This window comes from Amblyomma americanum, chromosome 9, assembly GCF_052857255.1.
Source record: "Amblyomma americanum isolate KBUSLIRL-KWMA chromosome 9, ASM5285725v1, whole genome shotgun sequence".
Lineage (NCBI taxonomy): Eukaryota > Metazoa > Arthropoda > Arachnida > Ixodida > Ixodidae > Amblyomma > Amblyomma americanum.
Genome location: NC_135505.1, coordinates 70,111,362 through 70,255,540, shown reverse-complemented (window position 1 = coordinate 70,255,540; position 144,179 = coordinate 70,111,362). Strand labels below are relative to the sequence as shown.

General features: G+C 47.3%; 1 protein-coding gene across 1 annotated transcript; it reads left to right on the top strand.

Moving 5' to 3' along the window:
- Positions 1–23,124: 23,124 nt before the first annotated feature.
- LOC144104293 (uncharacterized) lies at positions 23,125–130,850 on the top strand. Its single transcript, XM_077637193.1, has 9 exons — positions 23,125–23,229; positions 31,910–32,035; positions 55,287–55,387; positions 92,858–93,050; positions 103,859–103,910; positions 115,500–115,600; positions 122,120–122,205; positions 124,244–124,469; positions 130,771–130,850. Exons 2-9 carry the CDS (start codon positions 31,940–31,942, stop codon positions 130,786–130,788), a joined length of 873 nt encoding a protein of 290 aa, XP_077493319.1. The 5' UTR covers positions 23,125–23,229; positions 31,910–31,939; the 3' UTR covers positions 130,789–130,850.
- The last annotated feature ends 13,329 nt before the right edge of the window (positions 130,851–144,179 follow it).

The window sequence follows — 144,179 nt, the reverse complement described above, 5'->3', positions numbered from 1 at the left end:
TTATAAATTTTACAGTGCTCTCGCAGCTCTTTGTCAGTTCCCCATGTACTAATGTCGAATTGGAAGATTTGTACGCAAAAAATATTACATAAAAAATCGTTACTACGTTTAGGGGCACCCCTCCTTCAACTTAGGGTGGCTATACAATACACTTCGAGTCGGATAATAAAGCATTCCATTGTCAAAATACAAGCTGCTGGGCTTTCCGCTTCATTCACTGGGAAAGGACATGATCCCGCGTGATGTGATGCGCATACTACAGGGGACCAAATTTTGCTGAACGCGAGTTCTAGAAAAATGTTTCTTGCCAACTCGCTACACAGTCGCCTGATATTGTATGAAGGCATTAAAAGAGTAAATGCTCCTTCCTCTCTTCACTTTATTAGGCAACTGGGTTAGAAGGGGGTGGAGCTGCAATAAACGTTTTCCTTGAACTCGCATCCCCGAAACGTTTGTCCCCAGTAGTACATGTAAACCGTGGCGGGTCGTCTTATAGAGGTGCGCTAGAAAATATCATGTGTCCCAGTCGCATTCAAGCAAACGGAGCTAGAAATTGCAGAAAAATGAAGACGCCGCCGGCAATGTCGGTTGGCCTACAGCTTTCGGAGAGTGAGGTATCGGCGCTACGGAGTCCTTATCGTCCGACGTTGATTCGCTAGCGGCTACTTAATCAGACGAGACAGCAAAGTGAGGCTGAATGCGGGACTTCAGTTACGACGAATTAGAGACTGTGGCAATGCAGCTAAACGCGCGAGTCTGCTTCTGCCTCGCAGAAATGTTCACAGCCAAATCCCCTTGGCACAGCTCAGTGACACATTCTTTGTCAAGAAACGCTTTCGAATTTACAAATAATAATAATTTCTTATATTAAAATAGATACGGGAGCTAAAATAGATACTGGAGTTCTCTACAAGTTTATCAATCTACCTCAAATTGCTGGCGCCAAAGACGTCCTAGTGTGTTCCTGCGTGTGACTTGATTTGTGCCAATGTTTCCTTTCGCTTTGAATTTCAGGGATGTTCGAAGTTTGGTGTTCACTAGAAATTTATTTTATAGCAATGTGGCGAGGAAATAACATTTATGGTTTAACATCATTGCCTTCACATATGATGTGGAATTGAAGAATATTTCATGTGAAGCACGTTAATGAATTGTAGAAGAGCGATATGCGCATGTTTTTATAAGACTCATTAAATTAAAAAGTACGCAAAAGTGGGTGTCAACTCGCCCGGCATTTACTGCTTTTCTCGCATCCGTCGCATAGTTTCAGGTCTGAAGTACCCAATAATGAACTCCAGATAGTCGAAATTAATACAAAGCATCGTCAATAGCCGACGTTCACCTTCAATATTTACAGGCCGCATACCGCCTCAAATTTCTCGAATTCCTTTATGTCTCGTCCTTTCTTAGTGAGGTTACCTTCGCTGTAAAAACTGTTCTCACGGAGTTATTAAGGTAGTGTGGACAAGTTTTCTGAGCGTCAGCGCAGTTTCCACACACTGGAAACTCAGCAAAGCCAATCAGCAGGAAGCGTGACAGTTTTTAGTGACTCAACGTGAATTGTGTAGAAACTGGGGTTATCGTTGCGTAAATTGGTTTAGTAATACATCTGGAATATTGTGTAGACCGGATTACTCTTTGAACTGGTGAGTTATCTCTAGCGCAGACATCAAAAATAAAGTTATCTCCGGCATGCTTGCAGTACATATTAGCGTGCAAACATAACAGACGTATTCATTGGCTGAAAAGAATATGGTAATATTCTCTGAATAGATTCATTGGTATATGTTGATCCAGAACGGCTACATCATTATTTCTAAAATTTTCTCTGGCATTTTGATGCTACAAATATCACCAAACTGGCGGGGTAATAGTGTTAAAAAATTTCCCAATGTGTTGGAAAAAAATGCACTCCGCGGTGTGTTAATGGCGAAATTCTGTGGTCTCCAAATAAGACTAAACATTTTTTATACGTGAATGAATATTTGGCTATATGCTTTTTGAAATGTGCCCTCAGACTCAGCGCTGCAATACTTAGGGAAACAAGTCTACGCTCAACGCAAGAACGGAAGCCAGACCCACGCCGCTGGCGCTTGCGCGAAGTTCTGCAAGAGCGGAAGGGTCAAAATAGCGCAAGATGAGTGTGACGTGACAATGTGGTGTAGCGCTTTAAATGGCTCATCGCACTAGGAGACCAGGCGAACAATTTGTGGCTACCGGTGAAAAGTTTCGTCACTTTGAAGATAAATCCCGGCCGGAGTGGAGAAAGTACGAGGAACGAGGATGTGGGATGAAGGTTGTAATTTCTTTCAGTGAGGTAAGCTTCGAAAAATTGCCAACTGTGCAGAGCGTGGAGAGGTCCCCATGGACACTGTCCTGGGAAGAGGCGTTCCCAACAATTTTTCAAATGCCGGGTGGCAAGGCGAAAGTTCTTCACTTGAGCTGCAGGTCAGCGTGGCTGAGACATCGAAGGACACCTTTAAAGTGAAGTGGGTGCGATGGAAAGTCTTAGAGAATACCACAGCACCCTACCGGCAGGAGAGGCAAGTGTGCCATCTCAGCACTCGGTGTATGTTGAAATAATGCGCTGAGAGGTGGCAGGAGTATTTCAGAGACGAAAGGAATTGACAATAAATTAATACAGCCTGTCAGGCGCAGTGAAAACCGTTTTCTCGCGATCCGCTTCAGCCATTGGTACCTGACAGTAGCCAGAGTACATGTCAACGAAAAAAAGTAATGCGATATCTCCTGGCTGGCAAGGGCGTCATCGAGACTAGGCTGATTGTAGCTGTCATTTTGTAACTTGGTGCAGCCATCGGTTGTATGCGCGGAAATAAACAGAGCTGTCCTTTTGCTGCGTGATGATGACCGGAGAAGCCTACGGGCTGTGAGACGACTGGATCTCTCCGCAGTGCGCCATTTTGCTTATTTGTTATCAGTGAGGCGGCATCAGCGGCGGAAATCCGGTAGGCTCACTGGCGTAAAGCACCATTGTTTGCACTGTCGATATGTTAGTCAACCGTTGTTTTAATACCCATTGTTGTTTGCTTTGAAAGCAAGGACGCTCGGAACCGTTGAAGGAAGGCGACGAACTGCGAGCGTTGAAAAATTGTTAGAGCGGCATCGACTAGACGAGAAAAAAAGTGGGGCATGGTTGGGTCGGCAACTTGGACGGAGTGATAACCGCGTTGACCTGATGCACTTCAGGGTCATCAATAATACGGAAAGCGAGGAACAGATTAATGAGGTCAACTGTGCCAAGCGATTCTTTCTGGTGAAAAGTGGTGGAGAAAAGCGACGAGTGCAGAAAAGCGTTGAAGACAGCCTCACAGAGCAGCAAAAATCACCGTTAACATTTGCACAGTCGACTGTGGCGTGATGCAAAGACAGAATTTCCCACGTCAAAAATTCATTCTCACGAGATCGCGCGAAAATGATTGATTTAATACTGTAGGAAACACTTTCGATATTGAGGCGGGCGACGCACACCGCTAAAGGTCAAATGCTGGCGGATCGAATCTAAATGTCAGAAAGTGGTGTTCTCACGTTTCTCATGTTCAACAACAGGTTCCACGAAACACACCGTAGCAACAGTGTGGACAACTATTTCAACGCCAATACCTTAAACGAGCACTGAAAGAATGTTGACTAGAGACAGAGTAGCGCTTGAGACAGCTGATGACGGCGCAGATCTGGCCTCCGGAGGTACAGAAACCAGTTTAGCGCTTTGAGGAGTAGTGAGAGGCAAAGCCTAGAAGTGCGAGAAAGGCCACCCGGATGCGCCGACCGGTAGGTGTAGGAGGCGGAACGATAAGAGTAACTCTCAAGCGTATGAGACGACAAAGGAGCGGCGGACAACGGGACGTCATACGCCCCTGCTCCCACACTCTCAAGGAGGAAATCCGCGCGTACTGCATAATCAAGACACTTCGCCGCCGACACTGCAAACAGAACATATTAGATGATTATCTTGCGTGTGCCATATATTTAAGGGTTGCAGACAGGTGCCGTGCAGAGAATTGTTATCTGGTGGTACGAGGGGCGAGCTGCGGCTGAGAAAATGCGATGCCGGGTGTCGCATAGGCCGGAGCAACAGGCTGAAGCCTCTGCCAGGCCAGATCATCGGCATATGTGAGCGGAGTTGTGAGAAAAAGGGGCAATTGGCAGGTCAGCACATCGGAAGCATGTTCTAGGATAACACGCAGAATAGAGGGTAACAGTGATGGCATTAGGGCTCGTAGCCAAGGATATATGGCCGCCAACCTCCTTCCACACAAATTGCAGGATGTACTCCATAAGCTTCAGGTGGACATACACAAGAAGGATCGGCTGGCCGTGAACACAATCGCTGAAAGCGAAGATTGAAACTGCGTCAACAGATCAACTCGTTATGCGGCTAACAGGACGCTGTTTCGAAGCTCGCCATAGCTCTGGCACAATGAGATAACCTCGAACACGGTCTAAAGATTTCTATAGAAAAACATTTGAAACGCGTCATTCTCAAGAAACTTCAGAATTTGCTAGATTTTGTCACCCTCAACGTTTGATAGATATAGGCATTTAAATAAGATAACAATAAGTTTGATGCAACTAGTGAAGTTCTCGCCGTTCAGCTTTATGTGACTGTGGAGGCAGTTTTCGGCGCTAGTTGTCGGGCAGCGCGACGGCATTAGGTTTTACTGGAGCATGCGATAGAAAAAAAAATTAAATGTCTGTTTCACGATTTTTGAAACCAGTGCTTAGCGACTTCGGTCAAGTAAATATATAATGATTTTGTCGAGCCCTAGAACTTCATCTCATTTGTTATTGGCGCTGACATGTTTGTAGATGGCGATCCTGTGCCCCACGTCGGCGTAGCTTGTGACGTTGAAGATGGCATTGTCAGTTTGCCGCAAGGAGCCGCAAGAGATGACAGCTTGGGAACAGACTACCCAGGTTGGTTTGCGGTGTCCGTGATCTTGATTGCACCGCGTAAGTTGCGATCGCGGAGCTCCATGTTGACAACAGCCACCGCCTCCTGGAATTTCATGAAGATAAAGCAGGCGATTAATGTGGGCTGCCATAATCTTAATTAAAAGTTTGCTTTTTTGCAGAAAAACGTTTATGAGCGTAATCCTGGGATTGTCGGCTTTGTCTTCATTGTGTTCCTCTTCCGTCGGCGCTGGATGGTGGTGCCTGAAGCGCCAACTGCAGTCCTTAGAATACACGTTCCGAGTGCACATTGGCGGTAATTGCAATTTTTCAAATTCTGGTAATAATCAACGGGATATAATAGTGTGATTATAGTGTTACCCCTACCAGCGCTTACCATTCTCAGACTAATGACCTCTCCTAACGAATGAATCGAACATTCCCAGATATGTTATCTATTTACTTCTCTCCCGACCATCACGATTAGGATGAAGTTTTGCCTTATGTCACATTCTCCAATAGTTCGATCTGCCATGAGACTTTAGATTTTTTTTCTTTCTATCTTTTGTCCGGTCGCCATCCTCACTTGCCTTTGGACACGTCGTTACTGCCGACCATCGCCACGCCCACATAATACGCGCAGGGTGCCATTACACGCGCCGCCATGGCACGTCAGGTTGCTCACGCTCGTCCCTCCGCCTCTCAAATCAAGCCGAAGGCCATTTACAACCATTTAAACCGGGCTGTCCACTTCTCCTCGGGGTCCCTCGTCCTCCTGTGGTGTCCCTCTAGCAGCGTTGGTCTGTCTGAAAAGCTGCTGCCCCAATACACCGGCCCTTACCAAGTCGTCCGCCAAATGACCGCCATCATATACGAAAAAGTAGTGCACCTTCTGCGGCGTCATCCACCCGCTCTGTGACTCATGTCATCCATATGGCTCGGCTTAAACCATACGGCACCCTTGATACGTCTTCTCCTTAGCACCAGGATGGTGTTTTTGCCGACGGGGATTATGTTACTGCCGAAGGCTTGGACAAAGATGATGACTAAATATGGTGCTTATGTGTGTGGTGGACCAGGAGGAAAAAAGTGTATTTGGGCCCTGGCCGTGTGCGGTCGTTCTTTTCATTTGCACTTTTTTGCTTGGGCGAAGCGACAGGAGTGCTCTCTGCTGTGCAAAATTTCCTTCAAGAAACGCAGCGACTCCCATTCTGAGTTTTTTTTTCTCTTGCCGCTCTCAATTAGTGTGAAATTGAAACGTTACAGGCGTTGTACACGATTATGCACATTAAGCCACTGTCCCGTCTTCGAACGCAAATAGGACCCCTAGCTGTCTTTGAGTCTTTAAATCTGTCAGCGTATATAATATTACTACTTTTTTTTCCTGGAAAACGGCCCTGTTTCAGAAATTAACCGCCTGTGTTTTGGCCACTGCCCCGTAATGGGTACGTGCCATCTTTATTTAAGGCCAACCTACCAACCCTTATTCGACGGCTTCTCTGCTGTCTCGTTCTGTATATAATAATATCCTTCTGGCAATATGTATTTCTATCCGTTACAATATAACAGAGTACTGGACGCCAGAGACGGGCGTGGTTTACTAGTGACTCAAGGTGTCTTTGCTTTGAAACCAAATATTTTCAAGCTTTGCACAGCGTTTTCTGTTAAATGTATTTTTTGGTCCTGTATTTGATTGTATTGGTTGTGTCATGAAACTGCGTGTTCACAAGTTTAGATTTCACATGCTAAATTCTGATTTTGGTACTCTTTTCTTTGCTGTATAAACTTTTGCCCCTCTGTGCGTATGTTCTGTGAACACATTACTTTCCACTAAAAATTTTGCTTTCTGCTACGAAAACTACTTCGAGAGAAAAGAAATGGACATAAGCGGTTGCGGATCCGCGGGTGCAAGCACCGCGGAATTCTACCTACATCAAACAATGTCTTTACTAACCAGAACTTATATTCTTTCGAAATCTGTATGAATCGATGAAAACCCAACTAATCTGCTGCTAATAAGTCCGCAATGTTTGCAAGCCGGAACGAATTTTTTTTTTCAGTACAGAAAGCAGACCTGTGTGCATTCCTGTCGTCTTGCAACCAAATAGTGAGACAGGCTGGAGAAACAGCGAAATAGTTCTAAACCCTCCTACTATGTCTCTACAAAAGAACTTTAGTCACTATCTTCCCAAAACATATTTTTACAATGCACTGCAGCGCAGGATAAGCAAAGATGCCAGATAGCGTGAGGTGGAGAGATAATTCTAGACAGCAAAGAAAAGTTATGAAATGTCTAAACACGGCAGTAATACAGAGTAGGAGAGCAACATTCTGGTTTCAATAAATTATTCTATGTTTGTCCATTTTTCAGTGGAAATTTAGTTGTGTGTCCGTGCAAATACTGCTCGTAACCGCAGACTTAATGCTATTGTGATAATATAGACGAAAGCTTTTCCTTCTCTGGCAACATATACTACGCCTCTAGAGAGCAGTTCTGATGACCGATGTTGTTCTAGTAATACAGTTTAAAATTCCACTCGTTAGAAAAATATACGGTTATGTTCCACAGATTTTTCAAGAAATGTTCCGCCCGCTGACATATTGCGGACGCCAAGTGCTGGGCTGTTAGGCGAAATGCAAGATAGCACCCCTGCGCCACGCATAGACGAAACCCGCCTGGACGTATTGAGGGCCGCACGAACCCCTGCGGGACGGTGCAATGAGCCCCCCTTCCAGCAGAGAAGACGATGCAACGGAGGGTATAAAAAGTCAGGCCCCACACGGGGGGCAGAGCAGAGAGAGAGACGAAGCGATAGTTCTTCGTTGTTCTATCGAGGCCCAGCAGGAAGACCATTTATGTTGTTTGCCCCCATGTCGATGTTTTGCACGTGTATGCAAATATTGCATATAAAGCCTTTTTTGATTTTATAAGCCGACATTTTACTTCACCTGTTTTGCTGCTACATTGAAGCTGTGATGAGTGCAAGAAAATATAGGCACTCTAGCATAATGACAACGACGTCAAAACTTTGACAGTGGGGCAATATCTAGCAGCAACTACAGCATGTAGCAAACAAGTGGGTTTCTCTTGAAAAGCGAATGCAGGTCAACAATAATTTCTCTTTAGCCACTATCGGTAGCAGCAAGGCTCACTGTTTACGACAGAGAAAGGAACGATCTTATTGTATTTGACTTCAGAAGCAATACACTCCCCCGAGAGCGGCGCCGATGAGGTCGAGACGAGACAGATATGGCGGAAGGATTTTCGTGGAGGCAGATGCGTCTATCACCAGAGCTAAAGAATGCGAAAGCGCGGAGAGAAAACAATCGCCTGGGCACCTTGACTGTGCAAGCGTCACAAGACTAAGCCATATATTAACGTCTAAAGGGGACTTGGTTGTTATAGCAGAGAAACTGTGCGAATAAAAAAATTGACTTTGTAATGAGAGAGACGACCAGCATATCGTTTGCAGTGAAAAAAAAAGCATTCTCAATAATATTGGTTATGGCAAAGAAAAGCTTTATTTCTAATCACATCATAAAAATGCATATCTTAGCACCCTTCTAAAAACACCAATATTCAATCATTATCGGACTTGTGCAATTTTCTTTCAGGTGGCGCAACCAGCCTTAAGTTACTAACGCAAAGCAACACATTAAGGAAACATTATCTGTTCATTACTCTGTAATGATTACTGTCGCAATTTAGAAAAATATATCAAAATTGATTTTGATTCTCAAAAACCGCCATTTCGGATTCACGGTTATTGATGAGACGGAAGCGTATTCTTCTTAGGCTAAGGAATGTGTTGTGAGTACCTCCACTGCAGCGTAGTAAATGAAGCAGTCTGTGGGATTTGTTCCCAAGATGTTTTTTGTCCCCTGTGCAGAACTTTGTTTTCATATTCATTGAATGAATATGCTCACATTCTTAGCCATTGTGTGACTTCTGTCCGCTAATGATAAACACTTAGTGAAGCTGAAGCACTGCTATTCTTTTTCAAGATGAGCTTGTGAACTAGGGTGCTTTGTCCAAATGTGGATGAGCCAGTTCTCGGGAATACCTTGAGCGGCACTCAGAATCTCCGTTTGGAGCAGTACGGTATTGGCGAATGCTAGTAGGATACTGTAAGTCGCAGCGATAAAATATTTACGCATAGTTTTCTTGCGCTCTTTGGAGCTTGAGTTTCATCTGGATAATTTACTCGCAAAACATGGTACTCAGCCTCTTTTGAAGAACACTCGGTAATATCGTTTTAATGTTATTGCGGTTAACATGGCATGATCTCACCAAACTAGTAGAATAAAAAATATTTAAGATATGCTCCCTGGCGGGCAGAAGCGCAACTGTGGTTTTATTCACACCCTCACTATACTGTAGACATCTTCAGACGCTGGGTAATTGACATTCTGGGAATAAATTGCTTTCAGTAACAAACAGTAAAATTTTCTTTCACTAGGCACTTGCTGCCACTTGAAAGGTTTTTGAGGGCGATCGTCAACAAGCCCATTGTAGGAAACTGGGTACAGAAATGCGCTGTAATTTTTTAGACTGGAGCTTTGGCTTGCCGACCATGAATATACTTCTGACGAAAACAAATTACCCACGTGGTTCCTCCGAAAAAGTTTTGAAACATGAGCAAGCATCAAGATATGTACTGGTGGGCGACATCTCTTTCAACAAAGCTCCGTTCCACTGAAATGATGTTCAAGCCATGCATAGAACTGATCGGCGCAGCGGAAGTTGAACTCGCTGCGCGACTGCCAGGAAAAACGTTCCTGAACTCGGCCGATGGCACCCGGGGCTGGCACGCACCACTGCGGGACTGTGTGATGAGCCCCCACGTGACAAAGTGGCCGTTGCAACCGTAGCGCAACCCTCGACGGTATACAAAGCGTGCCCCGTGTTCGAAAAGAAAGCTGAGAGACGCAGCGTTCGGGTCTTCGCTGTTCGAGCCAGCCCCGGCGAAACAAGCGTTTATGCTGTTCGTACCCGTGTCGGCACTTTTCAATATAACGAAAATATCCCATTTGCAGCCGTTTTTGGTGTAGCCCACCGGCATGTACCTTCCCCTTTCTTGCCCCTGCGTTGAACAGGTGGGTGGCAGTTGCCAACATGCCAGTTTTTTTCGTTATTTTTATTTACTTCTGTCATTTATAATTCGTCATTCCTGTTAAATACGTTTTCAGTCATACACATTTAGCCGTATGTCAGCTCAGTGCTTTGGAGCCACCATTCGGCCAATCGCTGGCTGCTAACTTCCACCGCAGATTTATTCACATGGCCATTGTTATCTCTAAGTTCTAGGGCCTCACGGAGTGTCAATGTGACTGCATTGACATCGTCATGGTTACCATCACACTCAGGTGGGAGGTTTTTATTTTTTAAAAAGATTTACCGCACACCATATCTGCCATTTTCTTCGTCAAATTTTTTTTTATATGTGCGTGTTTCAGGACACCCTGGTCTAGCTTCAAAGAGTCGGGCAATGGTTCTTGAATTATCATGGAACAATTCCCTACGTTGCACATGGCCGGGGCTCAATATTATAAAACCGCTGGCAAAGCATGTCCAAAGTAGTCCCATAATTCTCTGCATTTGATATTGGCTGAACCGCTCGTTAACACATTCAATGATGGCCTCGGTTGTCCGTCACTTTTCTAGTAATGCCTCTGCTGTCATCAAACAATGGCCATCAGGGCGAGGTTAGCCATAATTCTCGCACTATTTGCCATTACTGACTGTCCCATCATAGAATCAAGGCTATCTTGGACCATGTTAGACGGAGTTCTGTTTGCCACAATACACTATGTCATTCTAGAAAGCTGTCTATATTGACCTATCTTTATCACCAAACATCCAGTGCGAAATGAAATGCGTACTGGTAAACCTTTGTCAATCTTGTGCCACCTGCTAAATCAACACTGCAACGTTCAATATTACTATAATAAAGAGAGTTTATAATTTTTCGAACTCGCTAAAACTGACTTGAGCTCTCTGTCAGAGGCATGAGACACGCATAGGCCTGTCTCGTCTCAGTTTAACTATAATTTTCATGTATACGTTGCGAAATCAGATGTTTTACGTTGTTCCTTGAGATCAAAACGCATGTTCCTAGATCCTAGAGGACATTTCAGCATTCAAGCAGCAACAGAGTAGCAGTGCTGGGCTATTACTCTACTACTACTAGTGATTTGCTATCCTAATACCCTGCTACGTGCACTTTTAAGTGGCACTTGAGTAATATAGCATCCAGCATTTAGAATAGTATTCAGACCCAACGAAGTTCTACGGTGTTTCACAACAATTTCCCAGCAAATTAGGAAGCATTTCAAACATATTCGCTCAATGTATATAAGTGGCGCTGCTGCCGTCAAATTTTGTTTTTGTCCGTTTACGAAATTTTAGTGGCACAGAGACATGACGACGACTTAGGTGGTGGTCAGTGGACTGTGGATATTTCGCCACAGAGGAATCGGTCTGTTGCATAGGTCCGACGACGACACCATAATTAAGACCAACCACCACATGTCTATAGAATTATATCGTTAATACTGGCAGCTATATGCGGATGCAACTAACCGCTCAAGTTTCTTTAGGAAGGTCCCGTAAATATAGTAACGAATGCGCGCTGACGTTACCCAGTGGTCATTATCCTTGCAATTATATATCGCTTAGCCAAGCTGGTAATAAAGAAAATATATTCTTTGTTTCAGAAGTGCACGGACAGAAATCACGCTGTTACCTTTGTCCGATTTATGGACATCATAACCAGCCTGTTTGTTGTGAAATTTACGAATTTGAAAGCGTTTTTTTTAAGCTGCGCTCTCGTGAGTACCTCGAAACTACCCCAAAGGTGCTTCCTTCTAAAAACAAAAATCAAATAACTTTCATTTCACTAGCTTTTTTTTTTTCATAAAGCACTTTTTTTGCTTCACTTTAAAGAATTCACTGGTGCACTGCGTAGCGGGCGTCTGCTAACGAAGACCCTGAATTAAAAGTAATTTCTTAATGTACGTGTATTCTCTAAGCCGAACTTCTGCGCAGTTTTAGCGATGTCCAGAAGCGAAGCAGTGGCCTCGCGTAATTTAGAGTTACAAGATGCGCACGCACGAAGTATGAGGCTGGCGCTTCATTAATGCACGCGGTGACGCGCTAAGATTCCTACGCGTCGGTATGGCGTTCCCTGTGATCGTTCCTTTCGTCTTGTATTCCGGTTTGCTATTTCCTTCGTTTTCTGCAAATCATAATGTTGCAAATTGTTGTTTTTGTGCATTTGAATGTTCTGCTCAATAATTTGCATTCAGTGCTATAGCTCTTGCTCATATTTTTGCTTATTTGCTTGCAAGTTATTTGCTTGCAGTAATTTTTTTGTATTTTCTGCGCCCTCATTTATGAATACATGCTAGGTTAATAGTACATCCAGAGTGCCAGTAACTGGCCCCGTCTGTTTTGTGGCTTGTGCCAGTTTTCTAAAGCAGGACACCAATTTTTGAAAGCTGATTATGGCTGTTTAAAATCTGGATATGCAAGTGTTCAAAAGCTGCATACCAATGTTCGTAAGATGTATGCAGGTGTTCGAAAGCTGTAAAGCTAGTCTGTGGATTTTACTGGCCCATTTTGCGAAACAAACGCCAGACCTGCGTTGGCCGCTCGATCTGCCGAGCGTTGGCAACAAACTGGCCCGAAAGTCCGGCCAATGTGTCAAAGTGGTAGGATTTTGCTTCATGCCAGCGCAGAACCGCCGTGTATGGCAATTTTTGCCAATGCTCGCCCAGCGTTCGTCCAATGCTGTTATGCTGCCTGGGACCTTCCTCATCTGCTCTTTCCTTTATTGGTACAGGTGTATTGCATTCTTCTTTTTCGTTATATTACTACAGTTTTACATTCCGCGATTTTCAATGACCATTTAATGCCCTTTCTTTCTCGACCTCAACCACAGGAATTTTGGAACTGGTGAGAAGCCACAGCCGAACCTGCGCATATCACGAAACAGCAAGCTGGCTCCTTTGAAAAAAGATTACAGCTCGGCATTTATTTCTCTATACCCATTCTTTGAAGCCGTGGAGCCCACCAGGCATGACACGGAAAATATAACCTAATTGTTCTTCGCTTGCGTTACAATCCACGCTGCAGACAGTGGCGCCGAAGAGTCCGAGGCTAGAGAGATATTATTGAAGGATTTCGGCGCCGTCAGTTGTATCGCTATAAATACATGAAGCAAGTCGATGCTCGTTGCAAGCTTAAGCTAAATCCAAAAGCTTAATGATAATGGCAATTTGCATGAGCCGGCTGCATTTCACTGATATAGCATAGAAGAGCCAGGCAAAAAAAAGCAATATTTTAATAAGAAGCGGTTCCAACATCCCTTACGCCGCGAAAGGCATAATCGTGCATCAAGGGTTACTGGAATGAAAGCCAAAGGTTGCAGTGTCAAGCAATAGAAGTATATGGTCATTTCTTCAAAAAGCCGCTCTCCCCCTCCTTCCCAACCTTCACTGCCCAACCTTTTTTGCTTACTTCCATGTGGCACATGCAGCCACAATTTGGGAACACAAAGACACTCAGTGAGAAAGATATATTCTTCCTTGCCTTGCACTTACGGCTTTCAGTATTGATGACAGACTGAGAAAATATGCTTTCTTTGGACATAAAAGCTAATAAATTGCGATAAATTACTATAGATGAAATGGAATCGTTTTGTTCTATTTTGGCTAAGGAATACGAACCTTTTGAGCCTCATCATTGACACTGAATAGGACTCCAAGCTTAGTGAACTAATTTTTCAAGAGAATTCATCTGCCTGCTTTCCTACATATGCTAAAGATAGGTTCGTGGAATGTTCTAAGGAAGAAATTTGCTTGCTTTCTGATAAACGTATCCAACAAGCAAGTACGAACATAACTGCTTTTTGATGCCGTGGAGCGAGGTGTGTTCCTTTCAGCCTCCATGCTATGCAGATTCTATAATTTTTGCACTCTAGGTAAGAAGTTGATAGCGCCGACTAAAATATCCCTGTATCCTGTTGCGTTCCCTAAGTCCATTATAACTCTCATAGGTTAACGTTCCATGTGGCCTGAAGTTTGCATGACTAACTCAGTGGCGCCTGAATTTGTCACCGTGTTTTTAATGCTGCATTAAGCCGTGTGGCCTTCCCAGAATAACCTGTCACGAGCAATGGACCTCATTTTAAATCCTGAGGTTCAAGAAATTTTTTAAAAAGATAGGCACAAGAGCACTGCGTATTGCGTTTTGTTGGAGCATTTCGTGCAACCTAATAGCTTGTGCGAGAGGTTTATTAAAAGCCTAAAGGACTTCAGTAAAGATTTTGTCTTGGAGGGACGATCCGTCGTGTCGAAGGTCACAGAGTATATGGGTGTGCACCAGATGACTCTGCAGTCTGCTGCAAAAGTCTTCCAGACTGTGATACTTCATTGCCGCAAGCCCTGGACTCTCCCCAACACTGTCGGCATGCTGTCTGGCTTGTTATTACGGAAGCCTGTCATACCTCTGCGCCTGCATGCGGCTTGGCTCAGGAAAAGCAGGAATTGGTGATTATATGCACCCACAAGAGGCGAGGGACGAAGCCTGTGGCGTTAAGGATGAGAATCTGTGTGCGAGATCGCAACCTATGAGATGTAGAAAGGCAGAACCTCACTCGTCGAAGCCCTTACGAGTAATAATGTACCTAGGGCGTAGTTGTTTTTCGCTTCCATGTTGGGCGTCAATGAAATGCGTCTTCTGGAGGAGTGTCAGGCCAAAATGCGCCAGCAGTCGCCATGCGTCCTGCCTAACGCAAAGGATGCACTGCAGAGTGACGTAACCAACTGCTCGCAACTGTCTGGAATCACCTGGATAAATTTGATGTCCCCACATGGCGCGTCAAGTTCATATAATCATACTGCAAATATTAACCCCTTTGTAGGGAGGCAAAGAGCGCCATGGACGAAACATTGACGGGTGTTGTTACGTTTGAGGGACTTGTACATCTGACTCGCCCGTTTTATCAGAAGTAGATTTTAGCATTCCCAAGCTTCAGGTTGGGAACCTCATTGTTTTCACTCCGGAGAAAATAATAACGTGCGCCCACTGGTTTTCGTTATATTCAGTACGATCTTCACATCCAATATACGGCCAATTTATTTTTCAGTTAGTGTTGCTGGTAATTGAAGCTTCCCACGCGATGTGTTCTTTCCTTGAAGGCTTTTGTTTTCCGTGTTTTGCGATAACAAAAACACGGCCACCCAGATATATAAGCATCTTTCGCCTCTCTCAATGTGGCTAGGAAACGGGAAATAAACACCGTCCGATTCGTTTGGTTGCATCGACCGTTCAGCGGGTCCTCTTTATTTAAAGTTCCTCTTGATTTTGAATGTAACTTCGTATTAAAGTCCTCCATCACACTCCAAAGCTTTGAAGAGCGGTCTTCCATGCAGTAAAAATAGAAAATTATGTATCGGTTGCTCTCTGCTTCATAACCTGCTACACTCAGCGCAAGCGGACATCAAAATGCGGTCATGACGCTGCTGAGAGGTGGCTGATTCTGCTGCATCTGTTCGATACTGGTGGCACCGAGCGCGCAGTGAAAATGAGTAAATATCCGGACTTAATCTCTGAAATTTGTGTCCTTCCTGCCGCACAGTATACCCTAGGATCGCAATCTCTTGCACATATGTTACAAGAGCGCGACTCAATGGATTCTGTAGCTCACAAATTCCAGTTTCTAAAGTTTTTTACACTCCTAGACCATGTGCTGTTTTGCAGTAATTTATGAAACTGCTTCGCAACAATACTGCAAGCGATTATGTACTGTATAGAAGACTCAGAAAAAGCAGCATGGTTAGTCGGTCGCCAGAGTAACAAACAGCGCCGAAAATGTACAGACATTCAAAGAGAATTAAATCCATCTCCTCTTGAAAATCTGCATCCTTATCTGTTGCACATGAGCAGCGTCTTTCTTTTCTGTAAAAAAAATTGCGTTGGTATGGTCATCATTGCACAAGAAATTTGGAAAAAAAAAGTTGTTTGAAAACAACACGATAACTTGTGGAAAGCACGGAGCGCTACGTTCGTCCAGGACAGCGTTTTTTTCCTGTAGCAGTTCCTATCAGGGCCAGAAAATATGAATTACAGAGGGTTGGCGAGTGAGAAATACACTCACCTTTATTCCAGTTTGGGCACATGGCAGTCTAAATATAGGAGACGTTCAAGTAATTATCTCCAGGACTCAGATGATAAATGTCCGACATAAGAAATTCCCGTTCCAAAAACCTGCTCTGTGGAGAAATTCGAGAACAAATAAACACTGTTGCACAAGCAGTATATTAGTTTCTAAAAAAATTCCTCACATTCATGCGAAACTGCTTCGGCAAAGCTCTATAATCCACACAACACTTGCTGAACTGTCTGCAAACGCTTGTCTTACCAGGAGAAGCTTGTAGTAGTCAGAATTCATTGTAATGTTGCCGTAGAATTTTGCCTTCGTGGTACATAAAAGAAAAGTGTAACTGTCGTTTACAGTTACTACAAACTGGCACCACGGATGCCATCATGAAGATATATGAGTTCGTTAGTTAATATAGCCTCCAAAGTTTCCCAAGTTCCGATCACAGCTTTGGGAGAGGAGAATTGAATACATTTAGATAATCTCTACTGCTTAAGCATGAATGCTGCTCTCTGGAAAACACGCCCTAAGTATGAGGCTACAATAATTGCACACTACATGGAAAGAGACCGATTGAATTATTATTTTACACTGTGCGTTTTAGGCGTTTAGGACTTTAGCTGTGCTTTCCATATATTTGTTACTGCGGGTGTACATGTAAATCACAGGTGGAAACATCTACTCGATGTTTTTAAAGCACGCGTAATCGACCTGCTTCGTCATTTCTTTTGGATAATTTTCAGCATCAAATAGTTTGAGCTCTCTTTCCCGAAAATTTACGCACAACGTCCGTACATATACATCACGGATGGCAGAAGACACTTAATAAAGAAGCATATGGGATGCTTTTTGCTTTTCAGTGTTTTATGGTGTTTTGTGGCACTCATCGATTTGAGATTATTAAGGTGATGATTTGTAAAGTAATTGAATAAAATCAGACAAAAAACAACCACAAGCCCCTTGTCGGATCCGAACGCTGAATGCGCAACCCCGTAAAGCTCTTAGAGCTGCGAGAGATTCTGATTGCACTGGTCGGATACAAGAAGACCCATAACAGAGGCCATTAAAGCCCTGAGATTGAGCATGGGCAATTCGTGTTCTATTTTTCTGAAGGTTGAAAAAAAACTAAACGTTCTAATATCACAAACCTGATGTGTAATCGTATATTTTATTCCTTGCAGTTTTCGTCTAGGCATACATATAAAGGAAGGTAGCCTTTGTTGTCTGGGAATTTGATTGTTGACGATCGAGGATTAAGCCATGCTTGCCTGATTCACAAAGGGCGTATGGCGTAAATGGGTGTTGGGCCGGATCAGTGGTCGCAACAGGTGCCGGGGTGTCTGCGAGATTTGTGGTTTTCACCAGGTTTCAGAAGGGTAACGAGGAGGAAGAAGGGGAAAGGCAGGGAGGTTAACCGGAAAAATAAACGGTTTGCTACCCTACACGCGGGGAAAGGGTTCTGGGGATCAAAAATGAAAGAGAAAGAGGACTCACTGCGAAAAGTCAGCGTTCGTAAAAGTCACAGCCTATCGTGCAGGCCAGAACTTCGCAATAAGCGGAGCAGTGCCTTGTAGACCTTTTCCGCCGACGATCGGCAAGGGCCAGTGACCGAGAATCTTCATTTCTCTCAGTGGGCGTGGATCGAGGCGCTCCAGCGCCCGGCAGAGCGACTGCGTTTCGGCACTATAGGCAGGGCAGTCACAAACAATGTGCGATATAGTCTCATCATACTCGTAGAGGGCACAAGCAGGGCTATCAGCCATACCGATTAAAATCGAGTAATGGTTAGTGAAAGCAACACCAAGCCAATCACAAAAGCAACGCTTCCATTTGGCGTGTAATATGTAAAGTTTTCTTACACTTGTTGCTATACAAATGACAGGCGCTCAAAATTCCCGAATTAAACGACACTCCCAGTCGTTTTAATCTGTTCATTTTTTCTTTAGATAATGTTGACGACAATATGCCAGCAATCGCTGGAGTGAGTTCATGTATCGAGAACTGTGTTGTATTATGCGGCGTGAAAAAAGCGCAAGACGTTGTACTGACAGACCGCCATGAGAGAAAGCACAGTCAACAAAAAAAATTAAAATTTCGAAGGGAGAGCGGTGGAGCAATACAGGCGGTTAATTTCATAACGCACCATAGAAACGCATTAAGGTAGTTCCTCAAGGAAATACGCGCTTCATAAACTTTAGGATGTCACGACTGTTAGAAAAGATTCAGCTAGAGAACATGAGCAACATCTCACGGTAATCCGTTTTGCTAGGTTATAGTTCTGAGAAAAAATAAAAAACAGTACGCGTTAGTTTTCATTTCCTTCATCACACTTGTTTTACTCTGTATACCTCTCATTTTTCTTGGTTGGTTAAAGTATTTCCACGTATGAATTGCATTTTGGCATCATTGTGCGCAAAGCTTTACATCATTTGAAACAGGCGTAATCACAGCAGCATAAGCGTAATCTTGCATTGGCCTAATGAGAGTTGTGGAGCCTGCAAGTTTCAATGCACTGCTGCAATGGTTCACACAGTGCTCCTAAAACCGCAGCTTGCCGAGAGACGCTCATAACCACAAAGTCAACCTGTATATTGAATGTTAACTTGGAATTAATTATCATTTGAAGCATGTTATATTTTTTCCTACTACAGGATTAGATGCGATCTCTGGTGTCCTTTGTTTTGTCAGCGGTTCCTACTTCGCCCCGAAACCTTGAGAGGCTAATAGAAAAAAGTAGAAACGGCACTGTCTCTTCAAACAAAGGACATACCAGGAACGTTATACATAAGGAGTTCAACTCAGTTGTAGCGCTGAAGAAAAATTAAAAGTGGTAGAAGTTTAGATTTAGGCAACTAGATTTTGCTGTTATGTTGATGTGTCGTTTTCCTGGATTCGACAATATATCATGTTGGTATCAAATATCACTCTTTTTTTATCCTTTACAACGTTCTACATGATTGGTAGGTTGTGTAGCTTACAGTGCATTTGAAGCATTAGGTGGCCAGATAATAAAATTAGGTGCGAAACGGACATGATTTGAAAGGATTCGAAAAAACACTGACGACAGGACGGCCTCTGAATAAAAACACTCTTTATTTTCGAGGAAAAGCCAGCACAATATGCGCCAAAAAGCACGTGACAGTCAAGGGGCCAAAGATTACAACCTGATCCACAGTCATCAAGGGCGGCCAACACATGTATTAACCAAAAGAAAAAAAGCAGAAAAAGAAAAAGGGCGTGAAAATTTATTAAGTCAACATAACACAAAGCACTTTAGCCAGAAAAACCCGAGGAAAACACACGTGAAAAACGACATCGTGGCCAAAGAGCGGTGTCCAAAACACTTTAAAAGCAACAACGAGTGAACCTAAAAGTGCCCAAGCAAGCGAAGCAAAAACAGAGTCAGAAATCTAAAATCAGATAAAACGTCATACAACCCTACGGATGCCACAAAAAGCTAAAAAAAAACAAATACCACCTAAAATGGAGCATAAAAACTTATAAACGCTAAGAAAGTAAGGGGCAAAAAAGAGCCCACATGTAAATCACAATTTGGACGATTAGAACTTTTAGCCGCACCAACAGCCTGAGGAGAGTAACGCGCACTGGCTTGCATAAGAAAACTTCATGAGCAAAGGGGAAGTGGCAGGCGAACATGAAAAATCAGGAATCGTTAGGCATGGTCGAGGAAGCGCATTTATTTCTCGAGAAGTGAAATGGAGGGCGTGCTTACGCAACTGTCGCCCGACTTAGCAATAAATCAGGCCTCATTGACCTTCTTTGCTTTTTTGTTTTTTTTTGATGATATTGGTAGAAACCATGTAACCTCTATTATAGAATGACACTTGTGGCGAAGCTGGTTGCAGTGTTCTGTGAGATTATCTCCAGACTCTCTATCTACATGGAGAAAGTGCTCCCTGGCTTTTACATTAGAGCATCTTCCCGTCTGGCCTATGTACACTCTGCCACACGTTTGGGGTATCTGATAGACAACCCAAGTCCCGCAGTGTTTGTAACGTTCCCCGTGTTTCGTAGTGCAGGTCGCCGGTCTTGCCTTGTTATTCAAGACCCGTATCTTCGAAAGCTTGCACGGTGCGGAAAAGACGACCTGTACGCTGTACAGCCCTGCTATATTTCTTACGTTGTGGGACATCTTGTGAAGGCATGGTGTGATTGCAACCCGTTTCTTCTCTCGCTCTTTCCTAGCCTGGCTCCCCTCCTTTAACGTTTTATGCACCGCATCACATATATGAGCTGCTAATCAAGGCGTGTACCCGACAGAGCAGAGGCGGTGTACTTGGTTCTCAAAGCTTGATTTTTTCATATGCACATAGCTCTTTACAAACGCCGCCTGATGTGCGCTTGTTACTATCATTCTTTTTACTAGCAACGAGTGCGTGCTGTCAAAAGGTAGCAAACTCTTTCTGACCTTAGGTCGTAATACCAGCAAACATGGCCGTCCCTAAAAAGAATCAACACGTCTAAAAACTGGATGGTCTTATTCAGAGGGAATTCAATGCTGAAATTCAGACCAGCAGATAAGGCTTTGAACAGTTGGGAAATACCATTAGCGGCCTCTGGCAAATGGTCAGTGGCAGCGCTGTTCATGTCTACAAGGTAGTCATCTACATACCTGTAAACTTTCACGACAAGTTTATCTTTCAATTTTTTATGAAAGTTTTTATTCATTGCAGCCAGATAAATATCGCAAAAAACTGAAGGATAAACATGTCGTGAAATTTTACACGCATCAAGATGACTACCTTGTAGTCATGGACAGAGCTGCCACTGACCATTTGCTAGAGGTCGCTAATGGCATCTTCGAACTGTTCAAAGCCTTGTTTGGTGGTATGAATTTCGCCATTGAATTGCTTGTTTGGTGGTATTACAACCTAAGGTCTAGAAAGTCTTTGCTACCATTTCACAGCGCGCAATCCAAGCTTGTAAAAGGAATGATAGTAAAAAGCGCACTTCAGGCGCCGTTAGCCAAGAGCTGTATGCATATGAGAAAATCAAGCTTTGAGAACCAAGTACACCGCCTCTGCTCTGTCGGGTACACGCCTTGATTAGCAGCTCATATATGTGATGCGATGCATAAAAAGTTAAAGGAGGGGAGCCAGGCTAGGAAGGAGCGAGAGAAGAAACGCGTTGCAATCACACCTTCACAAGATGTCCCACAACGTAAGAAATATAGCAGGGCTGTACAGCGTACAGGTCGTCTTTTCCGCACCGTGCAAGCTTTCGAAGATATGGGTCTTGAATAACAAGAGAAGACAGGCGATCTGCACTACGAGACACGGGGAACGGTACAAACACTGCCGGACTTGGGTTGTCTATCAGATACCCCTAACGTGCGGTATTATGTACATAGGCTAGACGGGAAAATGCTTTAATGCCAGGGCCAGGGAGAACTTCCTCCATGTAGATAGAGAGTCTGGAGGTAATCTCACAGAACACTGCAACCAGCCTCGCCACAAGCGTAAACCTATAATAGAGGATACAAGGTTCCTAGCAATATCATCAAAAAACATAACAGAAAGGGAGGTCATTGAGTCCTACTTTATTGCTAAGTCAGGAGGGAGTTGCGTAAGCACGCCCTCCATTTCACTTCTCGAGAAAGAAATGCGCTTCCTTGACCATGCCTAAAGATTCCTGATTTTTTATGTTCGCCTGCTACTTCCCGTTTGCTCATGAAGTTTTCTTGTGTAAGTGGTGGGCATTCTTCTCCTCAGGCTTTTGGTGCGGCTCATAAGTAGTAATCGTCCAAATTGTGGTTTACATTTGGACTGTTTTTTGCCTCGCACCTTCTTAGCGTTGACAAGTTTTGTTTGCCCCATTTTAAGTTGTATTCGTTTGTTTTTACCTTCTTGTGGCATCCGTAGGGTTGTACGACGTTTTATCTGATTTTAGATTTCTGGCTCTGCTTTTGCTTCCCTTACTTGGGTCCTTTTAGGCTCTCTCGTTCTAGCTATTAAAGTGTTCTTGACACCGTGCTTCGGGCACGATATTGTTTGTCACGTGTGTTTTCCTTGTTTTTTTTGCTGGTTAAAGTGCTTTTTGATATGTTCACTTTATAAAGTTGCACGTCCTTTTTCTTTTTTTTGGGAGGGGGGTCATTCTGGTTCGTACATGTGTTGGCCGGCCTTTAATGACTGCGTATTAGGTTGTAACCTTTGGCCCCCTGAATGTCGTGGCGTTTTTTGCATATATTGTGCTGGGTTTTCCTCGAAAATAGAGGTGTTAGTCAGCACCCGTTCTGTCGTCAGTGTTTTTTGTTCTCGTGCCCCGTCTGTTTCCGCGGTGGTCATATCAAATAATGTCCCACCAACTCGCCCAATCGGCAATTTTGAGAAACAGATACCTTTACTTTAAGCTTTATAAACGAATTTACGCGCTTTGTGTTGTACCCTTTCACTTAATTTTTGTTGTCTGAGCATGAGGATCTCGCTCAATATTAGCGTGATATCTCAGCACCCGAACAAGCATCGTGACAGCCACAAGTTTGGTTGCAATGGTGCTGAGCTTTATAATATTTCTCAGTAACTGTAGCTTTCTCTGTTGCGCTGAATCAACGTAGTGAAAAAGGGCATTTTACGTCAACTCAGAGTGAGGTTTACTTTGAAACATATTTAGATTTTTCCTACTGCACGATAAGGCACGCAGACTACATTCTTTTGCTTTGTAATGGATTCCTGCTGGCAGCTAAACCTCGGCCGCCTAATAAATACAAAGGAGTGATGGCGCTGTCTCTCCAGCACAAAGGCCTGCGGCTGGAGGTGGTCCCAACACTCCAGGCGGGCATCGCTAATGCGAACTGCTCACTTCTCATCATTACCTCAGGCGCACATTATTCGGTTACTTCAGGACACGGGATTGGCGAGCAAACGGCCCAGCAACCGGAGGAGGCGGACCCGTCGAATCGGAAGGTTCAGAGTGTAGCCGTTCTCAGCCAGTCAGGAGCTAGGCCATAAAGTCCATTGTTTAGCTCCTCGTGATCAAGCCTACTTAAGACGGCCAGCGCCGGAGCTCAGTACAAACCGGAGCAAGCTTGCAGGTGGAAGCAACTCAACCTTCTCCTAGAAGTCAAGCGCTGCCTGCCTTCGTCTGGCCGTTCGGTCCTCTGAGGCAGTAACATCAACCTGTTCCTGATTGGGTGAGTAGCGTACTTATGAATCCTGGAACCTAGAGGGCGTACGTAGAGAAGTGCGTTGCTTTCGAGGGCAGGTATTACACAAATTATAGCCACATTCACTTGTATTAGGATAATTTGTAGGCCACAGCGAGCCGTCAGTACCCCAGATTTTGTTCTCAGAAATTCAGGATTTTGATGAACTTGCATCAAGAAGGTTTAGAGAGCGCAGAGGAGCCTAGTTACAAGGTCTCACCATTATACGAGGCGACGGTTACTGCTTCAGCAGTTACGAGCCCCGACTCTTTGTTTAACGAAAGTGAACACAAATACATGGTGAGACGGAGCATAAGGCCAAATTCGGCCATGTTAGAGAGTTATTTTTTCGGCTCCCATAGATCTGACTGTTCTCCCCCTGCTAAGCAATGCCATTTTGGCGAATTTGTGCATACATTGGTTTTTGGATGTCATGTACAACGTCGAAGACAAAGTGCCCTCTTATCGTGCAAGAAAGTTAAGGGCGCACGACTAAGCAGGAAGTGAAAAGCGCCAAGCCCTCCGAGGAAAGCTACGCGTGTGTGAGGAAGAACACGCAGCAGGTTGTGTGTGAAGAGCCAGGGTGCGGGCTGCCTCCCAATGAAACGAAGCTATGTTATTGGGCTTCTACAGGATGCCATGCCTAGAACCTCCTGATGGCTACCAAGGGTCTCGGTACAATGACGTACTCGGTTCATTCTGTGAGACACTCAGCAATGCCAGTTTCCATTCAAACAAGGCTAAGCGATTGGGTTGCGGAATTGGTTTATTTCTGAGAGATTGGGAGTTATGTTTGTCATTCTAAAGCGCAGCCCATTGCTACCTCAGCGTAGCTTATGGGAAACTGTGCAGGCGGATGTTGGCAACTAAATACGCAGAGGCTGCTTGAGTCGCTTCTGCTTTCACTGATAACTGATGTGTATCATACACAAAATTGTTACGGAACAAGAGATATGTAGATCACATCCCTTCTGGGTATAGCATTTTGCACATAGCGGTGACAGCTGAAGCTTTCACTAGGCTACGAGTAGCACAAATGCCTGTAACTGGAGGTGCTCTCAACACTGGAGGCTGACGCTGCTAATGAGAATGGCCAAGTTCTCTTCATTTCTTCAGGTGCTCATAATTCGGTTCCTGCAGCAGGCGGCATAGGTCACACAAGTGCCCCGAAGAATGAGGGGACCGACCCGCCTTATAGGAAGACCCAAAGTTTACCCTTGTCCATCAGCTCCTCGACCTTAGTGCAAATATTCACTGCGAAGTCGGTCACTGCCCATCTTCTTCTGGCTATTCCGTTCGGTCCTTAAAGGCGGTAAAATCTCGCAAGCGTTTGTTTTGGTGAGTAGCACAGAGCTGAGCTCAGCAGCATGGAAAACCCCGTGAAGAGGAGATAAGTACGCTGCTTTAGATTACGATTCTGAAAAATAATCTTGGCCATATTGGCTTGTTATGTAATGTTTTTCGGGTTGCAGCACGCCGGACATAACCTGATTCCTCTTCTTTTAAGAAAACAAAAATCTTGAAGTGCATGCCTGAAACACGGTAAAAGAGCGGAGCCGGGAGCAGTTGCGAGTCCTTGACATTTCAAAAGGTGAAAGGGACGGCGACAGCAGTAAAGCTCCCCGACCTTTTCCCCAAAGAACGTGGACCTAAAGCAATGGGGAGATCGGCCACCATGCTGAACAATTCCATTTTTAGGCAGCCTGTGACAGAAATGTTTTAATGCGAAAACATTTATTTATGCGGTTGTCTTGTAAAAATTCCACGCAGTTTCTCTTTAATAATATCACTTAATTGTCGATAGGGTTGTGATGTCATCAACACCGCTAAACTTGAAAATCGAAGTACAGGAATGTGCAGGTAACTTTCATTTATTTATAATAGGAGATTATATTAAGTCGACGCAATTCATAACATGAGATCATCCGCTAATCCACCTTAATTCATTATCAGGGGTGGGCTTACTTCGAGAATTGAGGGCTCCTTTGAATACATACGGCGGTTGGCTAATTATAAATTCCTATCGCAGTTTATTCTTTAAAAATGTTGGTAAGAAGGCCCCAAAATTTTGGTTATTACATACTACATGAAAGACAGAGGCAACGCTTTTCCCAGAAAGAAAGTTCTAGGGATTATCCGCAAAGATTATAGAGAAAAGCAACGACTTGCATCATATTAAAGCCAAGCCCTCGGTACAAGCTATTGATGCGTGAAGGAGCTTAATCAGCGAATTGTATGTGAGGAGTCAGACTAGCGTCTGCCTCCCAATACAGCGAAAAGAAGTCATTTGATTACTAGGCTACACCTCGCCTAGGAACTCCTGTTGGCTACCTATCATCTAGCTTTAATGATGGTAGCGATTGGTTTGCAAAACACTCGTTAACGTCAGCTTCCATTCAAAACAGGTTCTGTAATTTATAGCGGTAGCTGTCATGTTAAATTTTTATCTCTTTGCAGATTGCCAAGACAAGCTCCGTTTGCTTTTTAGATTAGGCATTGGCGTTTTGCAGAAATTTCTGGATAACTGTTTAGAAGAAATGTGAAAGGCTACTGCCCTACTAAAATGTGGTACTTGAAATTCGTTTTGTTTTGAGAGAGCAAGAGAATTCAATTTATGTTTGAGTTAAATTTAGTTTAGCTGAAATAAAATTAGTGCAAACGGATGTACAAAGTTATGCTGCTTCGAGTCTGTTTCTGTAGTCTGCCCTAATGCATATATTCTAAGCCAAATCATCGACACACTGGAGTATAGAGCAACCGAATTCGAGGTGAAGCATCCTATACATTACTGCAACAAATGAAGCATTCGCATAGCTGTGAGGCACTGACGGGGCGAGAACTTAAATTCTAGTATCGGGTGCACTATGAACAGGCTGTTTATCGGAGTTTACACGCAGTCCGGGCAAACCCCCTGGCAGAATGCAAGGGGATGTTATGAAGTGCAAACAACGGCGGACCTTGCTTTCTATGATTCGACGAAGCGTAGGATTCAGTAATGGGCGCCATGATAGTGAGTCTGACACAGGGTGCCCGAGCTTGAATTCCTACATAACACCCTGCCCTTAAAGCCGCCGTGGTTCAGGTTTATTACCTAAATTTGAACTCAGTGGAAGTAGGATAATTTTTATAGTGATTTGCTTCCAAGGGAATAAGCGGTAACAAGGAGTTCTTGGTCAGCGGTAAATTCCTATTGACTCTATTTCAGTCCACGCACTTGGTATAGCTCCATCTGAAGTGCTAAATTTTCTGTCTGTTTGGCGTGTGAAAGAACAAACTTCGGTAGCTTTGCTGATTGGGCATACTGATTTTTTAGATGACTGTTTAGACGAAATGGGAAAACATTTCTACGCTAATACATTGCTAAATGTTACCATGGTCTCGCTCCCCTTTCCCTTCAAACAGTATCCTTAAATACCATGACATATAGATGTGGGCGATTGTACCGCAGCAAGTGAAAACCGCTGTATCTCGGAAAGTTATTTCATTCTTCAGCTGGATTACGTAGCTTTCGCCCTGACTGTCCCAGAAAAGGCACAGATGTAAAGTAAACAAATGGAGTTTGCGGAGCCAAGAGCAAATCTGTTCATCCGTTAAATAAAGTTGGAGTAGGCGTCTTTCCAGGTTCGGGATTATATGCACAGCCTCGTGCAGAATTATATCGTGAAAAGTGAATAAATGCGACTCTAAAACGCAAGAACAGAGCGGTTCTCAACACCCCTGGCAAAGCGACGAATGCTACACAAAAACACCCTCGTATCCCTCACCACTACACAACAGTGTACTGGTGAGGTATGTCCCTCAGACTGTCATCACCAATGCGCACAGCCCAAGCTTCCTTTCCACTTCCTTTCCTCTCAGACATTTCACCCCAAAGTGAAGACTCCAAAAGTTGTCAATTATGTGAGCTCAATCACTACCCTCTAACTTTACTACGATGACCTTAACCCTCACTAAAGATTAATATACAAACCGACCGGAACGAGAATGTGGCTCTAATTTAGTTTGTTCTACTGTTCCTGTCCATACAAATACTGCACACATAAAAAAAGAGAGATTAATCAGTCTGACAGCGATCCGCTATATGCGTAATCCATGCTCCAACCCCTCTTTCTGTCCATCGAAAAGGCAACCTATACAGAAATTTGTTAAACAGCCGAACTGGAATCGCCACTACAGTCTCTCAAGTCTCAGGTCCCTCTTCTATTCTTCTGCATCCACCGCGTCACCCCTACGCATCCGTAATAAAAAATGACTGCCATGAACATTTCGCATTGACCCAGGTTGCTCGGCTATTGCTATCGACCGTCCCTTCTCCCCTAAGAATGGTAATAAACACTGCGACTGGCATGACCTTCTTGCATAACCTCAACTCCCTCTCCTTTTTCTACCCATTCAAACCCTAGATTCTCAAAAAAGCTTATGCGCACCAAAACTGGCGCCAACATTTCGCGCTACCCAAACTTCCTCCTCTAAAATGTCCATCCGAGCCTCCAGTCAACAAAGAACAATAAACACTAGAAATTCTACCATCATTTAGGACTACCCGATCTTCCTTCGCTCTCTCTTGATGCATTCCATTTTTGCTCACGGCTAATAATTGTCATTGAGTAAAGCTGAGATTTGGGCGAGTTGGCAAGCATTCATGGTAGGTGAGTAGCGCAACAAGGGTGGGACAAAGGCAAGAGAAGCGCTTGTCTTGCCTTTGTGTCAGCTTTGTTGCGCTGTTTACCAGCCATGAATAATAACACCGATTTCCAAATGACCATGTCGAACCAACCAAGCTGCTTCCACTATACTTCCTGCCCGTTTCCCTCAGTGCGCGTTTCATTCTGCAAAACCACCTTATAGAAAAAGATAGTTAGCCATGCCTCAGCGCGCGAAACGGTCCCATATCTGTGCAGTTTGCATGCTTACCCTCATATCACCTGCTTTATCCTGAACCCGGTTTCTCTGTCGCTCTGAAAACGCAGTCACAGGACTACTCCTCGACGTGAATGTAGCACCACAAACGCAGCAATGCTTCCAGAATTAGAAGAACTAAGCACTCCATCTGGCACCAAAATTTTCTTCCGCCACACATTTAGGTTAAATTGTATTACTCAGTGAAGCCATCCGGGCATTTCCTTCGGCGTTAGGAGAACGATCAAGAGTCTCGCATACAGTGGCGAAATCTCCTAGAGTGATGCCACCACACTCCCGATGGGTCACCGACCACCATCCTCTGGGCTCCGCTCAGTATTTGTGTGAAACTGCAGCCTCAGCAGAAAGTTGAGAGGACTCGAACACCCGCTCCCACATTCATTCTGTCCTGCATCACCTTCAGCTTCCATAAGGCGTCCACCCATAACCCAGACTGCAGAAGGCACCCGCCCAGGAGAAGCCTCCACCTGAGATGGAGAAGCAGCAGCGAAGCAAAAGTGAGGCTGCAAGCAAATTGGGAGCAGCTGTAACAAAACCGTGGATTATAAAAAGTGAAATATGGAGCCAGTGCTGATTACGCCGATTCACCGCATCACATCCCATGATCGGCTGTGATTGTGTGAGTGCGAATGCTCTACTTCACGATGCCTAACCGGGTTTGAGTGAAGCTTGGCCTTGAGAGTGACCTTTGCCCAACCATGAATAAATAAAATATATCCGCGACTGAGATTCGACCCCGCGGAGGCGCGAACAGATCAGCTTCAGTGGCCACTGCATGAGATCACTTTGCTATCACCGCAGCTGATCAGGTCTCGTGTTAAACTATACTACACCCTTTTACGCTGTGCATTGAACATCGTCGGCTTCTTGAACATCTGGGGAGAAATAAAACCGACGAGGAAGCCATGCTATAACACCTTCCGCACGTCTGTTGAGCTTAACTATGTTAAAAGCATACCATTTTTGAATAATATTCCTGATTAACCATGCGCGTTTTTTGGGCTCTCGAAGGCGTAAGTTCAAGGCAATGTTACAGCTATAGAACTCCGTTTTTTAGATCCTTCAATCCTGCTCATGCAGGTAGCCGTCGTGTTTCACCCTGAGGAGGAGTGCAGAGGCTCAAGTATGGCCGGGGAAATTCTCTGAGGCCAATTCAGTGGCCGGGACCTTATTGAAATAATCGCGTCTGGTGGCGCGTAGTGCGCACACCTCTGCCTTCGGGTTTTCCCTTCATTCCTGCTGCGTTCCGCAGTGATCAAGCATACTCTTGGGCTACGCAGGGGAACACTGGTGTGCAGTTGTGTATATGTCAGCTGGCTGCGCCTCTCACTATATCGACGACGCGTGATATGCAGTCTTAGAGTTAGCGCACAGAAGGAGGTTTTAAGCAGGGGCTCAACTCCTCTCGCTTACGAGAGATGAGTAAGTCGTGACATTTGAGGGTGGCCCAGTTAGAACCTGCCTTACAACGCTCACCGCGGGCCTTCGGACGTGAAAGAAAAATGAACACTGAAGCTGCAGCAGTTACGTTCTTAGATGCACTTACACTGTGTACACGCCCATTATATGCAGTTGTTAATATATAATTCGGAAACATAAATCAACTCAATCTGATTCACTTTCAATAAAAGAAATATTGATCTAAAGCAATAAAAATTCTTTCTACACATTAGGCGTATTATTGCGTTTAAGCATAGCGTTCGATGCCATTAAACATGACATTTACTTTATAAATTCCCATACTATGAAATACTAATAATTTTATCTAAAGTTCCTCGAAATAATGTTTTGAATTGTTCCGAGTATGCGCTGATAAAAATACTGAATGTGGATTCGAATACATAATACATGGGACACCCAAAGGCTCGATTTTTGGTCCCATGATATTTCTAAACGATATTAATGACATATTAATTAATGACAGGCACCCCAGAGAGCATTCTCCATGCTGCCAAAACCAGGTTTTTTGCTCATCATCTAGCACTAGAATTTTCAGCTATAAACGTATGGATCAAGAGTCTCTGTTAATTGCTTACGTCCAATCAACTTTTTCTCAGTGTAACAATAATTTTCCAGTGTCTGGCTTTGGAGCATGTTACGGAAATAAAATTCTTAGGGGAACAATTCCACAAAACATCTATTGCACACCCCATATTCGACTAGTAAAGCTGTAGCAAAAGTACTGGAATGTTTATCTGGGTTTATTCATTGCTACCAGTCAGAAATATAGCGCCAGCTATATTTCAGCAAAGTCTATTTAAGGTTTAGCTATTGCTTGCATATTTGGGGGTCACTGGTACAGCTAACCTGGCGACAAAAAGCTATCCAGTTTATTGATTTATCAAAATAGGACTCTGTTACTCTTTCTTTAAGATGAACAGCACATTGCATTTACAAGCATTTCTATTCGTTTTAAATTTAAAGCGAGCCCTCAGCTTTTTTTTATCTAAATAAGCCACCGATCAAACATCATATAGCGTAAGGCGCACGGTATAACAAAAACGAAAAAAAACAGGAGAAACTTTGGTATGAAGTCGTTCAACTGGCAAATTTCTAATCTTCTGGACTGTCATCCCAAGTTAATACAAAAAATAAAGAAGTCTTCGTGTTTGTTTTCAGCGATTGCGTGAAAGCATCTTTCTAGAGGACTCATAACCGGGTGCTTTTCTTCTACTGTCAGTTGCCTGTCAAATCTACACCTCTCCGCTTGTTTTATTCCACAGATCGGTCCTCTGTTTTCCCGGTTTACTAGTAGTTCTTTCATTGGTTTTAATTAGTGTGTTTCGTTGCTCTGTACTTTTTTTCCTGTGAACTCCTGTTTTATGTCTCAGTAATGAGGATGTACTGTAGGCTTTACTGTGAAAATTGTTTGCTTTGAAAATACCCAATGTTTCTTCCTTCTTTTTTTCTGTGCGTTTGGAAGTGCAGCTTGCTGCTGTATTCGAGTGGAGCTTCAGGCTTACTCAGGCGAATGTTACTCTCGGCTTTTGCCCCCTAACAAGATGCTGTGATTTCTTAATTTTCTGACTAAAAAAAACATTAGTCCTCGTTTAAAGCCTTGCCTCAAGGGTGCAACAAAAATGAGTATCTTTTGAAAGCATCAGCTTAACTTTTTTCCCACCATTTTACTTTTCCAGCGATTTTCCTTGCTTTATTTCTAATATTTGTTCACAGTGTTTACTTTTATATTAGAAACATGGATTTCAGCTTAATTTAACGCAGCTACCACTGTGTTCGTTAAATGTTTACTACAGATAAACCGCGTGTAGAGGCATTAATCCAGACTAAAGAGAAAATCTCTCATCTGCGGTCATTAAGTGCAAAAAAGATACTTCCAGTCTCCTTACTTATTTATAAATAATTAAATATCACTAAACTTTAATTAAGTCCTCTACTATTCCTTTTTTGCTAGCACCATACGCTTGCAGGCCTAAAAGTCTTCTTAGAATTTTTTCCGCGCACCGCTAGCTGTTATGTGTAACTGCTGAACAGTCTCACAGTTCGACGAGTTTGTAATAAAATGTTTTAAAAATTGGCCTCTCGTTGAAGAGGATACCATAAATGAAATATGTACTTTTCACGTGAACAGCGTTTCTCCTGTCTGAAGATGTGTATGCTTGAATCTAGAAAACGTGTTGACTGTGGCACGTCTCCAGGTCTGCCAGTTGTGATATCCGAAGTAAACTGAAACGAAGAATAGAATGGCATGAGAACAAAAAGATAACAACGTATAATTTCACATTTGCAGGAGAGCTGAATTCAAGCATCTAATCACGCGATGTCTGTGTATTCGCCGAGTGCGGCTATGCCTTCACACGTCTACGAAAAATGGGTCTTTGTACGCGAATGCGAAGGACTTCACATCAACTACCCGGTGAGTGGACCGAACAAGAGTCAACTTCGAGAGATAAATGTGTGAGTTCTCCACGGTAATGTTCATGCGTCGGAGGGCCAAGGTGTTGTAGTTATATTTCGCTAAACCTAAAAAATAAACACTCCTTTAGCGCAGGTTATGCGAACAGACGTACGAAACGCTCGAGGATAATCTTCCAAAATATCTAAATAAAGATTTGCAGAGCACTGCAGGGTACTGCATTGTAGAAATGCGAAAGCATTTGCGCTTGAACGTCAGCAACTTTTTGGCGTCAACGTTGTCATGTGACACTTATCGCTTGACCCTTGGATGATCTTGGCAACTTTTTCTTCTAAGCCATTGTTGTCTAATATCAGTACTCAACCCCTAAAAACTTTACCGTCGTACACGACAGAACACTACCACTTCGTGTCCCTCTAACACACTTGTTGTTGTTGTTGCCTTGGTCACATGACACATATCCGCGGCAAGGGATTGGCCATGGTTCAGTGGGGAGACCCCATAGAATAGGAAAAACTGACACGCTTTAACGAACGACCCTTCGAGGCGCATGCATCGCGTGCCCGCCTGGCACCCACATGGCCTGGCTTCGAACCGCAATGACAGGTAGTCTTCTTTTTTCGAATGGTCAATTTCTTGCGGACACGCTGTGATGAGAGGTACTGTACACGCCACACATTACACAAGAAAAGCTTTCGCATGAATAACAATGATCCCAAAAAAAATGTATTGACCGAAGTCAGCGTCCATGTAAACATTGAAAAGGCAATGCTTGTCTCCAGTTGAGTTGAGTGGTTGTAAACTACCGGTGGGATCAGCCTTGCAGTTGCTGCCGGCAATTTCTCCACCGTAGCGACACTTAAATAGAAATCACAGAAACACTGCCCGCAAAAACCCAAATAGACAGTCCTGAGGTCACCATGTGGAGGCCAAATCCGTGTCCTGCAGGTAAAGTAGAAGAAGGCGAGAAGCATCCCTTCTACTCGACTGGCTCCCGCGCGGGAAAACAATGTCCTGAAGAGAACTGTGAGGAACTCCTGCCTTCTTGAGGGATCCGAATAACATAGCCCGCTCCGCGTTGTACAAAGTACAGCACAAGAGGTAATGTTCTATGTCACCACTCACACCACACGTTGAACACAATGGTGACAACGCTAGGCCAGTCTTATACATCCACGCCGGCGTACGAGCAGAACCCGTGCGAAAGCGGTGCAGCAAAGTGGCTTGGTACCTTTTGAGACCCTTGGTCACACATGGCTGATGAGGAGAACTCCACAACGAACTGAAGTGGCACAACACCACATCTCTGAACATTTGCTTCACTTCATGAGGGACTCCATGTACTGGAATCCCGGAGAGAGCTGTATGGGCGAGGTTGTCTGCTATCTCGTTGCCTAAGACACCTATGTGCGAGGGCACCCATTGAAAGCGTATAGAGAAGCCTTTGCTATGTAGATTCTGCACCAAACGTAGGGATCTAAGGCTCAAGGCATCAGTGGGGAACCCGTACTCTAACCTTTGAAGGGCAGATTTTGAATCCGTATATATGACAGTAGGTTGAGGCGTACAACACCGTAGCTTCTTTAGAGCTGCCTCAATGGCAACGCTTTCAGCCATTGTGGAGGACACGACTTCAGTAAAAAGAACACACCAATCATACTTCAAAGACGGAATATGAAAAGCAGCTGCACTAGATCCTCTGACCTTGTCCACAGAGCCGTCTGTAAAAATTTGAAGATGACTGGCATATTCGGTCTCAAGATGTTCCAGTACGAGCGAACGCATTGCCGCTAAAGGAGAATTCCGCTTAGCGCGAACGTGGGGAATTGTCAAGGAACAATCGAGGCTCGGAAAGGACCAAGCTGGCTTCAACGTCTTAGGTCGATCTCGAAGGTCGAGACCCAGAGAACGAAGAGTATTTAAAGCCAAGTACGCCCGGGACTCAGATCTCTTTTGAAGGCGCTGTAGAAGCGCTCTCCCGGCAACAGTCTCTCTGAGGCGGCCAATTTGCAGCAAAAGTCTTTGTGAAGCGGCTAGCCGAAGAGGTTTCGATTGAGACTCATACAGTACTGCATTGTTTGGAGCAGCCTGCGGAACGCCGAGAGCCCTCCTTAGACCCATTCTGTGCAAAACCTCAAGGCGTTCTAGCTGCGATACCGAGGGGGAAATTAAACGGAGCTGGTACATTATGCGACTTGTCACCAGGGCATCGTGAAGCCTGATCATTGAAGCAGGATGGTTTCCCCATTGCTCACTAGCCACTCTACGAAGCACATTGAGACGCGAAGATAGTGAAGCCACAATCGAGTCCACAGCTCGTCGCCACTGTAGACGTGAGTCAATAGTGACGCACAAAAAACGTGATGGTTAACCTGACGAAGGCAAGACTGATCAAGGTCTATGCTCAGCTGCGCATACCGTCGTCCCCTACCTGGAAACAGGACGAAGCCAGATTTTTCCACCGAGAGTGTCAACCCAACACCTTGAAGGTAACTTTTAACTGAAAGCACGGCCTGTCGCGCTAATAGAGCTAAGCGTTTGTGTTGATATCCGGTTAACCAAAGACAAATGTCGTCTGCATATATCGACATATGGACATGCCTACAATGTTGTTGCACTTTTGCGGGAAGACCAGCCATGACAACATTAAAGAGCGTTGTGGACAGGCCACTACCCTGAGGTACCCCTCGCGATACCGCCCTTTCGGAGCTCATTGTACTGCTTAACCGCACTCGAAATTTACGATCACTGAGAAATGAGTGAATGAATCGCAGAAGATAGTCCTGTACGCCTATGACCTGCAGACTATTCAGTATTGAGCTCTGGAGGACGCTATCATAAGCCTTTGATACGTCTAGGAAAATAGCTAGTGTTGAAAGTCCAAAAGCACTCTGATGTTCAATGTGGCTTATCAAGTCCAGGACGCTATCTTGCGCGCTTAAACCTGTGCAGAATCCAGTCATGCATGTTGGTAGTGCCCTTCTATCCTCAAGCTACCAAGACAAACGCTTACTTGCCATCTTCTCCATGAGCTTAGATACACACGACGTCAGCGATACAGGACGATACGAGGCCGCGTCTCTCATCTCTTTGCTGGCCTTCAGCAGTGGGACTACACAAGCCAGCTCCCATGAAGGGGGACCGTCACCAGACTCCCATACTCGATTGCGATAGGTTAGGAGCATCTTCCAGCGTTCCAGAGGCAGGTTCTGTAACATTTGATTGGTAATGCCGTCAGGACCTGGTGCACAGCGACGCCGCAGGCTGCGGAGCGCTGTCTGTAGTTCTCGAAGTGTGAACGGGGCGTATAACAGACGGAGACGTAGCAGGAAGTGCACAGGGATCAATGCCTGGTCTGGAATTTACAAATGCATCCGCAAATTCCTCTGCCAAGCACACGAGATGTTTCTGCGTGCGCAATGCAAACGCCTCGAAAGGTTTACTCGGACGAGAGCAACCAGCAAGACTGCCAACGACACGCCAAATTCTCGTTATCGGTGAGAAAACAGTCAAACTAGCGCAAAAGGATGCCCACTGGGACCTACAGAGCTTGTTCGCATGACGTCTAATGGCAGAGTTGAGCCTGTTGAAAGTTGTCTTCAATGCTCTGTCGTCCTTCTTCCGCAACAGTTGTCGCTCCGCCCTTCTGCGCGCTGCGCAGAGGTTCCCGAGTTTTAAATCCGGAGTCGGAAAATGATCAGGTAGCTTGAGCGCCGTGGTAGCAGCCATCTTAGCATAGATCATTTTGTCCGTCACATCACCGGAAACACAGGCTAAGTGCTCCCTGTATTTGTCCCAATTAACAACATGGCAAATTTTATGACCACGCAGATGGAAGTCGGCAGTAAACACAAATATCGGGTAGTGATCACTTCCCATTCGGTCAGCTCTAGTTGACCACTGCACAGGACGTCAGGTGAATGTAAGGTTAGGTTTATAGATTTGGGTGAGGTTGAAGGCCGAAAGAAAGTGGGACTTCCGTCATTGGCCACGCACAGGTCCAAACTGTCGATGACTTCTACAAGTTGGCGTCCGCGAGGATCTGTGTTCCTGTCACCCCAGGCAGGGTGGTGGGCGTTGAAGTCACCGCAGATGATTCTGGGTGCTGTGCAGTGGTCACAAAGTTGCTGGAGAAACAAAGCCATATCGACCTTCTTCCGCGGGGACACGTATACTGATGCAATGGACAGAGTTCGGAAGGCAATCCGAATCCTCACAGCCACTACCTCAATACTGCCGGTGCAAAGATCGGTGACGTTCAAAGCCACATGAGGAATCTCCCTTCGTATGTATAGGGCGGCACTTCCCTCGGGAAAAGGCTTTATGCTGCAATTCTTGTGGGCGACGTATCCCGGCAAAGACCTCCCGCTTGGCAAGCCAGCCTCCGAGAGGGCCAGTACTGGAACACAGGTCTCTTTCAAGAACAATTTTAGTTCTGCTAATCGACTTATAATCCCAGCGCAGTTCTATTGCATGATAAACGGCACTTTTCTAGGGTTTTTAGTTGCAACAGGTTGAAGAAAACTAGCCATCTAGGAGTTGAAGTTCTCTGCGAAGGCGGTGATCAAGGTCTCAATGGAAAGCACCAGCTGTATAAAGTTCTTCAAAGTGCCAGGCTGCATCGCTTGGCTATATGAACGCAGGACACCAAACAAAACGCGTAGAAGGTCGGAGATATTCCGGCTTTTGAGCTCCTTATTTTACTGCACGAACTGGCGCACCACTTCGACAAAAGACGGGGACTGGGACCCACTCTTGGCCACGGTAGCTGGTGTCTGCATCTCTTCTAAGGCAAGGGGATGTCCTCCACGTTGTCGAGTCTTGCTGTGATCTGGTCGCTGAGGAACATGGACACTTTTTGCAGAAGCAGATCGAACAGCCAGCTAACCCTCGGAGGACGTTGCCGACTTGCTCGGATCAGGTCGTGCAGCGACGTCGCTTGCTACCACGTCCCGAGCTTCCGACTCGAGCGCAGGGAACTCTTCACTTCCATGTATCGACTTCTCAGTAGGTTGTGGTTTGGGGCCAATTATGAAGGACTTGCGACGGTGTAAGGCGCTTACACGGAATCTGCAGCCACTGAAACTCGCTGGATGGTCACCTCCACAATTATCGCAAGCAAAATCTGCCTTGCACTCTTTGTAATCATGGCCACCACCACACCGCTTGCAACGTTGATCTTTGTTGCAAACTCTCGCTACATGTCCAAAGCGTTGGCACCTGAAGCACCGGGGAGGAGTTTCAAGGAACTCCTGGTGAAACCAAGGTCAATTATTCCAGGGCGCTCTGTGTTGGTAGCAAACGTTAGCACAATAGAGCTTGTAGGCTTCGCTGCCCATTGTTGTTCTCCAGGCTCCACCCGGCGCATTAACCGTCGCACGTGCAGAACTCCTTGCGGTTTCAAGTAGTCAAGAAGGGCACTTTCCGAATACCACACTGGTACTCCCCTTATATCACATGTGTTAGTCATGTAGGAGTGTGGCAACCGGGCTTGAACTCGTATGCCACCGATCTGAGAGCACCGCAGAAGAATGTCCACTTGCTCTTCCATTGAGATATATAGATGAAGAGCCCCTTGCGTTGTGAAGCGACTGCGAATCGGAGCAAATCCCGGTAGCACTTTAATATCATCGAACAGCCTGATAGGGTTCCACTCTCTGAAGTCAACACCGTTCTCTTTTGGCTGAACTATCACTGGGATGCCGACTGTCCGGTGCTTCCGATGACTCACCACTTTGAAGCCATCGTTGTCCATTTCCGCCATGTCAGCCACTTCCTCGTCAGAGGCGACGATAGTTGAGTCATCCCCACTGAGCGATGATGACGCACTGCACTGCTGGACGTCCCTGATGACTGGCAGATCCCCGCCATGTGATGCCATGGCCGCCTCTGCCCCACTGGGCTCATTCGGATGGCGCTGTCCCTTTAAGGATACCGGCGCCGCAGCTGCCGTACCCTTCCCGTAGGGACAGTACCGCCTTAAAGACGCGGCCGTCTTCCAAGGATGGAAATAGCCTAGATAATAACTAGAAAACAAAGCAAAATTACTGAGCTGAGGTGACAACAGATCGAGCAGCGTCGTCTTCCTCTTTCTCCTCCCTGCTTGTCTCCAGGCAGTACATTTCTGATGCGTTGCTGTGTCGTGGGACGTAGCTTTTTGCCAACAGAACAAAGGAAGACGTGATGTCCGCAGAAACGGGAACACGCGCTGCTTCCTCCTTTTGTTTCCTGGCTTGGTTTGCGCTGTTGACGAAAACTGACTACATAGCAACTCTCCCGAATTGGAACGATTATTATTGCAGCAATTGAAAGAATTGCAGGAACCATACGAATCCAGTTTTCCAACTGGCTGCCAGCAGTAACGTGCGTTCATCGGTGGATATCAGGAGGAATATTTCTAGGGAAGTTACGGAAATGTTTGTGTGTCGGCGGTGTCAAAAATACCGTAAAACTAGTTGGTCCCGGGCCCTCCATGGCTTAACGCAACACATTTCGCTCTAAGCCCGCGTCATTATCTGTTCTTCGAACGGGAACGGGCGCATGTGGGAGCAGCACAGCAGCGCATATCGCTTAGGTTCTTCGCCACCTGTGCGGTGAGCATGCGTGCGACCTGGCCAGCGCTTAAAGGCCGAGCTTAATGGCAGGGCTCGCGGGGCGAGCCAAGGCTCGTAAAAATGACGTTGGGCGCTAGTGAGCCAACCTCGCCGTTCAGTGGGGTTCGCGAGTGAAGGTACCGCGTAACGAGTGACAAACCACAGGTGCTGCGAATTTCCTTTATTGCGGTCTTACGGAACAACACAAAAATAAACAAGAAAACAAATCGCTCGCACCGACGACGAAGGCAAGGGGCAATGTTTTGATTACCTGAACAACTCAGTGACGACAGAGCTGTACAACTCAGGGGCGATGCTTAAAGTTGTGCTCGGAAGAAACAACAAGAGACTCCAAGGAACTACGAGACGAGAATTGTGCCTCAGCAGCACACAAATCGCACGGGCCTCGGTGTCACAGTCACTCGTGTCAGTTGCCGCCGCGATTAAAAAAGTTACAACAGTGACGTGCCACAGCAGCCGCGTAGGGGAGCGCATGGCGCTGCCTTTCCGCGCTACTCCTGTCCACGCCACTCATGAGGCGAGAAATGCGTGCGCATGAAACCAACATGAAAGACCATCCTATCCGGCGACAGGATAGAGTGCGCCGGCGAGACCTTACCATTTGTGCACTTACCCGGCCTGCAGCGCTTAAAGTGGCTCTACCTATCAGTGTGAAGGCGAAGGTCGCAGGCGCTGTTTCAGATATCAGCTAGCCTTTCGCCCTAGACATGCGGGAGCAGTGCGGCTCTGCAGATCAGAGCCCGTGCATTATGTAATTCTCGTTATCCCTTCGAAATGTAGCAAAGCTGCTGCGTGCTAGCGATATCTGAGGTATGGTCTGAGCAACGCAGGATTGCAGCGTCCTGGGTTAACAGATTAAGTTTTAGAACAATTCGGTCAGTAAACACGTTAACTTCTGCAATTATGACCACACGGCAGTAGCGGCTAAGCTAGCTCTGCAACAGTAGGAACGTCAACGTGTTAGATCACCGGTCATACCAGCCTGATGGTCCCTTGGAAAACTCTTCTTTCTCAACCGCCTTCGATCCGTTAGCACCGGCCGATATTGCGACATGCGCTTTCGTGTTGCCCTCAAATCGAAACGCGACCATAGGGCCGGTACCCTATGGTTCCCGCAACCGTAGGGCCAGTACGCTAGTGTCAAAGCCACTAAAACGGCACGGAAGCAACAAACCGCAGCGCAAAGGCGCGACAGGCACATGCGGAAAAATAGAGCAGAGTGAGTCTACCAACTAAATTATGAAGATTTGATTGGATTACAAAATATTTATTGTCGAATAGAAACTACTCAAGCTCCGCCTTGAATATATGACGCGCTAGCGTAATGAGTTAATTGCTACATATATGCACAAGTTGCCGCGTCGACCTGATGCTGCTGATGCTTCGCACAGTGAAACGGACGCGCGAAGCGGCAAACCACGTAGAAGCGCTTCCAGGCGCCTTTCTGAAATACGCGGGACTCGAATCGCAGTCGTATTTTATCGACACATCGTTTTCGACAAACCTAATGCCTCGATCGCCAGCATAGCTTCGGCGCCTAACGAACGGGCAGCAGGCTTCGTGGCGAACACGCCTTGGATGTGCGCTGCGTTGTTCGCCGCTCAACGCGTAATTCCTGCGTCCTTGCACGGCCCTACTGCGCCCGAACGAAACGAGCGGGAAGCGCTGCAGTCATGCGCTACCTGCTGGGGCAGTGGCATATATCCGGAGGAGGTGGACTAGAGAGTGGTTTTAGGGGGCGCCGCCAGAATCGCACTTTGCTACCCGCTTAACTACGACTTCAGTAATTTCCATGATTATAGTTTGTAATATACACCACAGTAGATATCTTTAAAGCACCCTTCTAAGACAACACTGTGTTCACTAGACGCACCTTTGTTCATTCCAATCCATCGAGGTGTCGTGGTGCAGTGGTAAGCGTGCTCGTCTCCCACTCCGGAGGCCCTGGCTGGATTCTCTAACTCCAATTTACACTCGGTTTTATGTATTATTGTTTCTGGGATTTTTCGCTCCGGGCCAACGCCGATGACGCCGACGACGCCAGCTTTCCTGAGACACGGAGCCCATACCACTGTCGCGTTAAAAGGCAGTTCTTTAGGCTCCCCGCCTAGACGACGGCCAAGAGGACTCGACTCTTGGCGGCGAATTCGGCCGGTCAGGCGATTTTAATTACGATCCCTGCACCATAGCTGAGGTGTAATCGTTTACAGCGCTCTAAAATCAGGGCCACTTGCCGTGCATTTCATATCTCGGTGGTCCTGCTTACTTCCAGAGTTGAGTCCAGTCGATGTTCCCTAAGACGAAGACATAAATCTGTCAAGAATATCAAAAATTTGCGCAGCTCGACTGAGACTCGCCAGGATGCCTCGGCAGCATCAGCGTCCCCCCCCCCCCTTTCTGAATATGAAGGGTAAAAATGATAGCCGATTTGAGTATTTAGGCACAATGCGAATTAAATACGCTAGCCAGGCCGGTCTGCCCTTCGGTTGTGGTATGCCAGGATGGCAATTGTTCGGATAGCGGCAATAGCCTTATGTAAATATATGCGGAATTGGCCATTATCTCCATTCATAGTTCCCTGGAACAATTCCTATATATCCTAGTTCAGTGCGACAGCGACCAGGTTAATATGCGTCACTGCGCTTCTTAGCAGGTGCTGCCATCGGTGGCACTTGGGTTGCTTCGGTTGCGTTGCGGCACAGGTTGCTCTATCCGACCAGCCTTTAACATTTAGATGAGCTTCATCCTTGAGTAGGTTGCTATATATGTATGAAATTGCCCTTCCCATGCTTATATATATATTGTGAGCACAGTGCGTGACCCTCGTCTTGATCTGTGAAGTAGTAGTAGTAGTAGTAAAGACTTTTATTCGACCATAATTTATAGGCCGAGCATGTCGACCGCCTGGGCGACCAGAAGCCGCTGTTCTTCCCCTTCAGCGCCAAGCCAGTCGAGCCAGGTGGTGATGGATAGAAAGGGTGGGGGGAAGGAACCCGACTGCTGAGCAGCCGGGCAATAGAAGAGGCAATGGGCCAGGTCCGCATAGATGCAGGGGCAGTTGGGACAGGAAGGGTCCGATCGATAGCGATAGAGGAAGAGGCGGGACGGGGTGATAACTGCATTCATCTGAATGTGCCGAAGAAGGCGAGACTCCGGCACCGTGAGTGATGGATGAGGAGGAGGGTAAAGGCGTTTGTCGAGGCGGAGCTCAAGATAGACCTCTTTTATGGTGCGGCGAAGGGTGAGCCTCCCACCGTTCTCCGAGGGCTTGGGCCAGGGGATCAACGGTGCCCGGAAAAGTGTGTCGCGGGCGAGCTGATGAGCCAGCTCATTGCCGTCAATCCCTGAATGCCCAGGGACCCAGCGGAGGAAAACGATGGAAGGCTGCAGTGCGGAGACCGCTCGCTCGACCTCCTGTTGGAGAGAAGGGGTCAGGGTGCGTTTCTGTATGTGGTGTATAGCGGCTTGTGAGTCTGAATAGACTGTGTACTCTTGGAGAGAGGGAAGGAGGGCAAATGACTGGAGGGCATGCGCAATGGCGAGGACCTCGAGGGACAATGCGTCTGGAGGGTGTAGATACGGCCCGCTGGTGTGGGTTTCAGGAGCAGGGAGGTGTGGATGGTACAGGGCGTAGCCGCAGGAACCTCGAGGAGCCACGAAGGAGGCATCCGTGTAAGCTACACCCTGGGTATCAAAGAGAGGGGAATGGTGCTGTGCGGCCGCATGACGACGTCCGGCGTGCAGGACGGGGGACATATTGGTCGGGAGGGGAAGGATACGAAGATTGGGAGCGGGGGTGGGAATAGGAGAGGTAAACGGGGAGATTGGAATGGGCGAGATACCCGCTTGAGTCAATAACCACTGACCCTGACGGGTAAGGGAAAGCCGGGCAAGTTGCGAGTCACGATGGAGACTGAGAAGAGAACGAAGAGGATGGAAGAGGCCTGTGGCAAAGAGCTTAGTGGTAGAGGTAGTGATAGGGAGGTTGAGAGCTGCCTTGTAGAGGCCCACAAGGGCAGTCTCGAGAGTGTTAAGTTGAGTCTGATTGAAGGAAGCGTAGGGTGCAAAGTACAAGACTTTGTTGAGGGCCAGCGCGTGGGCAACGCGGCACGCGTGAGCCTCGTGGAGACCTGAGCGTCGAGTGACCACGCGCCGCAGGAGGTGAGTGCCATTCTATTTAACCGCCGTGGCTAAGACTTGGTTCGTCAACCATAAAGATACCATCCCGGACTGGACCCACTTTACATCTCAGCTTCGGCAAATTTTTTGCACTGTTGGTGCCAGCCCGGCCATCTACAAACAAAAGTTAGATGCGCGTGCCCAGCTGCCCGGCGAATCTTACACGTCTTACATTGAAGATGTCTTGAGCCTGTGTCGACGTGTCAACAGTGCCATGTCCGAGTACGATCGGGTCCGTCACATTCTTAATGGCATCGGCTCCTTTGCTTTTACCATGCTGGCTGGCCAAAACCCTACCTCACTCAACGATATCCGCACCACATGTCACCGTTTTGACGACCTCCAATCCCTCCGCTTGCAAGACGCCTGGAACCCCCGCTTTTCAACTGATGTGGACTTGCGCTCTCTCATCCGCTCCATCATCCGCGAGGAGCTGCACGGCTCCACCTTACCGCCGCTGGATTCCCATCAGCACCGGCCTTCGACCTCGCCATTGCGTGATCTAATCAAGGACGAGCTCGCTTCCGTCACTCGTTCCGCGGCGTCCGAACCATCTGTGCTTCTTTGTGCGCCCACGTATGCCCAGGTCGCTGCGTCTCCTGCTCCTCCCGTCTATGCCTCACATTCGCCGCCCTTACAGCTGACTGTCACCTCCTTATCCCAGCGGCCCGCAAATTACCCAGCGGTTTGGGGGCCGCCTTCGCCTCGCCCTATCTGCTACTACTGCGGAATTCGTGGACATGTTGCCCGCGTTTGTCGTCGGCGTCAGCGCGACGAGCGTAACCAGTTTGGTATCGTTCGCAACGACGAAACCTACCCATCGCGTGGTTACCGCCCTCATTTGCCTCCAATACTCCTCATCACGACGACACATACTCATCGTTTCCTTACCGGCCAACATTTCACCCCAACAATCCTCCCCGCTTCTTCTCTCCATCGACCTCTCCCGACCGCTCGCCGATTGTCCGCTCGTCGCGCCGCCACTCCCCGTCACCGTTCCGGAGCTCTTCATCGCCTCTACGTCCAGCCTCTCATGCACCTGGTCGCAATACGGAAAACTAAATTGTGCAGTTTCCGGAGGTAAAGCTGCACCACTCGCCCACCCTTCAATTCCTCCTACGCTGCCGTCGAACTTGTTAGCTGTTAATGTTGAAGGCAGCATTGTAGACGCATTGATTGACACCGGCGCCGCTGTTTCCGTCATGAGTTCTGCTTTGTGTTCCCATCTTCGTAAAGTGCGCACTCCTTACTGCGGTCCTTCTCTCCGTGCTGCTAAGGAAGAATCCATGCATCCTTCCGGTCTGTGTACAGCACGCGTCGTTATCAACGGCATCCTGCACCACATCGAGTTCGCTGTACTTCCATCCTGTGCTCACCCTCTCATCCTCGGCTGGTATTTCCTCCACTCGGCGCAAGCTGTCATTACATGTTGCCCTCCTGCTCTGGAAGTTGCTGACTCCGACCCTTCTGACGCTCCTGCAATTCCATCTCATCACTTGATCAACACCGCGGACCATGTGCTTTATCCCGGCTCCGAAGATGTCATCTCAGTTGCTTCTCGCTTACGTACATGCTGGGGACGTTCTCGCCACAGCCGTGCCCCGTCTTCTCTCCAGGGGCATTCTCCTCGTCGCATCTCTTCTTCGCTTCGTCAATTGGACTGCCCTTCTGACTGCGCTGAATACTACGTCGGAGCCCATTCTTCTGCGCGCTGGTACTAAAGTGGCTTCTGTGTCTACCATTCAACCTGTCACCGTTCTTTCCTCGCCACCATCCAGCTTCACCAGTTCGTCCCATCCTTCTTCTCCGGCAGCTATTTCCGCTACTATCAGCGACGATCTCACGCCTGCTCTAAAAAGCAGAATTGCTTGCCCTCTTGAACAAACATGCCGCTTCTTTCGATACCCAGTCGAAAATTTTGGGGCAAACATCGGCGGCTACGCATCGCAACCACACTGGCGGTTCGCGCATCATTCGCCGCAGCCCGTATCGTGTGTCTTCTAGTGAACGAAAAATTATTCAAGATAATGTCACCGACATGCTCAAGCGCCGCATCATACGACCTTCTTCAAGTCCTTGGTCCTCGCCAGTCGTGCTGGTACAAAAGAAGGATGGTTCCGTACGCTTTTGTGTCGACTATCGCGTCCTCAATAAGATCCCTCGAAAGGATGTTTATCCACTCCCTAGGATTGACGACGCCCTCGACTGTCTCCAGGCTGGAGGCTGCTGCAAACAGGGACTTTCCCCAATCTAAATACCTTAAGTAAAATCTACCCCACTCAATACAGCATCAAATGTCCATGGTGTGGAGAAAAACCCACGTTAATGCACATGACATGGGTGTGTCAGAAAAACAAAGATCTAGCTGCGATAAACAAAAACCCGAGTGCGGAACAGAGGGAGGGGATGCTCTCCAGCGAGGACCCCGCCGTCCAGCGTGGATTGGTGCGGAGAGCCTACCTGGCGGCATACCTTAGTGGAACCCTGCACCAGGGGCCCCAACCCTGTTAAGACGGGCTGCAATAACTCTGCGGAAGATGAAGAAGACAGCCCGCGACCGCTAATACCACCTTTTAATATCAAATATAAATAAAGTTTTTCCTCCTCTTCAAGGTGCTCAATTTTTCTCTAGTCTTGACCTCCGATCCGGCTACTGGCAAATACCCATGCATGAAGAGGACAAAGAGAAGACAGCTTTCGCCACGCCAGATGGCTTATATGAATTTATCGTTATGCCGTTCGGCTTGTGCAATGCTCCGGCCACGTTCGAACGCATGATTGACACCGTACTCCACGGGCTGAAATGGAAAACTTGCCTCTGCTACCTGGACGACATCGTAATTTTCTCCTCGACTTTTTCTGAGCACCTCGCCCGCCTCTATGAAGTTCTAAGTGCTCTTTCCGCGGCCGGACTTCAGTTAAACACAAAGAAGTGTTGCTTTGCTTCCACTTCTATCAAAGTTCTCGGACACGTCGTTAGTCGCAGAGGCATAAAACAAGATCCTGATAAAGTTGCTGCAGTACTGCATTTTCCCCGCCCCACACGGATTAAAGACCTGCGCAGTTTTCTAGGACTTGCCTATACTTTCGTCGTTTCATCCGAGGTTTCGCATCCATCGCCGCACCTTTGCATCAGCTTCTTGGAGTCAGCACGACCTTCGTTTGGTCTGAGGCCTGCGAGGCCGCCTTTACTTCTCTAAAGCAGGCTCTCACATCTGATCCGATACTGGCTCATTTTGATGACAGCGCTACAACGATTTTGCAGACTGACGCCTGTGGACACGGCATTGGTGCCGTTCTTCTGCAGCGCCAGCAATCTTCGAATGAGCGCGTGATTGCTTACGCAAGTCGTGCCCTGACTGCAGCGGAGCAGAATTACACGATCACTGAACAAGAGTGTCTTGCAGTTGTCTGGGCCGTTCAGAAATTTCGCCCCTATTTGTACGGTCGCCAATTCATCATTGTAACTGACCATCATGCGCTGCGCTGGTTGTCGTCACAGAACTTGTCTGGGCGCCTCGGCCGCTGGAATTCTCCGCCTCCAGGAGTTTGATTTCACAGTCACCTACAAATCGGGAAAAAACTCAAAGACGCCGATGCGCTCTCTCGTTGCCCCCTCGCCTCCGCAGAACCTCTGTGCTCTCCTCCTGTTGCTTCATCGCTCCCGACTACTAATTCCATCGCTACCCATGCCTCGACGGCCGCAGCTATTGATCTGGTGCCCGCTCCCGCTCTCGGCGATATCGCTTCAGCACAGCGGGCCGACCCTTACTGCCGGACTCTCATTGAACGCCTGAGCGGTGCTATGCGGCCTCGATATGCCCGCTTCCGACGCCAACTCAACTATTTCAAGTTGGTTGACGGCACCCTTCTTTGGCACAATCATAGCCCCCTGTGTCACGCCTGGGTGCCTGTCATTCCCCATTCTCTTCGCCGTGAGGTTTTGCAGGCGCTTCATGACGACCCCGTGGCTGGCCACTTAGGATTCCAGAAAACATATGACCGTATAAAGCGCCGTTTCTTTTGGCCTGGTCTCTCCATTTCTGTCGCCAAATATATTGCATCTTGCATCCCTTGCCAACGCCGCAAACGCTCCACGTCTCCTCCTGCTGGCCTTCTACAACCTCTTCCCGGTCCTTTCTCACCCTTAGAAGTCGTTGGTATCCACCTGTACGGTTGCTTGCCACTAACCTCATCGGGCAAGCGCTGGATCGTCACAGCCGTCGACCACTTAACACGGTACGCTGAAACAGCCCCCGTTCCGTCTGGCTCTGCCTCTGAAATCGCCCATTTCTTCCTCAACGCCATTCTTCTGCGCCATGGAGCCCCACGTGTCCTTATCAGTGACCGCGGCAAGTCATTCCTCTCCAGCATCCTTGCCGAAGTTCTTCATGCTTCCCGGACCGCCCATAAAACAACTTCAGCCTATCACCCCCAGACCAATGGGCTCACCGAACGGTTTCACCGCACCCTGTCAGATATGCTGTCTATGTACATTCACCCCGCCCACACCAACTGGGACGCCATGCTCCCCTTTGTAACCTTCGCCTACAATACTGCCGTGCAACGAAGAACCAGTTTCTCCCCGTTTTTCCTTGTGTTCGGTCGCCCCCCTACCTTCACTCTCGAAGCATCTTTCTTCTCTGCCCCCACAACCTCTTCCGGCCTTTCCTATGACGAATTTACTTCCCGTCTTGCCTACTGTCGCACCATTGCCCGCCTGAACACTGACGCCTGCCAAGCCTCCCGGAAAACAACCTATGACTTCAAACACCGTGGAGTGTGTTTCTTCCCTGGTGATGAAGTGTTGCTGTGCCTGTGCGTACCCCTGGATTGTGCGAAAAATTTCTTCGCCGCTTTATTGGTCTGTACACTGTACTCGAACAAACGTCCCCCGTGAACTATCGCGTTGCTCCTGTCCATCCTGCCCATGACTGGCGTTGTCGCGGTGAAGAGATTGTTCATGTGTCGCGCTTAAAGCCTTTCACCCGTCGCCCTACTTCCCTCTAACGTGCGCCCGGGACGGTCGCTTTCGCCCATAGGGTGAGAAAGCGTGAGCACAGTGCGTGACCCTCGTCTTCATCTGTGAATATTCATCATCATCTCGCATCTTCGTCTTTTAGGAGTGGCCGCCATATTTGACAGCGGGAATAAAGAGCTCGCTTGGTACACAGTCTCACAATATATATATATATATATATATATATATATATATATATATATATATATATATATATATATCAGAACACAGGGTAAAGAAAATGAGGAGCTAGTTTAACAAACACATGAAGGAAGCCAAGAGTCACCGAAATGAAGGTGCACAGGGGAATGTTTCTAATTTTTGTTTGTACTGCAGATCAGTGGCGAATAATACTTCGGTTAATCTGTCGTTAAAAAAATTACTTATAAAGCAGCAGAAAAAAAACTGCCTATGGTTTAGCTCTGGTTAAACCAAGTCGAATTGCGACAGCTTCGTTTCCTTGGCACGTCGTCTACGCAGCGTCTCATTCCGACGCTCTCGAGAATTCAAAGCGGTATCTTCCGCAGTTGAAGAGTCACTAAAGGAGGTGTCACTTCTTCTAGCCGCATCTGCGTTACGACGCTTCTCAAGTTTTGCGGCGCGTTCTTCTGGCGTCTCTTGAGCGCATTGTCTCTTTCTTGCTTCGTTCTGTCGTTGTTGCGTCTCTTTCGCGCTCCCCATAACGACTACAAATGCACGCCATTTAGCTAAACGTTGTTCCCGCTCTTCATCCGTTTCTTCCGCACGCCGCCGCTTCTTAGCTGCAGCACACCGATGCAGCTTCACCTTATACACATCATCCGACATACCGTGGAGAATTCGCTGGGACGACTGCGACGAGCCGAGTTGGGAGGCCGTTTTCCCACAGCTGGCATGACGTCACGTTGAGCGAACGCCTCCCCCACGGTAGCGGCGCGTGGAGGATTCGCTGGGACGATCGCGACGAGCCGAGTTGGGGCCCCGCTTTTCCACAGCTGGTATGACGTCACACATAGGTCACGCTAAAGGTCAATGGTGGATTCTACGGGACGACGGCCAAGAGCGGAAACCTCGAGCAGTATTGCTTTCCCAATAAAAACAACCGACGGCATGGTTGTTTTTTCTGCTGCTTTATAAGTAGTTTTCTTTAAAGGACAGACTAATCGAAGTATTATTCGCCCCCTCATCTGCACTGCAAATTTAAAAAAAAACATTCGCCTAAGCACCTTGGTTTCGGTGCCTGTTGGCTTCCTTCATGAATATATATATATATATATCCCTTCCCTTGTTGTCTGCTTATATATATATATATATATATATATATATATATATATATATATATATATATATATATATATATATATATAAGCAGACAAGAGAAGGGATATGAAGGGCCTGTTATACACAGGTGAAAAGGCAACAGCCACAGACACCCCACGGAGGACAAGGATCTTCTTAGTATTACTATTTGAAGTGTAGTCAGTGGAGATTATTAGTGTATATATTGTTGTTTAAAGATAATCCATTAGAAAAGAAGCAGCAAAACCAGATGCTGCCGGTGGCAACTGATACCATGACCTCCGAATGCCGCCTCCCGTGAACGGAGCTACGGTGACGGCTGTAAAATTTTTTGCATTCGGGGGTATATAAGTTCACGTTTGACCTAACCTTGAGAGTGTTCACCACGCCATCATCCTTGGCACACTCCGCATGCAGTGTGTCCTGTATTACCGCTGGTGTGACGTGGCACGTCATCGAACGGCGAGGGCGGAAGCTGTTGCCAACCCTCCTAGGATTCCTAAGGCATTAAGGCTGCCAGAGCCGAGGCTCTCTCTCTCTCTCTCTATACACACACACACACACTTATATATATATATATATATATATATATATATATATATATATATATATATATATATATATATATATATATATATATATATATATATATATACAGCTATGGCGATGGCTGACCGATCTGCTGCTCTCGCGGGTATGTTGAGCTACGGCGACTGCTGTCCAATCTCCTGCTCTCGAGGGTAAACATACCCACGAGAGCAGCAGATTGGACAGCCGTTACCGTAGCTCAACATACCCACGAGAGGAGCAGATTGGTCATACGTCGCCATAGCTCAGTTGGTAGTGCACCGGACGCGATATTCAGAGGTCGTGGGTTCGGGTCCCACCGGCAGCATGGTTGTTTTTTCTGTTTATAAGTAATTTTCGGCAAGGAACAGATTTTTCGAAGTAATAAAGAAAAAAGTTGAAATTAAACAAAGGAAATATTTCCCTGTGCACCTTGGTTTCGGTGACTGTTGGCTTCCTTCACACGTTTGTCGACGCGCCTCATCAGGGGCTCACCATGACGGTGATTGTGGGCCCATCCCCATATCGAGAGCCAATGCCGCGGGAAGGCCTAGACCCCTGTCGCGGGACATCACGCTTGCCGCGTGGAATTCAGGACAATTCTACCAATTGCGTTTAAAACCTTAGACCCAGATCTGAAGCTTCGGCTTCCATCCGGCCTACCACGACGTGAAGAAACTTAGTTGTGTCGCCTGTGGCTTGGTGTAGCTTTCACCAAGCACTATTCCATCTTAATAGGTATGACTGACAGCCCTGCATGTGCCATCTGCGGGTGTGATGAGACTATAGCCCACATTCTTTGTGAATTCCCTGCCTACAGCGCTGAAGACAGTTTTTCTGTCGTGCACTGGAGCATCTAGACCTGCGCCCACTGAAAGAAACGAAAATTCTCGGCCACTGGCCGCGGCGGTCGTCGGCGGTGAAGGCCGCCGACACTGCTCCGCTTTTTGAAGACTTCTAGCGTGCAGAATAGGCAGTGACTTTACTGAACGCTGTTACTTTACTTGGTGACTTTAATTACCTGCAACTATCTTTTCTCCTTCATCTTTTTCATCCCTCACCCCTTTCTCCCCGAGCAGGGTAGCAAAGCGGCTATTCGTCTGGTTAACCTCCTTGCCTTTCCTCTTCCTCCTCTCCTCCTCACAGCAAAGCAACCAGTTAAGATGATTCCGCGAATTTATCCTACCCATGCACACGCCGAGCGTCATTACAACATGACCGCTGTATTTGTGTTCCATGCCAGGGTGCCAGTATTTTTTCAAAGAAGATAGCAAAACCACGACTCATAACGAATAAATCTGCGCCGGTACGACGAAGGCAGTCACATGGTGGTTGTCAGCGAGGACCGGTATTTCTGCGGAAAAAAAAACTCATTTTCTTGTACTCGCGTTGAGGAAGGTTCCGCAGTGGAGGGTCGAGGTGTTCGTGGAATGGGCATCGAGCAGAGGCTTTTCTGGGTGTCGGAAGGTGGACGGAGCAGGGGGTGGAAGATCGGGTTGAAGTGTCAAGTCGGAAAGTGGAGGATATTGTTCGAAATGCGGAGCAACAGCGCCCCCCCCCCCCCCCCCCCCGAGGTCGCCGCTTTCAGTTTCCCCGGCGGTGACTACAGGACTGTCGGATGGACGGCTGGAGACCTGGGGAAGAGGACCGACGGGGCGACGGTGACCTGGACGGGTGCTGTGGCGAAAGCGCAGGAGGGACGCTGGCCATCGGGTACTGCTCGATGTAGCGGCGTCGTTCAGCATAGCGTGACCGGGGTGCGTGTGGTGAAAACCCTCGCAGGCCCATACGACAATACGGTCAGTGTGTCCGGCTTCACCGCAGTGGAAGCACAAGGGACGGTTGCTCGACGTGTGCCACACGTGTGCTTTGCCGAGGAATGGTCGTGCGTCAGACTGAGCAGGCGAAGTCGTCTAAAAGCGTTGATGCGGTGCGAGAGAAGCTGTACTGTAAAACGCCGATGGTGCTGGCGCAGAGCTGCGTAACGCTTCACAATACGTCATGACATACGGCTCAGGCGGCGGCTGGGGATAGGCCATTGGCTGCACAGCTTGACGGACTTCGTCACGAATGACATCCGAGATGGCCCCGACAACCGGGTGTTGCGCGAGAAGGCAAAGCTTCTCTAGCTCTTCGCGCACAAAGCTCCTGATAAGCTAACGGAGGGCCTCACTCTCGGTTCCAAGCTGCGGCATGTTGGCGTCCACAGAAGGTATATTCGCCGACGGCAACAATGCGCGAACCTCTGCTGCTGCAAGGCGCGCTCCATGCTCGTCGCCTCCCGAGCAAAGTCAAGCACTGTGCTAGGAGGATCGCGCACAAGTCCCACAAAACGCTGCTCTTTCACTCCTCGCGTAAGATGAGGTACCTTCTTCGTTTCAGACATGGTAGGATCTGCGCGGATGAAGTGTCGCGTCATGTCGTTACGAGCACGCCGACGCTCTCATTGGGCGCTGCGCTCGGAACTGCAGGGCAACTTCAACTCGCTCCTTTCGTTCCTTGCTGCCGAAGATGGCGAGCAACTGCCGCCGGAGGTCTCGCCAGGTGTGAATAACAGACTCGTGGTTTTCAAACCACGTCATGGCAGGGTCTTCCAGGGCAAAATAGACATTGCATAGCTTCTGGTCCTCATCCCACATATTAAACGCAGCGACCATTTTTTAGCTGGCCAACCAGTCTTCCACCTCTTCGAATTTGTCGCCATGAAACGATGCTGGACTCCGGTGCACATGGAGAAGCCGCGAGGGGGGTGGGGGGATCTGACAACATTCTGAATGGTCTGGCTTGCCGCAGTGGACATCATTGCGCGGGGTGGTGCTGTCAAACTTTGAAACTCAGGATTCAACCCTCGCAAGCGGCTGGAGGCTCCCACGAGCTCTTCGTGCATTGGGAAATCACCCAGCACCTACACCAAAATGTCACAAAAGCCGGCTGAAACTAACGCACGAGCTGGGGAAAACAAGAAAGACCAGGAGGTGCTGTCGCACCGCATGGCGGCGCCTATATATATATATATATATATATATATATATATATATATATATATATATATATATATATATATATATATATATATATATATATATATATATATATATATATATATATATATATATATATATATATATATAAATATATATATATATATATTGTTACTTTACGGCAAGCAAGTGAAGACTGGACTACATTACAGGTGGCGATGGAATGATTTAATGGCGGTGGGCTTAGCGCAAGCGCTCCGTGCCGCGCGACTGCCGCTTTTTCGTTCTAGTCCGTGACACTACCCGGAACTGCCGAGAGATCGTCCCGATCGCGTGAACTAGAAGAACGACAGTGAAGATGAAACAGACGACGTGACGAGGGGTGTGACCGGAGGGATCAATACAGAAGAGATGATGTGCGGGGCTTGCCGTCACAATGAAAGAGATGAGCAGATGACGATTGGATTAGCGCTGGTCCAGGAATCTGCGGGGCCGTAGCTAGGTGACCTTGAGCCGACGGCCGAGGCCAATGAACACACCGAACAGCACGGGCAGGGGCTGTGTTCGAATATGTTGGCGGCTTCTAGGGTCGGGTCACCGGTTCGAGTTGCAGCGGTGTCCAGTCGTCGTGTCTTCTGGTCAGGGCGGTGGACGGGGCTTCGGTGAACGGCGTGGTCGGTTCTGGTCTGGTGGGGTGGGGCACTGCCGGGCGGGTTGGACAGAAACATACGGCCGACGACCACGGCATACGCAGGACGCCGATGGGAATGAACTCCACACCTCACACCAAATGTTACGTGACGGCAAGCAGGTGAAGACAAGACTACATGACAGATGGCGATGGAATGATTTAATGGCGGTGGGCTTAGCGCGAGCGCTCCGTGCCGCGCCACTGCCACTTTGTCTTCTTCTATTCCGTGACAATATATTAGCAAACAAGCAAAGGGAAATGAAGGCCTCGTTTGATAAGCATACGACGGCAGCCAACAGTCACCGAAATCAAGGTGCACAAGGGAACGTTGCACAAGGAAACACTCTCAAGGTTTGCGTATTTGCAAAAAAAAAACAAATACTCACGATAGCAGCTGATTGGACACCCGTTTTCTTTTGGAGTGGTTAACTTTTTGTAAGAGTTAACTTTTTGTAAGAGTGGAAAAGAAGCTCTTAAATCGACGAGAGGAGACAGCTCTCTTAGGAAATTGAGTCTTGTTTACGTTCAAATTTCATTTTGATCTTTTTGATGCAAAATCTAGTCTATAGAATTCTAACAAACATTCAACATTCTCTACAAAATCTCAACGTATTATTTTGGTGAGCGGTGCACAATAAAATTTTCATTGAGTATATAGTTTACTTTTGTTGTGTGATTGTTTTGTGCAGAAAATCTATACAGTTCACATTAAGTGCAGGGAGTGACAATTTTTTTACATCTAGCAATAAAGTTTTGGTATGATTTGTTCAGACTTTTTGGTAAGGAAGCATTATCAAGAACTTTAATTTTCGATTTATCTGTCTAACAAGCCTATGAAACAGCTCGCTTAGTATCCACCGTAGTAGCTCTGGCATTCAGCTGTTAAGGCTAAGGTCTGAGGTTCGGGACAGGCCGAATTTCAATAATTTCAATGTGCAAAGACTACAACGTATACAGATTCACAGCACATTAAACAAATGAAGTTCGAAATTACATGCAGCCCTCAATTTACAATACGTCATAAGCCACAATCTCAAACTGGCGCATGAAAATTCATCATTGAGATAACAAAATTCTTTATATGGATTCTGGAGACCTGTTTTCTAAGAAAATATTACTGGACTTCATGCGGTAGACTCCATTATGCAGTAAACTTTCAAGAAGATACAGGTGTATGTACAGCACAAATAATGTCCAATTTCAACTGAACATAGCTAAATATAATGTGTGCAAAAAGGGACATCATTATATTAGGAAGATAGCATAATAGGCTTGCTTCCGATGAAAGGTTGCCTATCAGTAAGACAGAGCAAAATGTGGCCAAAGTGACCGGTAGCCTTCAGGATGCCAGCATGAAAGTGTTTTGTGGGAAAATGTTTGCTGCTTAGCACAAAGAAACGAAAAAATGCCTGGAAACAAAACTGTATTGTTAACGTCCGAAAAATATTGCATTACAGTAGCCACATTCATTTGCTAAATATATAATCTGCTCCTATAGTTCTGATCAAATACTGGTTTATGTAAAAGTAATTTCCATTGCCGGCTTTCAACATGCTATTTCACAAGTCCAGCGGTAGTGCGTAGTACAGACGACCTTCTCGAGTGGTGCATACTGGCAACATACTGATTTCAATATCGCACCGGCGCTAAGGAAACTTTCGGGAGTCACTCTTTTGCAAGTGTAAATAAGGCTTATAAAACGGCAATTACTTCTTCATGATTCTCTCTTTAAACGTGAAATCAAAAAACATATATGCCATCAGAGCGGGTATTATACATATGTCTGTGCTTTTGCGCACGTCATTCGATGTAACAGAAGTTTCGCAGTGTTTTGCGAATTGCAGAGCTTTGTGAGCACGGCTGCTTAACACAGCTAAATGTAATCGTTCTGTGTGGTGTCTTTTCCTTGCCTGCCCTCCAGTTTGGGAACCTTAATATGCCGAACCGCATAGTGGGCGACTTTCTCAGACCGATATACGGCGGATACACCTGGCGTGTGTTTTTCTACTGCGTTTCTAAAAAGTAAGTTGCACTGAGTGCACGCGATTTCTGTAAAGCTCTCTTACGATCAGATGTGACAACGAGGTAGCAGCAGTGCTATCGCTGAGCGCGTGCTGCTGCCGGGCTCTGGAATAACCGCGGACGCCTAGAAGGCCTCGTTCTGCGCCTGGTTCTGCCTTCCTGGTTCTGGTGGTGTCTGAGCTACTGCCCTCCTGCGGTCTCGACATCAGTGGACAGGACGTCGACAGGCTGTACGGTGCGACGAGTGAGGACACGTTGCTTGCGGAGCTCCTCGTAGCTCTGGCACAAGCTGATGACGGAGGCCACGGTGGCCGACTGCTTGGCTAGAAGCATTTGGAACGCATCTTCATCGATACCCTTCATGATATTTTGGATCTTATCAGCCTCGGTCATATCGCTGTTCACGCGCTTGCAAAGATCCATCACGTCCTCAATATAACTATTAAATGTCTCGCCAGGCTGCTGAGCCCGTTCGCGTAAGCGCTGTTCGGCGCGAAGTTTGCGCACGCCAGGACGGCCAAATACCTCAGTGAAGCTCGTCTTGAACGTGGACCATGTGGCGATATCGGCTTCGTGGTTACGGAACCAGAGGTTGGCGACATCAGCCAGGTAAAAGATGACGTTGTTTAGTTTCATGGTGTCGTCCCAGCGGTTGTGGGTGCTGACCCGCTCGTAGGAAGCCAGTCAGTCCTCGACGTCAGAGTCGCCGAGCCCACTGAAGACAGCCGGGTCCCGTTGTCGAGGTGTGCCGGAGCAGACAAGCGGAGCAGGCGGTGGCTGCGGAGCCAGGGGGGCGTTATTCGGCATTGCTGACGTTACAGTGCCGCTGCGGAGCTCCAGGACGGGATCAGGAGCAACCTCCAGCACTTGAAAGGAGGTTTAATAGCTCTGGCACCACCAGAACCAGCAAGGCAGAACCAGGCGCAGAACGAGGCCTTCTAGGCGTCAGTGGTTATTCCAGAGCCCGGCAGCAGCACGCGCTCAGCGATAGCACTGCCGCTACCTCGTTGTCACATCTTCGTCTTTACAGTTATTTAAATGGTGTAATTTGCAATGTGCAGGCGTGGACCGAATTTTTGTTCATTGATAAGAATGAAAGGTCAGAGAGCAAGATTAGCTTTGGTCAAGCAGTGCAACGGCGCAAGCTGCTTGCGTCTATGCAAGGTGATTTCGAAAGAGCCTTCTTCCAAGCTCTTCAATTTAGAGAAGCCAAGCATCGCAGTCTCCCCGCTCTCACTCGGGATGATTGCGTGCGCCTCACGTATAGGAGGCCACCGAGCGCAATATGAAATGGATCACGGTTGATGCTACGTGGCCCGATGAGCGCATTGACTGGTGACTAGCTATGCCACCACAAGGAAGTGTGCAAAAAGCCTAAAATTCTGTAAAAAAGTCAGACTCTAAAAAGTCATGCTATTCACGCCGTGAACGTCACTGGAAGCTCCACTTAACGAGGCAAGGTTTCTCTTGCGTTTTACCTCCTTGTCTCCTCAGCTTCTCCCTTTCCTCTTCTCTCTTTCCAGCTCTCTCACGCGGACCGTCTCAACGATGTTATGATACCTCCCTCGACTTTTTTCCATCCATGCCAACACGTTGGTCTACAATGCCCTCCTGCGGTGTTCCGCACAGCTTTTTTCTAGCAATTGACTGCAAACGCTGTTGAATGATTCCTGCTCTTGGAGAAATTAGGGCACTAATAATAAATACCCATTCCAACACTTTTTGCTACGGTGGCGATCTCCTAAGGTTGTCCCCATAGGGGACGTGCCATACCTAGCATTGTTGAAGTGTGCGTCCCTGTCGCGCGCGGTAACCCTGCGTTTCTTGGTATTTAGTCACCCCACCATTGCCTGGGTGCTTTTTTTCTATCTTTTTCCTACTTTTTACTTATGTCCCCCGCTTCGTGCCTGAGTGCTTGGGGAATGAGGTTCGTGTTTGTTGTGTTATACGTCTTTCGATGTTGCTGCTGTTCGGGGGAGTTTTGGCCTTTCCGCAATGTTCCGCTTGTCAGGGTTTCTACACGAAAAGGCCGCGGCAGACCAGCGCCTCGGCATCGTTCCCCGTGTACTTCACTCCCGACCGAATCAAATAAAGGTAATTGGATGACTTGCTTCTTGTTCAATCTGTTGTCTTCCGCATTAGTTAAAAGCATTTTGTATTTTAATTTAGAACTGATTCTTTGCTTTTCTTCGTGATCTTCTTTTTATGTTTACGTTTGCAAGTAACCCCCTACGATAATGCCCAATGGGAGCTGTAGTCATTTGTAATAATCAACTAATTAAGTGCTGCCTAGGTTTTAAAACTCTGCCATGTTTAAATTTTTTGTCGATATTTCTTTCAAAATATCTATACCTATAGTTTCGTTCCATTTTTGCGTCTGTTCTTGCCTTGAGCTTTTCGTTACAACTCAGTTTCATTGCATTAGCCTTCTTACAAACACTATACTACTTGTCTGTACAATTATATACACCTGAGGAGAAAAATGCTCCCCAGTCAAAACATCAGTAAAGCGTTGGTTTGTTTTCAAGCCGTCTCAGTCTACTTCATAAATGAATGGCTACCGTTTTGAACATCTTCTTCGGGACTATGATATATATTAAGAAAGAAAGATATATAACAGATAAATAAAAATATACCAGCATTTATTATACGTCGGTAGGCTGGTAGACAAGCCTTTTACAATTCAAGCTACTCGAAAACGATGTTCTTCCAGCCAGAACGTCTTGCAATAAATACTGCTCTGCTGTCATATTTTCGGTGTATGTGGACTTTATATTTATTTTTGCCTGCCACAAAATCATCCTTGACGTACAAGTATATGTATACGTAGTCAGTTCAGGGATGAGGTTTGAAGAAATGAAAGAATTTATTCAAAATTTGGACGAACAAAACCCCTCATCGGATCAAAAAAGGGCTGCTGTAAATGCTTGTAGAAAGTGAAACTCTGAAGGAATAAGTGACGGCATGACCCTTGAAACAGTTTTATGTTGTGTGCTTAAAATAATTAATCTGAATGGTGACTACTATGATGTAATAAATGGCAAAATAATGGGCAGAAAAACGGGTCCTTGTTATGCCAATATATTAACGGGCAATCTCGAAAGAGGTTTCCTAGAATCTTTCCAGAAGCCTCTATTTAATAGGAGGTTAATACCTATTTGGCTAAAGGAGCGAAACGCGCATGTACAGACGGAAGTAAGATGGATCGCAATTACCTTGCATCCGTACCTGTTTTTATCTTTAATCAAATACGAACAGTTACCATTTTGCCCAAAAAGCCGTCTTGTTAACTCTTTTGGGCCGTCATAGGATGAAAGAAACGACAAACATATTCCGCTCACGGTCTAGTAAAAGGCTAAAATACTATTCAATTTTCATAAAATCCTTCCTCGGGATTACTGTTGGCATCGGCGTCGCTGTTTATGCATTTCAACTGAGTATATAAATATTGTCAAACTCAACTATATGTTTCCGAATTCATGGGGTCCGCACTGTGCCCTCTGCGGCGAAGTGTCTGACTTATACCGTATGGTATTGGCACGCCAGAAAAACCCAGCTATATTAAGAATCAATGACCCAAGAACTGAAGACTGGCAGGCGGTGCTGCATAGCTAACATTCGTAGCTATTGCTGGTTGACAGGGCAAGAGCAGCGACAAAATGCCGTGAGCTCTTCGATTGAGGGCCCACCCAGACATTCTATACATCAAACGTTTTCTCTCTCTCTCTGTGCGCTCTGAGGAGGAAGAAGCAGCAGGATAGTAGGAATGGGGTACAGCAGCTCAGCTATAGCAAACTTGTATATTTGTATTCCATTAATCATTCTTTCATTCCCGCTCATGTTTTAAAATATTTTGTGAAACACCCATCCAAGCTCATATGCGCGTCGCAGATATCATTGAGTGCGCAGGAGTTGCCATACAACATGGTTTTGACATCTGCACTTTTGGCACCACCAGGGATCAACTAAGTGAAGGAAGGCGAGCTTTTTAGAGGAGATTCTGCTAGTCTTTTTGCCCATGCACCAATACTGATCAGTTTGTTGGAGGCAGGCATGAATATTTCTCGCAGAAAATGGACGAATTATTCAAATTAGCTTTTTGATGAAACGCAAAGCGGAAATTTTCGCTTTCGTAGAACGTGAACGCTGGAATCAGCCTGGAAATGACATTGTGGATGTCGGCGAACAGCAACCGGAGCAAAGGAGCAGTAAGAATAAATAAATGCTTAGCCTTGCGCGTTTATTCTGTTTTTATTCTCCTCTCTCTCTCTTTTGTGAGTATCGGAAGTAACCTGTAAGAAGCGTCCGGTGAATTCACACTGCTATTCAAGCACTGCCCCTCGTGCAGCTTGTTGGCCCACGCTCAACACTGGGAGTAGAGTCCCATAGGTAGCCGATAGCAATGCCGCGTGTTTTTTTTTTATTCGAGAAGTGTGCCATGAGGCATAAGTTGAAAAAGGAAGGGTGGGAGGAATGCACGGGATTGAAAGTTAAAGGAAAGAGTGAAGAACCGTTGCGCTGAGGTAGTCGCACTGGTTGCTAATGAATCATTTGTCCATAGTCCACCTCACGTAGTCACTTTAACGGTTCCACCGGAGGCCCACCTCCCTGAGGAGCCGTTTTCTGATAGCAGCCGTCGCTGGGCACATCCATAACAAGTGCCGCACATCACAAATGTCCGGTGCAGCGCTACAGTGAGGGCACCTGTCAGGTGCTGGCAGATCTTTGGCACGCCAACGATGACGGACAGATGCTGTCAGAGCCGCCCCTGCCCGAATCCGGCGCACGGATACCTCCTCCTGCCGCGTGTTTGATTTCGTTTTCTTAAGAAGACGTATTCGGTATCCTTACGAGCAGACTCCCCTTTCTTCCTGGCTGCTTCTGCCAGAAAAGCGCTCGGTTATGAGGGAATTTCTTGAAGACTGTACATAACAGCATTTTGTCAAGATTGCAGGTACAGCAGCTTAACTTGTTGTTTATGAATTATTTCTTAGTATCCAGCTGGTTTGAAAACAGGTGCAAGCCAGAAGCATTGTCCCTCGGGCAGGCTGAGATCTGAGGTGTGCTTGGTTTTGCGCTGAGCGTTACGGAAGTGCTTCATGAAGCTTGATAATAGGCCGCGTTACACATTTGTGGAAAGTCTTCACCTTGTCTACAGTCGCCTTCCAGCGAGGCTGCGCAAATTTTGACCATGTGTGTTGTTGACGTGATATCATCATCATCATCATCATCATCAGCCCTACTACACCCACTGCAGGGCAAAGGCCTCTCCCATGTCTCTCCAATTAACCCTATCCTTTGCCAGCTGCATCCACCCTTTGCCTGCAAACTTCTTAATCTCATCCGCCCATCTAACCTTCTGCCGCCCCCGTGACGTGATATAATATGAGCTAAAACGCAGGCATGTCAGTGACAAGAGCCAGGAAAAATGATACAAGACGTAAGGTAAAGAGGAAACAGTGGCGCCTTTTGTAGCAACTGCAAGATACATATAGCCCTTAGAGAGAAAAAAAAGCTTTGTATAATTCTGCAAAGTGCAAAACAAGATATTGACACAGTGCATTCCGCATTTTCGCTTAGCGCTGACCTGAAGCACGCGCCGTCTCGAAGAAGAGGAAGCGGATGTGTCAGCGATCTTGAGCTGTGGTGCAGACGTTCGTCGGATCCTGCGTTCCTGTGTTCAGTGATAACCGCATTCACGCGTGACATTTTGGTGGAGGTGCTGGGTGGTGCACCCCATGCTCAGCACCCCTCCAAGAAGCCGGGACTCCAGCCCGCTTGACACCTTGAGAGTCGAAGTTACGCCCACCCATCAAAGTAGCCGGTGGCTGCAAGGACTGCAACCAGAGTTCGGGCCTCTGCAGTCTCGTCCGACCGCCAGGAAACTGACCACAGCGCGACCATCAGTGCCCACAAATACCCCCGTCAGCATGCCGGATGCCATCTCTTTGCCGTCTGTCGTGCTGCAGCAGCAACGCGAACCACCCACCTTTCATGGTTTTGCCAGTTGAGGACCCGGAGGACTGGCTCGAGAAGTTCGAGCGCATAGCCCAATACAACAGGTGGGCTGACGACTCGAAGCTGCAGCACGTGTCTTTTTCACTGGAGGTTGCAGCTCGTATTTGGTTTGAGAACCGAGAAGCCACAATAACAACATGGGGCTCCTTCAAGACTCAGTTTTTGCAGGCTTTTACCACCGTCCTCAGGAAAGAACGTTCCGAGTTGCTCCTCCAGACACGCGTCCAACTACCAAACGAGACCATCCTCGTTTACTCCGAGGACATGGCGAAGCTCTTCCGCCGGACTGATCCCAACATGTCCGAAGAGAAGAAGCTGCGTTTTCTTATGAGGGGCATCAAGGAGCAGATCTTCGCTGGGTTAGCTCGAAGCCCGCCCAAAACGGTCGCCGAATTTGTTTCCGAAGCCACTACGATGGAAAAGATGTTCGACACGCGATCCAGACAGTACGAGCGTCCGCCGTCGCTGATGTCTACCAGCGGTGTCAATGCTTCCAGCCACGACATCCTTCGGGAAGCCATCCGGACCGTCGTACGCGAAGAGCTTCAAAAGCTCTTTCCAGCCCCGGAGTCGCCGTAAGTTTCTTCCATTTCGGACATTATTCGTGAAGAGGTCCAACAGGCGCTCACGGCGCCAGCCCCTCTTCACCCGAACACAACACCCCAGACGATGACATACGCCGCAGCCGTTCGTCGTCCACCGCCGCCTCCAAGTCGCCCGGATACACCTGGCCGTATTCATCGCCAACCGCACCCACCTCACCCTTCTCAGGTTCTCCCTCGGAAGAGCGACGTCTGGCGTACCGCCGATTATCGCCCTCTGTGCTCTCACTGCGGCGGGCCCGGTCACGTCTACCGCAACTGTCGTTACCGACGTATGGGTCTGCAGGGATCTCGTGTCGATGCGCCCACAGCTTCGTACTGCCGGGGGTCATTTGATCACTCCAGCGGCACTTGCACATCACGATTAACCATCGAAGAGGACACGTACCTGGCCGCCTTTGACATACTCGACCAGCGTTCCCGGGACGTAATCCTCGGAATGAATTTTTTCACAGAAAATGGCGCGGTCATTGACCTTAAATCGAAGTCAGTGACGTTCTCCACCGAGGACGCAATCCACAGTGCTTTCGAACGTCCCGCGGCTCTTCCCATCCTTGATGACGTTACCATTCCACCCCGTTCGAGTGTTGTGGTCTCTGTCGACGCGAAGACGCTGCGAAAGTTTGAAGGTGTCGTCGAAAGCAAACCAATTATGCTTTTCGACCGCTGCCTTGCTGTCGCCAGAGGGGTCGTTTACCTCGAAAACGGAGAAACCGAAGTCCTGCTTACGAATTTTGGCAGTGAGCACCAACATCTTAGCCTTGGGACTACTGTGGCCCACGTTCATGGTATCGCCGACATTCGAAGAGCGCCCAGTCTTGCCATGGTGTCGTCAACCGAAGTTCACACCGGTGTTCCCGACTTCCAGTACGACATTAACCCCGCACTTTCACCGCAGCAGAGAGGCCAAGTAGAAAATCTCCTCCAGCGCTACGGCGATACCTTCTCGACTTCTTCCCGCGTCGGCAGAACACACTTGGTCAAGCATCGGATAATTACAGATGACGCCGTGCACCCTCTCAGACAGTAACCTTTCCGCGTGTCTTCCACGGAACGCGCCGCAATCAGCCGTCAAGTTAAGGAGATGCTTCGAGACGACGCCATTCAGCCCTCTCGTAGTCCCTGGGCGGCACCTGTCGTCCTCGTGAAGAAAAAAGATGGTACACTGCGGTTTTGTGTGGACTACCGTCGCCTAAACAAAGTAACTAAAAAAGATGTTTATCCCCTTCCTCGAATCGACGATGCTCTCGATCGCCTCTGCTATGCAAAATATTTCTCATCCATGGACCTCAAATCAGTATACTGGCAAATCGAGGTAGATGAACGGGACCGAAAAAAAAACCGCATTTATTACTCCGGACGGGCTCTATGAGTTTAAGGCAATGCCATTTGGTCTGTGCTCTGCACCCGCGACGTTCCAACGGCTGATGGACACAGTTCTGGCAGACCTGAAGTGGCAGACATGCCTCGTCTACCTTGATGACGTTGTTGTGTTCGCCCCAACGTTCGAGGAGCACCTTCGGCTTCTGGAAGTTGTGCTGCAAGCCATAAATCTTCTGGGCTAACGTTAAAAAATGAGAAATGCCGCTTTGCTTACACTGAGCTAAAGTTCTTGGGTCACGTCGTCAGTTGCGAGGGAGTTCGGCCGGACCCGGACAAAACCAAAGCTATTGCCAATTTCCCTCCACCGCAGGACCAAAAGGAAGTCCGCCGCTTTCTAGGATTATGTGCCTACTACCATCGCTTTGTGAAAGATTTCGCTCAAATCGCCGAGTCCCTGACGCGTTTACAAGGACAGACACGCCTTTCACGTGGGATGCCCCTCAAGCACAAGCATTTGAAACTCTTCAACGCCACCTGCAAGGACCTCCAGTTCTGGCTCACTTCGACGAAATCGCAGATACGGAGCTTCATACTGACGCAAGCAACGTAGGCCTGGGTGCCGTTCTGGTTCAAATCCAGAGCAGTCGAAAGCGAGTCATCGCTTACGCCAGCCGCTCTTTGTCTCGCGCTGAAGCCAACTACTCAGCAACTGAGGAAGAGTGTCTAGCGATCGTGTGGGCGACGTCGAAATTTCGACCCTACCTTTATGGAAAACGTTTTACTGTAGTTACGGACCATCATGCCTTGTGTTGGCTTGCGACCCTCAAAGATCCATCAGCCCGCCTTGTCAGACGGAGTCTGCGCCCCCAAGAATACTACATGACCGTGGTGTACAAGTCCGGCCGGAAACACTCGGATGCCGATTGCCTCTCGCGTGCCCCCGTCGAATCCCCAACGGAGTACGGAAACTACGACGACGACATCACCTTAAATGCGATCAGTGCAACGAGCCTTGCTGACAAACAATACGCCGACCCAGAACTTCGGGACCTCATTGAGTTTCTTAACGGGACCCGCTCGACTATCCTGAAGGCTTTCAAGCGCTCGGTAGCGTCTCTCTGCGTTCGCCATGGTGTCCTCGTAAAGAAAAATTTAGCCGCAAACAATCAGCGATACCTTATTGTTATACCGACGAGCCTAAGGGACGAAATCCTCCAAGCTTCACACGATGAACCGACTTCTGGACATTTGGGTGTAGCCCGCACGCTTGCAAGAATCAAAGAGAAGTATTACTGGCCCCGCCTTCAGTCGGACGTTGCACACTACGTCAGAACGTGCCGAGGCTGTCAGCGTCGCAAAGTGCCCTCAACAAAACCTGCTGGATTCTTGAAGCCTATAGCACCACCATCGCGGCCTTTCTAGCAGATCGGGATGGACATGCTGGGCCCATTCCCTCTTTCTCATTCGAGAAACAAGTGGTTCATCGTAGCAACTGACTATCTGACCCGATACGCAGAAACATCAGCTCTGCCAAGTGCCACAGCCCTTGACGTAGCAAACTTTTTGATCCATCAGATCGTTTTGCGTCACGGTGCCTCGGAGACCCTAAATCACCGACAGGGGTAAAGCTTTCATGGCTGACCTCCTACAGCAGATTTTACTCCACAGTCATACAGACCACCGAAGGACGCCATCCTACCACCCTCAGACAAACGGTTTAACGGAACGCTTAAACAAAACGCTAGGTGACATGCTCTCCATGTATGTCGACGTTCAGCACAAACCGTGGGACGAAGCGCTCCCATACGTCACCTTTGCATACAATACGGCCGTTCAGGAAACGACAAACATGCCACCGTTCCGTCTCGTTTACGACCGCGACGTGACCACGATGCTAGACGTCATGTTACCGCATGTGGACAACAACCCGAATGCGGATCTTCACACCTTCCTGCACCTCGCTGAAGAGGCTCGTCAGCTGGCCAGGGTGAGGATTCTCGACCAACAATGCCGAGATACCCAACACTATAACCTCCGACGCCGTGATGCTCGGTACTCATGAGGAGACCGTGTGTGGGTCTGGTTTCCCATTCGCCGCCGCGGACTTAGCGAAAAGCTCCTCTGCCGGTATTTTGGACCTTACAAAGTCATCAGGCAACTTGGAGACCTGAACTATGAGGTCGTTCCTGACGGCTTTCACAAGACACGGCACTCCCAGCGCCCTCAGGTGGTTCACGTTGTCCGCCTCAAGCCTTACTATGAGCGGTTGCGCTAGAGCTGGACTTACGGCCGCACAACACGTGAACTTCCCTTGGTGAACTTTTTTTTTCAACACACCGGCTACGCATCGGGACGATGCACTTTTTTTTCCGGGGCCAGTGACACAGTGCATTCCGCATTTTCGCTTAGCGCTGACCTGAAGCACGTGCCGTCTCGAAGAAGAGGAAGCGGAGGTGTCAGCGATCTTGAGCTGTGGTGCAGACGTTCGTCGGATCCTTCGTTTCTGTGCTCAGTGATCACCGCATTCACGCGTGACAATATTCTTCGCTTTGCTTTTTTTTCAATTTCGGTAACCAAAGCGGTTCCTATCATTTTATACACCCACTCAATCCTGATGTCCTATTTTGACACCATAACTGTAAATAAGCGTAACTAAGTTATTACTTGCACCAAGAGCTTAACATTTTAATGGCGTGCTTAGGGGCCTTAGCCATCGTAGAAAGACAGAGAGAAAAAATCTGCGACCAAAACAAAAAATCCAGGGTCGAAAGAATTAGGGATGTTAATAGACGACCCATTTTTTATATGTCATAGTGAATATATCTTTCTGAAATTGTGCCGCTATATAAAAGCATTTTGATAGTATTCATGCACAACAGTTCAAGAAAAGTGCAGCATACGAACTGGCTATAAAATTTGAACACATCAGCTGTCGTGAAGAGGACTTCGCTTCTCCCAGACACTCTGCATGTATTCCGTTAGCGCTACTAAAGCAAGTTATCGACGGTTCCATGAAGAAGCGCTGCAATAAGAGCGCCGTTCAAGCATGAATTACATGCCTGTTCACTTAGTTTCTCAAACTAATCTTGCAATAAGCTATTCACCATCAGCACCGATGATAATGCTAGTCTCAGAAAGCTGGCCCTTGGGCGTAAAAGAAGTGGAACGCTCACTTTTCGAACCACCAATTAATCTACGTATGAGTAAAAAAAAACATGTAAACATTTGTGAAGTCCCCGGTTGTGCACCTTGCCATAAACCTTGCCATACGCCAATTCCATTCTATCAATGCTATCAGAGTAATCCGTAACACAGCTTCCTATTTCACAATAAAAGATCTAGGAGGCTTCAATTGTACACAACATTAAAGTAGTGAACTTTCTCGAATACGGCGTGTGCCATGCGCAATATGTTTAACACACGGAAGCTCCTCTTCGTCTGAGATACAATAACCACAGAGAGCCTGTACGATTACTGCCAATCCTGTGTCTTTCAAGGCACGTCAGATAAGAATTGGATTAATTTGACATTTGCAAAGTTGTCACAATGATCCTCGAATTCCATTCCGATTACAAAACGAAAACCTTTGATTCACATTTAATATGTGAATAGAACACTTTTTTTGCTGGCATTAATATGGAGGCTGGCAAACTATCGGCGCGTCCGCCTAAATTTGAGTGGAACCCACAACATTTGTTTCGTTTCCGGAATCTGCCTCTATATGATGACTGTCTGATCGACGTATCTGCCATGCTTATGGCTTTCATTAATAGAGAATTTATCGAGACTGTGTCCGAGTTGAGCACAATCCGTCTGTGCGACGCTCGCGTCTAATTTTTTGTGCTACTTTTAATTTTAAGCACACATTCTGGCACTCTTCGGCGTGACTTGTTTCTGTAGAAGAAAAGGAGGCGCATGAAAATTGGTTTAATACAGCCCTGCGCATCTCTTCTCTCACATCTTCACCTTATAGCGCCGCTACATGGCCTCCCCCTCAGGTGACGGAGCCGTTCCACCGAACAGACTTCCTGGAGCTGAAAGATCGCAGTGAGACGTGTTGCTGAGAAAGAGCTGAAAGAGGAGTGAAAGGGGAGCTGATGAAGGAGCGCGGCGTTGTTGACGTAGGCAGGCTTCAGGCGGCCGATGGAGTCGACGGTGTCGTGACCGCTGACGCGCAGCATGTAAGTTATATGTCACCCCGCGAGACTACGACAGAGGGTACAGTATAGGGCACCTGAAGCGGACGGCAGGCACAATCCACGCGTAAGAAAACGTAGGTTCTGGCTCTCAAGTCGCCGTGTAAAAACGTCGACTGGTACTGGCGAGCGCCTGTTGGAGTGTCGGAAGTACGCGACAGGAGAGTGGTTAGAAGCTCAACCTTATATACGCCAGGAGAAAGACAAACGATTCTTATGGCAGGCGGGCACACAAACCCAGTTGGTAGACGCAATGATGTGCCACAGGCGAAATGTGAAGGGGCGTATCCGAGGTCTTCCTTGGTGGCCGTACGGAGGCTTAAGGGACGACTGGCAAGAAAGTGGCCCACTTATTCCGCCCAGTGGCCCAGTTAAGCCTTAAGCGAAGCCTTTAGCTAGCGGTGTAACCTGTCCACTAAACCGCTGGCTTGCAGATGGTGAGCTGCATTTTTCAGGTGGGCGATGCCGCGAGGCAAGGTCCAACTGACAAAAACTGCAGACTCGAACTGGCAGCCTCAGTCTGATGATCTCCGCAAAAATCGGAGAAGTCAGTGCTAGGCCAGTTAAAGTCCTCAAGCAAAAAATAGGTGCACCAGAAAACTGCACAGTGATTTGGTTCAGACAATCGTGAATACCTTCACGAAATGCCGTGCCGGAACTGGAAGAGCAGTAAGAGGCGCCAATGGCGGTTTTTTTAAAGGACCGCTTATACAGCACCAAACTGCTTTTAAGTGTCTAACAACAGTTATAGGAAAACACTGAAAACATTTATTGACAGCAATTAGAACTCCACCACCCGTTCTGTCAGCTCGGTCGTATCGAAATGTATTGTGATTGTGGCATCTGAACAGTTCATATCATATTATTTTCTCACAGAGCCAAGTTTACGTTATGCAATTATGTCTGCTTTAGGGTCGTTAATTAGCGTCTTAAGAGTGTCGTTTTTATTGTAAGGCTGCGAATGTTCGTGCACAGCACTGAAACTTTCGATACTGATCCGCTTCCCCTCTCCCAACCCTAACGTTTTGACGAGTAAGTGCGGCCAGAACGAGTAAGTCTTGGTAGGTGGGGCCTCGTTATCAACTGTTTGGCCATCGCGTGGCATCTCGCATATGTTGTTGGTAAGCACGTTATAAAAGTAACACTTGTCATTGGCAAGAAATTTATTGTCATGTAGCTTGTACTTAATTCTTATCGATTTGATGAACTGATGAAGTTTCTTTCGGGCTTGTCGAAAAGCCGGGAAAATGTGCTCGATCATGCTGAAGTCTGGACCGCTTGGAAAATACAAGTTCTTTTGTCTGTAGCTTGTGAATTTCAAATAACCAGCCTGTTTCTTCCTGAATCGTATCGGCTAATTATATGAGCAAGCGCTATCGCATCTGATGTTCGGCGTAGTTCAAGTTCGTAAGAAACAAGAGCTAAAACTGTTGCAACCCATCCGGGTGGTGCCCCCAACGCCAACAACACCGGCATCACCTACACGGGCGCTTGGACCTGGAGCTTATACGACGCAGCCAGCGACGCCGCCACCAAAGCCAACAACACCGCCTTCACCTCCACGGGCGCTTGAACCGGGAGCTTGTACGACGCAGTCAGCGACGCCAGCCCGAGCACGTCGAACACCGCCAGCGACGCCAGCCCAAGCACGGCGAACGCCGCCTCGACGCCGCCTACTGGATCCATACAACGCCGCAGCCACACCGAACCAACCGAGAGCATGAACGCCGACCACGAATAGTAGAACGCTAGTAGTAGATGCTGGTAGTAGTGTGCCCGGGTCGTGTGTTTATAGCCTTTGTGTGTTGTGTTAGTTTTGTTAGTTATGTGTTCTAGTGTGTGTGTCGCGTAGGGTGTATTAAATGTGCGTTTGTGTGGGTACACCCGTCGCCTAGTCCATTCTTTCGGTCCGAGTGTTCTCCGGAGAGATCCGTGACAATGACACAACGCAGAATTTCAGTACAGGCAAAAACGGATACTGCAGGGTGTGATGTCCATGTCCTTCTTAATTGTTCATCGCAAAATATCCCACAAGAATATAGCCTTTCTGCACAGAATAAAGCAATGGTCACTGACTCCTGGTGTATTGCACAGGCGGTAAATTCGCCGTTCATGGCGCAAGCATCTCCTTAGCCACGACAGCTCAAGGTTTAACCTTGAATAAAGGCGCACATAGTGAATGCGCGCCTCTCAAATATTAACTCTCCCGAACCAGATGTCGCCGCGCTTTCGCTACGTATATCCTGGCCTAACAGAGCTAGGCAATCATCATTTTATTTTAACCGTTGTAAGCAACGCCGCCACATTATTCTAGTCTGTCCCGGATTTTCTTCAACATCAGAACCCATTATCAGAAAGAGCGAGCAAAATGAGGCTGGCATTGTTCCAGGGCATGAAAGCAATAATTGGATCTGCTGACATAAAGCATAGGGCTATGGACGACTAAGCTGCGCAAAGAGGACTATAACTTTGAGTGCATCATCGTCGTCGAGGTGCTTCCATGGCCAGTTTACCATGCACTTTTAAATGATGAAAAATGTTTTGCATTTTATTATTTAAACCAAAAAAATAATCACTTACCACTTATCATACTTCGTTTTGTTAATTTTGCTACACATAGTGTGGTATAAAAAAAGCGGTCAGTAATTCAGTCTAGAACTGAGTGCATGTTTTACAAGTTTAGCTAGCATATCGATAATCCGAAAACACAGCGTAAACGCTCTTCTGCTTGCCAACCCAGTTTTATTTGCCATGACAGTTATTATAAGTAAACTTTTCTGAGTAATCCAAGTAAGCTCTGCAAATCCCAGCAAAGGCAAATATTCCACCCTTCATAACTTGAATTTCTCACTGTTACTTTATTTTTCAGCTATCATGAGTATTAATCACATAGTATGTTTCTTTATTTATTACCTTAATTAATATTATACGACCGTTGATTTTCCATACAAATTGCTAGTTCTCTTTAAGCAGGGCGACTTTTTCAAATATAAGTTACAGTTCCTTGATGTGAAAAGACCTTTTCATTGGCCTGTAATTTAGCCTGAGCTGCAAGCTAGAGCTCGTTGCGTGCAGCCTGCACTTTTTGTAACACGAGATTTACTTAGCGCGTTAGACAAAAAAGCTCTCGTCTCTTACGTTCAGGGTTATGATGGTCTTACATACTAAAGTGTGTGCCGATAAAATGTGTCCTGCACTAAGAAATTGTCCACTTTCAATGTCTTAAACGAAGCGCGAACTTCCCCAAATATAAATATTCTTGAGGAGCATGGCTCGGTTTCTGTTAACTGCTTTGCCAAATATAATGGCATGAAAGCAATACGTTCATGTCGCTAATCTCACATAGAGTGGCCCCATACAGGACAGTAAATTAGTACAGAACTGATTCCACTCCAAAAATATGAAGTAGGCCACCTAAGCGTTGTCCTACATTGATTCGACATCTTTACATTCGAAAAATGCGAGTATCGCTTGCTTTTTCAGCTTTCTTCATCCTGTCCGAAAGGTCATTAAACTGACTTTTAGGAAAAAATTATTGTACTGTAGTAACAAAAATAATTAAGTGCTCCTGCCCGTATTACTAAATATAACAGGCTCAATTACTTTTAGGAAAGCCAGAAATGTCAGTAAACTGACTTTCCGGTAGGTCCTGAATGCTCATATATTTAGCTGCGCTCTTAGTACGCCTACGAAGAAGTCAATTTCTATGCGTTCAATTCCAATCGAGATCATGGTATGTAGCTTGTAATACTAGCCCAAAATCGCCGTTTCACGCATTTTTGCGGCGCCCTGCTGCAGGAAGCACGAGCTCTTCTATTCACAACCTTCGGGCGTGATTAATAAACTTATTATTTGCTCTCACAGTAAGTGACATTCCAGACAATGGCAGAAGTTGCGTTGGCATCTATCTAAGCCCGTTATGCACTTGCATATGCGCCATGGTTTCGACGGAGCCTGCCGCGCAGGTTCCCGTTAATCGGACGGTTCTTCGGAAATGAAGGCGTATCCCCGAATCCAGTTTTTTAGGTGAAAACGCATGCAACTAATGACAACTTTTTTTACTGCATTAGTGTACCATACTGTTTATATTAATAATAATAATGCATTCATTTACTTTAAGTACGGTACAAAAAACTGGAAGGTGACAATAAAAGTTGTCACCAATGAGTGCTTTACTGAACTGCAGGCACCCGTGCACTAGACAGCGGTACAGCAGCATTTAATTTTAAAATTAAAATAAAATACAGTTCACAAGACACCATTATAAATGATATTCCACTCTCCTAGAGGGAATAAAGCAGAATTATTGTGAAGTAAGGCAGAGAACAACAGGAATACAAATTCGCTGATCCAATAAAAATAAAAATTGTGTACCCAACTATAGTCGAGTCAGGCATAAGCAGACAGTCACAGTTGAAATTGACTCGTCCGGTGGAAATTGTGAACATCATCACCAGCCTAACTACAGCCACTGCAGGATAAATGCCTCTCCTATGTCTCGCCAATAGATGCTCTCCTATGCCAGCAGCGCCAAACCTATGTATGCAAATTTCTTGATTTTCTCCGTCCACTTAAACTTCTGCTGCACCCTGCTACGCTTGACTTCTCTTGGAATCCACTTCGTTACCCTTAAGGACCAGCTGTTATCTTGCATACGGATAACATGCCCTGCCCAATCCCATTTCTTCCACTTGATTTCAACTAGGACGGTATTAATCCGCGTTTTTTCCCTCACCCAATCTGCCCGCTTCGGGTCACTTAACGTTACACCTATCATTATCCTTTCCATGGCTCGCTGCATTGTCTTTAACTTAAGCTCAACCCCTCTCGTTAGCCCCACGTTCCTGCCGCGTAGGTGAGTGCCGGTAAGATGCAGCTGCTGTACGTATCGGTTAACTGCCATTCATGATAGGGGAGAACAAGCCATATGCGCTCCACCCCATTCTTATCCTTCTAGCTACTTTCCTCTCCTAATCTGGATTATCTGTCACTGCGTGCGCTAAGTATATGTATTGTTTTACCACTTCCAGCACCTTGCTGCCAATTGTGAACAGCTGTTCCCATGCTAGGCTTTTGAACACAACTTTGGTTTTGTGAATGTTAATTTTTGGATCCACCGTCCTGCTCTGCCTATCTTACTCATTAATCACGATTTGTAGTTCACCTGCAGAGTGACTCAGCTAGGTAATGTTGTCAGCAAATCGCAGAATATTTAGGTAGTCTCCTTTAACTCTTATCAATAACTGTTCCCGATTTAGTCATCGGAATACGCCGGTAAACAGGCGGTGAATAGCACTGGCGAGATTGTGTCTCCTTGCTAGACGCCCTTCTTTACCGGAATTTTGTTGCTGAATTTAAGACTACTATGGTAGCTGTGCAGTTCTGCACTTGCTGTATATAATGTCAGCAAAGTCGGCAGAAAGGGCATGAGGGCATACCAGGACTAGCAAAGCAGACGCAATCAGCGAACCAACGCACGAGCTGGGAAAGGCAAAAAAGACAGGCAGGTCCTGTCGCACCGCATGGCGCCACCAGTAAATGGCTAACAGTGTGCCATTGCCCCTCCTCTTTGAAAGGGCATCGCCCCGATGCTGCGGAATCACGGGAAGCCGGAATAGTCTGTGGCGCCGTACTTGGCAGACTAAGTCCTAGCGGGCGTGGTAGGGCTTCATCCTGGCAACGTGGATGATTTTGAATGCCGCCTGCCACCTGGAGGAGCGAACAGACTCTTGCGGGCGCACTTCGTAGTTAATGCCGCTTAGTTTGCGCAGTACCTCGTGGGGCCCGAAACCGCAGCGCTGAAGTTTCGCGCAGCGACCCCGCAGACGGATTGTGGTCTAAACCCAGTCTAAGCCCGGTCATGAAGGTTGTAACGTTGAGCGTCGCTTTCCTGCTGGGTACGGATTCGCTGTCTCTGGCGGGGGGCTTCTGTGTGCCGAACAGACTCTTCAGCGCCAGCGACAGAGGGACGTGCAACGTCTGGCAGTAAAATTGCTTTCAGCATAGTCGTGGCTTCGCGACCTTGCGCCAAACGGAACGGCGTGAAACGCGTCGTCGCTTTAAAAGCACTGTTACAGGCGAACGTGACGTAAGGCAAGATCTGGCACCAGTTCTTATGGTCGGTGTTGATGTACATGAAAATCATGTCGGCAATCGCCTGATTGAGCCGCTCATTCAGTCCATTTGTTTGAGGATGGTAGGCAGTGGTTCGACAATGACTAGTGCCAATGAGACGCACAACCTCCTGAGAAAGGGATGATGTAAAAGCCGTGCCTCTATCGGTTAAAACGACTTCACGGGTACCGTGACGGAAGACGAAAGATGAAAAAATTTGCAATTTCGGCAGCGGTGCCGCAGGTAAGGGCTTTCGTCTCACAATACCGGGTGAGGTAGTTGGTGCAACCATATTGTACCTGTTGCCCATTGCTGATGTCGGAAATTGTCCTAGCAGGTCCATGCCGGCCTGGTTTTATAGATTCTAGGCGAATATACGTGCTTCAGTAGGCCGACCGGCTTCACAGATGCTGTCGTCCGGCGCTGCACTCGGGACACGAACAACATAGTGCTGGACAACTGTAGCAAAGTAACAATTCTGCTGTAACCGCGCCAACGTGAGAGAAAATTGGAGGTGGCCGGAAGAAAGGTCGTCGTGGCATGCCTGTAGAACTTCGTCTCCAAGCACTGTTGGAACCACGAGCAGGTGCGGAGTTCCACTGGGGCCGAAATTTCTTTTGTATAGGATGCCGCCCAGGAAGCAGAACGACGATAGCCGGCGTGTGAAGAAGCAGGGCGCGACGAGTTGCGGCCTTCAAAGTACTGTATGAGGGGTCGTAGCTCGGCGTCATCTCATTGTTGTTCAGCAAGGACGGACTTGGTTAAAGCGCAAAGAAAAGCGGGATCGTGTTCCGCGTCAGCAACGGTGTACGGGAGAGGAGCTCGGGACAGGTAGTCTTCGTCGCTGTTTGTTGCCAGACTTGTACACGATGGTGTCGTCGGATTCTTGCAACCGGAGCCTCTAACGCGCTACCCTTCGCGATAGGTCTTTAAGGTTCGCAAGCCAAAAAAGCGAGTGGTGAACAAAAACGGCTAAAAATGGGCACAATGCAAGTATGGGCGAAATTTCTTTACCATCCAAACGAGAGCAAGGCACTCCTTTTTCGTGGTAGATAATTCGCTTCATCTCGCGACAGAGTGCGGCTTGCATAAGCAATCACGCGCTAAACACCATCTTGCCACTCAAATAGGACGGCACCCAGACCGACGTTGCTGGCGTCGGTGTGTAGTTCCGTGTCCGCCTTTACGTCAAAGTGGCCAAGAATGGGCGTAGTTAGGAGGCGCTTTATGAGGTCGTCGAAGACACCCTGCTGTTCTTGGTCCCAGAAGAAAGGCTCCTCGCCCTTTGCAAGGCCAGTTAATGGCTCGGCTAGTCGGGAGTAGTCTCGCACAAAACATCGGTATAGGCGCCGAGCCCAAAAAACGGTGCACAGCACGCTAATCAGTGGAGGTCGGATACAGCGACGGCAGCCGTCTAGTCGGGGGGAGGGCTAACACCTTCAGCGCTCACGACGTGGCCCAGAAACTTTAGCTGTTGAAACGCAAGGTGGCCACTTTTCTGGTTTGAGCGAGAGGCCGGCCGATCGTGTGGACTCAAGTATTGCACCCAAGCGCTTGAGATGCTCATCGTAGGTGTCAGAAAAAAATGACATCAAAGTAGACGAGGCAGGAATGCGATTTGAGGCCAACCAGGACAGTGTCCATGGTTCTTTGAAAAGTGGCAGTAGCGGAACACAAACCGAAGGGGAGCACCTTGAATTATACAACCCATCGGGAGTAACGAGTGCTGTCTTCTCACGGTCCCGTTCATCCACCTCAATCTGCCAGTACACACTGCGGAAGAGGAGGAGAAGTATTTTCATAGAACAGTAGAGGTCTGCCTGGTTGTCGGCAAGGCATGTTACTCCAGGTGATGGTGAAAGAAGAGAAGAGTACAGAACAGGATAGTGTAAAAAAAGGAAAAAAGAAAAGGAAATGGTGAATGGTGAAATTAAGAGCGCGCACCCCCCCCCCCCCACACACACACACTCACACAAACACATTTGTCGAAGGATGTTCACCAAACCCGTGCCCCTTAGAAACACTAAAAATGCTTTTGTCCGGCGCACACCCTAAGCTGTGTCTCTCCAGGGTCCAAGGACATGCTTCAGGTGCACGGGGCATCCTGTCGAAGTCCTAAGGCATTCTAACGTGCCTTGCGATGGTTGTTGAAGAGTTGGCAGTGAGAGATTAAATGTGGACGATCATCGAGCACACCACGTATGGACCACAGAGGCCTACTTGATGGACCAATTTTATGTAAATAGAATTTAGTGAAGGCAACGTCCAGTCGATTGCGATGGAGGCAATTTTGATCGCGTCTATCTATTTGCTCGGCATGGGGAAGTCACAAGTGGGATCGATACGTAGAAGGGGTTTATATTAATTCCATGGATCACACCACAAATAGCGTTGCGTGTGCCAGGATTTTGTAGTAAGAAGCCTCACGCGATCACTGCGAGAAATTGGTATAGATAGGAGCAAGGTGGTGCCGCCATGCACCGACCTCGCTGCACCATCAGCGTGATCGTTGCCTGCAAGACCACAGTGAGCGGATAACCGTTGCAGCAGAACACGGTGGCCAAGCTCACTGGCTTCGGAGTAGAATTTTTTTATTTCATGAATGATCGGCTCCTGAAGGCTTCCTGATGACTTTATAGATTGTAATGCAGCCCGAGAAGAACTGAAAAGAACAAACGCTGTTGGCGGTTGTTGGGGAATGCAAGTAAATGCCGCTAGCAGAGCAGCCAGCTCGGTAGCAGTAATAGAGGGGCAGTGACCAACGCTGAATTTGTGGTGCGAGTCGACGGAACTTAGATTCTAATAGCTGATGAGAAGGATGTGACAGAGCGATGTGCGTAAATGTGACGGTGCGCACTGTAGCATTCATAAATGTGTTCAAGAGCAAAATATTGTAGAGCAGGACCGAGGGTGTTTGTTTTTCTTTTGATACCAGGAACTGCTGTCTTGATTTGCTATGCTGTGAACGTCCAAAGTGGGGAGGAGGTCATGAAAGGGCGCTGGTAATGTGAATGGAGGAGGTCAGAAACTTCCTTTATGCAGTGCGCTGCGAGTGGATGGAAAGGTACACGACCACAAACTGCATCTGGGCACAAAGCCACTCCCGGGTTAGCAATACTCATGCATTCGGAGGTCAAGAGAAGTAGCGGGCATGACGCAGCCGGTCGAAAGAGTCATCAATTCGAGGTAACGGGAAAACGCCCTTCTTGGTAATTCTGTTAAGTCTGCGATAGTGGACACAAAATCTGAGTGTCCCGTCTTTCGCGACCAGCACAATGGGCGAAGCCATGGGCTTGCAGACGGTAGGAGGACATCATCCGGAGCATTTCGTCCACCTGCAGCCGTATTCCCTCATGTTCTTTCGCCGACACTCGATGGGGGTGTTGACGAATAGGCCGCTTACTGTCATCAACTATGATGCGATGATTCGTTATGGACGTCTGCCTGACCTTGGAGGTTTTGCAAAGCAGTCATGAAAACAATCAAGGATGATTTGCATTCAGCGACGCTAATCAGTGCTCAAAGCAGGGTTCACGTCAGCCTTAACTGTTCGACTAGGTCCTGCTAGAGGGTTGTCCCGGGGTGTTGGGGAATATCATCGAAATAGCCCATGGCTATATTTTTCGTCAAGTGGTAGTCGCACTTAACATCGCAACTAGAAGCCGAGATCGCTGCTTCTGCACGACAACGATGCCCCGTGTGGTCCAGACTTGATGGCTCAGCAGTAAAGACAGTTTTGCTTCTGCGATGCCATTAAACGCGCGGGGGTTGTCGCACTGCACCGTAACAAACAAGCTGGCACGCGGTGGTATATTGATGTGGTAGTTGGGCACGCGAAAAGAGGGTCTGCCTGGCGCACTGTTGTCGGATATGGTGCATGGGACAGAGAATGTCCCCATGAGTTCGCGGAGGGCAATGATAGCACCATTTTCGCCAAGGAAATCGTTACCGAGGAAAAGGTCCTTTGAGCACTCAGCCAGCATAGCGAAGCAACCAGTGAAGATGATACCGCGAATCGTTATCCCAGCGTTGAAGACGCAGAGCGACTTCACCACATGGCCACCAGTGGTCAGAATTTGTGTTCCGTGCAAGGGTGTCAGCACTTTTCTCAAGAAGGTAGCAAGATCACGACTCAAAACGGAGAAATCAGCGCCGGTATCTACGTGGGCAGTCATCTGGTGGTTGCCGGTTGTTCAATGTGCGCCACGCGTGTGCTTTGCTGAGGGGTGGTCGTGCGTCAGAGACAGCAGATGAAGTCGAAAACCATTTATGCGGTACAGGAGAAGCAGGGCAGTAAAACGCCGGTGGTGCTGGCACATATATGCGTAACGCTTCACTGTATGCCATGACGTACGGCTCAGGCGACGGCTAGGAACAGGCCATTGACTGCACCGCTCGACGGACTTCGTCACGAATGACATTCGAGATGGCCCCGACGCCCCGGTTGTTGCTCGACAGGGCGAAGCTTCTGTAGCTCTTCGCGCACAATGCTCCTGACAAGCTCACGGAGAGCATTACTCTCGGTGCCGGACAGCGGCATGTTGGCACGCATTAGCAGTTATATTCCCCGGTCGGCCGCAATGCTCGAACCTCTGCTGCTATCGCAATTCAGCTTGTCGCCTCCCGAGGAAGGTCAACAACTGTGCCAGGAGTGTCGCGCACAATTTCTACGAAAAGCTACTTTTTGACTGCTCGCATAAGGTGACGTACCTTTTTCTTTTCACTCATAGTAGGATCTGCGCGGTTGAACAGCCGCGTCATGTCTTCTACGAACACGGCGACGCTCTCATGTGACCGCTGCGCTCGGGACTGTAGGGCACTTCATCTCGCTCCTTCTGTTCGTTGCTGCCCAATGTGCCAAGCAACTGTCGCCAAACTAACACGTGGTTTTCGTGCCACGTCTTGATGGCGTCTTCCAGGGCAAAATAAACACTGCGTAGCTAGCGGTCCTCGTCCCACAAATTAAACGTAGCGATCCAGTCGTAGCTGGCCAACCAGTCTTCAACGTCTTCGAACTTGTTGCCATGGAGCGACGCGGGAGTGCGAGGCTCATGAAGAAGCAACGGTGAAGAACTGACAGCATACTGGATGATCTGGCTTGCCGCAGTGGATGTCATTGCTTGGGGTAGTGCCGCCAGGGGTCAAAACTCATAAACCAAACCTGCAAGTGGCGGCTTACCTTGTGTACACGTTTCGTGTAAACATGGTGTAGCTGGGCGTCTTAGGACGCATTCGGGAGCTCTTCGTACATCAAGAAAGTACCCAGAAACTGCTCCAAAATGTCAACGAAAGCCGGCAGAGAGGGCAGAAGGGCACACAAGGATTAGCGAAGCAAACATACCCAGTGAAGCAACACACAAGCCGGGGAAGACAAAGGAGACCAGCGGGTGCTGTCGCACAGCAAGGCGGCGTCAGCAAACGGCTAACGGTGTGGCAATATCTTCCAGTATTTTGACATAAGTTCTACACACTGACTGCGCAATGCCTGTACGACTGCTGAGGTTTCCATTGAGTCGAATGCTTTCTCGTTATCAATGATGGCTGCATATTTGGGGTTGGTTATATTCGGCGAATTTCTCTATCGCCTTATTGATAACGTGAGTATGATCTATTGTGCAATATCTTTCGGAAACTGTGCCTAATTATTTAGTTGATTAAAGTCTAAGGCTTGCCTGACTCTATTAGTGGTTACCTTGTATGCAATGGAGAGTAAGGTGATCAGTCTAATTTTTGAAGTCCTTGGCATCTCCTTTCTTATAAACTAAGGTAATGTTTGAGTACTTGCAATCTTCTCGTACGGTCGACGTCAAAAGGCATAGCGTATACAGGGTGGCTACATTTTCTAGCACAATGTCCCTCCCTCCTTCAACAAACCTGCTGTTACCTGATCCTCACCAGCTGCTTTTCCCCTTTGCATTGCTTCAAATGAACTTCAAGGGAGTAAACACTTCCTGCACCGACAGCACTTAACACACAGCAATTCTTGTTTTGGTCAAGTTCTGCAGCTATTGCAGCTTCCTGCCATAAGCCAGCCATGTGACCTACGGGCACTAACTTCTCCATGGACATTCTCACCTCTTGAAATCAAACGGTTCATGCCGGGTGTCACTGAGAAGAATGGCATGCAGCAGGTTGCTTTGCTACAAGCAGCTCTGATCTACTTAAGGGCACAGGGTAAGCCCTATACTTCCCATGCATTTTAGGCCATGTTGAGGTACATGTTTCTCACTAACTAATAACAGTAGCTTAATAATACATATATCATTGTTTGCCAAATTTTGTGCTCTTTTTACTGAACCAGAATATTTGAAATGTGTTGAAAATTCGATTTTTAATAAAATTGTCTCCGGTAGTACACAAATCTGGCCTTTCTTTGCGCATTTCAAGATTCATAACAGAATAACTGCTCAGTGAAATTGCTTAATTCTAGTTCAGTAGTTGGCAACACTTATGTAGATGATTGCAAAAAAAATCAGCCGTCTGTCTTGAAAGGCATTGGAAATAATGGTACCTTTGTAAGAAAAAACACTGTTTTGAGATAATAGAGCGTAAAGAGAAAAGAGATGTGAAAAACCATTTTTTTATTCGCAGAAACGCCTCCATAGTAATTGGTTTAATAGCCCCCTGCTTCGTAGTCACTGTCGCCATCATTGTTTCGCTTTTCGGCTTGTCGTTTTGACTGTCGGGCCTCTTTTGTAAGCTGTCGTGTTGCTCGGTCCACAAAGTACATGCGCTTATGGTCAGCTTCCCTCAGCCACTTGATGGTGTTGCTCCCTGGGTTCAATCCACACGCCTTCAACACGTTGGCCCGTGCGATGCTACCATCATTAAATGAAAGAACAGCATCCAGTGTTGCCATCCGTAGGGTCCGAAGCCTAACAGACACATTCTTTGGCGCGCGTTCCCAAACAACATGGTTGAACGACTCATTTGCATTTTGAGTTCGCCCATGCAGGCACTTCTCTAGGAGCTCAGCCTTCGATAGCTCCCTATAAATGGGTTTGATAGCCTCCAAGACAGATGCAGGCAAACTCTCCTTGTGGAAAAATGGCTTGCCCTCTGACTGACTTCTGTTGAAGGCACACCACGTATCAGGTCCCTTTGGGCAAAGTCCATGGCATGGGTCATCGTCTGTGGCGATAAGTGGAAGAAGGTTGCCAAAACAACCTTTCGCATTTCATCCAGGTTTCCTACATTTCTTCTGATGGCCAAACCATAGTACGTCTGGAGCTTGTCTATTACTGCATCAGTCAGTCGGCCTCGGCCCGAGAGGCTCTTTCCATCAGAGAGTTTTCCTGCTTTGTTTCCTTTTTTTAGCCTTCGTAACCTTGTGCCCATCCTTTTTTGCACGTGCCCTATGCACTCAACCTTGGATATTTCAACGGAATCACCATATGGCATTTGTGCCTTCACAGCCATAAAAGCCTTGCTGTCACCATCCCCAAGGTATTTGACGTATCGAACGCCGTGAAGCTCCTCACTCCTGCCGAAAATTTTCAGTGCTCCTGCGACTTCCATTCCACCGCTGGTGCCTTGGTAGTTGCTTTGGCACACCTCTCTATGAAGGGGGTCACTGTTTGTACCCTTGATGCTGCACTTTGGACAACGTTTAGACAAAACCTCCACATCCAGAACTTTCTCAGAGTCTACACTGGTCGCAGAGACTATGCCGTTATTGGAAGTATGGCCTCGCTTCTGCCAGCTTCCATCAAGAGCAACTGCGATGTCTTTATCCCCCTCATTCAGCTGCACAGCTTCGTCAGCTGCCCTTTTCATCGACTCCTGAGCAGCAGCTTCGATGCGACCTAGAAGCTCTTGATTGTATTTCGCAAACTTTGTCGGCGGCTTAGGAAGGTTTAGCATAGCACAGAGTATATTTCCTGCAGCCATTCCCTTACCAATGGACCTCAAGGCATACACTAACCTGAGGTTGGCTTCATAGAGGCCAGAAGTAGTTTTCTTCGACGTCTCAAATCGTTGTGCGGCACTACACACTTCACAGTTCAAACTGTAAACGCTTGCAACACCTACCCGTTTTGTCACAATTTCGATGAGCTCAACACTTCCACCGCACTCTCTGCACACACAAATCTGTGTAATTGCGGCACAAATGCCGTCCATGTCCATTAAGGCATATTCGCTGCTGCTCTGTAGCACATCCTCTTCCTGGAAGCGCAGAAAAAATCTTGAAAGCTTCGATGTCGAGGAGCTGGCGCGTTGGGCGTTCGGGATCTCATTCGGTCGTGGACATCCTTTTGCTTTTTCACGATGAGCGTAGCGGTTGCCGTGAAATTCACGCCTGACGAAGGCCTTCTTTGCCCTGGGCATCTCAACTTATCAGCAGCAACCAACACCGGCACAATTTACAATACTGATCGAAAGGGATAGCACTCGGACGCAGCTGCATGAAGGTTGCAGAAACGTGGAAAAAACGTGCAAAGCGTCTCAGGATTGTCTTGGCTAAAAAAGAGGAGCTGTACAATAGTTGCCAGGCAATTTTTTATATGTAGCTGATTTTAGACAAGTTTTGAAATCAGGTGGTGGACATTTTGGTTGAAAAAATTGACGTTAATCCTGTAAGTGGGCGTGGCCGCTCACTATTTGGTTTCGGAAAAAGCGTTTTTCAGCCGTAAATATGGCTTTCTGAGGAAAGTGCGATCATGGAACATGTGTAGAAAGAATTGAACTTCTAAAATTCCAAAAGAAAAAAAAACGATTTTTTTTCTAATTTTACCTTACCCTGTGCCCTTAAGTGAGTACTATTCGCAAGACACAGATATCTGCACTGATGGCTCAACTTCTTACGACTTCTCACTATGAGGGCTTTATTTACACTCATAAGGCCAAATGCCTTCATGGCTCCCTCAGCGTAGGGCATCCTCCACCACAGCAGAGCTATACGGAATGAAAGAAGTTGTCTGCTATATCTTGCACCGTAACCCATGGCGCTGGCAAATATTCACAGACTCTCAAGGAGCTCTAGAAACCTGGTCGAACGTGCTGAAGAAAACAAATCACCAGCGAATTTAGTGTGAGATAGCATACTTGCACCACTTGCCTTTTGCTGAAGACCACTAAATAATTTTCGATGTTTTCCAGCTCACTATCGCATCCTGGCTAACGAGGAGATCACGAAAAATAGTGCAGGAATGATTGAATACGTATTGAGTGAAAAGTGCACGAAATGATGCACTGAAAATTTCAGTTGCATCGTTTAAGGTTAACTTAACATCTCGGTAGCTCGACACACAATATCTGTATTGGATGGAATGCTGCAACCTAGAAATGTAGGGCATTTGGAGAAATATCTTTTTTTAAATTGAGAATAACGGTAAGGTTATATACGCGCCAATAAAACCATCAAAAATGTTCACAGTTCCTAATACATTGGCCCAGAGTGGCGGTTACCATTGTTGACCAGCAGCGTACCAATTTTTAATATGGCACATCAGCAAAGAAAGGGTGTGCAAAAACCCAAGTAATGTGCGGCGCGCGACTGTGCGCGACAAGCGGACGACGGATACATCGCCTCCTTCCCATGTGGGCCCGATTCTGGAGCTGTCCGTGTGCGAACCAGATGCCATGCGAACACCCCGCGCACCCGCTGGGTTCGTTGTCCCTTTGTTAGGGAGATAACTCGCGCTCCAAACGCTGTGAACATAAATTCATGATGAATTTGCGCTACCGTTTATGATTCGTGTCCGCTGGGAAGAATACGATGTTTCACCGCTTTTGATTACATTTCTAGCTATATATTTCCTGTGTTTAATTTATTTTTAATTTTGACAACTGAATTTTTAGTGTTTGTAGGCCATCTGCTTTGCGGTACATTTTACGTTCAAGTATTTCCTAAAACAAGCCACATGGGAGGGGCGTTGTTTTGCTGGTTCGTTCTCTGAAGAATGTACCATCATAATTTATTTCTGGTTATTAAAGCTTACTTATTGAACAGTGATATATCATCATGATACGCATCACGTTGTGTTTAAAATCAGTGGACTTGAGTCAAGACGACTATTTACACTTTGTGGTGCGCGAAGAAACTCTTTTGCAGTATGTTTAGGTTTTGAATATTTTCCTGCTTTGGAAGGATCTTGCCAAACTGAGAGCACCTTAAGCTTGAGGAAAGTCGAATGTTATAAAAGTGCAAGCATAACTTTTCATGGCAGCAAATTGAGGTTGCGATATGTGAGGTCGGTAGCCTGAGACAGTTTGGTTCTGAGATAGTTGATATGGTGATCCCAGAATAGCGTCTGTTGAAAAACTTGAAACACCTTCGATCAAAATAAGGTGCAAGGTTACATTTCTGTTCAAAGCTTTATTTATTCCCTTTCGTATGAACAAAATGCATTCAGTCTTGGAGATACTGACGCTCAAGCAGTTTTTTTCACCAAGCAGTGGGGATTGTGTGTAGTGAAATAATTTTTCAATATTTGTTCCTGTTTAAAAAATTCTCGTGCCGTTGAAATATATAATAAATCGTGCAGAAGGGGAAATGTCTGTAATATCATTTAGAAGATAGGTAGATAAAGAGGAGGAGGGAAAGGCAGGGATGTTAACCAGAAAGGGGTTCCGGTTGTCTACCCTGCACTGGGGAAGAGGGAATAGGGGACTAAAGGGAGGAAGAGAGAAGGGAAAAAGGCATAGCACACGCACGCACAACGCTGTCACAATTTGTCGCTCAATCCAGTCGCTCTCAAATAGGCAAAGAGTGCCTCGTATGCCTTGTGGGCAATCGACTGCTGTGGTCACGGACCGAGGATCTTTTGCTCTGTTAATGGTCGAGGATCGAGGTGGTCCAGGGCACAACACAGTGTATTTCTTGCACTCGCAAATGCAGGGCACTCACAGAGAAGAGAAGCGATGGTTTCCTCACAACCACAGCTCTCACAGGCAGGGCTGTCGGCCATCCCCACCCGGAAAGCATAGTAATTAGTAAATGCAACACCGATCCTTAAACGGCATAACAGTGTTCAGTCGCGACGTTCTAAGTTACGTGGAAGACGAAGGCGCAGTTCTGGGTCCAGTGCCTTGAGGCGGAGGTTGCAAAACTCTCCCGTGTTCCACGCTGAAAGTGTGAGCTCCAGCGCCAAAGGGCGAAGCCCACACGCAGCGTCAGGTCTCGATATTGGGATCCTCACTGGAAGTCCGTCGTTGTGAGCAGAACGCGCAGCCGCATGGGCCTGGTGATTACCGTTAATACCACAGTGTCCTGGCAGCCATTGCAAAATGATGTCATGACCTTTGGAAACGGTGCCGTGGTACAGTAGACGGATCTCAGCAACAAGTTGCTCCTACGACCCGCGGCGTAGCGCAGCTTGCAGGGCTTGAAGGGCTGCTTTAGAGTCGGTGAAAACCGACCAGTCATGTGGAGGTTCTTGACTAATGAACTCTACCGCAGCCCATAAGGCTGCGAGTTCCGCACCAGTTGAAGATGTAGGATGGGTCGTCTTTGCATTCATGAAGATGGATCTGGCCGGTATCACCACCCACGCCGCAGAAATGGTCGAGTGAACTGATCCATCTGTGTAAATATGCATGCGGCGACTGTGGTAAGAATGCAGGTGATTCAATGTCAGTTGTTTGAGAGCGGGCAGTGATACACCAGCTTGCTTTGTAATGCCAGGAATATAGAAGTGAACCCGAGGTTCATGAACACTCCATAAGGGTGAGCTCGGTCTTGACGCAGGGGTGAACTGCGATGGAAGAAATGCGCGATGGGCTTCAATGACCTTGGGTAATGCAGTACGCGGCCTAATTATTGGGAGTGTTGCGAGGTGATGACAGGGAATCCATGTGAGGTGCCGAATATGTGTTTTCATGCTGTCAACAGCAATGTATGCAGTAACAGGATGTTCCCGGGCAACAAGAACAGTTGCTGCTGTTGATGCACCTTTATGCAGTCCAAGACAGATACAGAGAGCCTGCGCTTGCACACTTTGAAGAGTCTTGATATTTGTTTTTCTAATGGAACTGAATATCGGAAGACTGTACCGCATGTAGCCCAGAAATAGGGAACGGTACAGTTGTAGCATCGAGCGCACTGATGCGCCCGAAGACTTTCCCCCGAGGAAGGAGAGGACGTGGACAATCGAAATTAGTCTCTTTCTCAAGCCGTAGATATGTGGACTCCACGAGAGGTTCTTGTCGATCACAACACCAAGCAATCTGTGGCTTCTCTCATAGGGAATGGCTTCGCCACTGATGCGAATGGTGTAACGTGACATTACTTTGCGTGTGAACGCCACAAGTGAACATTTTTCCGTCGAAATGTTCAGGCCCTGCAAGCGAAGATAAGATGTCAATATCGATGCCGCTTTTTGAAGTCTTGCACGAACTTGAGGACGGGTCACCCCTGATGCCCAAATACAGATGTCGTCTGCATATACCGAGATCACAGCAGATTGTCGCAATACGTCGACCAGGCCGATAAGAGCAAGGTTGAAGAGAACTGGGCTCAGCACTCCACCCTGAGGGACTCCGCGCGAATTTTGGTGTAAGGACGTTGGTCCGTCCGCAGTCAGGACAAAAAACGACCTCTCTGATAAATAGCTGCGTATCCAGCTGAACGTGCGGTCTCCGATCCCAGCAGCTTCCATTGCGTCCAAAATGGCCTGATGCGTTACGTTGTCGTACGCGCCCAAAACAGTGCCACGGTCAATCTTTTCAAACTTTTGCTGTGGTGCACAGACGTTACAAGGTCAACCAAGTTGTCGATAGAAGAGCGGCCCCGTCGGAACCCAGACATGAAGGTTGGATAAATCTGATATCGCTCCAAGTACCATTCCACGCGTGTGAGCAGCATTCTTTCCATGACTTTGCCGACGCAGCTGGCGAGTGCAATTGGACGGTATGATGAAAGGTCGAGCGGTGATTTCCCCGGCTTAAGAAGTGGAACCAGACGACTGGTCTTCCAATCATGAGGAACTATGCCAGCAGTCCATGACTTGTTATAAGTGCCCAAAAGAGCCCGTCGAGCTTCTTGGCCAAGGTTGGCAAGTGCGGAGTACGTCACACCATCGGGCCCTGGTGATGATGACCTTCTACAACAAGCCAGCGCAGCATCAAGTTCTTCCGTGGAGAATAGTGCATCCATCCGAGAATCCCGTGAAGGTGGAACATTGTTGCAGTGCAGCGTTGAGCCTGGATTCAGAGGGCCTGTTATTGTTGCGCAGAAATCTTCAGCTACCTCAACCACACTGCGGCTTTGGTGGAGCGCTACGGATTTGAACGGGTAGCGCTGTATAGGGTACGTGCGAAGACCCCGAATTACACTCCAAACGCGTGACAAAGGCTTCCGTGGATCAAGTGTTTGCCAAAGTGTCCTCCACCGTTGTGTTTGCAGTGCCTGAATTCTGCGCTGAATCTTCTTCTGTATGCGCCTAGCATCTCTTCGGTCTAGGCGCGACTTTGTGCGTAGGTATCTGCGCTCTGCCCTGCGTCGTTGTGATTGCAGTCGCTGCAATTCGAAGTCAAAATCGGTGTAGTTAGCGACAGGGTTAAAGGGGCAAGTGGCGTGTTCCATGGCCTTCTTAATTTTTTGTTCAAGACCGGTAGAGAAGCCCTCTGCACAAGCAGCCTCCATAAGTAATTTAAAAACTGTCCAGTCAATGCACTGCCTACACGTGGCTGGGGAAAATGTGGAATGGCCGGTAATAATCAGATAGGTTAGAATATGGTCGCTGCCATTGGTTTCTACATCCGAAAACCACCGGACGCTGTTGTTAAGGCACTTTGAAACGAAAGTCATTTCCAAGCAGCTGCTATAGGTCACCCCTCGTATATAGGTCGGGCTTCCGTCATTCAGGCACTGGAGGTCATGGTCAGAGGCAAAGGACACAAGCTGTCTTCCCCTAACGTCCATCCTATGCCTCCCCACATGGTGTGATGAGCATTGAAGTCACCCATAATAACCCATGGAGCAGGTGTAGCTGCCATCAAACCACTCAACCTTCTGGCGTCGAAACGACTTGATGGCGCGAAGTACACCGCCAGTAGCGTAAACGTCAGGTCACGGCTCTTCACTGTCAGGCAGACGTACTGATTGTCTTCGTTCGGAGGAACTGAATGTTGCACATATGTAAGTTCACGTCGAATGTAGACGATGACTTTGCTGGATCTGTTGCACGTGGGTAATGAAAATGCGTCGTAACCGGATATTCGCAAAATTGTCGGGGTCTTCGGTTCACAAATCACAAGAATGGGGAAGTGATTCTCGTAGACGTAGTGCCGTAAATCGGAAATCCGGGACTGCAGCCCACGAGTATTCCATTGGAAAATGAAAGCTTGCTTGACTTTCTTTTGAAAAGACAGGTCCGAAGGAGCCATGATGCCGTCTACTGTAGAGCCGCAAGAACTGGATGTAGCGCGTCCAGCACTTGAAGTGCGCTATGTGCTGCTGGCGTGTGTAGGCTGGAAAGCAGAGCACGCATGGCATTCATTAGTGTCGTGAGCATTGCAATCACTTGCATATCTGGGCCATGGCCTTGACCGTGCCTGTTGGCTGGATCAGTCGTAGGCGCTGCACACTACCTTGAGTGCGCCAACGTCACTGACGCAGTAGGCGTAGAAGGCTTTGGCAGTGGTGGCCAACTTGCATCTGAGGCAGCAGGTCCAGCCTCACCAAACGCCGGGCTCCCTTGATTTGGTACGGTTTTTGGTGGAGGCAGACAAGCTGCAGTTGGGTTTGGGGCATTATTGTCAAATGTGACTGCTTTCTTTGACGACCTTCGGCGGCGCGAACGACGTCGTCGCACCTTTGAGCCGGCTTGTTTGTGCATAGAATGGTCTCGCACCATTGGCTTCAGTACCGCCCGCTCGGTCTTTAGACGGGGGCAGTCTTTCGAGGAAGAGTCATGAGGGCCGTGGCAGTTGGCGCACTTCAAGGTAGTCGCGCGACAAACATCACCGCTGTGTGACTCGGAGCATCGCGGGCACACGATGGAGTTGATGCAGACGCCGCTCACGTGGCCGATCCTCATGCACTTCCTGCATTGAAGTGGCTTAGGCACAAAAAGGTCGATCTAGATGACGAAAGTGCCCAACCTTTACGTACGATGGTGTGCAGTCACCCTTGAAGGTCAGCTTGATGCATGGAGATCTGCCTAACCGCTGAACATGAATGATGGAAATGCCGTCGGTTGCCGGATTGATCAACATGGGTAAATCTGCATCACAGATGGCGATATTGACGTTGTAGATTACGCCAGCCGTAGTGCTGCTGTCCTGGTGAATAAGGGGGCGTACACTGATGTTGCCGAGTTTTGTGATTGCGGTTAAATTCTCTAGTGAACTTCGCTCCCCCAGATCAATGGCAATGACGTTTTTGAACGGGTTGATTCTGACATCTTTTATGCCTCCCGGTACAAGGCTCTCCAGATAAATAGAGATGGCTTGCCTTTTCAGTAGGTTCAAGTTGTCCGTTGAGTTCAACGGCATAAACAAGGCTGTATGCGCTGAGGAACTTCGCGCCGTGATGATCGTTGGCGTTCTTGATCAAGACACAGTTGACGTGCTCGATGAGGACGATTCGGCTTGTCTACGCAGTCTGCGCTTGGCCTTCTTGCCAACAACCGGTATGAAACCGTCGTCGGCCGAGGACGAGGAGTCTTCACTTGGCACCGAGTTCACAACAGTGCCCTGGCTGCTCGAGTCACTCTGGCGGTGCAGGCGCTTCCTCTAGGCGGCTGCTGCCGACCCACCGGGTTCCAATAGAGGCACAGCAGCCTCCAATTCCATCGCCGTGGAAAAAAGGGAGCGGCGCCTCCCTGAATATAGCACAAATTACCAAAAAACTGCACAGACGTGAAGAAGAATGGGCCTAAAATACTGCCCTGCAGTGATTCAATAAACACCTGCAATTGTTCTAAGAGAAAGTCACCTTTTTTAACCATTTGCTTTCTCTGTCCCTACTAAGATTGCATTAACGTTAAAGCTTTCCCACGAAAACCATATCGCTCACATTTACCTAGTAATTCAAAATAATATGACCGAACACTGTCGAAATGTCTGGAAATAGTCCGAATAGAAAAACACTTTATTCAAAATGCGTTAAAATATGTTCATTTAGTGTCAGAAGACGAAATTCTGTAGCTATACCTTTCAGAAAGTGAAACTTAGAAATAACTATTAGCTTTTGTTTCTGGACTAAATTGCGAAAGCGGCCTAATAAAGCTTTGTCCTGGTGATTTATATAAACAAGGTAAAATATACATCGGTCGGTAATTGTTCACGTCTTTTTTGTTCATCTCTTTATAAACAACGGTTACTCGTGCAAACTACATTTTGCTGCGAAACTTACCTTGACTAAAACGAAGGTTAAATATACGTGTTATTACTGGTACACAGAGGTCAGCAACATGTCATATTACATTTAAAAGCGTCGACGTCTCTGGTGCTGTTCTTACATATCATCTCTAATATTTTACTTTCTTCATCCTCGCTTGCCGAGTTATGAACAATTGTCGCTCTATGCAGAGTTGCTTTTCCAGATTGCTGTGAACGAAATCTGGTCGCTTAAGATTGAAGGAATGTTTATTAAACGCATCTGATATTGGGTTTTTAGTTAGGTTGGCGCCATTTATATACATTTCTTCAATTACATTTTTTGAGGCCTGATAATTCAAAGCTGAAGTTATCCGCTTGCCTGCGACCTCTGAGGATCAAGGTTTAAAATACAGAAAACCTGCCAAATATTCATGTCGTGCTTCTGTGAAGTCCTTGCTAAAACTATTTCAATAAAGTTTTAAATCTTTGCATTTATTAATATCTCTGTTTTAATTAAAATATTTTATTGATAAGTTTTATATTGTGTTCTTGTACTCAGTTCAGTTTCGACCAAAGTTTTCAGAATCTTTCTCTTTTGTGTAATAAGTAGTTCAAGAAAAGCAGCTACATGTATAAGCTGCGATAATTCGACAAACATTATCTATCATAAGCTACGTTGACATCATCAATTTCTATGACCCTCTTTCAAGATGCTTCTATTTTTTTCAATTATTACTGCGGGCCGAAAATACAAAACTACATTTTCTAATTCTCAGCTCTGGCTTCCTTCATGCATCAATCCTTCTTGAGCAGATTTTGTGTACTTCTGTGAGGTACTTCTTTGCCTTTTTTATTTATTTTTTGAACAGCAATGAAGAAGCCTCAACTATAAGCCATATCATTCGGTCTTGCAGTTTGCGACTAGGTTTCGGTCCTCACTATAAAATCAATTTTTTGGGGGCAAAACTTATATTTCGGCAACGATTCCCCATATTAAAAGCGCAGGTCGCACTAGTTTGGGGACATGTGCAAACATCTTTTTGTTCTTCGAGTGAACCGGCCTTACTGGCTCATTGTTGAGTGCAAAAAACGCAAACCACAACCATATGATTGCCCGCACCTTTTTTTAAGTTTATTTAAAGAAGGATTCCTTATTTTAAAAGCTATGAAAATTTAAGATAAGCGTTTTATAAGTGCGATTCTAAGATAAACTGCCATAAAATACTTTTAAAGTGCGGAAAAAGTTTTATTTTTATTAGCCAGTCGTATAGGAGCGATGTGAAAAAGCAAACGCGTTCTCTGTTCCACTTCTTCAAAGACGCTTAGGCGCAAAAATATACTTCCAAGTTATTTGCTGACAATTTTTTATAGCACTAAGAGACGGTGGGTCTTTTTAACACCGTATTCAGTAAAGTTAATAAAACAACATATGGTCTGTGTTTGGCCTTGATTTTATAATTTAAAACTGTACAGTGCAGTAGATCTTTAATATAAGAATACCAGAAAATAACGGTCTTGCATGTACATTGATTAAAAAATCTGAGTTTTTTTTTTAAATCTTGTCAAAGTTCGCCTTTCCTCGAAATTTTCTGTTTGCTTCTTTTAGAAAAGGTTGCGATAAAGATTGGATCGTGTATATTGGCCATGGCAGCAAGTCAATTGATTATAAAAATAAATCATGTAGCATATTTTATTATTTTGCTGCCAGCAATAAATTGAACAGTCTGGCAAATGTTCGTGGCAAATGTGGCAAAGACTTCCAGAGCATAATGGCTGCAGTGAAACAACATATCACAGGAATACAGTGTGCAATCCTAACGCCCCACGGGAATATGAAATACACTGCCTCGAAAGACAGAGTAGACCGTGATAGAAAGTGAGATCCCAAAATTTGTGGAAGTTCTCCCTTAAATGTGTGACGCGACCACTTTAATGCACCTCTAAGTGGTCTGGGTCCTCTTTCTCTATCACTTCATCGACAGAGATACTGTTATTTTTCACGAATATAGTTTTATTTTTAATTTCCTGTTATTCTTTTCTTTTTTTACTCAAAGAGGCCCTATGTTCCTCTGTAGTCGTGTAGTAGCGAATGCGGATGACTTCCCGGGGAAGCGGTTTGAGTTCCGACTCGAATATTTTTCCTTCCAGTGGAACTGCTCATATTTTTCCCGGAACACTATCTAAGGGTAGTGGAATGATGTTGATACCCTGCACACTAAATAGGAATTCGGTAATGAAATTGTAACTGCTTCACTGTGTGATCGATGTTGGATGTTCAGTCACCCCCGCTTGGTCATATGGTTGTGACGTCATGATCCACTCGACCGATCTGAATTTTCTTGTCGCAACGCCGACACCGGGTTTACAGCTTAGAGGGATGGTTAACGCTGTCGCCTTAACGTGTAACCAACATGTACGATTCGAAAAAGCAGGTGAATAATCGTTTTTCAACGATCCATCAATTGCAATCACGAAAAGAGAGAACAATATATTCGCAATAGAGTGGCTAAGAAACGAGGAAGATAAAACCGGTGGATGGCGCGCACGACATTACGTGTGATCCTGGCATTCGACAGATTTGAAGATCTCTCTTCGAATAGTAATCAACAGCGCTTAGTTTCTGCTGGTGGTGTGCTCCTATTTATCCATTTTTTCTTCTCTCCTCGGTGTCTGTCTGTGTCTTACAAGATAAGAGCAAAGATTGCAGACCTTTTTACGAGAAAAATCTTTCATCGCAGTGACACTGGTGGTACTTGAATGTAATATGGTGAGTTTCTCTCAAGAGTAACAAGCCCAGTGTCGAGTAGTAAAGAATTTAGGTCGGAGCAGTCCTAAATATGCATTTGAAGAGTTAAAATTTCGCAGAGATGGTTAGCTTTTGTCTGAAGCATATAGCTGCATGGTTGCCGACACCTGTGAAAGAAGGATTTCCTGTAATTTGCATTTTTCAGCCCATGGACCAAAGTGCAGATCTACTACGACGACAAATGGCACCTAAGTTCTGAACTTAACAATGGTGCTGGCGTTTATACTCATAAACTTGGTTTTTGGAAAGCATCCCAAACTGTCAACTGGAATGTCTCCGTAAAAGTCGGGACCTACTTTTCCCTGGGTGTTCGAGTCAGCGGCGGAAAAACCCTTAAAGTAAGTGTTTGCACTCAGCTGCAAATGACCTGTTTTCTTTTCGTGAAATATATGCCGTCTCAACTGTAACGACATTTGTAATGCAAATATAAATTTCTTCGCTGCCTATGATGAATACATATTCAAGAGAAAAAACTGCGAAAAAAGGCGCAGGACCAGGAAACGCCACACAAAGACTGTCGACGGACTTTCAGTTGATTTATCTTTGGTTCCACCACGTATTTAAAGCCACTAGTTGCGCAAACACACTTGCCAGCCACATACATCAAAGTCCGGACGTCAATACAGCCCAGAAAAAAATACCACTCTTTGTCAATGATAATAACAGACGGGTCGATTATGCAAACACGTTCGTAGTTTTTTTTTATTAGAAACGCTTCTTACAGTTCGCGCTAGTGCCTGGACTTTCCGCGGCCGATAATGGTAGTGTTGTTAAGTAAAGTTGAGCAGTTGTGGCACTCTTTGACATATTTGGCTAGGTTCCTTCCTTTACCAGGATGCAGCGTTCTGCCGTGTTCTCCGCGTCGCTCGTTCAAGCACTGCCCCGTCTGCCCTGTGTAAATTTTTCCACAAAAATTTGTGCTAGAATGTACTACTCCCCCAGCACACTTCGTAAACTTTGATTGGTGCTTTGTTTTGCTGGAATTTTCTCGCTGACAGCCGGAGATGCGGACACACACAGTGAAGTGATTAACGGGGCCGAAAACACCCAATTCACACCAAATTTCTGGGAAACCTTTTTCAGCCCACGCGAAATTCCATGCTAGTAGGAGATCACCTGAAAGTGTCTTGTCCTATCGGTTGGGTGATCGGTTTTCGCAGGAGGCTTCCTTATTTTTTCCCCGAAATTTTAGCGACCATGCGACCATTAGGAGAAAAAATGAAGAATCCTCCTGCCAATAACGATCACCCAACAGATAGTACAAGAAGCCTTGAGGTGAACCACTACTATCATAGAACTCTGGAATCTAGTGTCGCCGCTGAACTGCAACCCCGCGATTTCCCGAACATTTCTCCTCTGTTCCTGGCCCGGGAGATTGGTGCCGCGCTTACAGTGCCTAGAATATACCAGTATATTCTAGGCACTGTAGCGCTATTGCGAACATCGTCATCTCCTAGCCCGTTGCAAGACCCGGAGACACCGAGCGATCGTCCCGATCGCGTGGCCCAAGATAATGCCACTGGTGATGAAAAGTACGGCGAGACGATGGGTATGACAGAAAGTTGAGCCAATAAAGAAGATGAAGAGCTTGCTTTCACAACGAAAGAGTTCTCATGTGAGGAACGCATGAACCAGAGCCCAAGAATACTAAGCAGGCAGCCACAGCAAATGCAGAGTAGCGCAAAAGGCGAACACGCGCGCAGTGAGGGGACAGGGAACGTTCACCAAACCTCCCTCGACCTCAAGAAGGTAACCAATAGGTTTTGGACATATGGGGAACCAAGTTCCACCCCGCACTCACACTCGGTGAATGCAGCGTTTCTAATGGCTAACCGCGAAGGGATCCGTGCTCGAGGAAATAAGGGGAGGGACGACAAAGCGTGAACACTCATAATTTATTTACTACACCTTCAATTAATACACAGAGGGGACCAGCAAGCTACAGAGCATCAACGAGGCATTCCTTGGAAGTAGAAGGCTACGTAAGAAGGGCTTCCGACTTACCGGCTGGAGAAGGGGTGCCACTTCTGAGGTATCGGCGGCCAAAGCTTGGCATATGCCGACAATTACGGCCGAATTTTCCAATGCGCTCCGCATTGTTGCGGCAGAGCCTTCCCCGGGCATTTGCTGGGGAAGGTGACAGAGCGCATGTCCGCTGCGCTCAGTTCGCTACGTGGAACCAACTGGCCTCCGGCAAGGCACGACGGATTTCATGCGCCTGTCGCGGAAGGTGACGAGAGGGTGCGGCTGCAATCGCTCGTGATGCTGGCCGGAACTCAGGCTGCCCGGAGTTCAGTGTCAACTTTCGAGGTGACGCTCCCGTCGCTGCTTCCCCTTCCCCCATGAGGGAGAATTCCCTCCTCGCCCAGCCGGTGCTGTCCCGACGCACAGGGGAAACAGGTTTCCCACAAGGGACGGTGTAGATGTGGCTTTCAGCTCCGCGAAATCGCGCCGGCCTTTACTAACGCACAGCAGGGAAAAAGATAAAGTGCAAGAGTGCGGTGTAAAACAAAACCATCACGTAGCCTGCAAGAAAGGAGTCGCCTACGAGTTCAAGCTTACATACGGCAAGGTATACGTCGGGCATGCAAACCGCACGTTCTCTTAATGATCGGCTGCGTGAAGAGTTCACTAGCAAAAAAAAAGGTTCTCATCTTTCCGACTAGTCCCCAGCTTGCACGAAGGAGAATCGAGTAGCCTGCGGCCCTCGCCTATCGGCTTGCAAAGAGTTACTGAGAGCCGCGTGAAAACAGAACAAGAGCTAGTAGAAGCGTTTTATGTCAAGAACCGTGGGGACAAATCTGTCAGTGATACCACTTCCCGGGAGGGAAATGGCGTTTCTTGGAACGTGTCTGTAAACGCGTGTAATGGTCCCTCTTCTTGATTTATATCCCGTTGGACAATCGGCCAATCTGTTTCACCTGTTCGCATGCCGGCCGCTTTTCCCGTAACTGCCACTGATGTTCGTCTTCACCTCCTCAACCTGGCTGATATTACGAAGGTCGTTCCAACAACGAACCCCCGGTCGAATTCTCATTCCCAGCTAAACTCAGAAAAGTAACAACAAAAATAAAGTGAAATGAGAAAAAGCGTGCACCCGCTAAGCATCAACAGGATTAAGCCAATGAATATTGAATGAACAGGGCCCAAGCGGCCAAAAATTATTTTCGTAGAAAAAGGCAAGTAAAAAAAATTAAAATGTAGGCGGGGTAACTGAAACGATGTCCTAAGCGCGAAGCGAGCACAGCGGGGTGAAATATAAACACAACAGGTGTTTTGTTCGTGAAATTGATGTGAATACAAGAGTAACTCGCAAAAAGAAATGTGAAATATGAGAATGATGTGATGAGATTGGTAGGTAGGAGATGGGACAAGAAGAACATGTTGAAAATCTGCAATATCAAAGACAGAAGAGACGAAGGAGGAAAAAAATACCAAATATCAGAAAAATATAAATTAGGGTTTGCCCTTACAAAATCAGAAGGCACAACACTCTTACTCCAATTCCCTCCCAAAAAGAAGAAAAAAATAAATGGAAAGAAACAAAGCAAATGAATTCAAAATAGAATAAAATAGGAAAGAAAAATTATAAACATGAAAATAGTTAAAAACAAATAAGTTAAAAGAACAAAGAGGAAAAAATTAAAACACATAACAGAACCGAAAAGAAGAAAAATATTAATAGATATAAATACACACCCGCGTACAAACGCAGATTTACACACACAAAACCATATACACGTGTCCCCCGAAATGGCGGACATTGAAGTGTCCACGTCGCGTGGCCGGAAGCCCCCCCCCCCCCCTCCCCCCCCCCCCCCCCCCCCCCTGAGGAGACACGAAACTACGGAATAGAGGAGCGCCTCTCGGACGCGCTCCGCGAAGAGGGTTGTGCGCACCGGAAACACGGCGCGCAACCGAAAAAGCCCCGAGTTCAGCCGGGATTTGGTCGGGTGAATTGCGCCCGTGGCGCGAGCTTTAAGTCCAAGTGAGTATGAATTAAACATGTAGACTATTGGGCTCGAGGTTTGGATGCGCGAACGTGGTCGGGAAGAGCCGGACACATCTGTGCCAGAATTTGAAGTAATATGGCCGATGATCGTCGATAATCCAACTATAGTGGCAGGGAGGACTGCCGCGCGTCGCTTTCCCCAGAAACTTACGGGAGCCACTCCAACAGGTGTTGAGTGATGGGACACTCAGTGGGATAATGTGGGACGTCACCGACAGGATGCCCACAGGGACACCCTGTCGATGGTGCCAGACCAAATCTATGAAAGTAGGCGGGAAATCAGCCATGACCGGTCAATAATGTCACAAGCGGGCGGTGTGTTTCAAGGATGCAGGTACACGTAATACATTCAGCACCCTGGCAAAAATGCCTGTGTCGGCATTATTTTCTCTCAACCACACCAACCATTTCGGCATGACAACTTCTCTAAAAGCGGCACGTAGCGTTGTCATAGAACTAACTGCCATTCGCACGTGAGACGAGCGACTGACACGCGATGCCCCAACATCGGTGACCCCATTCCCAACAACCCCCGAGTGAGCTGGCTCGTGAAAATTTTTCACAGGGCACCTCGTGATCATAGTGGACAAATAGTCCTCGAGAGAGGCAACCCGGAAGTCGGTTGTTCTGTAAGCGGATCCGTCTACAAGTACGCGTGACCCTGCCCGGGCAACTTCCGCACGTGCCTGAGCGCCTCTGTAAATGCAACCATATAAGCGCAATACGCACTCGAGGCGCCCTCAACACGAAAAGTGCCGACCACCCGAATGCGGCCCCGGGCCACGAAAACAACAAATGCGGCTCCCGCTGCACCGTCGGCGTAGACGTGAGCATGCACAGGCAGCCACGCCATCGCCACTACGGTGTCCACGCCCAACCGTATACGTGCAGGAAAGCAATCACCCGCACCGGGTGCTGGAGCGTGTCGTCGTATGGTTTCTCGACGTCGGTTGTAATAAACCGTCTCGCTCCAAAAGAGGCGTGGCGGCTGAGAGCAAAAAGCTACAACTCCGCGTTTAGCCGATCGAGGTCGAGCACAAGCGGCGGCGTGTGCAGAAGTGTCTGTAGCGCTCTCGGACTGGTCGTAGAATAGGACCCCGCCGACGCCAAAAGCAGAGCTTTCTGCACCGACAACAGGCGCGCGCGAAGACCTGAATGGGGACACTCAGTCCAAAGCACGGGCGACGCGTAGTCGAGGGTGGGCAGCATGACCTGGCGGTAAAGCGACTCCAAGCGGGAAGGCGCCGGCGGGCGTCTAAGCTGCAAGAAAGTGCTGATGTGCGCGGAGAGCTTCTCGGCACGCTCCTTGAGCCGCTCACCGTGGGCAATTGAGGAGACAGTGCATTCGAATATGACGCCTAACAACACGACGGTCGGCTTGAATGGCAAGCGCACGCCGTGAGAGCGAACTGCGGGCATTGTGCGTCACGTGCCACTCCTGGGAGGAGAAATGAGAACGCGCGCCATCTTCACCCGGCTGATGGTGAACCTCGCCACTTGCGGCCACGACGGTACTCGGCCGAGCGCGTCATCCGCCGAATACTATATCGCCTTTCTGCTGGCACCAGGCATAAAGGCGACGACGTCGTCCGCTTAAGCCTGGACCGAGACGCCCTGCGGCAGCTCCACCTCCGGCACACAACGCAGTACTACGTTCCACGGAAGGGGCAAGAGCGGGTAACCCTGCGGGCTGCCTTAGGTGGGACGCTGAACCGCGTCGCCCGCACAGAAGCGGTACACCACCTCTCAGCCGGATGGAAGTGGTCGGAGCCGTGCGTGGAGATTTCGCGCGCAGCCCCATTCGCCGAGCGTACGCAGCACTGGAGGGAGCCACACGCTGTGAAAAGGCCCCTGGAAATCTATCCTGACGAGCAGCACGTACAGGCTGGCATCCCTTAATGCTCGCAATTTTGTGACCAGCGCATGGAGGGCCTGTACCGCTCCCGCAGACTGGTGAAACCAAATTGCGCCTCGTGGTTCAGTCCATGACTAGCGAGAAAAGGATATAGCCGCCAATACAGCACAAGCTCCAGCACCTTTCCGAGCGCCGATTTCATGACGACCGGGTGGTAAGATGTAGTGGCAGCAGGAGCTCAGCCGGGGTTAGGCAAAAATTATTGCTCCCGCGCCTCCAGGAGCGGAGAAAATTACCCAGCTTTAATCTGGAAACAAAATAAATATAATTAAATTATTATGTCGTGGACAGATCTCGCCGACCATGCGCAGCTTGATCCCGTCTGGTCCCGACGCCGGACCCATTTTGACGATGGATGGATGGATGGATGGATGGATGGATGGATGGATGGACGGACGGACGGACGGACGGACGGACGGACGGACGGACGGTCGGATGGACGGACGGATGGATGGATGGACGGATGGATGGATGGATGGATGGATGGATGGATGGATGGATGGATGGATGGATGGATGGATGGATGGATGGATGGATGGATGGATGGATGGATGGATGGATGGGTGGATGGATGGATGGATGGATGGAACGCCCCCTTTGAAACGGGGCAGTGGTTGTTGCCACTATGCTGTTTCTTTTCTTTTATTTTTGTTTACTCTTCTGTAAGTTGTTAATACAATTCGCCATTTCCTTTAAAAAAACGTCTTCCTACATTTTAAAACTTATGTCACCTCACTGCTTTTGTGCCACCAATCCTCCAATCGCTTTTTGCTAATTTCCACCGCAGATTTATATACATGACTATTGTTATCTCTAAACCCTAAGGACTCAGGAAGAGTGACTGTGCCTGCATCGACGCCGGGATGGATACCATCGCATTTTAGGATGAGGTGTTCTATTATTTCTACAGATTTACCACATACAGCACATGTGTCATCTTCTTCGATAAATTTTTTTCTGTAGCTGCAAGTTCTAAGACACCCTGACCTGGCTTCAAATAGGAGGGCACTGCGTCTTGAGTTATCATAAAACGTTTCCTTCCTGATCTGCCTTTTCCAGCATCGATATAGTTCTACAATATGCTTCTTTTCCATTGAATCTATCCAATTTTTACCTTCGACGTTTTTAACCTGTCGTTTAATGCTCTTTCTTTCTCCTTCATCGTCCCTGGCAAATTTAGTGGCCAGCTTTGCAGTTCGTTTCCGCCATTGTGTGTCAACGCTCTTTCTGTACAGGTATTTAAACACTTAAGCTGCCCCCCTGTTATCATCCAATTTCCTCTGGCGTTCATCGTATAGTACTTTACTCTGAGCTTCCCGTGCTTCGAACGTTGTCCAGCCCATATCCCCCGGTACTGCCTCGTTTGTGGTTTTCCCGTGGGCACCTAGTGCTAATCTTCCGAGAGTTTTCTGATTTACTTCTAATCGCGACTGAACTTCAGCCCTTAAGCATAGAACCGCATTCCCGAAAGTAAGCCCCGGCACCATTATTCCTTTCCAAATACCTCTGAGGACTTCATACCTGTTGTACCCCCACAATGCCCCATGTTTCATTATCCCGGCATCTCTTCGCCCGTTTGCAATGAGAGACTGTTCGTGCTTTTCCGCGTACATATGCCCTTTGTTTACCCATACCCCGACCAAACGACATCAACGAACGTCAGTTTCATTGTGGGTTCAACATGTCAGCTGCAGCATATCAGCCAAACGAAAACTGTCATCGGGGTCGGCAGAAGCATACGCAGCGCCACCTTCCTCGGGTTGCAAGTGCAAAAATAAAAAATAAAAAGGAAGAACTCCCACTGCACCGTTTAGAGAGAAGAGTGAAGAGGAAGAGAGGGTGCAAGCAACACCCCGTCACTGGTGCTGATGTTACCCTCCAGCGCAGAGGCTCGCGCCAAAGGGCTGTCATGCAAGCCCAAAATTTCTCTAAGGAATACCAGAGTAGGGCAAAGGTCCTGAGTCTGCGCAGGTGAGCGATTCGAAGCAATCATTCTTGCATATTCATCAGATGATATCACGTACAGCAATTGGCAGTTAGGAGAGGGCGGTACGTTGTTTGTCGCTGCCGATATCACGCAGTCGGCGGTAAAGCACAACGTGGCAAGCCCCATGCCTCGTGGGAGGGTCGGAGCATACGAGGCAAAGGCGAACGTCGAGTTTTTTCGCCTTCGGTTTCTAGTGTATACATAGCAATATGCTCTGTCTCCAACCCCTGCCCGCTGGAAAATGTTTCAAGGAAGACGGCGGAAAACAGCGTATTAACGCTGATTTTGGGATAAATTTCGTCTTATATGTGTTCTACCACTCTTCACCGGTTTGTGTACTAGGCTATCTTTGCCCGGAAGAAAGGCGCTGACAAGACACAAAAAGTGTTATGTTGGCCCGATTGGGTCAAGGCGCTTCTAGCTGGCGGTTAAACCATCCACCATCGTATTGCGTATATTGAACGTGTGAGCTGGCGAGACGCAAACTTTCTTCAGTTCCGAACTCTAGCAAATGGCTTGGTCCAATGGGTCATAAACACAAACCTTATAGTCGTTAATCACGTTTAAATGTCAGCTACATATGTTGCGCCAAATTTCGATGTAGCTCGTATGAGGAGACAAAATTCTTTTTTTTTTCTTTCAACAAGTTGACTTCTGAATTTCATCAAATACTGCAACGACAAATCTCCGTAAAGACGACGTGAATGAAGTGTCCGGTGTGTGCGCGTTACCCGCTCGGTAATCACTGATCTGTGACCGGTGCTCCGGTCGTGCTTGTGCCTGCCTGAACTTCGGGCCACATAACAATGCGATCAGTGCACTCAGTCGCTTTCTCCGCTCTAATATTCTTATGGAGAAGTAGGCCGCCGTCCAAACTGCTTGTGTCCGTTTGGATCTCTGTTAGTAAGCCTTGGTCCATGTTGTGCTGGACAGGTCGTAAATTTAAGCATTACTAAAACGCCTTGAAGGCTTCAATGTTTGGCGGTTGCTTTTGAACGGCACATTTCGTAATCTGCTAGTTCGGCCGTGGACTCCGCTGCCCTCGAACAGGCATTTATAAACTTTTTGTCCCAAGCACAAATCTGTGAAATTTGGGCACAGCAACATTAGACGGAAACGTTATGAATTCTCATTCTCGACGAATTAAGTGAGTAGTATCGTGCGCAAACAATGGGAGCCTGAGCTTGAGCGATGCCATGAGGCCGAACTTGCAAGAAGGGCTCGAAACTCTGCTTCCGAATGGTGCCCGTCTGAGAAAACCCTACGTCATTTCCAATAAGTATAAGGACCAACGGCGACGCAAATATAGCAGCTTTTTCGTTTTTTACTGCAACCTCTCGCGTTGTGCTCATGATGTCATTTTCTTCAATATGCTGGATCGTTCTGCAGTGCTCAGCGAATGTTTGTGAAGGCCGTTAAAAATGGAAAGGGTGCCATTGCGGTTCAACGAGCGGAAATGTCTTTATGAATGCAGCGAGCGAGATTGAACGCACAGCTGAGCACGCAATAAAGATGTGCTTAAAAGTGTCGGCACTGAAAGCAAACCTAGCGACGCACGCAGTCACGTTTACAACGGCTCTGTTAGACAGGACCGACTGCCATTTTTTTTTCAGCAGGAGGTGGAAACTGCGTAATGACTTCTTTTTATTCGTTCAGGGTCCACTGCGTCCTTGCTAACCACTCCATACAACCGCACCTCCTGGTAGGCGAAACGCAACTTTCCGGGCTTCAATATAACGACAGAGGAGTTCATTTCCTCATGTACTGCTTCTGGCCTTTTCAGGCGATCGTTTCGATTGTGACCAAATACAAAGGCTCTAAGTGCGCATACATGATCAGCATATAGCTCCAAGTCGCCTGATCATATGTAAATAGATAGTAGGCACGCTGCTTGACAGACTAAATCGAAGGGTAATAATCTTGAACTACAGCACGCTGTCCGGTTCCATACGGCCCACATATTACGGTAAGTTTCATCGATGTGCAAATAGCCGTTTCATTTAAGCCCAGCACCCACAAACACTGTTACCAACTAGCTCCAGTACCCATACACGAAAACAGGGAATGCAAAGGGCCTGCGGCTTTGTTGTTGCCTCAAAAACGGTGGCACATACCCATGGCGGGGACTGGCCGGGGTTTGGTGCGGATCCAAAGAGGAGAAAAAGTCATCCAGGTTTACCTCAAGCGTCTTATAAATATGTCTCGCCTTTGTTCTAGCGCTGAGAACGTGTACCTCTTCGTCTTTGGTCTCTTCTGCCGTGACTGGTGATCACGCCATCACTCGCGACCGCCGCACTGCAGCTCATGTTCTACGTGAAGCCTTGCGGAGCTCCTATAGCTGTCAGCAACTGAACGTCGTTGTCGACCCTTGCTACAATCCTCAGCGGAATTTTCTCCTCATGTCTGGGTTCAAGATTCTTGCTGAAGGGACTTGACAGTCGTTTAAAGAGAAAGCTTTCTCGTAAGCTCCCTTTTACACAGCGTGGCATCGGTCTGTGCTCCCTACCGTGAACACCACAGACCAGCGTCAGTTAGCCTAATCACCTTCGGCTACCCCGCAAGGTTTCTTGTCATTATGACAGCACCAGCTTTACATCCACTTGAGCCTCGTGCTTTGCGAAATATCGTTAACCCTTAGGACAAAGCGCGCATGCGTAAGACACCGCCAAACGATTCGAAACTCCACTCGCACGCTCCCCGTGCCCGGGAAGGAGCCGCCTACATGCATTCCGTGGACTGAACACAGATAGCAGCAATAATTACGCTTCCCTTCGGTACGCTGCCTGTGAACCATTGCAAGTGTGAGCCCTCAAGTTTCAGACCGAAATTTAGAATGCTTTCGCCACACTGTGTAATGCTGCTAACACCGAGATGGGTGTACTGCCAGGCCGTACTGGTGGCGCATCACGCCTAATTCATAGAAACGCTTCTGCTCAAAGTACGAGTGTCATGGATCAGCTCCCTAGGGCCCATTAGTTCTTACAAGGAGAGCGGCGGCAGGAGTTTCAGGTTGAGCGCTGCATCGACCATACCGCGAAGGAAGGAATTAAGGAGGGGAAGGAAGGAACGTAGGTTAAAAAGAGAACATTGTTTAGTCTCCTTGTCAATCAGTTACCAGAGTTCTTCAATACGCGGAAGCAGTGCATATTTTTATTCAATTTTCGGGTGTCATGTACATGAGTGTGAGATCGATATGTCTATATTTACTGTGTATTTTGACATCGCTTTTCAGCCCCTGTTCGACAACAAGGAAGGACCAGATCTAGCATTCGGAGATTTGTCTGGTAAGTGCAGCAACTGCTCAAAAAACGTGGAGCGCGATCAACTTGGAGAATGCTTGTTTGCTCATCACACTGCCTCAGTTCGGGCATTTGAATAGTTGGAGTTAATGGCTCATCATGCGAAGGGAATGCGGATCTGTTATTGCTGGCTCACTTCAGAAAAAAGAAACAAAAATGGATAGTTTCGGAAAAAAGAACGGCGCTCTTTCAATGCCCTATCACAAAAAAATTTGTTTATTTATTTTTTAAACATTCTTACCTGCTTGAAGACCAAGCAGGGAGGGCGATAGAAGTCACAAGAAAATGCAGTTCAGCGCCGCCATTGGCAAGCAGTCACAAAATATAAAACGAACAGGGTAAAGTGCGGACACGTGATCAACAGTAGAAAGGGTAAAAAGGAATCAGCAATCAGTGACGCAAAAATTGGACCTGGGGTTTTTCGTACACTTTCTTCAAAACGTATTACATTATCAGCGCAAAAAATATCTCTTGGAAGTTCATTCTAATGGGGGACAGCACGTGAAAAAAATATTTCTCATTTCTGTTAGTACGGTCAAAGATTCGTTCCAGTTTGTATCCAACCTTTCAAACAACTTCGAAAGAATACAGCCGTGGGAGGTCCAACTGAACGTGGCACTCAAGCATAACGACCAAAACACGGTACAGAGAGGTTCCGAAAAAACTTAATCGCCCTATACCCCATCACTGGCCCTTTCAGGCCTTTGTCTCTCTCCCTTTATTGCCATTACCCTCTGTTCGAGTAATGTTCTTTGTAGTTCCCTCTTTGGTGCATAAGTGGGACTGACCAAGCTCAGCATTACACATTTCTGCGCGTTCGCCAATAGAGGGCGCTAATCGCCGCATGCAGCAACTACACCTTTCTTGTCCCCTTTCAAACAATAAGTACCCTTGCGACTGGCAAGGAAAGAAATGAAAAGAGGTTCGCCAAAATACTTCGCTTTCTTTTGCTATTATACCCGACACCGGTCTGCACATGCACGTACAACTCTTTTACGCCGAAGGGAATATTTTTGAAATAAAAAAGAAGATAAGGGCCTCTGCTACAAATCGTGCGCCGACGCGGTTAGCTTTCACCCAGATGGAGCAGGTTGTCCTCGATGGAAAACCGAGAAGCAGGCTGGTGCGCGCCAGTCACGACCTCAGCGACGGTTTGAGATATGGGGGTTGGCTGCTGGGCATAACTCATTTGGGCCACGAGCAGTCTACCACAACTGATGAGCGGACCCGGTGCTCAAGCCGCCAGCGACAAAACTCTCGTCGACCAGAAATAGCGTCGTTTTCCTCGAAGCCTCGGTTTTGTCTAGATACGCGTCTGATGAGCTTGGTTAAATGGCTTATTAATGAAGATACATTACATGGCTCATCACTCAAAATATCCGGCATTCCGTCCACTGGCCATGGACCTTAAATACACGTGAACTCATGACGTCATCGGCTTTGCCTCCATCTTCAGTAAAGAATTAAAAAAATTACAAGAACCTTCAAGCTTCGCCTTAAGACTAGAAGCGATAGCACCCTTTTCTTCTTATTTTCTGTTTGTCCAACTTTCGTTTTCACTTTATGCCCCTCTGAGACGCTCGAGCCAAATACCCTCTGGGCAATGTGAGCTGCGTGCCAAACTGGCACGCTGAGGGACTTGGTTGGAAGCCCAATGCGAGCGAATTTCTTCTTGAATTTGAAACTTCTGTGAATATTTCCGTCATGATTCTGAGGTCTTCCTACAAACCTTAGACAACGGCGATGTCTTTTCGATATAACAAGCTGAATATGCTACCGCATAAAAATTTCTTCCGAAATGCGTTTTTTAACACAGGCTCGCACAAACAGTTCAGCTACAATGCCCACTTCATTAGTGTCCTTCGTCATAACCATAGCGTAACACCCCACGGGCTAAACTGTCCCTCGCTCTGGGCTTGGATGTCATCGTCTTTATCAGCACCAATTCGGGTGGCGTCAGCAGATAGGTTCGCTGGCCAGTGAATTACCATAGAGTGCCACCGCCGCTACATAACACCACGGGTGCACGCTTTCGCATTCACGGCACTTAATTATCCGGAAGTCTGTCTGAGTCTGTATGTGTCTGTCAGAAATGTACTTTGTGCGCTGCCTTGGTGGCTTGCTGTATGTGTAGGTAAATTAATAACCTTTTTTTTACTGTGTGTGCCGGTTTGTTATCAAGGCTTATTCTAATGATAGGGGCATGAATGGCTAATTTTTAAGTACTTTCAATTAGTGGGCTGGGAGCGATAACCTATAGATCGTGTTTATATTCATGTCATGTTGATTCCTATTTATAAGGTGCCCGGTATCTGCTTATATGCGCCAATGGTAAGCCAGAGCGCGATATGATTGGCGTTTATTATGCGACGGAGATTCGGGTTGTATGCAAATAGTTTAGATATCGGAGTGATTGCGATGAAGGATTGGAGGGTTTACAAAACACATTTGTGCAATGCCGTGTTTGGATTGATTGGTAGAGGGTGATATTAGCGCACCAAACGTCATAGCGGCCGGGGGCACGGAGAGGAATGCTTGTACGTGTTTCAATGTATGCATGCGGCAGTTTATTCATGCGAGCTGGGACACAATATAATCGTGGTTGGGTGTCACCTATGCGCGCTAGTTGCGCGCTCTCCCTGGCACCCTTCAACTGTGTGGCGGCTGTTGTTTCGGTATTAGAGGAGATGCCCTCGACACAGAGCGACAAGCTCAGCCAGGAACAAGCCACCGAATGTCAAAGGGGATGGTGGTTTGGTTCGCTGCATTCGCCGTTTGCAAGTCAGAGAATGGGCTGGATTCACCGATTCACAAACAAGTCCTAATTTCTGTACCAGATAGACTCTGCAGAAAATTTTCTAGCAACATTTACGTAACAGTACATACAACGTGATTCCGAAACAATGCAACAGATGCAAAGTAACGCAACAGAGACGCTACAACACAAGAGAGAACTAGCACATAAAGGGTCCTATTACACAAGGGAGAAAAAGAACAGGACAGTTTCTGTTCACCGGACAGTGCGACAGACTGAGAACGGATGATCACGATGCTCCGTCTAGAAGACTGGTGCGTGCTTCCTAACAGGTTCTTGGCTGGACAGCTGCGGTATTCCCCGCGAGTCTTACGGCACCACTTCTCAGAGGCTTGAACAACAGCACGTGCCTGGTAGACGGTGTTGAATGTCCTTCATAAATAGGTCACGCCGCGGCTGTTCCTACATGCCAACCTAGGTGCGTATATACACCCAGTGTCGGCTGTACAATGCTCTCTCACCCTTCCGCCGAGGGACGCGTCTTCATTAGTCAAGCATGGAGAGTGGCTTCTTGAAGACTCGAGTCGCTTCTTCCGACACGGTGCCGCTGCGAATGAGCAAACTGCAGACGGCCTTCTGGCCGCTCGAGGTTACGCCATCTCCCTCGGCATGTAGTGAAAAATTCTCCTTAGCTTTTCCAATGGTCGATGGCGCACACGGGCGCAATTCCTTTCGCACCGAGCTGAATATCCAGAGGGGATATTTTAGAGACACTGCCCCTTCCTTTATGTAGATTGTGCACCAGTATTCACAGCACGTGAAAATTGTGCTCATATGCATGAGCTAGAAAACAGAAACAACAAATGTCAAGATAGATATATTAGTACAATGAGGCCCGCAAACAGCAATGCCTGTTTACAAATGCCCATTACAAGGCCCTACACATTCAGTCAACTATACATGACCCTTCACAGTTGATGATATACACCTCAGAACACGCCGTGAGTAGGCGATACACAAAGAAAAAATTCGAAGCACGCAGCACCTAAATACAAGACACTTTTTTCAACTATACTTGCACATTCTGCCTACATAGTCCGCTCTCGGCATACAAGCGATGCTGAAGTTTTCTTTAGCCTTATTTGTTGTTTCACACGTGATTGCGGCTCTACCTTCTGGTGCGTCTTCTGCTCTTCGTTCTCTTTATAGAGAGACTTCTGTTCCTTACGTGGTTCTCTATCCATTTTGGTCTAATGCTTAGGTTAATCCCCGAAGGAGGAGTAGATTTGTAATAAGGGAGTAATTACTTCATTACATTCCTCGAAGTTTCTCCCCAAAGAAACTGCCCTTTTGTCGTGGCTATCGCACATTTTTTGAACAGCCATTCTTGGAATAAAATTTTGAATATGAAAAAACTGAAATAAACTGATCTATAAATATTGAAGACAATTCTCCATTGTTTTGATATGAAGGGAAATCTGCCTTTTATTGCATTCCTTTTGTTTGCTTGCATCGAGCGGATAAGACTGCCATTGAAAAGCAATTTTAAACACTTTTGGCGATAGCAAATGTATTAAAAGCAAAAAAATTCAAGCCGGCTGGTAGAAGGTCTGCGGACATATTTATCGTTATATTGGGGTGTTCTTACCAGGCTGCTGAGCATCCTTTGAGATCTAGGCAGCAAACTGGTATCGCACACCACGCGCAGCCGTTCACACGGCGGCACCGCGGCAATGCGAAATAAGAACACAAAACGGAAAAGGACGCTTTGGCCTGAGCCAACCGATTTTGGATTCTCCCAAAATCGCTGACTGCTGGTTCTGCGACCCTGGCCATCTAGCTTGGTCGTGCGGCTGACGGAGCCAGATGGCGACTACAAAGACGCAAGGTGGGAGGTATTTGTCTTAGGTCTTCTCGCTGTCGCGGCTCGATGTTGCCTCGTTCGTTGAGCTCAATGTGATGCTGGAGTGCCTGGGGCAAGGCGTGGCCTCAAATCCTGGCCGAGCGCTCTGAGCCTATCAGATCAGGGAGTGTACACTGAGGATTCCCCATGTTCGCCGGGAGCATGTTGCTCGAACGCTGTCTGCACGTGAGAACCACACTGAGGCGCCAGTTGTAGGAATACAGGGACAGCCTTCCAACTCGCCCTCCCACTCAGCGGATTCAGTGTTTCCGAATGCTAACCGCGAAGAGGTTCGTGCTCGATGAAACAAAGGGAAGTACGAAGAGGCATGGACACTCATATGCTATTTATTACACTCGCAATGAATACACAGATCGTTCAGATAGCTACAGAACATGAAGGAAGCATTCGTCGGAAGTAGAATGCTACGCAAGTAGGGCTTCTGGCTTACAGGCTGAGGCTGTGGCGCGACTTCGGAGGTATCGGCGGCGAACGCTGGTATGCACCGACAATGGCTGCCGGGTTTTCTCGTGCGCGCCGCAGTCTTGGGGCAAAGTCATCTCCGAACATTTGTTTGGGGAGGCACTGTGCTCGCTTCGCTGCCTAGAACCAGATGTCCAGCGGCAAGGGGCGAAGGATCTCCGTGCGCCTGCCGCGGAAGGTGCCGAGAGCGTGCGGCTGCAACCGCTCGTGACGCTTTTGAGGCTCGTGAGTCTCTTCGCGACAAAACTCTCACCAGTTCCGCAGAGCTCCCCGTAGCCTTCGAGGTGGCGCTCTCGTTCCTGCTTCTCTTTCCCCCATGAGGATAACTTCCCACCTCAACCAGCGGGCGCTGTCCTGACGCACGAGTGATGAAGATGATCGGCCACGTTGGAACCGAGGGGAACAGGTTTTCCACTGTAAAGAAATGCTACAATATATAAAAATATTGGTCTCAAACTATTTCCGGTTAAAAAAGCTTTTGTCCAGAATTTTTGGGTATGACTGCCACTAGCGCACTTATTAAGGCTCAATTCTCATTGCTGCCTTCAAGGCGCGCATGTGTTCTCTTCGTGGTTGTGCCCCAGTCCTTCAGTAAGCCCTCCTTTCTGGACAGCACTTGACTTGCAAAAGACTGAACCTGAAATGCTAGAATCATATTTCTTTCATCAGTTGCAAAGGTGTAACAACGGCACTCACTTTTTCAAAGCGCATTTACTTCATTTATTTGTTTCCGTTTCTTCTTCACCTTCATGTGATGTTCCTCGAGTATGCTCGTCTTCGGCGGAACAGTCTTGGGATTCGCTTTGTTTCTTTCTATCTTCTTCCTCAGCTTGTTCTTTTCGCCTTGCTTGTCTATTTAGACTTCCCCTGAATCGGCGTTGTTAGACTCCTTTTCTTTATTTTTGCTTGTTTCACATTCTTCTTAGGGGCACGCCCGGTTTGTTGTCAACTGCTTCACCCGAGTTGCACTCTTGTAATGAAGCCAGTTGTTCAACACCTTCATTTTCTTGGGAGCTGAACTTCCATTTCTGTCTGATTCTTTTTTTCTTAACTTTCCTCGCTTGCAGAACTGTAATCATTGTTTATTATTCATTGGAGAATAATTCTTCACATTTTAGCTCAATTCAGGTTGCTATATTTATTTTGGCATGTTGACACCAGTATTTTTCGCAAAACTGTTTTCAGAGAATTCAGGCTCTGGAAACGTAAAATTGACGCTCTCAAGGTCGAACATTTTTCCTATTTTCACAGCAGGGAACACCTCCTCACTGCCTGACGGATCGCTTGTAACCATTTCAGGTTTAGTGGTCGCAGTCCTGTCCTCGGTTACAGTAACGTCGCAGCTTTCGCACTCTGCCTTATCTGTCTTCAATCTCCTTCTTGAAGATAAACTCGTCTGGTTGGCCCATCAGTTCTTATTACCTTGATAGCTGCTGCATGTTAGCCCGTTCGATTTAAATGTCCCCTAACCCAGAAAATCCGCTGTCGGCTTTGTCGGCGTCGGCGTTGTGAGCGAAAAATAAAGTGGCCACCCTTCGGAGAAGAAACCTCGGGGAAGCTGCCTAGGTCTGTTAATCTTGTGGCGTGATCACAACCTGGCCACAGAATTGTGAGCAAACTGACTGATGCGGCAGGTGGCTTTAAATTAATGATCTATCGCGAGCGGTTGCTCTAGAAGAGCACCGTGGGTCGCACAAGCCCCACCGGTGGAAGTACCTGTCGTCGCAGGGCATAGGGACATCCCTTAACCGCTGTACGATCGCGATAGGAGTGGTGTAAGGATTCCCAGAGACCTATGAATAAAACGTTGAGAACGACCAATTCCCTACACGTGAACATCGACTTATTAACACTATCGCGTCATGGCCTTGAGGCAGAGCTTCAGTGTTTACTCCATTTTCTCACTTTTTCGAAAAAGCGTAAGTCCGGTCTGGTCCACAGTTTCTCTTATCGCACTTGCAGCAACAGTCTGTTCCGTAACCAATCTCTGACCTCTGAAACTCGCGACAATCTCTTCTGTGGTTGATAGCGACGAACGTTTAACTCTTCAAGCCAGCCTCACCGGAGTGAGATCCATAGGTTCACAAATATATCCAACCTCCGAACTACAGCAAGATTCCACAAAATTTATTTCTCTTTGAAATGCTTTTGAGGGTCATTTTCTTCCATTTGCCGCTCTGTTTGTGGTCGCTTTCTTTGTATTTCCTTCTGGCGGCTTCTAGATGCCCCTCAGCCCAGCTGGTCAGATGCACATAACTCGGCTCGATGATCCTCACCTAACCGCTTCACTGCGGCACCTCACAATATTGTTTTGGTGCTGAAACTTGCTTAAGACCACTTCGTATTCTCCTTCGATCCCTCTTCCCTAGCGCTTGCAAAGTCCGAAACGTTTGTCGCGGACACCGGCAATGTCACCTATACGCATTGGTTGCGCGCACTTCGAGACACCTTTAGAGCGTGAGAAGCTGTTCCGGTCTCAGAGGAGTTGCCTTCGACTCAGCATGGAGAGCTCAACCCGGAACACGCCACCAAGTGACAAAAAGGGCGCTAGTTTGAAGCCCAGCTTTAGCCAGTCGCTAGCCAGGGAATGTTGCGCAATCAAATGTTCGAAACAAAGGAAAGTTTGTCTAGCAAAGAGGCGATAAAAAGGAATTTCTGATCTCTCGTAATAGCGCATACAAGTTTACTAAAAAAACACTCCACACGCAAAGTAACACTAGAGGGAAGCTACAGCACAAGAGAGATCTTGCTACTTAAGTTCCCTTAAAGACGAGAGACTAAAAACAACACTATTTATTCACCAGGCATTTCAACAGCCCGAAGGCATGATGGTACCGATGGGTTTTAGACGATGGGTTTTGACGGTTTTATACGACTGCTGCATAGGGGTCGCTTTGATCTATGGTGAGGTTCCTTCTTTTGGCGATCGGAGTGAGTAGCTTCTTTTGCATCATTTGCATTGTCGCACTGTGCTTTTGCGGACAGTGGCCGCTTTGTGCACTTGAATTGTTGGCATGCTGGCTCGCATGGGTGATGTGCAGATGGATTCTTTCAATTCAATTCTTTTCAATTCTTTTTATTATCATTTCTTCAGTACAGTACATAACATCACTGTCTGGATCCTTAGCCAAAGGCTAGTTATGGATCCATGCAATAAAAGCAAAGAGATTAGTGAGGGCAAATGATTTCTACTGCATGCCAAAATAATACACATAAGAATAGTGGAAAAATGCAAAGCGTACAAGCAAGATGGTTCAAATTACAGAAATACTTGAGGGCTCATGACAGAAAACATATGAAGACAGGAACAGCATTTTTTTGCTTCGCTCAATCTGCGCTTCTACGCAGCTGCGGCTGTGGGCTTATGTCTGTCCTGTGGCAGGTTTTCAGGCAGATAGTGTATACTTGGTAATAGGTGGACAGGACCTGCAGTGGTTTTATAGCGCACGTAAAATAGTGTGTGTATTCTTTCAAATAATACTAAAAGGCATTTGACTTGCTAGGCATGCGGGCTTGAAGTATCTTCCAATAAATTGGCGTCCTGTTTTAAGTGTTCAATCAGAAAGTTAGTGTGATATCTACTTTGTTACCCTTAAGGACCAGCGGTAATGTGCCCTTCACAATATGTACCTTGCCGAAGCCCATTTCGTCCTCTTTATTTCGGCTAGGATATCATTAACCCACGTTTCTTCCCTCATCTATTCCGCCCGCTTCTGGTCTCTTAATGTTTCACCTATCATATATCTTTCCATGGCTCGCTGCGTTGTCCTTAACTTAAACTGAACCCTTTCCGTTACCCTGCACGGTCCTACCCATAGATGAGTACCGGTAAGACACGGCTGTTCTATAATTTTGTATTTAGAGATATTGGTAAACTGCCATTCATGATATGAGAGAACCTGCCATATGCACTCCACCGCATTCCTCATATGCTAGTTATTTCCCTCTCATGATCCGGATCAGCGGTCACTATCTGCCAAAAGTAGCTGTATTCTTTTCCCACCCCAGCATCTAACTGCCAATATTGAACTTCTGTTCCTGTGACAGACTGGTGAACATTACTTTTGTTTTCTGCATACTAAACTTAGACTAGCCGTTCTTATCTGCCTAACTCATTCATAATGCTTTGTTGTTCGTTTCCTGAGTGATTTAGCAATGCAATGTCAAGAGCGAATCGCGTATCTTAACATCCTGCACGCTTCAAGGGTGAGCTCATAGCACGAAGTCTATTTTATTTTTAGTCTGATAACTGGAGCGCTTTCAAGTTCTCAGCCTGTTCGGTAAATTATTTCTATTGGAAAACTTTACTACTATCTCTCTCCTGCTTCTCCTAAAACGTATCCCATATTAGCCTACCGCCCGGTCACCAGCCTGTTTTTCGCCGGTATCTTCTTACTGAAATTGTTCATCAGTACAGTGCACTGTGGTTTTACTTCGTTCACTGCCGAGTCTACGCCTTCTAAGAAGCTGTCAGCAATCTGGTCATCATGGCTGGATGTAGGTGCTTAGGCCTGTGCAATCTTCAGCTTGTACCTCTTATTAAGCATAATTACGATAACTGCCACCTTCTCGTCAATGCTATAAAGCTACAGTATAACCTGAATGACCGCTATAATCTGACTGATGACGAATTTCTCATCTAGTCCTCGCCTGTCCACTAATCAACGGTAGCGCAGTACGTTCGTGCCCTCTTGTGCTGTATAGGGTACATCTTCCCTCTTACCCTCACTAAGCCCTAAGAGATCTCATTTAATACCCGCTTGTTCCTCCAACAGCACTGCTAGGCTAACCTCACTGCATAAGGTTCCAGCGTGAAAGGTTATCTGGTTAAGATGTCAATGGCGGCCTCAGCGGAGCCTTGAATTTTTAACGCCCTCCAGTACATCACAGGTCTGACCGCCGCCTCGCTCAGTTGCTCCGCAGCCGCTGGTGACTGAGAACCGAAAGTTTGATCATAGGAGGGTGTGGCCCAATCCTGTTCTGGGAAGGCAGTGCGTTGTCTGTTCTGGTCACCGATATCTGGCAGCACAACAGGGCTGGTTTTGCAATTTAATCGGCACTCGAGTTTTTTCTCAAACCCAGTGAATAATTGAGCGGCACCACGATTACAACCCCGGTCCTCTTGAACGCCAGACAGATTATCTGCCCCTATGCCATCGCTTCCCCTATCACACATACCTGAACACATACCTATCTGCTAAATCCTGCGCTTCAATATGGTAAGAAGAATAAATGGCTTGCAAAGTAATGCTGCACGGCATGACTCGGACAAGACACATTTCAAGAATGCAGCTAGCGCCATCTACAATCGGGCCTGTATTTATTATACCCGAAAATTTTGAATTCATTTGGCTATATCACACACAAATTATCGCCTTGAAAATTTTCTGCAACAATATTGGAAAGCCGGGCATCACATAGAACTACAGAGATCTTCACAATCTCAGGTTTCACTTTTCTTGAGATGTTTCAAAAACCAGTGCAGCGTGCAGGTTTTTTTTTCCAATATGCACTTATAGCTGAAAATAACGATTCCTGATGTGAAATCTCCACTTCTGCCTTTTTCTTGGGAATGAAATGTTTTCCAAGTGTTGGCTGCATCGACTACACATTGCGCAGATATACCAGATGTTACAGAGAAGCTGATCACTGGTGTTGAAAAATAAGGTTTTTGAGGAAGCTAAAGCTTTTTGCGGCATAGTAAAGTCAGCGTTGGCGGACGTCAAAAAAGGCGAATCATGAGAACTAGCTAAGTGATTAACTATATTCTAATAGTTAACTTTTTGACAATTAAGTATAGGCACTTGATTGCAATTAGAGATTAGTAGCCGGCCGTTCATGATAGCCATTTCAATTTTTAGAATTTCGAAAATGCTATTACTCTCGCCGCTATGACACAAGGTTTGGCTACATTGTGCTAAAATGCATTTTCGAAACATATGTAGGCAAAGCAACCCCCCCCCCCCCCCCCTATGCTCGTAACTAGTCGAAATAGCCAAATTTTGTCGCGCACAGCGGCGAGAGTAATGGCGTTTTCGAACTTCTAAAAACTGATATGGCTATAACTAACGGCCGGCAAGAAATCTCTGATTGCAATCAGGCGCTTTTTGTTTAATTAGTTATAGTTAATTACATAGCTGGTTAAGATGATTTGCCTGTTTTTGACTTCCACCACCCCTCATATTACTACGCTGCAATTTGCATGTCTTTACATCAAAATCGTTATTTTTAAAAATTAGTGATTGCCTTCCCTGAAACACCTTGTATAGTGCAGGTGGCAGGAATTATAGTCGACGTTATTCAGGCTACATTAAACTTTTTAGAAATGCAGCCGCCCATAACCTAGCGCCGGTTCTGACACTGTCTGTAGTAGTCATTTTCAACAGTGCGAACCAAAACTGATCAATTTTCTGTATTCTGTTTGATTTTATAGCGGCACACAAAATGCGACTGTATCCGGGAGGCCAAGTTTGTATGTCCATTCATATCAGTGACGAATGGGGCCCAGGTCGTGCGTTTCCTTCTGATCGCCTAGTAAGTATTCGTGTTTCTAGTAACGGGGAAAAATACAGGAAATAAAGCAGCCTAGACAAACGACCTTTCTAATAGTACCTGCTTTTGAAGGCGAAGGCGCTGCACTCTTTTATGCAAGAAATGTGGCGAAGGATGAATTTTTTTTAAAAGCTGCATTGATCAATCGTGCATATGTGCTAGTCCGCATTAAGATGTGCAGAATTACGCATCTCTTGCGATCAGTTGTGTAACCCCATAAATTCAGCGAAAGCTCGCCAGACGATTTCGAGGTGATGGAAACTTGGGCGCCGCCAGATGCGGTGCTTTCTGCGGGACATGTACCAGCTGAACGCAAATAGGAAGCGCTACCTCGCTTTCACTACAAAAATTGTGGCACATGGCGCACATTTCGGATGAACCGCGGAGAACTCTTGACGTAGAGCTTAATGTATCCCTGTTGCAGACGCACCAAGTCTGGCAATAACCACTGTCTGTTGCACACAGAGCAACAGCGATCGAACAAATTCGCACACATCTCACGGTTAGATTCACAGGTCGCGCTGTCCCACGTTGCACATCGCGTCATGTTAACCAAACAACCAGCGAAGGCGGCCCATCGAGCATCCCGCCTTCCTTCATCGGCGCTAGTTGTAGCTGGCACTTTCGACGAGCTCAGTACTGTGCACTGGACATGAGTGAGAGTTCTCGCAGTTTTATACGCCTAAAAGTTTATTTTCCTGGAATCCACGCACACTCAATCTTTTGCGTACTATTCTTGTACTGTAGCAAGAATACTTATCTAATCTGCGAATTCGGTGATTTTAATAAAATATTCTGGCATGTTTCATGCATTCCAACTCGCCTCGAAGTGCTTTTAAAATAATAGTTGCACTCGGCATGGCCTCTGTGCCACTGGCATGATTTCCTTGTGAAATATTATGTGGCAGACGCAGCCTCTACTAGTAAACTAGTGGTTAGATTTGCCCACAACTTCAGCAGTACTGTTGCGCCAGATGCTGTTCACGCGTGAAGTCAGTCCTATACGCGAACTTGTATCAATGTTCAAGAAGCCTTGGCTTTTCAGTCCAGCCACGAAACATTTGAGTGTGGCCACGCAGCCGTTTAGAGCCACTTCAGCGCGCATGATACCAATGATATTGATTGGGTCTCCACAGAAGAAAATATTACACCCGTAGTGCACTGGAACTGGTGCCGCTTCATTTTGCGGTCGATTATAAAAATCAGCAAAGTTTCTTGCGGTCCATTGTTCACTTTTAGCTGTGCTGACACGATCTTGCTTCGTGCCTGAGCCTTCCGTTCACGCTCGCTTCACACGTGCTTGCAGACAAGTCGAGTAACTTGATGTCACATTGGCCACTTCGTTATTTGCCCGCAACTGGAGTCGCTGTAGAAAACCTGGAAAAGTGCTTTTTAGGAAACACCTCCGGCACGTTCGGCCAGATGTCATATCCTTGTGCTTTGCTGGCACGTCAGCTGCTTTTCAGGCTAGTTGCGCATTCTGTGCGCATTAAAGCGTGAAAACGCCGAAATTGCAAGCTCGAGCTGACAAAAGAGATTCCACCGGTTCACCAGAAACTCGGTTCTTCTTGACTATGTAACGTTCGTGTCCCTCATTGTTCTGATCACTGGAATAGTCGTCAAATTTCTTCCGCCTCTGTGGAATCGCCGCTGTTGCTCGCGCGTTTTGAAAACTTCGAGGTATTATAAAACTTCACCAGCTGCTTCTGCGGCATTGTCTAATTAAAAAGGTGCTTTTGTAGACTACGGTTGATGATTTTCAGGAACTTCTGATGCAGTTTAAAAGATTTGAAACCTTTTTTCGAAGAGATGCCAGCTGAGGTCGTCTGTTGTACGAAACAGCTCTGGCGGCTCGAGTAATTTCATTTCCCGCCGTGGGATTCTTGATCTTCATCCCTCGCTGGAAAGAGCAAGGCCGAGATAACCACTTTTCGCTAGACGTATCGTGCGGGTCAGTCGACGACACGTCATCTGTGACCAGCCGGCGAAAGCAAACCATACAACGCTTAATGTTCGCTCTTTTCATACAGGACACCCAGAAGAGAACAATAACACCCTACGTATGGGAGCGTATCTTGCCGCGATCATAACGCGTGCTGCATGCTCTGCAGATTGCCATGCAGATCATGATATAGTTATGAAATTACCGTGCCGTAAGGGTCAACAAAAACAGCCAAAAATGTTGAAAAAAAGAGCGAAAACATCAACAATATTTGTCGACAGAATTTTTTGTGAACATTCGATTTCGGTCTTCTTGTTGGCGTGCCAATGTAAGTATTGCTTCCTAGAAAGAAACGCCAAATTTAAAACAACCAGTGCTGCAAACAAGAACTTGTAAGACTTGGCAGCGTGAGGAAAGACGACGAGCATAGTCTTGTGAATTGCAAACTACAAGCCAGTGTGCCTGTCCTCCCCAGGTAAAGCGGGAGCTGTAAAAACAAGTGAAAGACGGGGGTCGCGCTAACTACGGCGGCTGAGCAAAGCATGAATTCCGCGCACTTTTGGCGAAGGTACGATGACTGCTTCGAGGAACGGCTTACAGCGAGTTCGCCATAAATCATCGCTATACAAGAAGCTATTAAAAGCAGAAAAGCAGCGCTGAGGAGCACGTGAAGGAATCAACACACAGACACCGCTAACCTATAGCTTTCGTCCTTTATTAAGGAGCGGCCGAGAAGAAAGTAGCGAGAAACACCGAATGCTGCAGCGTCTCCACCTTGGAGTGAAGCCAGTGTGTAAAAAGACCTCAATCGTCGGTAGTGCAATCTTACTAGTCGAAACTTGCTGTTTAAAGCTGACGTTGACCACATGGTCACCCACCTGTACAACCGATAGAATGACAATCCCAGCAAAACGGATGTGTAGAAGATTGTGTCTTAACAACGCTCGATTTCTGCGCATCTTAAGAAAACAATGCGCAATGCAATATACTTCTGAAAATGAGCGGTTTCGGAGCAGAAGGGACTAGTCTCTATTTTTTCAACGCGTCTTGCCGCAGCAGCCCTTCCACTGCGAATATCGGCGCCGGAATCTTTCAAGCGCGAACGTAACTACGCCAAGATTGAGGTTCAGGCAGGCGTCTTAACATTTGCCGCCGCTGTTTGACATGGCATTCGCGAACGTGTGGTGAATGCTAGCGTCCATAACAAGCGATCCGCATGTGCGAATGCAGAGGTTGTCAAGCGAGTGCATTAGCATTAGAGGAAACTAACAAAAAGCAAAGAGCCATCAATCTCTTTGTGGCGCACTTACTAAGGTCAGCAGGAACTCTCTCTAAGCGTTTCCTTCGCAACGACTACAGCGATATATTCTAGCTGCCACCCAGCAAAACACCCTCCAGTGTTCTTGCCTCTTCGGCACAGGCACGCACTGCGTTGGCCCGGTGGTCGTGAAGTTGAGCTGCTGACCCGAAATACGTGTTTCGATCCCAGCCGTGGCGGTCGCATTTCGATGGAGGCTGAATTTCACAGGCCCGTGCACAGTGCGATGCCAGTGCACTTTAAAGAACATAGGTAGTCGAAATTTCTAGAGCCCTTCTCTACGGCGTTGATTATAGTCTGAGTCGCTCTGGGATGTTAAACTCCCACAAACCTTATAATTACGTTCGTAACTGGTGAACAGGGGCACCGAAGTGAAAGTTGGTAACAACATAACGTGGGCAACATGATGAGGCCTCATTCGCGACATTTGTTTTCTCTAGAATGACTTCTGTTAAGCAGGTAACGTAACCCGTTGTGAATGACACTTTTTGTTTATAGCATCTACTGCGGCAGCTCTATATAGGCCATGGCGATGACCAGCAAATGGTTGTCTTTGATACAGCTCAGCACCGTTGTTCAGGTGCGAGGTCAAGCGAGGCGCCCCGCGATTTCGTGGTAAAAACTGACTTCTGCACCAGCCCCCTGCTTCGAAGCTAGGCATACACATGAGCACGGAAAAGCCATAATGTTACGCCAACGGTGGCAGAATCCGTTACGCATGCGATTGACCCCGATCGGTCGCATCTGCTCTTTTGGCGATCGAAGCTGTCTCTGTAAAAATCAGACCCTGCGAATGATGTTTCGTAATGCGCCTGTTTGCGACATACAAGGCCGAGTCAAATTAAAATAAGCCAACCCACCCCGCGCATTAATGGTTTTCAAAATTATTCGTGAGCTATGCGGATATCACACAGGCATCTCTCATTTACGAAAGTGACGTGCAGGTGTGAGAATTAATTTTTTTATTCCTCTCATACACTGAAGTGAACATAGTTGTGAGACATAATGGACGCTCCAAAAGTTGAACAGCGTGGTGCATGAGGTTCTTGACATCGGAAGGTGTTTCAGAGCAAGACATTAGTGGTCTGTGCTGTTGATTTTTTTTTCGATCATCAGGAGACATTACTGATCGGATTTGCTGAACCTGGAGAGGCTATTAAATTGTTTTCATTATTGTCATGCACTTGATCGGCTGCATGCCGCAATCAAGAACAAACGACGAATCGGTTCATCTTGCTGAACGACAGTGCCCCTCCCTAGGTCTCTGATGTACTTATAACAAAACTGGCAAAGTTCACGTGGGAAACGCCTTAATATGCGCCATACATCCCGCACCATTTGCCTTGTGACTTTCACATTTTCGGGCAATTGAAAAAACAGCTCAAGAGAACCCGATTCATGTCGAACGAAGACATGAAAGAATTAGTTACAGGCTTTTTGAAGGAGCAACCTAAGCAGTTTTATGAAACGAAAATCAAGCTGCTCGTTAGTCACTCGGGCAAATGTATAAATGCTCACGGACACTAATTTTAAATAAAGTACCGCGTTTGCCATATATTCCCATTGCCTCACTTACATTTGACTCGGCCTTCATACTATGACAGGTTAAAGGTACTCGACGAAGTACTGGCCCAAGTTTGTCCTTTTGTTCTTCCCAAATGTGCAGTAAACACGGCAACAGAAGAAAATGTGCGCAGTGCTACCACATCAAACTTCAAAGTAACCAAACTATCTCCCATTACATATTGAAAATCAACCTGGAAGGCAAGACAAAACCAGGGTGTCGAACCGTAATTTTTTCGAGTTTGGATCAAGTTAGGGTTGAATTTCGTATTCGGCCCTTAGAAACATTTATTTCCAGCTATAACGTTTTTGAACTGGGTAAAAAAAGTTCAAATGGGTTGCGTGTTTTCAGATGTTTTCAGTTCAAGTGTTTTGTTACAGTGTTGTGTTTTCTTTCCCAATGTGTCTTTGCTATACAAATTAATGAAAAAATAGTTTTTTGCGAAAAGCATTGGTGTGGACAAGTTTAATTTACCGTCTGCGGCAACAAATATGCGCATTTATGGCGACAGCCGGAAATTATAATTAACTCAGTATCTTCAATTGCATTACAGTGCTGTTCGCTTTACTCAAATTTGGGATCCTTTTTTTCTATATATCTTAATTTCTTTGCCTTTTTCATCTCGACTAAATGTAAAAATATTATTTCTAACAGACTTTGCTCTCACCATCCATTAAATCACGCCGTATATCAACTGCGCTCGCTGAGAATATGCTCACCTGCCTAATTTGCAGTAGCTCCCATAGAGCCACACTTTATCACCGTATACGATGCATCAGGGAGGCGAAGTGTGCTGTGAACATTATTATGTCGATATATTGACAATTGGAGCCCACTTGGAGAGCGACATTTTTCCGACGCCGTACTTAGAAGGAAAGAACAGTCTGGCTGCTCACAGAGACGCGTGGGGGGAGTGACTAGAAGACTAGACATCAATTTCTTTCATTTGCTGCGCGTCGTGTATTAAGTGGGACTTGGGGGGGGGGGGTTTCTTTCAAGGTTCTAGGATGTCCCCAACCAATACTGGGCGGTGGTGGGACGAACCTTAGCTGCATGAGCTAGGGACCTTCTCCAACGCCAATATAGGGTCTCTGTACAGAGGCCGTAGGTGAACCAATATTCATGCTGTCAGCATTTTCCCGAAACCCTCCGAAATTGAGTAGCACATGTGCCGCCTTCACTGTACCAAAATAATAAAAGCCTATGGAGATTCCTACCTGTGCAGAGATTGAGTTAAAATGCAGAACCAGCTTATTCTCGCCTTATGTGCACCCGCATAAACTAATATCTTCTGCCGCATCGGTAATGTTGCGCTAGTGATAGATGCGCTGTTTTGCTAAGGTGTTGACATTTTCGTGCTAAACTGGCAGTCGTTATCGTTGACGCAAAAGTTGAAGTGAAAAAGAAAGATATCAAAAAAGAGCGCCGCTGATACTGCGAAAAATACCCGACAAAGTGCTTGAAGGTGTTCAAAACTCCAAGCTGCATTGTTTTACGCAGCATTGCCCCAGCTATTCAGTGCAGTCACTTATTTGCTATCTTTAACAACCCGTCACCGTGTGCCTGAGAACCGAACTGCAGAATAAGTGCGCCTTGGCTTCTAATAGGACCGCGTAAAACTTGACATAACACTTGTCCCCCCTCGCCCAAATTCTTGTCTTAATTTCTACTCTGCAGGGGCGTCGCCGCTTCTACCCTGGAACAGTTGCTCCTATCGGATCATGTTATATGGCACGTTGTATATTTGATGGAACATCTAAAGAGTAAGTGAAAGTATAAGGTGTAAACAATAAAATAAACAGAATGCGCTATATGCAATGTGTGTTTAACAGAGACAACAATAATGAATATAAAATCACTCGTAATGGCTGTACAATTGGTCCTGGTAGTCCCTTCTATTTTTTCCTCAGTGGCTCCCCGCGTTCCAGTGCCAACGCGACCATCGCCGTCCTGTGCTTTGGTCCCACCCTGGAACTCCCTTAAATAGTCATAAGTTCTTGTAATCAACCAGACGGGAGCAGCGTCTGTGGTCGCTACGCATTGAAGTTACTCCGTCTTTCTTGAAAGCCAACTGCGCCCTTTGTTCTCATTCTTATAGTTGGTGCAGCTGCTTAGGGCCGGTTCGAATGCAGGGATTTACTTCAGATGACAGTGTGCTTGTAGTAACCCTCCGATGGGAGACAATGCTAATCTTGTCCTAAAAGTTACACGAATCCCGCGAAATTTTCCACAAAGCCATAACCAATAATGGGACGTCGCGCATCATAGCGCTAGACGGAGGAACCAAGAAAAAAAATGATACAAGGTTCGTGATTAGCGCTTCTGAGCTTGCATTGAGAGTGACGTGCTCGACAATAGATTCATCTTCTTCTCGAGGTCTACAAGGTTGGAGCAGTGCACCATATGAAGTCCGAGAGCGCGGTGGACAATTATATCCCGATACAGAGACAGGTCACAATTTAAAACATATAGCTTATTAAATAAAAGGCAATAGTCGGCCCTACTTTATGGCCGGTGGTGGGTTATAATGACCAGAGGCGAAGCCCGCCACTTGTTTAAGCCTCACTTTGAGGTGCTCGAAGAGAATCGGCAAGAGTGCGCTTTCAAGGGAACTTGGAATAAATTAACTACTCGTGCCTTATTTCTCTGCTCTAGTACTGCATTTCTCGCGAGCAAAAATCTGTCCTATCTGCAAATGAAACCTGCACCTGCTAGCTGCCACCTGCAACGTTTGGCGCATGAATTGCCCTAGCACTATCTGGTTCACTAACAGAAAAATGAAATGCCGGAAATTAGGCTCCCTGATAACGCAACATTTAAACGCTGCTCCTGCGGTATGTGCATCGTACTCGACTGCACATGGAAGGGGCAGTGCCGAACGGAAGCGGCTCAGGTTCTCGGCTTGGCAAGCGCGCACAGTGATCCGCCTCAGCTAAGCCTCGCCTCGCGCGAACGGAAGGCGTAGCGTGATAAACTTGCACCATAGCGGAGCAAGCAGCGGGTACATGTGGCCCTTGTCATGGCGTGCTCGCCGCTACTTTACCGACGACGTCTTCGGCGAGCAGAAGACGGCGCACGCTGCTCTGGTGTCCCGGACTGCCGCCTTCCTTCTCGCTACCGCCGCAACCCCATCCTCCATGTTCTTCGCTTTTTATTTTTTTTTCATCTTATTTGCGATTCGGTATTATAATACGCGTCGCGATTTTTTTTTATTCTGTCGAGCCGCTTACGAAAGTTTCGTTTGCTTGAAATTTGAAGATTTCTTCGAAAACGAAGCATCGGAAAGGTTTCAACAACGCATCTATACAACTGCAATCGCTTTGCGCCTGCGCAATTAAAAAATCTTTAATACGCGGCATGAGGTGCATATAGATGCGCGTGTTTTTCGAGGGTATTTTAAGGAGGAAATGGCAAAATGTGGCGAAAAATAAAAAAGGCCATGACCAGACTGGGTTGCTGGATCTAAAGGAACAGCAGGAACCGTAGTTGAATAAATTTTCAAGTTCACTGCAGTCCAGTCCTTAAAAAGGCCCTGAGGGTAGGCCAATATAGCGCACATTGCGTTACTGTGCAAAATCAGGACATTTATGCCACATTCTATCTGTCACCGTCTATACGGCAACGGCGAAGACAGACCACTGGCATATCTGGAAAATTAGTAAAGGAAATAAATTAGACTTCTCCTTATGTTTTTCTTACAGCAATCATGCACCGGTCTATTGTACAGCTGCAATAAAACGAAGTAGCATTGTAGGGTTCAAACACTGGGTTAACATAATTTTTATGCGCTTTCTTTTGCAGTTTTGAAGTAGAGATCTATGACGCATCACCGAAAGCAGTTGCCAAGTTCAAGAACGCACCTCTGAAAAAAAACGAGGAGTTTACACTTTTCATACGAAACAGCACTAAACACTGGGTTGTACACACAAGTTTTGATTCTAATACACAGATTTTAACATCTACAAAGTGGAGAAATTATATTGACCCAATTATTACCGCCGGCGCCTACATGAAACACATTAATTGGGTGAGTAAACACTTTCTTGCTATGAAATTCTGCACAGAATGAGAGCAGAGTTCGCACACGTCGTGTTTACAGATGTTGTATTCCGAATTGGACTGTGAAAGCCGCTTCGTCCTTCCAATGCGATGGCTTATTGAGTGCCACCTGCTTTAAAGATAAGGCGAACGATATGTCCCAAGCTTTAAATCTACGCCTCATCGTACGCCGCCGCGTCCACCTAGTGCTCATGCAAGCGCAATAGAAACGATTAGAAAGTTGTGAAGAACTCAGTCTTTTAATTGCTGTAGAACACCGTGTCTTCCTTGGCATACGATTCATGGTTTGGCCAGATCCATTTAGAATGAGGTAATTCTGAATCCAAGTGGGGCAGCTTACCCAGCTCCCCAATCTGTTACACTTTGGACAAGTGCAGGCAGCTCTTGTGGGCTATCGTTTGATTTAAACCACTAGCATTTCAAGACCTGCCGTGAAAGCGAAATGTCTGACGTCTGAAAGCGTAGTGTTGTGCACGCTTGTCGCGTGCAATCTCTCACGGGAGGTTCACGAAGGAATCACCCACCTCTTTCATCAGGTGGGAAAGTGGGGAGAGCATATATAATCATCTGCCATGTAGGGGAGAGGGTCAGAGGGTGTGTTTGCCGGAAGGTGGCCTCTATTGTTAAAATGACTTTCACAAACTGACAATGACCCGTAATCAGGAGGATTAACACAGGTAAATAAAAAATTCTGTGAGATACAACTTAACCAATTAAAGTCGGAATCAAAGAAAATCAAGATCGAATCCTGATTTACTGTAATGGCAGAATGATAATTAAGGCCCAGTGATTTTTTCATCTCAGTTTTCCCCTCTGATACCTACAGTCAGCCAATGAAGGTTCTATAACGGAAGAACCAATTTTGCTTGCCGGCATGTTCCCATCGTGTGTTGATTATTGTATACTATGGGCAGCACCAGACCCATTTGCCACCGTTCGATCATCATAGTGAGGCATAATGCACGAATTTCACATGTAGGCCCCTTTGCCCAACCCGCCTAATAAGCCGACTTCAACTTTTTCAATAAACAGCGGGAAATTTGGCCAGTGTGGGCGGTCCGCACACTTTACAAGTTAGGTAGGTGTGCGAGATAGAGCCAGTGTGTGTGTTCCGATTTTTAATGAACTTTTGCATTCAAAATAAAAAGGATAAGGTAAGTGGACGGGCCTCTCTGCTTGCTCGATTTGTGCCACAATAACTGTATGCGCACGGAGACTAGAAAGCCGCGCCCCGCGAAGCGAAGACAACTGCTTGAGAAATCAATAATTAGGCTTGTCCCAAGGAGCCCTCGCCACAATTCGCTACATCCCGTGAGGAAATACTTTGTTTGGCTTTGACTTAATGGGAACGAGTGCTAAAACCAATGAAAGGTAAAAGGACAGAACAATTGAAAGAGTCTATGTCAGAATTGCGGCCAGATCGCAGTATTTAAAGACTAAAAATCCACCAGAATCATACTGAAGATTGATGAGTCGCGTGTAGTCGTGTGCATCGCAGTCAGATGTTAGATTTATACCTGTGTTCTGCCTTGTTGTTTTGCGCAATTTACTTAACCTCGGAAACCAGAAACATGCAGTATTTGATAAACGGGATGGTATGTTAAGAGAATATGCAAGTGAAATCATTAGTACAAAACTATGGCCACATAAATAGCAAGCTTAATGTGCGGCCTGATTTCGGCGACCAGAAACAGGAACCAACTCTACCACCAGGAAAGGATATGGCCACTCTAGCGTAGTGTGTCACCACGACATCCTATATGAATCAGCCAGTTAACCCTCGGCCCTCAGTTCTCAGTGGCTGCGTAGAAACTTGCGAAGGCGGCGGCCAGACCTGTCACGCAGTGTAGGGTGCTAATAATTTCATTCTGCTCATTGACTGTCTTTAAAAAATTTTACCTGGCAACGCTTAATGCTAGAAGCTTAGCCCGTGAGGTTAGCCAATCAGTGCAATGAACGAATCTATTGAGCATGAGATCGAATTTTACAGAGATTTGAGACGTTATTTGGGCAGATGAGGCCTAAACAAAGCTATCATTGTAATAGCAGGTAGACAGAAACTAGGTGTGCAATTTATGGTCAATCATATTATAGCTGGAAACAACGAGGAATTCCCAAGTCATAACGAATAGTCCTAGTACCGTTATTAGTCTTAGTAGGGTGTACAGAATAAGGGTGATTAAGGCGTACGTGCCTAACCTTCGCCAAGATGACCAGATTGTCGATTCTATGAGTACGTGGAATGTAAGATGATTAGAGTAAAAACATAACACTGTACTGACAGGGGACATCATTGCCACGGCAGTTAAGAAGAAGGCTGGAAGAAACGCAGTAGCCGACCATGGCATAAAGGGGGGTTGGGAAGGGGTGTTTGGTAGCCTTCATAGAGACAAAAACTTACAGACTTAGAGGTAAATAACGTACAAATAAACACCTTCTTCCGCAAACGAGAAAGGCTAATTGACGCGGAAGAGCCCCAATCGTGAGGAAATAAAAATGGCAGCTGAATACAAGATCGGCACCACTAAATTAATGCTCGTCACCTAACACGGCACCTGTACCCGCTAGAATCTGGTGTGTTACACTGCGTAGCACGGTCCTGGACCTGCCCGTGGCAGTCACTTTCTGGTTGCCCATTCCTAAGCTGTCATCGTGGCAAGTGGCATTTCGACCTGCTGCAACATGCCACAGTTGTGATGGGGCGCCAACACCGGCGCTCATGCCGACGACAATGCCTACGACGCGGAATCCTCTAACGGGCGCCTTGATGTGGCACTCTAAAATTAGACTTTACACTATGCGCTCATTCTGGAATCGTCCAGTATGAGCAGGCCTTTGAAACGTGCTCTGTAGCACCCTAAGGATGGGGAGGTTTTAAATTAGCCTAGACTTCAAGAAGAAATCGAAAACTCTTGTGAGGCGGAAGCTCGTTAACTTGTTAGCGCTAAGAGCGGATGTAGAGGAACTCAGAATCAAATCCCACTGCCATCATTCACGAGTGCGCAGTAGAAGTAGCCAGTAATATGCTTCAGCAGTATACCAGCTAGTTTGCTCAGGAAACGAAAGATGTCCATTAAATACGCCAAAGCATCACACCTCGCACGAATAATAAAAGTGGCAGAGCTAACAAAGCTAGTAATAAGCTCTAGGTATCCAACTTAATAAAGCTTTATATGAAGAGAATCAAGCGTGCATTAATCAACAGAGGTAGCCTAAAAGGGGTGTAAGAAACATGGCTAGAAAATTTAGACAAAGGCATTTTAGGCGAGAAACACTCCATGAAGACAGTTTTTTCATACATTGCAAGATTTCACTATAATAATCTATATTTCTACAGACAGCCAAATGACATTCTTGTATTTTTCCAAGGTACATTTTTGCAATTGCTACCGTCGAAAGGGTTCCCCCTTTTGTTTTCTGTGGCAGTCTTAACAGTCCGATGTGAACGACGGAAACACTTATAAAAAAAAGATGTTTGTACTTCTCAGAATAATAGACCATTACCTTCGATATTTCCATAAAAATGTCTTAGAGTTCTCCGACTTCGGACCCAATCTTATGGGAGGGATGTCGGATCGAATGGCGGAAGGTCAATTTGGTTTCCCCGTTCATTCCCTACGAGAGGAGAGGGGGAACGCGAACATATTAGTTGTGGCCCCAGTACCACTTGGCCGCCGCAGTGGCTGAGTGGTTATGGCGCTTGGCTGCCGGCCCGAAAGACGCGGGTTCGATCCCGGCCGCGGCGGTCGAATTTCGATGGAGGCGAAATTCTAGAGGCCCGTCTACTGTGCGTTGTCAGTGCACGTTAAAGAACCCCAGGTAGTCGAAATTTCCCGAGCTCTTCACTACGGCGTCTCTCATAGCCTGAGTTGCTTTGGGACGTTAAACCCGTATAAACCAAACCAAACCAGTACCACTTGTCTATGTCGGGCGCAAAACAGCCCTACAACATCTGCCACAATGGTTGGTTACGTGGATGTCGCGGCGCTCGGTCGAACCATTATGCGCGGTGGACGTGCCAAGACCTTCAAAATTTAAACGCAGTTTGAGAACTTACGATTAGCCATTAAGTGACATTGCGGGCTACTCAACTACGGATCTAATGCACTCCAATGATTCTCCTATGATTTCACTCCTAGCGGGACAAGACTGGCCCTGCCCAAGGTGCGAAAGTCTGGAAGAGCGTCCAAATCCGAATCACCGGCCTCTCTAGAGTCACTCAAGCAGAAATTTGTCGCTTCCGCACGAAGCGGCACCTGCGGCTGTTTATACAGATAGTCTAGCCGGGCAAGTTACCACAGAAAATACGTAGCTTTGCGTTGTCCAATTACTTTCCCAAGAACCCGCTGCCTTTATCGCCACAGGCGAGGCACGCTCCAGCGATTCATAGAAGTGCGTATGAACCGCGCTCAATGGGCAACATCAGGGTGGTTATTCTACCTGCATATCACAAGTGGAAGCAATTCCAGCAGTGCTGTCGTAGAGAAAATGGTACATTCATTGATCGAGGCGCTTAGCTGCGCCACCTGATGGCTTCTGATTGTCCGCGGATTCTCGTGTAGGTTCGCCTGCTTTGAACCACAATAGCCTTAAAAAGAAAGAAACGCTGCCAGTCCCGAGGCCAACATAATTTCTGTGACACGATTGAAGTATAAGCACACGTTAATGCTCCCGAGCGCTCGGTGCCGAAGGCGACATTTTGTGGTGCTCTAGGTGGCGACAGAGATATACACTGCTGAATTAATTCAGTCCGCGAGAAATTTGCCTGTAGCTGTTTTGTCTCTCGCCTGACGGTTTTTTATTGTACCCCTGATCCCCGTGTAAGACGCCTGATATTTGCCTTCCAAACTTCTTGATCCACAGAATAGTGGATATCAGAACTGTGTTAGAATGCACAATTTGAGTTACGAGCACTGAATAAGCCCTGAAAAAATGCTTCGTGTCTCAGAATGCTTCCTGAGGCAAAGACGAAGGCGTGATTATGAACTCTAACTCACATGGAAGTCCTTATGCGTAGCTATCCTTGCCGTGACACAATTTATTGTTGCTTCCTCAACGTAGTTTATGGTTCTGTTGAGTAAATGCAATATTCTGCAAACCTATGTGGGCATCGAAATGTGCTTTCGTCCTCTCTAAACATTGATACCTGTAGCCAACAAACAATAAACGTAGGAAGCCAACGTAGATCTCACGAAAATTGTTAACAATATTAATAATACTAATACATTATTTGTGCCCTATAAATACATTAAATTTTTTTTGAAGTCAGACTTTACATTGGGTTGTAACCAGACTTGTACAATTTACTTAACTTACTGAAGTCTTGTACACGTTAGTTAAAGTGAATTAAGAGGTAAATTCTAGCCCATAAAAAAGAGCTGAAGAACCAATCGATAAGACCTAGGTTCCTTTTCTTTCAATCTTCTACAAGCAGGGAAAAGTTAGGTACGAAGGAGAATGAGCTGGTAAGGCTTGCTGTATCTACAGCCCTGTCTGTTGTATAGTACTCACGTCGATAATTTCACCTGCAGCTGATTTTTAGATTCAATGCACCTGGTAACTAGCGCTAAATACAAGGACAGAAGACTGACACCACGAACGCTTTCTTTCTTATCTCCTTGTTTTAGCGCTAGTTACGATGTGCATTGAATCTAAAGATTAGCAACAAGCCCAGTTATCTGCTTTAAAAGCTGATTTTCGAGGTTTGCGTCCACATTCATTCCACACTTCCTTCAGTACCGATACAGATAAGTTTCTTGATGAGCTGCATAGAGAGAAGTGCGCTGGCTTAGTACGCAAACATCTTGAGCACCATTTCTAAGTTAAGCAAAGCGCTGCGCTTCGCTGTCATTCGCTCTCTAAGGTGACTAGCTCAGGCATAGCAAACGTGATCTTTTGCTGTGGTACCGTGTCGAAATGCGAAGCTAGTAAATCGAAACTAGACAAATACCGCTCGCAGGGTTTAAAAGGGGGGACGTCATCGAGCGCGCCATTTGCGCAGCTTGACCACTGTAGCACTAACACGAAGATAATCCGTGCTACACAATTTTTTCCCCGCCGAATTCCTGATATTGAGGTTATACCGCTCGTTACACTTTGTTTTTCGGAAAAACTGCAACACATTAACTGTAATTATTGAATAAAAAACCATAAATAGACCAGAGAACGTTACAACCCCTTGCAACTCCTCATGCACAAGTCCCGTTACAGCTTCTAGATTTACAACAAATGTGTGAATGTCTCTAAAACATGCGATGTCTCTTTTTCAGGAGATAATGCTGGAATAACGGCACTTTTTCGATGTGTAAACGAATGCTATAAACAAAGTTACTTCGAAAATACTGGCAGATTCTGAGTAATAAAGAACTTCTTCGCAAGTGCTTTGTATTTTTGCGTCATGAACACAAGAAAACATCTCATTACCAACTACTTTCTGAAATTGCATTTCACAGGGTGCACCCATGGTCTCTTCTGCGAAAATAAATGCCCGTTTTTGCCCAAAAACGCAAACAAAACAAAAAATGGACATGTTCCTCTCTTTACGGGAGATTTTTAAGCAGGAAATGTGTAGAGGAGTCTAGGGCGGTTCAAACTGAGCCCCACTAAGTATTGTGCCTGCTGGTTGTGCCATGACCTTCTCCCTCTCCTACGTTTTCAAAGTGGCTGATTCGCACGATTTTCCTCTCATTTCCAGGCATGACGAGCCTGCGTAATCAGTCCCGTTTTCCTCCGAAGGAGCACACTCGGCGACCGTGGCTGGTTTGGTACTTTTCGTGCCGTACATTTCAGTAGTATGTATTTTTCACTCTAGAAATTTCTCCGAGTGCAGCCGCTTCTTTTAGATTTTCACGTGTCAAAACAATCGCCCATTCTTGGGAAATAGCGACGGGCTTGGCCACCTTCTCAAGATAGAATGCGGCTATATTAACCTGCCGCGGCGCTTTCTCTCTGTTCAGTTACCCAGCTTCATCGCACTGCCATCGCGGCCGTACAAGTCGCGCTTTGCATTTTGAATAGCACAAGTAACAAACAGAGGTCAACGCAGACGCCTATTTAAAACACGTTGCGTGCATGGCAACCATTGAGAAAACACAGAGCTGGAAGCTGCGACGAATTCTATTATCTAAGATGCTTAAGCACGAAATCTTTCTTTAAGGGGCGACGCTACCTTTACTCTAACGCGTGCGTATGGTTTGGTAACGTGGTTCAACCTTGATACGCACGATTTAAACATTTCTGCATCTATTGATACGATTCGGCTTCATTTTCGGTACACGTCACGTTAGATCAGAGGAAGTGCACTCAGCGACAGAGACGGAATACCCAAGTGCGAACCCAGCCGCTCCTCCTGGGCCAAACGCACACTGTATCCATAATATAGGCGATGCTAGCTGAAGTTAAAGATCATTCGCTACGGCACTACTTTTTGTATTCTTTGGTGTCCTCCTTCATTCTTTTCCAAAAAGCGTGATTGAGGCGTCCACAAAGAACTCAGACCACTACTGCGAGGTTTGTTACCCTGGAAAAGCGGTATCCGGGGTTTGTTTCGACAACGATTTCACCCCCTTTGGGCACTGTATGCCCCTCAATTTAGCAAGAATCATGCTGAAAACAATTTTTGAAACGAATTAGGAGACCGTCGCACGTCGACTCGAGGTATATGTCATTGATGTTAGATTTAGCCACAATAATTACTTTCATGATTTTAATCAACTGAATGTTTTTACACCAAGCCGAGGCTTCACGCTTATGGGAAAATTATTTCTGACGGTGAAGGTAGGCGTAAGGTTAAAAATCCTCAGAATTCATGAGGCTGCCTGGATAGCAATATTTGTGACAGCGGACAACTTATGATCCTCGCTTGGAACTGGTGAGCACTACCAGAGATACCGTACCGGCGAAAACCGCGATTTGCCTCGACAACCATGGCAGGCAGCAGGTCGCAGCTGCCTCTTAAGTGTACGAACCTTGTCCGGGGCGATCTTTCTAGGTGCCACTTGGCAGCTTGTTTATGGGAAACTGTGCCATTCATACTAGATGCTGTGAAATGGTGGTGTTCACAGCATGACGGGGTCGCGACCACAGATAACAGTGCAGCGCACAGAGAAATTAGCAGTACAATTTTATTAGGTTTTATCTTAAAACAACGCACCAACTAGCCCAGCAACGTGTCTTACTGAATCACGAATGAAGCCCACCTGTAATGTGAAGACTGATCCTTTTGATTTGGAATATAAACAAAATAATTACGGTCACATAATGCCTATACAAGGCAGCCACTTTTCAAAGACAGAGTTCTGCGTGTTATATTGAAGATATTTTTCTCTCTCTCTTTCCTCGCATCATAAAGCAAGATTTATGCACCCCAGTTTGATGTCAGACTCCTGCTTGCAAGTCAAATACAAGCGATTACCCCAAACAAATACGATACGTTTTCATTTGCATCTGAAGATGGGTTTTCCCGTTAACCGTGTTCTTTCTTCCACATTCTTTTTCATTGCCGCCTGGCGTTTTTTATCGTTTTATGGGGTCCAATATCTCAAGGAGCTTAGGCTTCTTGCGACACCGAAGTGGAGAGTTTCACAATATTTCGACCGTGTGGGGTTCATGAACGTTCATTATTATTACGCAGTTCATGTATCTCAAGCATTTCACCTGCCTTGAAGTGCTACCGCAATGACAGCGATCGAACCCTCCTGTTTCGGGGTGAGGGGCCAAGCACCATAACTATTCAGTCACCGCAGCAGCAGTAACTACACATGCGGCGGCGAGGTAAAACAGACTTTTGTATGGCGCATGACGGCTAGCAGCATGACGTTCGTCAGTCTAGTGTATATGAAGTCATTGGGCTTAGGAATTTGGAAGCAGCAGCCGTTGCCCTAGGCCTGATGGGCGACGGGTCCACCTATTGAGTTTTGCTGGTGAAGCTGCACCTAGGCCTGGTTAGGCCTAACAGCGCGATCGTTGGCAGCTGAGGTTGAACATGTGGTGCGATGGCCGGAGTGGGAGGCCAGACAAGCAGTGCGTCGAACATTTCAGACAACACGCCGATGAAGTTTCAAGAAATCTCTGCCCTCCACGTCGAGAAAGCAGCCGAAGGTGGGCTGGCTCTGAGCGTGGCTACCAACTTCACGACTATACCGCTTGGCAGAAGAGAGAACAATTAGGCAAGGACCAAGCACAACATACGCGGAACAGAGCTGGGGTCAGACACCACCCACAGCATTGAAAAAACAGTGAAGCAAGAAAATAGAAAGCCGAGGCCGCGATGCTGCCGAGATATATTCGGCGGTCCCTGCCTGCCGATCAGCTTTCCGACCACATACAGGGGGCGCTCACGGAGCGAAGTTCAGAATGGAAGCTGGGTCACCTGCAACGCCTGCAGGGATCGAAAGAACTGAGATGCCGCAAGCGCACAGAGCTCCTGCGTCACATTATGCACCTACCTTCTCACCATGCTTCATGAAGGTAAATCACCATGAAGATAAATCAATGCTAAAAGACACGTTCCTGCTATGCCTTCCTGTGCAGGTGCAGACGGTCCTTAGTGTGTCGACAGAAAATATCTCCTCATTGGAACAAATTGCCGATCAGATCACGAGCATCTTGTTCTCTACTATGCCTGCGGTTCGCTCTTCCTGTGCTCCAGTCTCATCCGACCGACCATCACCGGCTACCCGCCTCCCATGCACCGCCTAGTCATGAGGTCAACCCGCTGCCTTCTCACTATACAGTCCTGCGAGCACACTGCGCTGCGGCTCTAACCACCTTTGGCGCTATGTGACACTCCACAGGGAAAACTAATCAGCCTGGTCTCGTCCCTTCTGCTCGCTATACGCTCATTACGATTGCTGACGTCGCCCATGCTCCAAATCCTTTGATTTGCCGAGCGACCACCTTTGTGACGATGTGCCGCTATCCGCAGCCCCGGCCGACCTCCTCATGGCCTGTACATTGGCAAGCCAGAAGACTTTCATTGCTCTAACTTTCCCGCGTTTCTGAACCTGCTTTAAGCCGTGGGTAAAGACTTCTGCAGCCGTAAACCAAACTCCTGCACTTGTTGCGTCAGTCCTTTCTGTTACCCTCTCTCCATTCAGCGCCACTTTCAATTAGAATGCCTTACGATCTCGACCGTACCAGCAGCTAGGATGAACGCTATCATTATCTTAAGTGATAAGAATGGGGACACTGAGGACATGAACAATTACAGGCCGGTCAGCTGATCGTCCGTTGCCTACAAGGTACCTACTAAGGTAATCGCTAATAGTGTCAGGGCAACCTTCTTCAAATCAACCAAATGATCAGGAAGTTATTTGTGAAGGATATTCCGCGATACAGCATATTCATACTATCAATGAGGTGATAGAGAAATGTGGAGAATGTAACCAACCCATTTATATAGCCTTTATTGATTACGAGAAAGCATTTGACACGGTGGAAACCTCAGCAGTCATAGAGACATTCCAGAATCAGGGTGGAGAAGAACGTTATGTGAAAATACAAGAGGATATATATATATATATATATATATATATATATATATATATATATATATATATATATATATATATATATATATATATATATATATATATATATATATAAAGTAACTGCACAGCGATCACAGTTCTCCACAAAGTCAGCAATAAAATTTCAATAAGGAAGTCGTCAGGCAGGGAGGCACGATCTCGCTAATCCTATTCACCGCCTATTTACAAGAGGTATCTCGAAGCCCGAATTGGTAACAGTAGGGTATAAGAGTTAATTAGTAATACCTAAATAATCAGCGATTCCCTGATGACATTACCTTGCTGAGCCAATCAGGGGATGAATTGCAAAGCATGATCAATGAGTTAGACAGGCAGAGCAGAACAGTAGGTCAAAAATTAACAGGCATTAAGCGGAGGTAGTGTTCAACAGTCCAGCACGGGAAGAGACAATTGGTAGCGAGGTGATGGAAAAGGTAAAGGGATATTTCTACGTAGGGCAGGTAGTGACCGCTGATCCGGATCATGAGAGGGAAATAACTAGAAGGATAAAAATGGGATGGAGCGCATATGGCAGGTTCCTTCAGATCATTAATAACAGTGTACCAATATCCCTGAAGAGAAAGGTATACAAAAGCTGTAGCTTGCCGGTACTCTCCCGCGGGGCAAAAACCTGGAGGCTAACAAAAAAGGTTCAGCTAAAGTTAAGGAAAAGACCGAGAGCTGTATAAAGAAAAATTATTGGCATAACGTTAGATATCTGTTGGTCTTTACGCGTAACGGTGTGGATTCAAAGACAAAGCAACCGTAGCAGCTGGCGGCCGAAAGTAAGTGGGCGCATGAGATTAAGAATTTCGCGCGAACACTGTGGGCGCAGGTGCCAAAGGACAGGGTTAATTGGAGAGACATGGCAGAGACCTTTTCCCTGCACTAGCCGTTGTCAGGCTGATGATGATAATGTGGCGCTACACATTTGGTCATAAAGTGCAAAAATGCGCCTTAGAAAAGCTTGCTGGCAAAGCATCCTCTCCAGTGCACGTAACACGCAGAAATGGAAAATTTTGATAGGCCATAGCGCTGACAGGAACACCGTGTTCAAAGTTCTAGAAGCTGGTATGAATAATGTATAGGGTGAGGTACACGTATGTAAATAATTATTCAGCCTAACAATAATAGTTATGAAGTTAACTATTCAGTATTAGTTACATAGCCAGCCAGTTCGCGCATCTTAGCTATATTTTGATGGCTACACCGCTGAAAATATTGCTACGGTTGTGCTTGTGCTTGGAACGCTCGTGCTTGGTGCGCTCGCGCTTGGAACGCGAAGAGGACGAAGTGCGTTTCTGCGGCTGGGCTTCGCGTGCCCGGTTGTTCGGCTGCGTGGCTGTAAGCTGTCTCCCTGTAAATATATTTTTCCCTTTTGGTGTGCACATCTTCACGTTACATTATTGGTGGAGGTGCGGGGTACAGCCACAGCAAGAACGGAACTTCGCAGCGGTCGTCAGCTCGCCGGCTCTTCAACCATGACCAGCGAAGGGGCCGCTCCGTCGGCGTCCGCCAACCCGGCGTTCATCATTGCCCATCCGAGAGATCCTGGGACCTTCAACGGAACGGACGGCGTCGACGTGGAGGACTGGCTCGCAATGTACGAGCGCGTGAGCACACACAACAGGTGGGACCCGACCCTAAAGTTGGCCAACGTCATCTTCTACCTGACGGGCACTGCCAGGGTATGGTTCGAGACCCACGAGGATGAACTCACCAGCTGGGATCTCTGCAAGCGCAAGCTTTGTGACCTGTTTGGTAAGCCATTCGGGCGTCAGCTCGCTGCGAAGAAGGAGCTCGCATGCCGTGCACAAACGTCCACAGAGTCCTATGTATCATACATTCAGGACATATTAGCTCTCTGCATGAAAGTCGACGCCACTATGTCAGAGTGCGACAAAGTAGGTCACGTGCTCAAAGGCATCGCAGATGACGCCTTTAACCTTCTTGTATACAAGGACTGCGGAACGGTTGACGCAATCATCAAGGAATGCCGCCGGTTCGAACAAGCGAAGAGCCGCCGAATTTCTCCGCAGTTCACGCGGTTGCCGAATACGACTGCGACGTCGTCCTGTGTAGACTCGACTCCACCGAGCCGTCTGCCGACATCTGAGAGCCTGACACGACTTGTGCGCCAAGAAGTAGAGGCAATGTCCCCCGTTGCGTTTCATCCACCCGCAACAGACAGTACTCCAGCGGTATCCCTTATACAGGCTGTCGTTCGCAAAGAATTTGCCAATCTTGGGATTCAACCTGTTTGCTCAGTTAGTGCCCCATATGCTCGCCGCATGTCCCCGGAGCTCGGTTCTGAACGTGCATACTACCCTCGACGCAGCCGCAATCCAGATGAATGGAGAACACCTGATGACAGGCCCATCTGCTTTAACTGCTCCCGAGTTGGCCACATATCTCGACACTGCCGAAGCCGTCCGTCCTCGACCTACAGCCGCTACCCGCCGGGTTCTGCATATTCCCGCCGCTCTCCCTCGCCCTCGGAAACGACCTCTTCTGGCCACAACGCTCAGCCCCCGCTTACCAACCGTTCGTCGTCACCTCAGTGCCGTCGATCTCCATCGCCCCGACCTCGCCGCCCTTCGTCGCCGGCCCCATATGCCCGCTCCCGGTCGGAAAACTGATGGCTGCAGCGTCTGGGGGTGACGCTGCTCTGACGACCCGACCAGAAAACCCTCCTTTAACTCTTCATGCTCATCGGAACATCCTTAACGTCGACGTGGACGGGGTCCCTGTTACCGCTCTGATCGACACTGGAGCGCACGTCTCAGTCATGAATGCTCCTCTTCGCCGTCGCCTAAGGAAAGTGCTCACTCCTGCCCCCTCAACTGTGATCCGTGCTGCAGATGGCGGTATGTCTATTGTCGTCGGAATGTGTACTGCTCGTGTTTCAATAGCCGGCCGCCATACTTCCGTGCTCTTCACTGTCCTCGAACACTGCCCTCATGACATCATTCTCGGCCTTGACTTTCTCACCGACCATTCCGCCCTTATAGATTGCGCCACAAGCATCGTTCAACTCGCTGTACCTGTTCCTTCAGAGCCACCGGATCCAATTGTTCACCGACTGTGCACCGCCGACTTTGTCCGCCTGGACCCCGATGCCGCCACTTATGTCCGTTTCTCCTCGGTCCCGCCAGTTCCCGATGGTGACTACATCATTACTCCGGTTCCTGATGTGCCCTTTACACGCAGTGTTAGCCTTGCGCATACAGTTGTCACCATGTCGGCAAATCAAGCATCCCTTCCGGTTCTCAACTTTGCCTCTTACGTTCAGCCGCTCCCACAAGGTATGTCGCTCGCCACGCTGTGCCCTGCTGCCGAATGCGTCGTATCGGCGGTGAGAAGCGTCCCACCATCGTCGAACTGCCGCGACTCTGACGTCCCACCACCTGATGAATATGCAAAAATGATTGCTGCTGACCTCTTACCAGGGCAAGCTCACGACCTTCGGTATCTTCTGTCGTCTTTTCGCGACATCTTTGACTTCGATGACCGCCCTTTGGCTCGAACATCTGTGGTCACGCATCGCATCAACACCGGTGACGCAGCTCCTATTCACAGACGACCCTACAGAGTGTCCAGTACAGAACGCACAATCATACAGCAAGAGGTGGACAAGATGCTCAGTAAAGACATCATAGAGCCCTCGTCGAGCCCTTGGGCCTCACCAGTTGTGCTGGTTAAAAATAAGGACGGCAGCTGGCGCTTTTGCGTTGATTACCGGCACCTAAACAACATAACAAAAATAGACGTCTATCCACTCCCAAGAATAGACGATGCTTTGGACTGCCTTCACGGAGCCAAATTTTTCTCTTCAATTGACCTTCGGTCCGGGTATTGGCAAATCTCTGTTGATGACAATGACCGCGAAAAGACGGCATTCGTCACACCGGACGGCTTATATCAGTTTAAAGTTATGCCATTCGGTCTCTGTAATGCGCCAGCTACCTTCGAAAGAATGATGGACTCCTTGCTTCGCGGCTTTAAATGGTCCACATGTCTATGTTACCTCGACGATGTTGTGGTTTTTTCGCCCACGTTTACCACGCACCTCGAAAGACTGGCGAGCATTCTTTCTGTCTTCCGTCGAGCCGGGCTACAGCTCAATTCGTCGAAATGTCAATTCGGTCGCCGCCAACTAACCATTCTCGGACATCTAGTCGACGCTTCTGGTGTCCGCCCGGATCCTGGTAAAGTTAAAGCCGTCAAGGACTTCCCTATTCCCCAGTCGTCTACGGATGTGCGCAGCTTCGTCGGCCTCTGCTCGTACTTCCGCCGTTTCATCAAAAATTCTGCCGGCACCGCTCGCCCCCTGATCGACCTTCTAAAGAAAGACACCCCTTTTACCTGGGGCCCTGCCCAAGAGGAGGCCTTTTCTTCGCTAGTCGACTTACTCACCTCCCCACCTATTCTGGCCCATTTTGATCCGTCGGCTCCGACTGAAGTTCGCACAGACGCCTGCGGTTATGGGATTGGCGCCGTGCTAGCCCAACGTCACCAAGGGCAAGAACGCGTTATTGCATATGCCAGCCGCCTCCTTTCTACAGCTGAGCGAAATTACTCAATTACAGAGCGCGAGTGTCTAGCTCTTGTTTGGGCCGTAGCTAAGTTCCGACCGTACCTGTTTGGCCGTCCATTCTCCGTAGTGACCGATCACCACGCCCTTTGTTGGCTGTCTTCACTGAGAGACCCCACAGGCCGGCTCGGACGTTGGACGTTGCGCCTCCAAGAGTATTCTTACACTGTTCATTACAAGTCAGGGCGTCTCCATCAAGACGCCGACTGCCTGTCTCGGCACCCTGTAGAGCCGCCTGATCCTGGAGACAACGACCTCGGCCCGTGCCTCTTCGCTATCTCCGATCTGGTTAACATCGCGGACGAGCAGCGACAAGACTCTTCCTTGCGTATTCTCATTGATCGCCTCAACTGTGCCAGCCGAGATCCTTCATTGCAGCTGTTCGTCATTCAGGATGGCGTCCTATACCGCCGCAACCTTCGTCCTGACGGACCTCCGCTCCTGCTAGTCGTTCCCCAGCGTCTCCGTTCATCTGTCCTAGCGGAACTACACGACCTACCGACCGCAGGCCACCTCGGCGTCTCCCGCACATACGATCGGGTCCGACGCCGCTTCTTTTGGCCTGGTCTGTACCGCTCTGTTCGGCGTTACGTTGCCTCCTGCGACCTCTGTCAACGCAGGAAGAGACCATCAACGTTGCCTGCTGGCCTTCTACAGCCTATTGACGTACCTCTCGAACCATTCTACCGTGTTGGACTCGACCTTCTCGGACCTTTCCCGACGTCCTGCTCCGGCAACCGTTGGATTGCTGTCGCGACCGACTATGCGACCCGGTACGCTATCACGCGTGCGTTACCAACAAGTTGCGCAACCGATGTCGCCGACTTCCTATTGCAGAACGTAATCCTTCACCACGGCGCTCCACACCAATTGCTGACGGACCGCGGCCGCTACTTTTTGTCCCGAGTAGTTGACGATATCCTCCGGTCCTGTGGCACGCAGCATAAGCTCACTACAGCTTACCGTCCCCAGACGAACGGGCTTACCGAGCGCCTCAACAGGACTCTGACCGATATGCTATCCATGCATGTCTCGCCCGACCACCGCGATTGGGACGTTGCCTTGCCTTATGTAACATTTGCTTATAATTCGTCGCGGCATGATACCACCGGCTATTCTCCTTTCTACCTTCTGTTTGGTCGGCATCCTGCGCTGCCATTGGATACATTACTACCGAGTTCTACTGCCTCGACCACAGAGTATGCACGTGACGCCATCTCCCGAGCAACTATGGCCCGTGAAATCGCCCGAGACCGGCTCACCGCATCTCAGACCTACCAGAAGTCAGTTTACGACCGCCGGCATCGCCCAGTACACTATCCGCCGGGCTCACTCGTCCTCCTTTGGTCTCCTTCTCGCCATGTCGGTCTCTCTGAGAAACCTCTACGTCAGTACAGTGGCCCTTATCGAGTTCTCCGTCAGGTGACCGACGTGACCTACGAGATTACACCTCTTCATGCTCCGACGTCGTCCACTAGCCCTTTGACTGACGTCGTTCATGTAGTCCGTCTCAAACCGTACCACACGCCTGCTACATCATCCACTTAGCACCGGGATGGTGCTTTTGCCGCCGGGAGTTATGCTACGGTTGTGCTTGTGCTTGGAACGCTCGTGCTTGGTGCGCTCGCGCTTGGAACGCGAAGAGGACGAAGTGCGTTTCTGCGGCTGGGCTTCGCGTGCCCGGTTGTTCGGCTGCGTGGCTGTAAGCTGTCTCCCTGTAAATATATTTTTCCCTTTTGGTGTGCACATCTTCACGTTACAATATATATTGATGCCGCTGAGAAGCAGGGGAAACTGAAGTGCGGATGCATGGCTTCGCGATCTTGCTTGCGGCTGATGATAAACCTGGAGTAGTTCTGTCCCCGATTGTGTGGCGCGTAATATTAGTCACAATCTCAGTGGAGGAGCTGGGAACGCTTGCCGACTCACGTAGGCTACGGACCACTGCGGATCTCACCGTGGTCCACAAGCCTCGCATCCGCTGCCTCCGTGGAGCGTCCCTCTAATTCGGACCCCTTCCGGCTGCAGCGAGGGTGACGCCACCTCGCTCTTTGAAGGAACCAGCTGCCATGGAAACTGAGAACGGGCTCCCGGCACGAATCCTCTGCCATCAGCCACAAACACCTCCGTCGTTTCATGGCGACGTGTTCGAAGATGCCGAGGATTGGCACGAGATCTTCGAACGTGTTGCCCGTTACAACGGCTGGAGCGATGACCAAAAGCTCCCAACGTCGCTTTTGCGCTTGAAGAGTCGGCTCGGAGAGAGAGAGAGAGAAAAACTTTATTGTTGGTGAGGAAGTCGGGGCACGCCCCAGGGTCTCCGCACGACCCCACTGCACTCAAGTGTTTATGTCCCTAAGGTCCATAACACTGGCAGCCCGGCCGGTGGCGATTGTCTGCACGGCCGGGTCCTCCGAGCGCAGCAGGGTCTCCCAGTCCTCCCAGGTCTTGAGGTCCTCTAGGCCGCGCGGGGGAGGGTCCGCCGGGCAGAGGGATAGGATGTGGAGGGAAGAGGCGAATGGTTCTGTGAACAAGGTGCAGGCAGGAGTGGTTAAGGAGGGGTGATAGTGGGCTAGGGTCTGGGGTGAGGGGAGTGTGTGTCTGTAGTTTGCGCCAGAGTGTTGCGTGTTTGTTATCTAGGGAGGGGTGGGGCGGGGGGTAGAGCTGGCGCGAGGCTCTGTAGGCGGATCTGGGACTCGCGAGGAAGCGAATGCACTCGGCTCGGACATGTTTAGAAAACCATGAACCCTTGTTTACATCTTGGAGACCTTCTGCCGCAACCTGACAGCTACTTTCTGAAATACAGACAGTCGATGGCGAGCAGAAGCTGCGTTAATCTCGCGCAACCAGCGCCATTACGGGAGGGAGTGTACGCATGTACTACGAGGACATGACCCGCCTTTTTAAACTCGCGGATCTTAACATGATGGAACAGAAGAAGCTTCGCCAGCTCATACGGGGTGTCAAGCAAGAAGTTTTCACTGGACTTGTGCGCAGCCCACCGCACACTGTGGCAGAGTTTCTCACAGAGGCGGCCCCTATAAAGATACTTCAGTAAAACTTCTTTTTGGTCCAGTTAATGCATTTTGAATCAAGAGAAAAGAGCACCGCAAAAGCATGAAACCACACAAGAAGAAAGCACAAGACACAGCACCTGTGTCTTCCTTTCTTCTTCATCTTCTCCATCGGGGCCTTTCTCTACAGGACTGCTTCTGCGCTCCATCGACGCAGATCTCCCTCCGCCACAGCTGACGGAGCTTCTCCACTTGCTCCACCAGTTCCGCGCCTCTCCAGACTGGAACTACAGATCTCTGGGCCAAACATCTACTGTCACACATCGCCTCCACATAGATGCCCACGCTCCTATACAGCAGCTCCCGTGTCGGCAACCGAGCGCCGAGCTATTGAAGATCAAGTCGGCCAAATGCTGAAGAACGGTGTCATCCAGCCCTCAAGTTTGTTGCCCTCGTCGAAAAGAAAGACGGCTCCTTTCGTTTCTGTGTAGACAACCGCCGCCTTTACGAAATCACACCCTAGGAAGTCAAACCCCTCCCACGCATCGATGAGACGCTAGACTGCTTGCAGGGTGCACAAATATTTTCTTCTTTAGACTTACGTTACGTTCCGAGCGTCCCAAAACCGTGCGATATGCGATGTCAGTGCACATTAAAGAACCCCAGGTGGTCGAAATTATTCCGGAGCCCTCCAATACGGCACTTCTTTCTGCATTTCTTCTTTCACTCCCTTCTTATCCCTTCCCTTACGGCACGGTTCAGGTGTCCAACGATATATGAGGCAGATACTGCGCCATTTCCTTTCCTCAAAAAGCAATTAAAAAATTAAAAAAAAAACCAGTGATGCTTATAGAAGTTCGCTGTGTTGCTTTTCGGCCTTTTGTAACGATCCTGCCGCCTTTGAGATGATGACGGATACTATTCTGCGTGGAGTACAGTGAAAGACCTTCCTCTGTTACGTCGATGACATCGTCTGGCTCTGACACCTCTACGTCCTGGAGCACGTTTTGACCTCCCTGTCTGACGCCGGCCTCCAGCTGAACTAAATTAAGTTTTATTCTGCTGCACGTCAACTCAACATTTTATGCTACGTTGTCTCTAACGACGGTGGCCGTCCAGACCTGGACAAACTTCTTGCTGTGGCTGCGTTTTCTTGACCTACTTCTATCAAAGAATTGCGCAGCTTCTTAGGTTTGTGCTCCTACTTTCGTACGTTCATAGGCAACTTTGCCCATTTGCTGGACCTTTGACGCAACTTCTCTCCGGCAGCTCCGATCTTTCACAGTTGCCCCAAGCGTGTGACGATGCCTTCGATTCTTTGCGTCGTATCCTCAGCGCCCAGCCGATACTGCACCATTTCGACCCGACCGTTCAACCTTACCGCACCTGCCAAGTTCCGTACTGACGCCAGTGGGGTAGGCTTTGGCGCCGTAATCGGCCAACGCAAACCTGGTTCTTTGAATACGTCGTTGCATATGCCAGCCACACGATCACAAAAGGCTGAATCTAATTACTCGTTCTCTTAAAAAGAGTGCCTATCG

Excerpts from the sequence above, each read along its gene's own strand:
- LOC144104293 (XM_077637193.1), top strand. The coding sequence starts at position 31,940 with ATGTCTGTGTATTCGCCGAGTGCGGCTATGCCTTCACACGTCTACGAA. Across the intron at positions 32,036-55,286 it reads GACTTCACATCAACTACCCG|TTTGGGAACCTTAATATGCC; the intron begins GTGAGTGGACCG and ends CCTGCCCTCCAG. Across the intron at positions 55,388-92,857 it reads TTCTACTGCGTTTCTAAAAA|CCCATGGACCAAAGTGCAGA; the intron begins GTAAGTTGCACT and ends TGCATTTTTCAG.